Source organism: Ochotona princeps, chromosome 2 (assembly GCF_030435755.1).
Source record: "Ochotona princeps isolate mOchPri1 chromosome 2, mOchPri1.hap1, whole genome shotgun sequence".
Classification (NCBI taxonomy): domain Eukaryota; kingdom Metazoa; phylum Chordata; class Mammalia; order Lagomorpha; family Ochotonidae; genus Ochotona; species Ochotona princeps.
In genome coordinates this window covers 98,174,622-98,318,800 of record NC_080833.1, presented here as the reverse complement: position 1 = coordinate 98,318,800, position 144,179 = coordinate 98,174,622, and the positions used below count along the sequence as shown (strand labels likewise).

General features: G+C 43.9%; 1 protein-coding gene across 3 annotated transcripts; it reads left to right on the top strand.

Moving 5' to 3' along the window:
- Positions 1 to 73,827: 73,827 nt before the first annotated feature.
- On the top strand, positions 73,828 to 125,279 carry NGF (nerve growth factor). Of its 3 annotated transcripts, none has more exons than XM_004581879.2 (3): positions 73,828 to 74,084; positions 119,370 to 119,493; positions 124,387 to 125,279. In XM_004581879.2, the coding sequence occupies exon 3, from the start codon at positions 124,399 to 124,401 to the stop codon at positions 125,122 to 125,124; it is 726 nt and encodes a 241-aa protein (XP_004581936.1). In that variant the 5' UTR covers positions 73,828 to 74,084; positions 119,370 to 119,493; positions 124,387 to 124,398; the 3' UTR covers positions 125,125 to 125,279. The 3 variants fall into 3 exon arrangements, with proteins under 3 accessions (XP_004581936.1, XP_058516082.1, XP_058516081.1); XM_058660099.1 differs by lacking the exon at positions 73,828 to 74,084 and adding an exon at positions 74,165 to 74,247; XM_058660098.1 differs by lacking the exons at positions 73,828 to 74,084; positions 119,370 to 119,493 and adding an exon at positions 74,180 to 74,247.
- The last annotated feature ends 18,900 nt before the right edge of the window (positions 125,280 to 144,179 follow it).

The window sequence follows — 144,179 nt, the reverse complement described above, 5'->3', positions numbered from 1 at the left end:
GCACTGGTTCATGTCCCAATTGCTCCACTTCTGATCAAACTGCCTGTTAATGATGTGGAAAAACAGTAAGAGATGGCCCAAGTAACAGCCCCTGCCAACCATTGTTCCATCTGGGGAGTGAACCAGCAGAAAGACTCCTCTCTTTCGCTTTCTGTCACTCTTCCAAATAAATAATAATAATAAAACTTTTAAAAATAAGTAACATTATTTACAAATATACTATTCTTTATTTTTTCAAAATGTCATTGCTTATTAGTCTTTTAAAGAGTGGTTCTTCTTAGGGCTTGGTGAGGTAGCCTAGTGTCTAAAGTCCTCACTTTGCACCTGGCAGGATCCCATATAGGTGCTGATTCTAATTCCGGCAGCCCTGCTTCCTATCCAGCTCCCTGCTTGTGATCTGGGAAAACAGGAGAAGATGTCCCAAAACCTTGGGATCCTGCATCCTTGTTGGAGATCCGGGAGAAGCTCCTGGCTCCTGACTTTGGATTGGCACAGCTCTGGCCATTGCAGCCGCTTGGGGAGTGAATCAGCAGATGGAAGATCTTTCTCTCTATCTCTCATTCTCTCTGTGTATCTGACTTTGCAATAAAAATAAATAAATCTTTTTTTAAAAGAGTGGTGCTTCTTAAATGTCTAAACTATTTCATACTTAATATGTTATTTGCCTTCCCAATATTTTTTGGAGATATATATAAAGAAGGTAGACAAGAAAATAAACAGGTATATTCTGCCTCATATACAGATGAGGTAATTGAGCCATAGGAAATGTAATGAAGATTCATTCATCAATTTATTCATTCAACAATTATTTCTGGAAATCCATGTGATTTAGGTCCTGTGTCTGGATGCAGAGATTGCAGTAACTGTCTTATTCCTTTTTACGGAGTTTCAAGTCTCATGGGGGAGACAGATTGTTATTTTCAAATTGCAATCCTAATTATATCACATATCTGCCTAAATTATTTCTGGAGTTTTCCACGAATCTCAAGATAAAGACTTAAATTGCTATTAAGGCTTACAAAGTTCACACAGGCTTACCTCTGTTTCTACTTCTGGCCTCACAAAATTTTTGCCTAGTACATACCCTGCCAATGCTGGAAGTTTCTTACCTAATGGTTTTATATTTTTGACTTTCTGACGGGATGTAATAGCTTAATTTTGCTTTGTTTGTTTTTAAATCGGTTGTAAGGGCATCTTGTCTAAAGAGCTGACAATGGTAATGGGCTCTTTCTGAGAAATGGTAGCCCTCTTTCCCCACACTCAATCACTTCTAAATCTTCAAGCCATTCTTCTGAGGTGAACATGCTCTTCGTGTTTTTGCTGCCACTCTTGAGTTTTCAAGTTAAACCATTACCTGTTGACTTCACAATCAAAAGTGTGAGACTTCAACTTTGTTTCCCTTCCCCTCCCCGACTCTGCTTCTGCTGTAGCAGACTGTCAAAACTTGCATTCTAACTCCAGATTGCAGACTAAACTATTATTAAAATCAGACTTTGTGTGCTACAACTAACAGCATGAACTTACACTGGTTGGTTCCTGGTTCAGAAACATCTGAATAGAGTGCCCAGAACTGGGGGAAGAGTAGATAAGAAACAGTCTCTGGATGAATAGAATTTTTTAACTATAAGGGAGCTTGGGAATCATTGCTCCATCTCTCTTGACTTTAGACACCTAGGTTCAAGGTCATGTGGCAAATGAGCAACAGATAGGAGACTAAAAGGAAACTTTCCTCCCTCTTGTTCCAAGGCTCTTTATAATGTAAGCAAATTTTAATTAACCCGAATATAGAACCAAACACTATTATTTCTTGATGATATCAGAAATCCTACCAAAAACCATTGTTATCACTATTATGACATCTGTAATATTAACAACAATAATAGTGACTACTACTTATTTAACACCTCCACACGTGAGTCACCACACCAAGCTTTGTGCATGTTCTGCCTTACTTTGGTTTACACAGAGACCTGTGAAGCAGGCAATCCCATTCTCACAGATGGAAATTGAGTCTCAGGACATGCAAGCTGTTGTCCTAAATGAACTCTGTTGGAAAGATCTAGACAGAGATGAACCAGCTCTGTCTAGAATGAACCCAGTTCTGTTTAGCTCTAACCTTTTAAATTTGATTTTATGTTTAACCTTTGCCATGTCCGTTACCAATTTCTGGATCCTGTGGCTATTTGGTCTTCTGGTAATCTTATTGGTGGACTGAGAATCAAATGAATAAGTTAGAGATGTGAAAACTGGCCTTAGGAAAGTGCCTGACACATGGAAAATGCCTTATAAGTGTTTAGTTGGCATCACAGTCTTCCTCTTCCTCTAATTTCCCTACTTTCTGTGTTGCTGACAAATCTAGTTCTTTTCTTGGTCTTGATGATACTTGTTTTCTTTGATTTCCCACATGAAAGATTTTCTCTAACTCCTTCTTTGTCATTGTCCACTCATGGAATTTAAACCTTATCCTCTCATCTTGTTTTCTTCTTTTTTGTCCCCCCCACCTCTGTCTTAAGGTTTTAATCAGCCACAAATGCTTGTAAAATGGTTGCATTTGAATTCTGCCGTAGGGTGTTCTTTGCTTAGCTCTTGACATTAGTTTTTCAGTACTATTCAGACCAGTGTCTTCCAAGGAGTCCTGAATGAGGTAACCCATTTATACATCCCTAGAAAGAAAAGCATCTGGGTGCCTGTTCCCAGGGGGACATTCCTCCATTTTCCAACTGCCTCTTCAACTGGAAATACCTGACAGGTCCAAATTTCTTATCTGTAAAAGAAGGGTTCCTAATGGCCTAGCCCTGAACTTCTTGGACTTAATAAATGTTTGTGTTTTACTTTAGATGTTACTCCTTACTTTCAGTTGGAAACCTGGGGCTGGTTCGTATCTCACAGGACTTGCCCAGGGCTGCTGAGCCCCCTGGCTGCCCTTTGCTTGGAGTCATTCTTCCTTGAGAAAAGAAGGGAAATCTCTAGCTTCAGAAACTATTGGTAGATAGAAAATGCTGTGTATATTAGACTATAGGAAAATATCTTATAATTCAGACCATCATTTGTTCATCACTTTGGGAGTATCCTTTTTTTCAGGGGGAAAGGTAACTGAATGCATACACATCTTTACATCCACTTCCTGCAATGAAATCAGAAAAATAACAGAATTGGCAAGAAATGGGTCTTCAGGGTTGACTTCTCTTCTTTTGTTTCATGTCTTTGTTCTTGCCTCACCTCTAGACCAAATGAAAACTTCTACTTGAAAATCTTTTACAATTATTTTTGAGTACCATTGGTCCTCAGAATCTTCCATGCTCACTGTTGTATCAAACATTACCCACAAAAGGTACAAGAACAGTAAGAAGTGATTAGCAAGGGCGTTGAAAGAAAAGGACTAGAAATGAATTATTAAATTTGACCCAATGCATCTCACTAGTCATCTTTGACTAGTCACTCAATATACATCATCCAATTTCATAGTGATGAAACTTTTGCAAAGTAATTGCAGTTATTACCATTTTACAGTTGAAGAAATGCAGAATTGAGGTTGAATAACTTGTCCATAGTTGCAGCGTTGCTATCAGTCACATCAGGCTTTAGCCAGGGGCTGTCGGTTGCCAAACCCTGTGCTTTTTGCTGCTTTGCTGTATTAATGATCCATGACTGCTGCACAAATAACCACCAAAGCACAGTTGCTTCAAACATTTTCTATCTCCCAGTTGTCGGGTGAGGGGAGGTCAATCACAAGGATTAAAATGAGATGTTGGCAGAGGTCACTATTATTTTTCTCAAGGCCCAGCTTAGAGAGGACTGGCTTCCAAGCTTGTGCACATGCTGTGAGCAGGCCTCTGGCTCTCATCAGCTATTGGTTGGAGAAAAGGATTTCTTGCCCTGTAGGCTTCTCCAAGGGCGATGGTCAGTGTGGCAGCTAAGTTCTCCAGCACAAACTCCCCCAGCACAAGTTATTAGGAGACTGGGAAAAGATGGTCAAGATGAAACTGCAGTCTTTTTTTTTTTTCAAAGATTTATTTATTTTTATTGGAAAGGCAGATATACAGAGAGGAGGAGAGACCGAGAAGAAGATCTTCTGTCCACTGATTCATTCCCCAAGTGGCCACAACAGCTGGAGCTGAGCCGATCCGAAACCAGGAGGCAGAAGCTTCCTCCAGGTCTCCCACACGGGCACAGGGTCCCAAGGCTTTGGGCCGTCCTCAACTGCTTTCCCAGGCCACAAGCAGGGAGCTAGATGGGAAGTGGGGCTGCTGGCATTAGAACTGGTACCCATATGGGAACCTGGTGGGTGCAAAGTGAGGACTTTAGCCACTAGACTACCGTGCTGGGCCTTAGGGAACTGCATGCAGTCATTTCACAACCTAGCCCATGAGTGCCCATTCACATGATGAACTCTGTTGCTTAAAAATGAGCCAGAAAATCCAATCTGAATTCAAAGGGAGGTGACACACAAGATCAGGGATACCCTGATGAGAGGATCATGGGGGCTTAGTAGAAATCATTTTTCTGAGCTTATTTGTAGACCCTGAAATACCCTTTGTTTTACCACAATATTTGTTCGAACCATCCCTGAGGCAAAACTACACGTTCTGCCTGTGTTCAGTTTGTCTCACAAACATTTCTTCAATGTAAACATTGAGGAAAATATTTCAGAGCTCATTTGCAACTTAGACTTGAAAGATCCGATTTTGCAAATATATGTATGTATACTTTACTATATATAATGTCATATGCTATTATTGCTAGATATATAATATTTAAAATTTATGTAGGCTATATATAAAATAATAAAATGATATAAAGTGGTGTATAAAACATAATAATAAATTGATAGGGATGTGTATATTATACTATTTATAAAATATTAACATTATTTTGCATATTGCATATACAGTATTTTTAGATATTTTATGCAGGCTTTAAAACATAAAGCATAGCAGTGAAATAATAGGAAGAATGATTTATTACATCTGTATGTCTGATTTTCCAAATATCTCTGTAATGCTTCAGTTTTAATAACCAAAAGGGATAATCTTAGTGGCTATATGACCAAAAGTATATGCACATCTCACCTCTTATTAATAACATTGCATTAATGTTCAGAATATTTTCTGTGTACCAAGAACACAGTCCTTTTTGGTGAACACATAGCAACTAAAACTACTGGGGTCTGTTTTGTAGTGCAACAGGTTCAACAACAAGTATGACATGGAGTCCTATGTCAGAGCACTGGTTTGAATCCCAGCTGCCCCACTTCTGATCCAACCCCAGCTAATATGCCTGGCAAAGCAGCAAGAAATGGCCTCTGCTGGTTATTGTAGGTAAGACCTTGATTTTTCTGCTTCAGCTTTTTCATGTGAGAAACGAAAGACAGCGATGACACCTGACTCTCAGGTCTAATGGGAGTAGTCCTTGGACTAATATGTGCAAAGCCCTTGGAAGAGTACTTGGCATTTGGTAAGTGTTGAATCAATAAGGAAAAATAGTCATTTTTTTAGTATAGTGTCTGGCATAAAGTGAGGAAATTAATAAATTGTTCTTAATTTTTTCACTTACAGTTAAGTAAATAAATTGATATATACTGTATATGATATTGTACTGCTCTATAATTATTATTTATTATTCATACACAAAATACACAAATACCCATACAGAGTACCTAATACTTTGGTTTCCAGACAGGACCCAGTAATGGTAGCTATTTTTTTTATTATTACGAATTATATTTCATTTTGTGACACAGTTTCATAGGCTCTGGGATACCCCCAACCCCTCCCCGTACCCACCCCCATGGTGGATTCCTCCACCTTGTTGTAGTATTACAATTCAAATTAAGTCAAGATTCTTTCATTGCAAGCATATACAATGGTAACTATTTTTATTATTAATATTCACGAGTATTTCTAAAGCCAGCAGTAAGTGGGAGTTGAGAATGCAAAACAACCTATTGCAGGAAAGCTTTTCCAAACCAACAGGTAAAAACCTTTTCTCCCCTTAAGTGGCTATCTCAGAAATCATCCCAAGATGCTCCTTCGCTCTCTTACCCCGGAAGTATTTTCCAACGTATCTTTGGGGATGGACATATCCAGGGAATTATGAGTCTGAAAGGGCTTTTTTTCCCCTTGGTTTCTGCCTAGTATTTTAATTGACATATTAAGTTTCTTATCTGCTTTCCTTTTGTGTTTTTAATAATATCTTTTGTGGCAGCAAGCAGCAGAAGCTATGAACCTGCACTGTGTCCCCCAGGGTGATGGGGGCAGAGAGGGGTAGGGGAGTGCTAGGAACACCCAAAGGACATCCCTTGGAACTGCTGGTTTTGTTCTCTCTAGGCCTGCCATGGTACCTTCTCTTCCCTCCTGAGAGCTCCACTTAAGGCCATTAATGTCCTGGACCTCTCCTTCAAGGCCAAGAGTGATATTTCATAGGTGACATCAGCTTGGGCAGAAAAGAATGCATTTCTCAAAACTGTAACCCCGTCTTTGGCCCTGCTAATGATAACCACAAACCAAGGGGGGAGGAAAGCATTTTTAAAGCCAGTTCTGGGAAGGAGATTGACCCCTGACCTTCTCCCCAGGGCCACAGCTCCAGCTCTCAGACTGAAGGCAAACATCCCACAAACCAAGACAGAGGGGGAGACACCACTTCATGACTAATTGCCTTTAGGAACACAGAAGGAAGGAAAAAATAGATAAACAAGCTAGTTGAGCTCTGAAAATAAATACTGCTGAGGACCGTGGATTGCTCATAGAAAGTTGTTTTCATTAGAAATACTGACCCTGGTGACTATCATGGGCCCACCCTTCCATTGTGCTCCTTTGGGATGTGTCATTTGTAATGTTAACCTCCAATTGTACTTGACATTTTACTTGCCTTGGAGCCATCTTTGATTCTTTTTACCTGGTGGCTTTAGAAAAGTCTCTGCAGGGTTCACTTGGCAAAGAGTTTGTATATCTTAAATCAACTTAATTTAATACAAGTTCTAACTTTCATCACCTTTTTAAGCGTGTTAGCTGGCTTTACAGTCCCTAGCTAGAGCATCTCAGTAATGAAGGGTAAGTTCCTGGTATCTGTTATCTGCTCCCTGTTTAGGGATTAGGACTGTGTTTTCATGTGGGATACCAACATATCCGGATAATTCTCCTGAGCTTCACTTGTTGAAATGTGACAGTTGTCCTATCACTTAATTATGGCTGAACTCCCAGAAAGCTTTGCTGGCACCTCTTTGACAGCTGCTTGCTCTCCCCACCCCCTTCACATACAACTCAGTCCCATCCCAAATCCATCCCTTAGCCAAAGAAGCAAAGTTAATAGCAAGTAAAATGCTCTGTCTTAAAAAAGGAAATGGTCTTTGAATGGCCTGGTTAAAATCAGAGACATCAAGAGGTCAGATAGTTAACTTTTCCTGTCTTGGCCATGTGAGGTTGCAACAGCTAACCCCATCCTATCTCCTGGCCACTCTTCCCAACTTGACATTTTAGTTTTCCTCTTGGTTGCTTTGTCCTACTTAGTCTCAAGAACACTTTTTTGAAAGCATTTTCTCTCTCTAATGTTGCTGAAACAAAATCTGCTAAGAGCATACAATAGAGAGCTGGATTGAGAAGGAAAAACAAAAGGCAGAGAGGCTAGGAGGGAGACAATGAGCCTGGGTGAAATATTTACCATTTAAAAAATGAGCATACACTGTTTCTAGCCAGTAGTTTTGTTGCCACAGGGTAATAGCACATAGGATGCTTCTCGTAAAGTAGAAAACTGGACTGTACCTAGTAGAATGCTAATAAATGGGTAGCAGTTTGCACTTCAAGGAAAGAAAAAGTGTTGATTTGTGGCATTTGTGATTTCCCAGGTGTAAGTACTGCCATCACGGTCAATTCCAAGATACGCAGGTGAAATCAGTGCATAGATGCGAGAGATCACATCATATGCTTTCCCAGACTGCTACACGTTGGCTATGGCCTAGTACAGCAAAGGGTTCACAGGAGAGCAAGGATTTCTTGACTTTGAATATAGGAGGAGAATATGTATTTTCTGAGTGGCTAGAGAAACAGGAAAAGAGGACAAGGGTAAGATTTCTGCCGAGGATGAACGATTTGGCAGCATTCTAAGTGTGCATGTATAGAGTATGTATACACATAATTTGGGTATGTGGCAGGTGTAATGGACTGTAGAAAAGATCCCCTCCCATCAGGCTAGCTGTGATTTTAACCATGAGTCTTAATCCAAACCTGTACAATTTGTAGATGTCAATCCAACATCCAGAGGCTTTTTGGAGACTATAGGTTTCAAATCAACTGGATTCCTTTGGAAAAAAGAATTGTTTCAAATGATCCTTTGGTTACAATAGTCAATGTAATGGTCAGTGAAACAGTCATTATTCTAGGAGCCAATATCAATACACTATTATTATGGAGAGTGGCCACACAGCAGAGCATAGCCAGGCCAAGCAAGAGGGAATTCAGACTGAGGCTGTTAAAGGTCATGCTGTGATTTGGCCTGTATAGGAAAGAGTTTAAAGGGTAAGAGTGATGCACTTGATTTGCGTCAAGATAAAAGCTCTGTGTAACAAGGACTGTTTCAGAGCAGTCTAATTACCCACTCTCTCCATTTCCTTTGTTGCATCAAGGGCAATTCAAGAAGTTTATTCTTATGAAGCTCTGGGAGTCCCAGCTCCCTAACAAAATGACAGATATTAACTGATTGTTGTCCTTGTACAGGACATCAGACTGGTCTTGACTCCCAGCACGGCATCTCAAGGCTGTTAGTGTGCACCTGTCTCCTGCTCCGGCTGCCTTGTTGTTTTTGGGGGAAATCACAGGGTTGTCTTTAGAGGATTCTCGTCAGCTCATTCCTCTCCTGCTTCTTGAACTACAGAACAGACTCTGGGGCCTGAGGGTTTTCAGTCTTTGGCTTCTTTCTTTTCCATGAGTATTCTGTATTTTAGTTTCAAAAATCAAATTTTTAAATGCCATTTTACTACATTTGTAAATAAATGGACTATAACTAGTTATAAAATACTATAACATAACTACAGAACTATTTAACATCATGGGCATACACTTAACACCTTTGAGATTGTAAAAATGAGCAGGAAAAAAAAATCAATGATATGTCAGAAGAACAGGTTAAGTATATTCCTTACAGTCTCTATCTCTCTCTTTTAAATAGAGTTTGTCCTTTTTCTTAACTATGGGAAAAATGCCTATTTCTTGCACAGGAAACTTTAACAGTCCTTTTACAGTAAATAGTAAAAATAGTTTCCTAGTGGGAATATGTTAAGGATATTGAAGTAAGAACTCATTGGTAACATTAAATATCCACTAACATTCATGGATAATGAGGACAGAAAAGTTCTAATGAAAGACAGAAATAAGGGTTTGGAAGTAGTCTACTACCTAAATGATCATTTTATTGTCTGGTCCTAGGACCATCACAGTTTTTTCCATGTTGCTTAAATAATGTCATACCAGGATAAACATGAGGTTAAAATCATATCATCCTATTGCTGCTGACAACAGAGTGATTTTTAATGGTGCTTCCATTTCAGTCACTAAACAGTTCCTTAGAAAATACCTGCCAGACAAGGGTGCCACTATGAGACCTCCTCCAACAAAGTGAAGGATCTGCTATTGCAAAGAAGATTATGTAATAATAATAAAAGGTGAATACTTAAATTCCTTAAATTTACAAGAATGGTTCCAAGAAAGTTCCGAGTGAGTAAAGGTGGTCCCCCCAAGATCTCCAGGTTCTGAGGACTGGTCTGTTGTGAGATCAACTTTATCACCTGTTCGTATCACCTTATACCCAGCCTCAGCACACACTCAGAAGAAGGCAATTGGGAAGGTAACCATTCCCTGGGTGAATTGACATTCTTCCAACGCCAGTGGTGACTCAGGACTCATCTCACTCATTCTGAATTTCCCTGGAGGAATGGAAAGGCCAAGTCTAGGGGAATTTTTCTTTGGGACTCATCATTTATTAGTGGAGTTACAGGAGGTTGAATTCCTAACACTGGGTGGGCTGTTGAAGCTCTTGGTACCTGTTTCCTCATCATAAAATGAAACGAGTAATACTTCCTTCCCGAGTTCGTTTCAAGTACCAAGTGGAATAGGGATGTAAAGTGACTGGCTGAGAACTCCATCAATGGTCATTCCCATCAGAGTTTACAGTTGGTGTCAATTTCTCTCTCTCTCCCCTTCAAGTTCTCCTGCTCTATTGCTCAAGGGAAGAAGGCAGTGGCCACTACAGCCTTCCCTCACATGACCACAGGCAGCCCAATTACAAAGATGAATTTGAGGCTGATGAAGAGGAATCTCTCAGGGATGAGGATCAGCCAGAACAACTTTTGCATGACTCTGGAGGAGCCAGATAGTTCAAAGCCAAAGATCACTCAGTGGGCTGGAATTACTTTCCATGAACATGAGCTCAGCTCAGTAAAGAAGGGCCAGGTCCCATGCCCACAGAAGACAGGCAGCTCCACCTCTTCCAATAAGAGGCCAAAGCATCCTGTAACATTCCACCACTTGGCTGAGACACAGGGGACTTGAGTTGTCCAAAACGATCTGCAGTACACACAGCGTCCATTGCTGTCTGTCCATCTGTCTGCCCACAAGTGTTTGTTTTTAGTATCACAGCAGATTGGCTCTGAGTTCAGGCTGAGTGTTGTGTTTGGCTGGAGGAGGTGTTTTAATATCCTTGTTTGATTGGAACTCTCCTAATGCTGGTGAGTTCTTTTATTTTGAATAGGATAAAGTATTGCCCCAGGTTGCTGCATAATCACAGCTGAGAACAGTTCGAGGTTAAACTTGTGTTATCTACCTGAGGAAACACTGACTAAAACAACCACATCTGGTGTGGGGCTCTGACCAATGCTTGGACAAACCAGGCAAGTTAAAACATACTTGATCACTTATCTGATCTACAATCTTGGAAGCTGAAAGTGACAGAGCATCATTGTAGCCTTCACCTTCCTTTCTATGTGCCAGGAATCCAGCATGCCAAATGAGTGAAACTAGTGAAGATATAAAAGTTGTTTTCATGAAAGTTTCTGTGATTTATGATCATCCACAAAAGATATGTTCACCCACCCAAATGAAGTGAGGCTGAGTGCATTCATTCATTCATAGACATTTTATTGTATCTCATTTGTGCCAGATACTTTGTAAGCACTAGGGATAAAAAAATGTGCATGAGCTAATCCCTGCCTGAAGGACTCAGTCTGTTAGAAGACACAATGTATAGGACCCAAATGGGAGGAGTGTTCAACTGGAAATTAGAATGTTTAAGGTCAAGATTTCAAGGTCTTCTCCAAATTCTCACTGATATTGCTTGGAGGTGGTTTGTCCTGCAAGAGTTCATGTGTTAGAAGCTTGTCTCCAGGGTGATGATACTGGAAGATGGTGTGGAGCCTTCACAAACTGGGGACTAGCTGGAGGTCCTTAGGTCATTGAGGGAACTTCCCTTTGGAGGATTGAGACTAGTTCTGCAGGGACTCTGGAGCTTTCTTAAGAGTGAGTTGTTATGAGCAAGCCTGGCCTCTGTATCTCCTTGCCTTCTTGTTCAGCTATGTAATCTCTTCTTGTCTTGTGTACTTGTATCATTCACTACAGGGCCTTCTTCAGAGTGCAGCTGATCCTGGCACTATGGCCTTCGATCTCCAGAACTGTGAGTGGAGTAATATATTTTTTTTCTTTATAAAGTCGCCCTTCTTTAGGTACATTTCACTACACTAATAAAACACAGGCTAATACACCAATCCTCACAGAATCAACTATTCCCTTCATGAACTCAAAATAAGTCTAGTGGCCAATAAGAATAAATCATACTGTGATCACTTTCTGGCTTGAATTATCCGTGTAGACTTCACAAATGACCCCAAATTCATGAGATAATTGGACAGGCACTGCTTTTATGGCATGTCTTCATCTCTTAAGTCAGCAAAAGAAACTCTGCTTTGAAATTTGACAAGCTCAGCAGATCTAGTCAATTCTATTAAAGGCCAATGTTTTCAACTCCATAAACGAGGAAATTTTCTAAAATGTGCCTTTTACATACAACTCATGTCTTTTCAGTAATGAAAGTCAAGAAATTGACTTGTAAAAAGGTTTGATTTTAAAACGAACTATTTGATATCAAGGACAAAGAAGGATGAAGCTAGAGAATGAGTATCAGAGCCATGGACAATTTATGTGGTTTCAGTGATATATTGAATCTTTCCTTGGATATTTTTTCTTGCACATCCGCTTTCAAGTGATAGTGTATGACCTTCCATTGCACATACTCATAAGATTAATTCTAACACATAGCTATCTGCAAAGATATCCTTTATGCCTCACAATGAATGCATCTATTAGATTTATTCTACGGATTGTTGGTACTAGGGATAAAGAAGTGGTGATATGAAATAAAGGCTAGAGGACTCCTGGTTTTGTTACTTTCAAGTGGCTAAAAGGAGCCCTCATTAAAGCTTAGTGAATACAAGACTTCACGTTGAAGAACGATGGCTAAGATCTGGGATTATAAAGTGCCCCAGGTTTGATAGTTTTAACAACCCAGACTAAAACACCATACCCTTATTGCTCCAACTTATCATAATATGGGTTTGTGGTCCAAAATAATACAGAACCAACTATCTTGCAATATGCACCCAACTACATGTCCAGATGTTATCTACCTCTTTGACATTCTGGAAAAACAGCTACAGTCAAAAATCATGAAGAACTTTCGGAGTCCACATTTCTTCCTTTTCTCTCTTTTCTCTCTTTTCTTTCTTTCTTTCTTTCTTTCTTTCTTTCTTTCTTTCTTTCTTTCTTTCTTTCTTTCTTAACAGATTTATTTATTTTTATTGGAAAGGTAGACCTATAGAGGAGTTACAGAGGGAAAGATTTTCTATCTGCTGGTTCACTCCCCAAGTGGCCACAATGGCCAGAGCTGAGCTGATCCAAAGCGAGGAGCCAGGAGCCTCTTCTGGGTCTCCCACATGGGTGCAGAGTCCCAAGTCTTTGGGCCATCCTCTACTACTCTCCCAGGCCACAAGTAAGGAGCTGGGAGGGAAATGGAGCAACTGGGATATGAACCAGTGCCCATATGAAATTCCAGCTTATGTAAGGAAAGGATTTAGTCACTAGGCTATTGTGCCGGACTCTCATCCTTTCCTTTTTTAAGGCTTTTATTGAAACTCTGCATTCCTTGCTCTCAGATCTTATTGTACAAAGCTCTTCACTTGTCCCCACCCACAGACCAGTGCAGACCTGCCGAGAAGAGAGTGAGTCAGTGTCTCAAGGCCCCAGTACAGTCACCAAAGGAACCTACCACTCCCACCTGGGTAAAATACTTATGCCTTCACACATTCATTCACAAGTATGGATTGAACACTCAGTGTAGCATAGTAGACCTACGTATCTATCTCCTGACAAGCAAAGGAAAAGTAGTAAGACACACTTGTAGTATTGTCATGTTTAGTATTGTCCTGGAAAGGCAGGTTATAAATGCAAGACAGATTAGATCACAGTGGGTTGTGGTGAGAGACGAAAAAGAAATATAGCAGATCATGGAAAGAATGGTTATGTGCCATAAGAGCAATGGTCATAACAGATTGGTCATTGTTGCTTCTAAAGCTTGTTAAATGGCAGATACTCAATACATATTTGTAGATAGAATGGATAAATGTATGGAAAAATGAAAGACCAAGGATATTATAAAAGGTGAAAGATTCTTTAAAAAGTTGTCCAGACTAGGGGGCAAAGGATGTCTTAAGTTATACGGGTTTCCATTACAAAATGGCCAGGTCATGTAGCTTATGAACAAAAGAAACATTTTGTTCACATTTTTGAAGGCTGAGAAATCCAAGATCAAGGCTCCTGCATATTGGTGTTTGGTAGGGGAACATTGGGAGCTAGCTAGCTCTCTGGGATGTGTTCATGACCTAGTTATCTCCCAAATGTCCCACTTGCTAATGCTGTCACTTGGCAGCTAATATTTCAAAGCATGGTTTAGGAGGGGAAGTGGACAAAAACATTCAAACCATAGCTTAGGAGAAGAGGAAGGGAAATTTTAAAAATGTTTCTCTCCTCATGGTTCTCTGAATCTACAACACAATTGGGATCTGCCAAGCATTCAAATACCTGTGGCCAATCCTGAGCCAGGAACAATGCAACAACTTCAGCTTTGGTGGTAGAATTTATTACTAATGTGTAATAAAACAGAATGTCAGAATACAGAAAGAAGTGAGAAAACAGTAGAAAAGAAGTTTCTTGTTCTAAATACAACCTCAACACTGTTGGGCCCAGAACTCTTCCATTCTTGAATTATCCAGCTGTGAACATGTTCATAGATGTTCTGGACCACCATGATCACCGGTATCCATGATGACACTAAAGGAACCAAGGCTAACTTTTTTATAAAGATTTATTTTTATTGGAAAGGCAGATATACAGAGAGGAGGAGAGACAGATCTTCTGTCCAATTGTTCACTCTCCAAGTGAGTGCGATGGCTGGTACTGAATTGATCTGAAGCTGGGAGCCAGGAGCTCTTCTGGGTCTCCCACGCGGGTGCAGGGTCCCAAGGCTTTGGGCCATCCTCAACTGCTTTCCCAGGCCACAAGCAGGGAGCTGGTTGGGAAGTGGGGCTACCGGGATTAGAACTGGTGACCATATAGGATCCCAGGCAAGCAAGGTGGGGACTTTAACCACTACATTATCATGCTGGGCCCAGGGATAAATTTTATCAAAGCCAAGTTGGGCACCAAGGGCTATGTGAAGATAGGACTATAACAGATTCTAATTTTTCCCATCCCTTTTGCTGGTTCCTATCATATTGCGGCTTCAGTTTAAATTCTGACTCCTAAGATGATCTGTTTGATCTATATTCACCACCTCTTGATAATAAATATTTTATGCATCTACCAACTGATGACAGAATCATGTCTATAGTAGTATCTTCTAGCTGTTTTTCTGACTTACAGCCAGCGGGAAGATGTATCCAAGCCAAAAGCAGTGGCTGGGTTCTCTGTTGTATTGCCAGTCTCTAGGACAGAAGATGACATAGCAGGTACATGGCACATATTTGTGGAATGGAGGATGAAAGCAGCATTTGTTCTATGGTGCAGGTCAACCTTCTGCCAGTCATTTCTTACCTCACATCCTAGTTTTGATAACTAGATTTCTGCCATTTCTCTGTTCTGAAAACTTACTGTAAGACTAGGGATGCTACTTTTCTCTTGAATGTCCAGGACTGACACATTTTCCCCAGGACACAAGTTTCTGCTTTACTTCCTATTCAGAAAGTTTTTTTGAATTTCTCAAATACTGCTCTCCATGGATTATCTGTAGCCTGTATTGTGCACAGATTTTAAATACTGTTTCATGTCCCAGAACTCTCATACTTGTTATTCCTCTGATTTTCAAGGTCTGATTTCCTTTTTAATTTCTAATACATAGTACATAGTGTTCATTTAACAAAATAAGTGAATAGACAAATGAATGCCTGAGATATGATTTTCCCCGATGCCCTAAATGTTGACTGTTGCCTCTCACAGTGAGCATTTCTTTACCTCTGTCTTTTACATAAACCATTTCCCCTCCCTTCAACATACCACACACCTACCATGAGTGCCTTTCCCTGTTGCCTTGTTACTATGAACTGATGTGGCCCATGGTAGCATGTCTTGCTTGGCATTGACTATCGTGGAATCCCATCTGATAATAATTTCTCAAAACTTTTATTTATATCATTGAAAGGCATAATTTATTTGATAGGGTGTAGAGAAAAATCTGTTATTCACTGATTCACTCCAGAGATGGCTTCTTCAGTTGGAGCTGTCAGGAGCCAAATTCTCCATCTAGGTCTTCCACATGAATAGTAACAAGACAATATTGCAGCCTAGCTGGTGCATTAGCAGCAAACTGGATGGGAAATAGAGCTGGGATTCAATCCCTGGATTCCATTATGTGATGTAGGCATCCCAAGCAATGGCTTAATCTGCTGTCCCATAATGCATATTGTGCCATCCTGTAAAAATTTGACCTTTATAATCCCAACTGTATGTTCTGAATGCTTGAGAATTTAGCATTTAATAACACATTTCATAGCACTTTCATTCTTAAATATCTCCCATATATTTTATTTGGCACAACAAAATTACTCGTTTCTTCTAACAGCAAAGAGAGAACTTTCAGAGTCATTTACAGGTGGTAGATTCTGTTCTGCACAGGTGAACACTTTAATAACTTCTGCAAGGATAAATTTCATGTACAATGGTTTTACCTTCATTCTGGCTTTTTGTACTTCCTAACATTTTCATCAGAAATTTCGGAATGCATGTTTAAAAGACAAGGATTCCTTTTAAACATTGTCAAGATACCATAATTCACAAACCCAGTAATTTGTTAATATTCTCAAATATCTTAAAATGTTTAAAATGTTTCATACATTTTTTTTGCAGTTCCTGCAATCATGATTTATTGAGGAGGATGGTGTGAATAATACAGATGGTGTGAATAATACTGACCTTTAATTCCTCTCATTTAGACAGGCCTCTCTTCATCATAAAATACTCAGTCTGCAAATTAACGTGTTTGCTTCCTGAAGTGACATGTGATACCAGCTGTGCTTAAGGGGACATAACTCTGTCATGATTCTTCGTCAGTTTTCAAGGGCTCCAGCAAACTCTCTACTTCAGTTATCATACATGTTTTAAATGAGTTTGAGGTTTGTATTTGGATCCAAATGAAATCTCTACCTTTTAATTGGTTAATTTATATCTAAAATGATCTTAATCTAAAGCTTATATTTTCATAGCTTGCTAAAAGATTGCATTTTCTTGTCAAAGCCCCAGTATTCAATGTGTAGTTTCATACAGTCTTGATTTTTCTGATGTGTATCTTCATGGCACTCCTGACATATCGTTTTTGTTCCATGTTAAATTAGTATCCTTTAATGTAGCAATTAGATACAGAAGATTAGATAGATTAATTTTTTTCCTCAAAACTACTTTATGAGAGGTATGTATATGTCCATCAGGTGGCACAAAATTTCTGTTTTTTTTCCCTCTGATGATGTCAGGGACCATTGATGATTGCTATCTTGATTCATTATTTCGTTAGGTTTTGCAGGTTGATTAAATGATAACTGCATTATTCCTTCTCATCTTTTAACCTAGATACTTCTAAAAGTGACCTTTCTCTCACTCATTAGTTTTTTTACCGTAAGCAACAGCTTGGTAATAATGGTAGAACAAGTTTTTGATTGCTTCCTTATAAAACTAACAAATTCTTGAGAAGACACCAATGAAAAAAATTCAGAATATCCTTATGCAGTCAAGGATTTAAACATACTTAATGTATTTCATTGCACTGTGGTTGTTATTCTTATAGATGCTCAAATTATTCTGTCTTTACTCAAACACTGAATTATCCTTGGGTTTATTATATGGCAGAACTGCTGACCTCAAGAAACGAAATGAAGATATAGAAAGAAGCACATCTTTTTAGCTATATCAATTTTTGTAAGGTCAAATTCCCATGATAAATCATATATTCTATATCACTCAAATTGTATTACATCTTTGATCTAACAGTAAGTGATAGATGTATACATGTGCTGGAAATAGAAGCTGTTGTAATAAAACCTAATTTGTTAGTCCAGGTTTTCCAGAGCACAGAATTAAAAGGATATACAGGTATCAGTGTAGATGTAAATGGGGGGCATTTATGATGGGAATTGGTTCCCATGATTCTGGAGATCATGGGAGGATTCAGGACATGCCAATCTGCAAGAGGGGATGCCAGGAAAGCTGGTGCAGTCTGAATCTAAAGGCAAGGTGTCATTCTCAGGCTGAGGACATAAGAACATGAAAGAGGTGGAAGGGACAGAATGTGAAGTCCTCTGAAGCTGTAATTTATGTCTAAAGTAATGTACTCCCAAGCTGCAGAAGAGAGAGTAAATTTTCTTTTTTTCTCCTAGCTGTTCTATCCAGAGCCACAACAGATTGTATGATGCCCATTCACATTGGTGAGTTGGAATCTTCTTCATTTAACCCACAGATTTTAATCTCTTTTGAAAATATACTAATACACTCAAGCAAATTCACATGTCTACCTCTTATTAGTTTCATGCCTGTATACATCTTACATCATACTCAATTTCCAGAGAAGACAACAATAAGGCTGTAATTCTACTTGATAGATACAATCGTACTTCATGCAAACCAAAGCACACTAATCATTCTTCCCCAGTAGAGGAAATAAAGTCTTTGAGTGATGTTTAAACTCCTCTTCTGCTATCCCATAACTTATTGCTGTGATATAAAACTAGCAATCCTTAAAAGCTAGTATAAAATCAATAACCTATGTTACATAATCAGGGAAAAAAGGAATTAGAACAAAATAGTTGCTTATATATAAATGTAAGCTAAAAGGAAATATTTTCAAAAATTGTCATTCTCGTTTCTATAACTGATCATGGAGTGTAGCTGATATTTATAGCTTTGTTCTTCTACTGTTTATCCCACATTCCCTTTTTCTTCTGAAGGCCCCTCAAGTGAATGTGCATCTTTATTTAGTGAGGAGAACCAACCTTTCTAAAGGGCTTGGAGAATTCACAGTTGAACCTGGATCAGCTTGTAGTTTTCTATTAGTCTTAATTGAAGGTCATGATAATGCTGACAGTTGACAAACGAGTTTGCTGCACTTCAGGCAGACTGCTGCTTGCCTCCATGGTGAGCACTAGTCCAGTACTTCTCAGTAGTCCAGATCAGTCACTTAGGCTGATCTGCTGACTCAGAGGCACACTAAGTCCAACATGGCCAGGTACCACTTCTCACTTCCAGTTCAATGGAATCATTGTTGTGTTTCCTGGCGGAAGCAATTTTCTGTCTGAAATTAAGTTCTCTAGGCCAAACAAGGACAATGTTACAGGAACAGGAAGCAAAAGTTTTACTAGATGGTCAGTAGGGTAATAGTCAATGATGCTACTGACATTTCTATCCTTTGATTCATGGACCTGTTGATCCTGAATATCAGAAAAACAGTGACATTCACTGAGTGTTGATTCAGAGCATAGATATCCACAGTCATGCAAAGTATGATCACATGATTGGCTTTGTAACTGAGTCTTCAAAAGCCATTCTAGCCCACGTGGGTGTGCATCCCTCTCAGGTATATAACCAATATTAAAAATTAAGACTACTCTATTGCTCTGTTAAGCCAATTGTTTCAGATTGGTGCACCTGGTTAGATCAATGAATTGTATTAGCATGTGGCACTAGAGCACTTATTTCATTGTGGAGTCCTTTGGTCAGAACCAATGATGTATGGAATAGCATCGTAGTGGAAAGGCATTCTGTAAATCCACAGGCAGTCATTTGAGCACAAGCATTGCATGAATGGTAGGCAAGTTCATATCCAGAGTGTGTATTCATGCAGTCAAAACACTGCTCCTAGCCTTTACCTAGTGGGGTATTGACAGGGAGTAGTGCCATACTGGGGCCCCGTGTTGATCTCTACTGCTGTTATAATGGGACTGACCAGTGACTGTAAATAGGCCTTGGTGCATGGAAACCTATATTGTCTTTAAGCCTACTTTGTTCATGAGCCAACTGACAAGGGTAGTTGGGGCAGAATATTGACAGTGTCTACAGAATGAGTCATTGTAGCTATTGATTATTAAAATTTTCTCTGATGTGGTCATCTTTGGTAAAAATCTCCATACGACACAAACAACTTCGATTTTTATGCCCATCTAGAGAAGTTGTCAAATTTCTTTGCTATCAGTTTTCCAATAATACTTTTCCATGTCCCTGAACATCCAGCTAAAACATAGGCTACAGTCCAAAAGCTGGCATATATTTACACCTGGTCATGTACCTTTTTAAGAAAAGTACACAAGCACACGCACTGCCCAAATTCTATTACACATGAGGAGATTTCCTTTCATTGCTGTCTGTTAGAACTGCTCAGAAAGAGGTTCTGGTACTAGAGCTGTCTACTTTCATGCAATGCCTGCATATCATGTAAAATCTTCTATAAACCAGGCTTAAATCTTCTCTTCATCAAATGATATATAGTCCCACGAGGCCAAAGGCATAGTCTGGGAGAAGGAAGGCGGTAGGGAGGAGCAATGGGGGAGCCATGGACATTTAGGTTACTTCTTCATGCAATTTCCTTATCCTTGGGTCTGATATAACATATGCCACTTAAATCTGATGACCAAATGTCATTGTGCATGCCTAATCACTGTGCTATCTGACCCAGTCTATGATGCAGGTCTTAGAGTATCTTGGTGACTCATGACCAAGCATTTTGTTTTCCTAAGGTACAGTAGCAGGACAAGAGTTATCTTAAAAAAAAATTAGCTATCTGCATATTATGGTAGGTCCTCATTCCAAAATGCTGAAGATCTGTACTGTAATTCACCCACAGAATCCTGCCAAAGACTCAAGAGTATCTGCCTGCCACTAACCCCTCAAACACCATTGCTTCACAAATTACGTGACTCAAATGATACAGAAATTTGCACAGCAGTCAGGTCCCTTGACAGTCTTTTCTTGTTCTGGGTATCACTCAAAGTGACCACTTTTTGGTCACTTGATACATGAGTGAGAATAACAGACACATGGGGATATGTCATTTATCAAATTCAAAGTGTCCCTCTAGGTTTCCTATTTCTTATCTTTGAAGGGGTAAACTGTAAAAACTCATCTTTAGAAGCGTTATCTTGGCTGCAGCCAGCACAATCGCATAGTATTCTACACTTCCACCTGTGGCACTGCCAGTTCATGTCCTGCCTGCTTCACTTCCCAACCAGCTCCCTGCTTGTGGTCTGGGAAAGCAGTGGAGGATGACCCAATGCCTTGGGACCCTGCACCCATGTGGGAGACCCGGAGGAAGTTCCTGACCCCTGACTCCTGTTTTTTGATCAGTTCAGCTCCAGCTGTTGCATCCATTTTGGGAGTGAACCAGCACATAGAAGATTGTTCTCTATGTCTCTTTTCTCTGTAAAACCAATCTGCCTTTCCAATAAAAACAATAAATCTTTTTTTTTTTTAAAGAAGGTGTATCTTGGCAAACAATGCACTGTTGGAACTCCCTTAAGCTTCACTCAAGTAAAAAAAATACTCCTAAGTTTCTGTCTTATTTTGTTCAGGCTGCCACAACAGAACACCTTAAAGGGAGTGCCCCATAAAAAACAAAACCTGAATCAATTCACAGTCGTAGGAACAAGAGATTCCAAGATGAGGCAGCAATATGTTTTTCATCTTGTTAGGACTCATTCCTCATGGGCAGTGCCATCTTGCTATGATTACTTTATGCAAGAGGGGAATGAGCCCCTTGGATCTATTTCATGTGGGCACTTAACCCAATCATGAGAACAATTCATGCATGACCTAATCATCTCCCACAAAGACCTCACCTCTTGAAACCATCACCTTGAGGATGATAACTTCAACCCATACATTTTGAGGGTACATAAATTTTCATACCATAGAACTAAACCGTATGACATTAGTTTAAAGACAAGATGGCAGACAGAAGTCCAATAACCCAAAAAGACCGTGGTGACAGCCTAATGAAAAATGACAGAAATGTTGAAATCTGAGCAAAAAGAGGTGTTTGGTAATGGAGGAGATTTTGGTATCATGTTTTCTGATGAAATGTGAGATTGGAAATGGGTATAATCAGTGTGATGATTTAGCTTACCATTATTTGACAGAATAATAACAAATCTACTTAGATTCTGCTAGCTGTGTCACAGGGAAAAGAGAGCAAAAAGTGATCAAAAGAATAAACCATTAAATTTTCAAGTAGAATCTGAATAAACAAAAAAGGTCTCAGTACTTTTTCTCCTAGACAGCAAAATTGTCTTAGAGGAAATACGGCATCAGGACAGAGATCAGACACAAAGATCAAATCTAAATGGATAAAATATTTAAACCTATATCCAAAAACCATCAAAGTTTTGGAAGAAAAAGTTGGAAATATTCTGCAAGATTTTTCCTAGAAAAATCATCAAAAGCGAACGCAATCAAGACCAAAATAAACAAATAGGACTACGTCAAACTAAGAAGCTTCTGCACAGCAAAGGAAACAATCGACAAAGCAAAAAAGCAACCAACAGAATGTGAAAAAATCTTTTCACACTACACAAGAGGCAAGGGGTTAATCTCCAGAATATATAAAGAACTCCAGAACAACCAAAACAACAAAATAAACAAACCAGTCAATAAATGGGCACAGGAAAGGGACAGACACTTTACAAAGAAACAAATCCAAATGACTAGCAGGCGTAAGAAAAAAATGCTGGCTGAAGTTCCCTGGTAATAAGGGAAATTGAAATAAAAACATCACTAGATACCATCTAATGCCAGTAAGAATGACTCACATACAGAAAACCACCAGCAACTCTTGCTGGCAAGGATGTGCGGAAAAGGGGACCCTACTCTACTGCTGGTGGGATTGCAGGCTGGTGCAGCCTCTATGGAAATCAACATGAAGAATACTCAGACAACTGAAAATCTGCATACCATATGACCCAGCAAATCCACTTCTAGGAATATATCCAAAAGACCTGTTACACGAGAAAGTAACATGCACCCTTATGCTCATAGCAGCACAATCAATATTTGCAACCGAAATGCCCATTAAGAGAAGACTGGATAAGGAAACTGTAGTTCATCTACTCTATGGAATACTACTCAGCTATTAAGAAAAAAATGAAATACATTTCTTCATGGCCAAATGAGCCCAACTGGGAACTATTATGCTAAGGGAAATGAGCCAATCCCAAAATGTCAGATATCATATATTTGCTTTAATAAAGGATATACCTGTATTTTTAATACAGGTACTAAAAATAGTACCTGTAAATTGCATATTATCATGCCTCCAAGCTGTCTGTACTACACGCAATAAGTTATTGTCATGTAACCTGTGAATCAATAATTAATGAGAGATGGATTATATATGATCACCTAAGATCGTTAATATCCCTCTTATCACTGTTATTACTACTGCCCTTGAGCAGCAATGATCTAGTCCATACTATAGTATACTCCCATTTGAACTACTCAGGTCATATGCTAGCACTGATTTCTACAGGAAGATACTGGGCACTCTTTGGCATCACCCTTCTGTCACATAGATATCCCTGCTGTAAGTTCAACAACACCATGGATATGGAAGCTCACTGTTTCATTTTACTTAAATTTTTTCCTTCTTTTTTCACCTCTCAACCCAAGGAGGATTATGCCTAAGGGGAGGTATAATGGAAGCAGAAATAAATATGTCCATAGGCAGAAACAGAGAGAAGTATATGCCCATACTTGCAATACAAGGATGGTCTCACGGTGAAATAACAGTTAAGCCCCTACATTGCTGGAAGACACCTCAATGGCAGTATGATGGACTTCTGAGGGTACTTGGAAGGCACCTATTGATAGACTGGAGGGGAGAACAATCGCGGGGGGAGGAGTGGAAGGGAAAACCCCAATACCTATTAAGCTGTGTCATAAAAGAAATAATTTTTAAAAACACAAGAAAACACCAAAAATAAAAGAGGATTCTTATTCAAAAGTTTGATTTCCCTTTGACTTTGACTTACTTGAATCCCCCCTCCCCAGTTTTTTTGGTCTTAATTTACCAGCAGAATTTTAAATGCAAAACAAGAGAGAAAGCAGAATTTATCTTATGGGCACCCCTGCCTTCAGCCAGGAAGAAATAAGATAATCTAGAATTATGCTGCATGGCACAGTTTAAAATTATGACAGTGAATTTTATTCCAGGAATGTAGTTTGATTTGGCTTTCAGAAATCCCCACTTTAACACATCGTATTATTAGCCCAAAATAGAAAAGCCCTATGATCACTTAATTAGGTGTTTGATCAAAGTCCACCTATTCATAATAAAAATTTCTGGTAGGATAGGAATACAGGAGGAATGTCTTTAATGTCATGGAAGACATAGAGGAAAATCCTACAGCCTATAACACATGTACCAGTAAAATGGTAAATTCTGAATGCTTTCCTCCTAATATCACCAAAAGCAAGCAATGTGTTGTCACCACTTCTTTCAGCTGTAGACCTGATCGCTTAGCCACTGAAACAGGGAAGGAAAAAAAAGGCACATAGACTAAAATGCAGTCTAGAAACAATACTATAAATTAGTATAGAAAGTATTCTAGAAGATAGAGGAAAATATGCTTAAATAAAAAGTGAATTTAGCAAAATTGCAGGATACAATGTCACTATAAATCAACTGTGCAAAACAATTAGAAATAGCATAAAAACATTAAATACTCAAGGATCAATTTAACAATATAGATGCCAGACTTGTGCACTAAAATCCATAAAAATAGTTGGGCAAGATTAGGAAACTTGACTAGATGGCATAGGTTATGGCATTTACAGATTAGAAGACTCAATACTGTTAAGAAATCTAATTCTCAGGGTATTACTTTGCCAGAGCTGTTAAATCAAAATACCAAAGATGGGTTGCCTGGCTGAAGCAACAGGTATTTATTTTCTCAATTCAAGACCATGGTTTCGGCAGCTTTGAATTCTCTGCCTTGGACTTGCAGAAAGCTGCCCTCTCTGTGTCCCCACATATTTTTTTCTCTGCATGCATATTCCATTCTCATGTCTTTCCTCCTTATTTCTAGGATACAAGTCATCCTGGATTAAGGTACCATGTTAACTTAATGGCTTCTTTAAAGGGTCTATCTAATTGTATTGCATTCTGAGGAGTTGGGGATTCGGTCCCAGCATCTGAGTTTGGAAAGTATACAATGCCGTGTATAACACTCCTCAAATTGAGCTAGAGCTTCAAGGCAATTTCAGCCAAAGTCCCAGTAGGTTGTATAATTTGCTGTAGTTCTTTTAAACATTCATATGTAAAATAAGGTCCTAGGATAATCAGAACAGTGGTAAACAGAAAAAGACAAATTGGAAGATTTGATTTTACCTTATTCTAGGATAGACTATAAGTAAGTAACCACAAAATATGATATTGGTGTAAGGATAAATGTATTTATTACAGATAAACCATGGTCCACAGAGTAGCTACTTGTTGCAAATACAGCTACTTCCATTTGCTTATGTGCGTGCGGTCATAACAACAGAGCTCAAAGTCCATGTTCAAGACTGTGCAACTCACAGTCCCAAAATGCTCAATCTCTGCTTCATTAAGTAAAAGGTTACTTGGGGTGGGCAGGTAGCCCAGTGGTTGAGATGTTTGCATCCTGTGTCTCATCACTTGGGTCTGGTAAGACTCTAGCTCCTGACTCCAGTGCAGAGAGGTGGTGATGATAACCCATGCCAGTGGGTTTAATGTCACCCATGTAGGTGATCTGGATTGAGTTTCTGCTTACTGCTTTGGTTTTTTCTCAGACCCTGCTGTTGTAGACATTTGGGAAGCAAACCAGCAGAAGGGATCTCTTCTATCTGTTTGTCTCACTTTGCCTGTGTATCTCTCTCTCTAAAATAAATGGATTTTTTAAAAAAATTCTGATTTCTGATTCAGATGAATAAAACAGAACAGAACTCAAAAACAGTTCTCCTGATGGCCGCACTGTTGACATCTTGACCTGTATAATTCTTTGTTGGAGGCAGTATTGTGCAGTGCTAAGTATTGAGCAGCGTCCTTGGTTTCTATTCCCTTGATGACAGAAACACTCCCTAGTTGTGACAAACATTCTCTGCATGTTTCCATATGTTCCCTGGTCAGTAAAATGTCCCAAAAACCACTGACATAGAGCACATGTGATCAACTGATTGGCAATGTCAAGGACCAAGGCAATTCAATGGGAAGAATGTATGGTGCTAGAACTATCAGACCCACTCTATAAAAACAAAATGAACCTCTAGCTACACATAAAAAAGAATTAACTTTAAATGGATTACCTACAAATATAAAAGTTAAAATGTTTTTGAGAGATGAAAATTGTAATGCAACAGATTAATCCACTGCTTGGGACATCCACATCCTGTATTAGAACATTGGCTTAAGACCTGGCTATTGGCTTTCAATCCAGCATCCTGCTAATGTGCCTCGGAAGAAGAGGTTGATGGCTCAAGCATTTGAGTTCCTGTCACCCACATGGGAGGTCCGGATGAAATTCGTGGCTCTTGGTTTTAACTTGACCAAGCCCTGGCAGGTATTGTTACCATATTGGGAATGAGTCAGTGGACAGAGGGAGAGTTCTATTATTCTGTTCTTTCAAAAAATAAATCTTCAAAAACTAAAATTACTTTTTAAATATATAAAACAATCTAGGAAAAAATCCTTGCAGTTGTGTCTTTTAGATAGACATAGGAAGTATAGACCATATCAGAAAAATAACAAATTGAGCGTCATAAAATAAAACCTTTGCTTATTAAAGGTATTGCTAAAGAAATGAAAAACCATGGTCCAAGAAAAATACTTGCAAAAATATGTATCTAATAAATGACCTAAATCTAAAATATTTAAAGAACTCTTAAAACTCAATAAGGGCCAAAGAACCCAATAAAATGTGGGCAAAAGATTTTAGCAGTCACCTCAACAAGGAAATATATACAAATGGTAAAAGAAAGCTCATAAAAAGTCTTCAACATAGTTAGCCATCAAAGAAATTAAAAGCAAAGCCAAAATTAGGTATTGCAATATACCTACTGTGTATTGTGAATGGTTGATTTTTTTTTCAACAAAATATCTGATAGTATCAAGTGTTTACAAGGATGTAGCACAACCCAAACTTGCATAAATTGCTGACTGGCATACAAAATGATGGAACCTCTTTAGAAAGTAACCTAAGACTTCCTATAACATTAAAAATCACTGACCACACAACCCAGCATTTCTGCTATTAGATATTTTAAAGAGAAATGGAAACATTTTCAAAGACTTACAGAAAATATCCATGGAAGCTTGGTTCATAATTGCCAAAAAATTAGGAAACTTTAATGCAGTCCAGGCTAAATTGAGATTGTTTGAATTAACTCACCCAAAGCTAATTTAGAAAATACCTTAGGTGTTACTGTGTGCTAGCTATAGGCTACATTCTCTGGAAGAAGTCCCTGAGATGGAATTGAAATTGCCCCTTCTGTAATATCTGTGAAAAGGAAGGGAGCAAAGCGGGATTGGAATGTGGAAGAAAACAAACCATAGTGTGGATCCAACCGTGTCTTGGGCAAGCTGATGTGGGATTCTGGAGCCAGCATTGCCTGAAACAGCTGCCTATATTGAGCTGAGTTGGTAAAACTTTTATATTCCCACCTCTCTCAGCCACTGGCCAGGTGTCCCTGCAGAAGGCGTCATGATATTGAGAATGGGATTTTCTTCAGCTGAGGCAACTGTGAATTGCTGATAGAAATAGGCAGTTTGTGGCTGGGTAGCAAGTCTTCCCTTAAGGAAGGGCACACCCTTGAGTCCAGAGCATAGATCTACCCTCTTAGAATGTCTCCATGGCACAACAGGGTTTATCAATTCTTTCAGTCACCCCAGAAGCTTCACTTAAAAAAAAATGTATATGGCCCCGGTGCAATAGCCTAGTGGCTAACACCTTGCCTTGCATCCGCTGGGATCCCAAATGGGTGCTGGATCATGTCCCAGCTGCTCCACGTCCCCTCCAGCTCCCTGACTGTGACCTGGGAAAGCAGTGGAGGATGGCCCAAAGGCTTGGGATCCTGTCCCATGTGAGGGACCTGGAAGAGGTTCCTGGCTTCTGGCTTTAACTGTTGTGGCCACTTGGGGAGTGAACCAGCAGATGGAAGACCTTTTTCTCTGTCTTTCCTTATGCTTTGTTCGAGTTATAAGCCAGTTTAGACTATCCTAAAATCTGCCAAGTTCAGCAAAATTATGCTTCAACACTACAAACTGCTAAATACTAAAATGAAAATAGACACAAGACAGCTGAATAGTATCCTTTAGCCATTTTAAGGTGTATAGAAACTGGTTATATATGAACTAAAATTTAAATGTCAATGAAGTAGTCACAGGATGTGATTAAGAACTTGCATTTTTAACATATTGGTTACTCAATACCATGTGAATTAATTCCATAAGGTTGTAAATTGTCGTTGATGTTATGTTGGAGCTTTTAATTGATCGGGATGATATTCTGTCAATTTTACCCTCAGACCAGAGATGGTCTCCCCAAGAAACCGTTGAATTTACCTGGATTATAGGATGTTGGACTCTATGCTTGGTATACGCTTGCAATGAAAGAATCTTGACTGAATTTGAACTGTAATACTGCAACAAGGTGGAGGAATCCACCATGGAGGGAGGGTACGGGGAGGGGTTGGGGGATCCCCAGAGACTATGAAACTGTGTCACGTAATGCAATGTAATTAATAAAAAAAGAGAGAGAGATTACCAGTAAGTGCTGCATAGAGAGCATTTCTCTAAGTTACAGTCTACTGAAAAACAGCAGAAGAATGTGAGTACCATTGTAAGCCAGGCACACACACAGACTCTTGATCTATTAAAATGGGACTGCTTGGCATTTTGTGTTTTGTACTGTTTTTGTTTTTTTTTTTAATCGCAACCAAACCCGGCCAGGCCCCCACACAGTTTCAGCACTTGGGCTTGCCAGTGGATGACGTGAACCGACTCAGCCTGGTCTGCCCCAACCCAAGCCAAGTGTATTCCAGTGGGTCACATTCCAAAGCCTCTTCTGGGTTATTTACCTCCATGTTTCTTGCGTTTATTTGTAGAGTCAGTGTCCTGTCAGAGGAACTGTTCAGGTTCCTCCCTCCGACTCCTTCATGGTGTCGGGCTTCACGCATTCCAGCAGGTCCTTCGGCCAGCTCCGCTCTTCAATCCATTCTGGTTCCTGCTGTTGAGAGTTTCAGCCCAGCCACGGCTCGTCCATACCCACGCGTATCTCATATATGGCTCAGATGGGGTTGAGGCCTAGCCGAGCCCGTCCTCCGGAGCACCAAACTGTGCTGTGGTCTAATCCGGCATGGTGCGTCAAAGCCGAATTGATATTTGTGCCAAGGGATTACAACTGTGACCCGACCAGAACTCAGTGGCCTGTGCTAGTAGGGAATGCAACACCCGACCAGCACTCCTCACACTGGTTTACGTGAGGGACGAGAGTGTGATGGGCAGAGCCGGGGAGAGATGCGATACTCATTGGTTCCAATAGAGGTCGGGGCTCAGAAGAGAACCAATCCAGGGGTTAAAACCAGCAGCTGATCGGAGTGATGGACTGTGGCGGGCACTGTGCTTACTAGTAGTACATGTAGGAGCCTGGACTGGGAATGCCTCAAAGTTTTTTTTAGGGGGATTCCCCTGAACAAAATGGAGGAATCAAAGCATTAATCAAAAAAAGATGGAAAATGGAGTAGATGAATCAACCACCTCAGCTTTATGCTTGCAGCGAAAAACTGGACAAGGGGAAACCCTAAGACGGACTATGTCAATCAGTGGACTCTGCACCAGCCTCATCATACTTGGACTGTTGCTGATGATATGTTGGAGCTTCTAATTGATCGAGGTGACGCTCTGCTGGCTCTGCCTACAAACCTGAAAGGGCCTCCCTAAGAGGCCGTTGAACTTGAACTGGACAAGTGGGATGCTGGACTCTGTATGGTGTAAACTTTTAATTAGGGAAGCTCAACGGAACTTGAGCTGTGGTTATGCATCAAGGTGAAGGAATTCATGATGGGGGAAGGGTTTGGGGTGAAGGGGGGGGGGAATCCCAGTACCTATGAAATTGTGTCATGTAATGCAATGTAATTAATGAATAAATGAATATTAAAGAAAAAAAAATTAAAAAATGGGACTGCTTGGTTGGTTAAAAAAAAAAAAGTATATTATTTCAGTAGACATACTGATATACCAATATGCCTCAAAAGTGTTATCCTAAGGAACTTGGCATTAATGATTCAAAGCAGAACCATTTAACACAATGTAATTATTTTACTTGTGACTCAATAGTAACAAAAGACAATCAACTCTATCCTTTACCATTATTGTTTATTCATCTGAAGTGAATAATGCTTCAAGCCCTCTACTCACCATTGAAGAAAAAGTACAATATGGTAAGAATATTTGAATAACTCTAAAGGCAACTCCGTATCCTCTAGGCACCTGTAATGTACTATGTGAGGATAATATGGAGTCAAGTAACAGGACCACAATACGCTGCCTGGCTGCCATGCAGGCAGAAGGCCATGACATTTGATCGGTGTTATGAGAGTGAATTGCTGGATGGAAAAGTCTAGAGAGACATTCCAGGTAGAATGGACAACACAAGTGACATCAGAGTAGCCCTTGGTGACTACTCTGTAGAATGAGATTGGAAGAATGGAGCAGCATCAAAGGTCAGTTGGGATGGTTTGTGAATGATCTCAGACATCATAGTAAGGAGACCTCAGGGATCAAAGTAAGGGAAGGTAAATCCATTCCCATAGTCGGACTATGGGACTAAGTATGGGAAGGACAACATACTGCATGTGTCCTTATAGGTAATAACATTCTTTCCCTCTAACTTTTAACGATAATTTCAAAACAAACATTTTCTGGTCCTTGTTTCTGACTTAGTGTCCATAGGTGTTGTGTGGCTCTTGATTTGCACTGTCTTCAAATCCATCATATTCTTTTCCTTCCATGTCATCTTTGTCTACAGCTTCTAAAAGAGCTCCTCCTGTCCCTTTGGATAGCAAGAGATTTCAGGCCACAAAGGCAAAGCAGAACCTTTGGCTAAAGTAGCTGCTGCTGACCCTCCAAAGCTCTCACACAGCAGACAAATATGCCCACAGCGTGCTCATGTTCTCTTTGATCAGTGCTGCTTTCCGTGTCTTTGCTGTCACTTGCAGTTTTCTGTTCCATAGATCTGACTACACTCATCAGAACTAGTCACAAATACTTTAACATGGTCCCTTGGAAATGAAAAAGAAATCTAACAGATTCACTTAACTCAATTTCTAGCAAATTTGCTGCTGAATAACACAGCTGATTTACATATGGTAAGTAAAGCAGGAATTAGCAAATATTTTCTGAACTTGTAAAATGTTTTTAAGACACTCCGATGAGTCAGTGTTTAATCCCTTCTCCCATAAATAGGATGAAAGATCTTTGCTATGTTTTTTCTTAAGTAAATATATTTAAAACTGTGCCTACACAGTGCTCCAGTTTTCTTTTCAGCTGTCAGTGTGAATGGACACAGCAGCTGGAATGAAGGATAACATATCACACCTCATCTTTGAATTTCCTGCCTTTTGTTTTCTTGAATCATAGCCTTGATGTTGTTTAAATAGTGCTCTGTATATTTAATTTCCTTCTACTGTTCACGAAGGCCAAACAATTTTTAAAAATCAGCCCATCTTTCACAGTATCCTATAAAAGAGTTTTTGAGCTGAAATTGAACTGGCCTCTTACTTAAACATACAAATATATATTTAGGCATTTTAGTACGCTGTCATTTATTTTATTGATTTGACTACCTGGACAGAAATGTATTTGTTCACATTTTATCCATGTCATGTGGTTTGCATTTTAAGATAACACCACTGATAATGAATGCTAATTGTGTGTGCAGATGGTTGAATAGAAAGCATGAATCTTCCAAGTTCTGTGGCACAAGTCTCTCTTTCACTGTTTGCAGGTCTATTGTCTGTAACTTTCTGTCTTCATCACAGGTCCTCACACAAAAGTCAAAGACCCATGGAGTTAGCAGGACATGGGTACACCATCCTGAACCCAGAACTGAAACAGCTCCCCAACATTTTACAGGCTCTACTGGAAATTTCCATTGATGACATTCAACTCTTTGTTGTCTCTCATTTTTTGTTGTTGGAAAATTCTCCTTTTCATTGTACCAACTATTTCCTTTAATTTTCACTAAGTTCAAGTGTCCTTCAGACTTACACAAGGAATGTTTATGAAGAAAATTCTTGTAGCTTCTCTTTTGGCTTCTCCTAAGAAAATTCTTTATGTGCTCACAGCTCTGACTGCTTCACTGAACCCACTTATGTTGATCAACTTCCTCCTTTTATTTGCTTCTGAGGACTGCTCGGGTGTCCTGATCAGAGCCCTGGTGTCTGCTTTGCTTTCTTCTTCCTCTCTCTAGTATGGTCTCACTTACAACTTGCTAATTTTCACAACCAACTCTCACTCTTGTATAACTAGCTTATACTTCAAAGCCTTACACTTTTTCACAAACAGTGAAGTTATATATATTTATTTTCCTCTATTGTTTATGCATTTGGATTTGGGAGCTAAAATGTAAGGTTTTCATATTTGATTTTGTTGTTTCTTTTCTCCTATTAATCGGCTCAGGATTATTTTCCGTCAACAAATATCTTAGTTCTTTCTTCAAGCTTAGTTTTATCTGAAAAATTGGCAAATATATCTTTTGTGTCTCAATTTAAGCCATGAATGAAAATTATATAGAATGTGGCTCAGCAGGGGACTCTTTGAAACGCCATTGAAGACTTTATTCTCCCTAGGTTCCTATCAACTCTTAATAAGCAACAGTCATTATCGAGGTTTGAATGTGTCTGCCTGAAGTCCATGTGTTAATTTCCAAGTTTGTGTGTTGATGATATTTGGAGAGGGAACTTGGGGGTGGTATTTAGGGGTAGAGGAGATAATGAGGGTAGGGCCCCACGACGGGACTGGCAGGTTACAGAAGAGGAGGAGAAATCTGAGAATGCACAGTCTGCTCTCTCACTGTGTGTTGGTGTTACCATGGTATTTTACAGCAAGAAGACCCTTGCAAGATATCAGTGTACACTCCTCGACTTCCCAAGCTCCACTACCATGAGCCGAAAAAGCTTTCCTTGTTTACATTTTATCCAGTCTCAAGTATTCTTTTATCACAGCAGAAAGCAGACTAAGCCCATAACTATTAGTCCTTTAACCAGTCATCTCTGGCCAAATTTCTCTCATATCCAAAAAGATATACTGAAAAACTTTGTCAAATGTCTATTCAAAGCATGCCAAGTCAAGACAGAACTTTCTTTTACATGTGAGGGAAAACATGTAGTATTTTTCTGCATCTGGCTTCTTTCACTGGATTTAATTATCTTAAGTTGCAAATGTCAGAATGTCATTCTTTTTTTATGGTAGAATAATACTCCTTTGCATATATATGTCACACTTTCTTTACCCATTCATTCATTGGTAGAAACCTAGGTTTGTTCCATTTCTTGGCCACTATGCCTAGTGCTGCATTGAACTTGGAGTCCAGGTATTGTTCTCATGTGCTGATTTTGTTTCCCTAACATATATGCCCAGAAGAGAAATAATTCTACTGTGTGTAGATCTAGTTCTACGTTTCTAAGGAAACTTCATGTTGTTCTAGTGGCCGGTTGCTGCTGTCTGCAGCGTATGTGTTCTCTTTTCTCCACATCCTCTCTTGAATGTGTTACTTTATGATTAGAGTAAGATGATAGCTCATTGTAGTTTTGATTTGCCCTTCCCTGGTGGCTAGTGACTGTAAAATTTTTCATGTCTTTATTGACTATTTGTATATCCTGATAAGTGTCTATTTAAAAATTTTTAAATTGGACTGTCATTTTGTTCTTGAGTATTCTGAGTTCATTATATCCACTGGATCTTAATATTTTGTTTGACAAAAAATTTATGAATATTTTCTTTCATTCTGCTGATTTATTCTTCATTTTGCTAATTTTTTTTCTTTTGATGTGCAGAAGCCTGTTAGTTTCTTGTAATCCCATTTGTCTAGTTTTGATTTTTGGTTATGCTTTTTGTGTTAGTATATGCATGTTTAAATCCAAATAGAAAATTGTAATTATTAAAGGCTGGAAAAGATGGAAAGAGAGTGAGTACTAAAATAAAATAGGGTGAACATAACATGTTCTGGTATTTTGCAATGCAGTGAATTGACTGCAGCTCATGATGTCATACAATATTCTGTAAAATAAGAACTAATAGAGGGAAGTTTCTAGACTCCAAATGCAAGAGAAGATAAGGACATGCAAAGGCTCATTGCCCAGGATAGATGTTTGCAGCTATGTGTATCGCTTAAACAATTACATTCGGTCCCCTAAAAATGTTCAAGTATTACTTATTACTCTAGCAATGCAAATAAATAAGTAAAATGTTTAAAAGTCCTAGAAGATTCATGACCTTCAACTTAGTAAGAACAGCATCTTTTTGTTCAACATCCTGTCTTTATTTATTTTTTTCAGTTGGGACATGGCAATCAATAGGTCTCCATAGATATTGGTGAAGTTAATGAACAAATTAAGAGTGAGATGATGCAATACAACAGAAGTGGCAGACAGGCAGGATATATTGAGCCTGAGGTCTCTGTAGGTGAGGAAAGTAGATTTCTGCATTAACATGTTGTACACACAGGCTGAATATTGAGGGTAATGACTTGGCCTGAAACATAGACTGTAGGCTACTTAGGGTGGTAAGTGAAATCAAACTAAGGCTGTGAACTGCTTAGAACAAAGGGATTGGGTGAAAAGAAGAGGGAAGCAGTAAGACATATGGAATAAAAACATGGAATTCTGGAATAAAAATGCTTGGCTACATGTCCTGCCACTGGCACAGGTTTCATATTTGAAGACATTTCTACCCAGATATAGCTGAAAAAAATCCAGATTTCACTGTCTAACAAGAAAAATCTCAGAGGTGAACTTGTAGCAACATGCTTTGGAGAATGGGCTGTGCATCATACAGTTAAAGATTATGGAGAAAAAAAAGCCATTAGAAAACCAAAGAATCCAGAATTATAGAAAATAAATGAAATAAGAAGGTGAGGACAAGACCCAAGAATAGTCAGGAGTGCAAAAGAGCACCTTTCTCTATGCCAGTTTGTCATATCCTGCATGAGAAGGGAAATATTATACAACTTGTCATTAGTAAATGTTGAGATCAATTTCCAGATTAGAAGGAAGTGTGTTGTGCATAGAAGCTGGTAGATAATGGTTTCAGGTGACAAGTTGAACTCTGTCTTCTGTAGCATAATCAGTGATGCTATCTTGGGAGAAGGAAAACCAGCTTGAGTAGGGAGCTTGTAGTTATGGTTAAGGTTGAATCTAGAGTGTCCACACAGGTAGGAGTATGATGGACTATTGGTGGAAGCAAAATAAGAGCTGATTACTCCAAGTTCAACAGGCACTTATTGAGCATTTACTATGCCAGACACTGTTCTAAGAGCTCAAGATAAGTCAGCAAGCATTCTTTCTGTCTTCAGGAAGCTCACATTTTAGAGGGAGAGATAGTCAATAAACAACTGTGAATGGATTCAATGGTATGTTAGGAAGTTGGCTAAGCCATTATGACACTGACTAGAGTTGGGAGATGTACTAAAAAGAATCATTTGAGCTACATCCTGGTTGTAGGAGCAGGGCAATGATATTCTGATTAATTGAAGAAAAGTGAGAGAAAAAGAGAAAGGGCACACATAATGGGTTTTGCTGATTTTCGTGGTCTCAATGTGAAACAGACCATGTCCACGTAATATCTTGCATCACTAGTTGTAGAGCTCATAAGAAAGGCACACAGTAGGTCTGGGAACCTATAGACACAGTTTCCAGCACTCCTCTGGAAGAGTTGTTCTGATGAACCAAAGCACTGCAATGGGAAGGAGCTCAGGATGGTTGAAGATGGCTGCCAGGGAGGGAGAAACACGCACAGCCAGAGAGTGGCAGATTCCAGATTCTGCAAGGAGTGAGATCTCATTTCACATGAATTGGGACAAGATTTGATTTCTGTCTTGAAGGTGATTCTCATAGAACCAAGTAGGCAGCTAAGTATTGTTGATGTTCTCCAAGCAGTAACTAAGATGAGAGCTGTGGAAAACAGAGGAAATGTATGAATTTGGAACACACTATGGAGACAGAAATAAGAACTCACTGGTGGATTCGCCGAGACTGTTTAGGGAAGAAAGCATTGAACCATCACTCCTAGGTTACGATCCTGACCAACTGAGAGGTTTCCGGTGGCATTTACTGAGATATGGAAGAAATGGAAACATGGATTTGAGCTTTAAAATCTGATTTGAGATGCACATTATTCATTCAAGTGAAACTGTCAAGTAATTGCTTGGATAGATGAGTGTGGAACTGAGCGGAAAAGATATGAATTTGCATATTATTTATGTGAAAGATGACAATTGAATGATGGAACTTGTTGGGATTTCAGAGGTATCAATAGAGAAGAGATCAATCCCTCAAGTACTTTGTGGTCAGCTAGAAATGAAGCCAGCAAAGGAGAGCATACAGAGTGATCCACAAAACTGTAGCAAACCAGACAGAAGGAAGCCAGTCACTGCGGTGTCACAGAAGCCTAGAAAAAGGATGTTGCAAGAAAGAGGAAATAGCTGATCATTTTTGATGAAAAAAAAAATAAAAAAGCAACATGTAGGTCAGGTGTGACCTTGAGAGGAAACACTTATAGGCCCTGGTGATGCAGAATGAATCGGAGTGACATCACCAAGTCTGACAAGATGAAAAAGAGCCAGCCACATTCTGGGCAGACTTGAAGCTCTCCTTTTGAGAAGCTGGTGAAATACACTGGGGAAGAGAGCAGGAAGCTTGTGGGCTGCCTCAGTTCACCCACTGGAGAGCTGTGCAATTGTGCCAAGATGCCTCTGGGCTCTCATGTACTCATCAGAAATACAGTTTTCTCATTCACCAAACACATCCCAAGCGGCTCTTACATGCCGGGTTTTGAGTTCCTCCTCTGGACCATTCTCCAATCTGGAATTGCCTCTTGAACTTGTGTGTGTGTGTGTGTGTGTGTGCGCGTGTGTGTGTGTGACTGCCCTACCAACCAGATGGTTAGGTCCTTGGAGTTTTCTCTTCCCCATCATGTTGCCTTTCACATGGCCTTGAATAATGTCTTGCATATATTACTCACTTTATTGAGGTCATGGATATATGGATACGATGTTGTATCATTGATAATAGTGATTATTTTTTTATTTGTATACAGATCCTCATTCTACTATCCACTTTTTTGGGGTGATTCATTTAACCTTTCTATGTTCCAGTTTCCACAACTATGAAATGAGAATAGTAATCATATCCACATTATAATGTATCATGAGAAGTAAACTTGGTATCTTGGCATGTAATATGTGGTTATTTTTAATAATATGTGCTTATGACAGAAAATTCAGACAAAAGCAAAATTATGAAGTAAAGCAGCTTACTCATGACTTCACAGTGAGAAGTAACTCTTATTATCTGGGTGCAAATTCTTTTCACTTTTCTGTCTGTACCAATGTAAGAATTTTATCTTAGACTCCAATGGCTTAAATGCTAATTGTAGAGGATGATGTTTTTATTAAAAATATTTTGTAGTGCTTTTGATTATTATGCCTTCATGCCAAATAGAAATATATACATGCTTAAATATATGTATGTATAATAAAACTCACTAGTTATTTAAGATTTCTGGTTTTAATTCTAAGAACTTTATTTACACTGTTTTATTGATTCATTAAAACAACTCCTTTGATTAGTATCAGCCCTGCTTTACTGTGTGGAAATGAGCAATGGAGAATGTGTCACTATTGTTGTTTAACAGTAGCTAGATATGCTCCCCTTTTGAACATATGGGAATAGTTGTTTTCTTCCATGTTGTTAGCTGAAGCCATTTAAACTTCAGCAAATAAAATGTGAGCAGAAGTGATGTGAGCAGCTTCTTGCTAAGATTTAGATATGGTTTGTATGTGTTCCCCAAGCATTAATTATCGAGAATTTGGTCTTCACTAGAGTTATGTTCAGAGGTGGTGGAACCTTTAAAAGGCAGGAGCTGCTGGAAGATCAGTACTAACACTTTTCTGGTAGCCCCCTGACATCCTGTTTCACCATGAGACCTTGCCCTCTCCCCTGCACTCTTGTCGTTTTGGTGCCATCCACCATGAGGCCATTCCCAGTGTTGAGCTGACACAAATGCCAGGCACTTGAACAACCAAACCTACGAGCTAAATAAGTGCCATATTTTCTAAGAGTTCTACAACCCCAGCTATTTTTTTTTCTTTTTTTTTTTTTAATTGTTTATTATTTAACTTCAGAAATTACATTGTATTATGTGACACAGTTACATAGATACTTGGGTTCTCCCCACCCCTCCCCAAACCCTCCCACCATGGTGGATTCCTCCACCTTATTGCATAACCACAGCTCAAGTTCAGTTGAGATTTCCCCATTGCAAGCGTATACCAAACATAGAGTCCAGCATCTTATTGTCCCGTCAAGTTCAACGGTTTCTTAGGTATACCCTCTCTGGTCTGATGACAGAGCCAGCAGAGTATCATCCCAGTCAAATGAAAGCTCCAACATACCATCAGCAAAAATTTACATCATTATGGAATTAATTGACATAGTAATGAGTAGCCAATATGTTAAAAGTAAATGCGGGTTCCCAGCCACCTTCTGTGACCACCTCACCTATACTTCAATTTTAGTTTATACACAACATATAACATTCAAAACATAACATGTTATACATAACATCATATCATCTTAAATTAAGGCAAACATGTGGTATTTAACCTTTTGGGATTGGCTCATTTCCCTTAGCATTATGGTTTCCAGTTTGGCCCATTTGGCCACAAAGAACTGCATTTTGTTTTTTTTAATAGCTGAGTAGTATTCCATGGAGTAGATGAACCATAGCTTTCTTATCCAATCCTCTGTTGATGGGCATTTTGGTTGTTTCCATGTTTTTGCAATTACTGATTGTGCTGCTATGAACATAGGAGTACATGTTGGTTTCTCATAGAACAAGTGTTCTGGATATATTCCTAGGAGTGCTATTGCTGGATCATACGGTATGTTGAATTTGAGTTGTTTGAATATTCTCCATACTGATTTCCATAGAGGCTGTACCAGCCTGCAGCCCCACCAGCAGTGGAGTAGGGTTCCCTTTTCCCCGCAACCTCGCCAACAAGTGTCGTTGGTGCTTTTATTCATGTGGGCCAGTCTTACTGGCGTTAGGTGGTACCTCATTGATGTTTTAATTTGGATTTCCCTTATTGCCAGGGAACTTGAGCATTTTTTCATATGTTTACTATTTTGCTATAGTAACAGAAGACAGACTAATACGCTTCTGGATAGGAGCACTAAATTTTTGAAGCTTAACTCTCCACTTAATATTTCTTTTACCATGGTTATCCTAAAGGTTACAGTAAATGTGAAATGTTATTGCCAAACCATCATGAGACCAGCTAAGGCTCTAGAGTTGCTTCAACTTGTTTCAGAGTCAACTCAAACAAGAAATGAACCCTTGCTATTTTAATGCTAATGTAAGTTAAGATCATTGCTACAGCATAACTTGACTTATCTGGACTAACACAAAACATTTAAAGGACTCCACAAGGTCAGAGAGCTGGTAACTAGAGAAGACCAGGATGTGGATGCATACCTCTATAGTCCAAAGCCTTTAACCAATGGCTTTTCCAAGAAGGGTCAGATGAAGATTTTGTGAGAAGTGGAGAGTAGATGGGCTTTAACAGTAACTGTCATCAGCTCTCTTCTTCCACCTTGTCGGTGGTAATAGTAGCAGCATCTTTGAAGGCATATGGCATTTCTCCAGAGCTGCACATGTTGGAGTGAAAACAGGCAACACAGAGTAATCTTACCATTTATGGTGCAATATACGTTTTAGATATTGTCTGAGAATGAGGAAAGAAATTACGATGTGATCTTGGAAGCCAGAAAAGGGTGGGTGGCAAAACTTGCAAAGGGGAAGCAATAAATACTATTAACAACAAAAACTTTGATCCAGAAAGAAGTTTCAATAATTAATCCTCAAAGAGTACTCTCTGGCAAGCAACTCCAAGGGCCAAAGGGAAGTAGGAATGATACAATTGGTAAATCAGGTAACTGGATGAAAGGTTTTAAACATAGCAATTGCTGAATTCAGCCAGGCTGAGTAGCTGAAAGAGGACAGAGCAGACAGAACGAAAAAACAGACATGATTCTAGGGTCACAACTGTTAGGACAGCATAAGACCCTACTTTGTGTTAAGAGCCATGATAGGAACTCTGTAAGTGCTGCACCATCGGCATCTGATAGCAGGCATGTATTTCTAAAATTTGGGTTAGATACCATGTGGTTAGCTTTGTTAATTGCATTCCTCATGGTAGAAGATAATATATTGAATATGGCTCTCCAATTACTCAAAGAAATTTAAGATACAATAGCTTCAGTGTCTCTAATCCATCAACCCAATCTGGTAAATGTAGGCTTTTTTTTTTTTAAGGCTAGAACATTAATAACAGGGAAAAAGGATCCCTTCCTTAGGTCAGTTGATGAAGAAGGAAATGACTCCAAATGTCCATTTCCCTGATCCCAAGGCAGGATATTTTCATAGTCCAGGCACTCTTTCCTTAGGGAAAGATGTGATGGATGATAAATGAGGTGTTAATAGCTCCCCCTAGACCAAAGTTCAAATTCATGTGGGTCTCTGCCAAGGCTCTAGTCCAGAGAGAACTAAAAGAACAAGATTGGGTATTGGTGCATCATCAGAACAGAATGGATGTAACAACTGCTATAACCCAGGAGCCATAACCAGGGCTCCAGACTCCTCTACTGCTCCTAGAAAGCCCCATTCATGAGATTTAGGCCAACTCCTCCCAGAGTCAGGTCCACCGTAGTTTCATCAGCACTAGTTTAGTTGCTTTATCTAACATAAGGCAATTGTAATGAATTTTAGACAGTCCTTTTAAGGTCAAGTTATGCTGAATAATATGGCTACAAGCTAATTTCTTAACATTATTACAAACAAATTCTCAAATGTTAAACCCAAATACACTCAAAATGCTCATTTCACCACATCCTAAACGAGAGAGAATCATTATAAACGGGATCCCTTTACATAAACACATGTTTTTCCCATATTGTGCATTCTCTCTGTCAGTAGAACATGTAAGAATACTTTGCTTTGGGCCCAGTGCGATAGCGTAATGCTAAAGGTCCTTGCCTTGAATGTGCTACATCCCATATGGGTGCCAGTTTGAATCCCGGCAGCTCCACTTCCCATCCAGCTTCCTGCTTGTGGCCTGGGAAAGCAGTCAAGGACAGCCCAAAGCCTTGGGACCCTGCACCCACATGGGAGACCCAGAAAGAAGTTCCTGGCTTCTGGCTTCGGATCGCCGCAGCACCGACCGTTGCGGCCACTTCGGGAGTGAATCATCAGACGGAAGATCTTCCTTTCTCTCTCTCCTCCTCTCTGTACATCTGCCTTTCCAATAAAATAAATAAAGTTTTTTAAAAAGAATACTTGACTCCCTTATCTGCCTTTATATGTGTGTAAAGAGAGCCCTACGCACCTGGAGAGCTAGTTGTCATAGCCTATCTTGATGACCAAAAACACAGCTTTTGTTTCCAGGGACATGGGGCTGACTATTAGCCAGATCTTAGGAACAGCAAGTCTTGCTAAGTAAAAGTCAAAACTTGGGCTTCCCAATCAGCTCTTAATATTCCTCGGATTATCAAAAGAAAAATCTCCCCCCCGTTTTTTTTTTTTTGGTGCTGAAACAAAGTGTATAAAGAACTCACATCTATTTCACAAATATCTATTAGACTACCGTGTGGCTGCCTTGTGCTAAGGCTCCAACTCAAATTCTGTTTTGCTCTAAATAAATAATGTGAACTTGGAATTGGAGAGGATCTGGTTCAAATTTTGGCTCTAGTTTTTACTAGTTTTGTGATTTTGTGCTAAAAATTTAACATCCTTTAGCTTTTTTGTCTTATAAACTGTGGACATTAAGAGTCTCCATCTAATAGGGGTCATGTAACTATTAAATGAGTGGACACAGCTGGTTAGAAAAGTGTCTGACATGATAAAATCCCAGTATATGTTCATTCTTTTTATTTCAAACTTATAGAGAAACCGAGGGCAACAAAAATGAAGCGATTTGCCAGTAAGAACCAAAGTTAGAGTATAAAGCAGGTTTCCTGATTTCCTAAAAGGTACTGACATCTTGGAAGGTTGAAAGGTCGGGATCTTGCCGTTGCGGCACCCATCATGGCTATTGCCTCCTGAACCTGGTTCATGCCATGGTCTTGGGGTGGCTGCTGTACAGGCTGTGTACTGCCTGGTTCTCATCCACTTCCAGTAAACAATTGACTTCCATTCATGTGTCCTTCATTTTACAGCAAAATGACACTTTCCAGTAAGCCTCCCCTGCTGTCATTTTGGTTAAGACTGGACCACAAATCACTGAGCCAGTCACTTGAAATGAGGTGTCCTGAGGGCCTGGAGGCCTTTGGTACTTATAGCAGTTTCTTCCTTCCTCAACTTACCCATTTGATTTACAGTTGCTATATCCTTTATGATTGAAAAGGCTATGCCTGGTGTGACAGCCTGGTGGATAAAATCCTCACCTTGTATGCGGCGGGATCCCATATGGGTGCCAGTTCGTGTACCAGCTGCTCCACTTCCCATCTAGCTCCCTGCTTGTGGCCTGAGAAAGCAGTAGAGGATGGCGTAAAGCATTGGGACCCTATACCCGTGTGTGAGACCCAGAAGAAGTTTCTGGCTTTGGATCAGCTTAGCTCCAGCCATTGTGGCCACTTGGAGAGCGAACAAGCGGAAAGGTCTTTCTCCCTATCTCTCCTTCCTTCTGTAAATCTGACTTTCCAATAAAAATAAATAAAAATCTTAAAAAAAATTAAAAAGGCTTAGGCACTACAAGGTATCTTGAAAAGTTCACATAAAGCAGAAACAAAAGATGTGCTTATTTTAGTGCAGAATATTTTTAAATCTTTGCCTATTAGTATGTTTAAGTATAATTGAAGCTGTGATGGACAACTGACTATAATGAAGAAATGTGGTAAAACTGATAGTGTAAGATTCCATGAATAAAGAAAAGGATGGAGCAAAACACAGGTGGATGAGGGGGTCTGGTTTCTGGAAGGGAGGAACCTCTGCTGCATTCCAAGAGGGAGGCGAGATGGTTCATGTCCAGGCAGGTGACTTTCACCATTGTACCTGTGGGAAGTCTGAGTCAGTGCCGCGGCTCTGTTTACAGACTCTAAGCCACACTGACTTCCAAAGGGACATGTTTACCACCTTCCAGAATGCTGTGCATCCTTGCCAGAAGATACTGTTGAGAAATGAGCCCTCACCCACACTTGGGCTGGTTTTCCTTCTTTTTCTTTCTTTCTTTTTTAATTGAAGTTGACATTGTAGAACACATACTTTGAAGTAACATAGTTTCCTCTGTTTTTTTATCATTATTATTTTAGATGATGTCTACATGGTCAACCAGGATGGGAAAGATCTAGGATTAGGGAAGAGTGGGTGTGATCATTGTTTACAAGCTTTCTATTTCTTATTTCCATTTCTTGGGGGGGGGGGGCGGAGGGAGGGGGAAATAGGAGGATAGGCCATACCTAGCCTCCCAACCATCCCAGAACCAGAGGATGGGGAAAGACCACCTGATATCAACCCAGGATCACAATGGTGCATGTTCTGAGGGTTTGCTCAGGTGGATGTGACAGTTCTGAAATACTATTGATCTTGCTGATCTACAGATGAGGAATCCCTTCCAATCAGTCAACCTTATAGTCTCCATTCACAAAGATATTTGCTGTCATAATTTGGCTTGGGTAGATGTCCATGTGTTCAGTTCTCCATTCTCTGCTATGGTGCCAGATATCCTCTGCAGGCCCCAATGAGCTACCATGTCTTCCATGTGCACCATGGTCTGCTGTCCAGCACTCCATCCTTTACACTGAGGAAGACCAGTTCTCCTAGATGAGCTCATGCACTTGAGCCAGGTGATCTGGGCCAAGCCAGATGCCCCACCAGTGGGGCTCATGAATCCAGCAGACATCGTGCAGGCAGGCCCATGACCCTGGGCTATGCTACCCGGTACCCACCTGACATCCTACATCTGAGGCTCATGGATGTGGCCCCACCACACAGGTGGGCTCAGTGACCTGGGCCAGGAGACGCAGGTCCCTATGTGCCCCTCTTCCCTGGGGCTCACAAACCCAGCACCCACTACACAGGTGGGCCCAAGGACCTGGGCCAGGAGACCCAGGTCCCACTGGAGGCCCTACTGGAGTCCCCACCCCCAAGGCTCAAGGACCCGACACCTACTGCATAGGTGGGCCCTAGGATCTAGGCCTGAAGACTCTGGCCCCACCAGACTCCTCTTCCCTGGGGCCCATGGAACTGACACCCACAATGTATCACGCCCTAAAACCTGGACCAGGAGACCCAGGACCCTCCTCATCCCCCACTCTTGGGGTTCACAGACCCAATACCCACCATCTCCAGACTAACACGGCTCATCTTTCCTCACAATCCACCAATGAGTGCATCAACCTAGTTCTATCCAACCTGCTCCCAGTTCCAACTTGTTCTTATTGATGCTGCAGCCCAACCTTTTCCAATCATTCCCCAGCCCCAGCTCGAGTGTGAACTAGTTGGTAATGCAGCCTAACTCGACCCCTCCTGCACCCCACACTGGTTCTCGGATATGCCAGTGGATGATATGAACTGACTTAGCCTGGCCCACCCTCTGACCTGACCCACATGTATGCCAGCAGGTACTGTAATCTGGTCCAGTTTGGGCTGCTCCTTGCCCTGGTTCTTGTGCTTATATGCAGGAACTGCAAGCTGACAAAAGAGTTCATGAAGTTCCTCTGTCTGGTCTCCTCCCAGTGGCAGATCTTGTGCACATACCAGTGGATCCCTGGCCCAGATTGACTTTGTCCACCTGTTGTCCTGGCAGAAATGGTGTCCTTGCCCAGTCAACCCATACCCTTTCCAGTTCTTACTGTTGGGTGTTGCAGCCCATCAACACCTGGTTCATGCCCAGACACAGCTCTCACATGGTTCAGAGGGAGCCAAGACCTAACCCAGTGCATTCTACATCCACCTTGACTCTCATGAGTACCGTGGGTGCTGGAGTCTAGCCCGCCAAGCCCTGCCCAGACCCAGGCCACACCCATGCCAAGGGAGATTGCAGCCATGTTCAGCCCAGGACAATGCACCGATTGTGGCTCTTGCATTCATTAATAAGAACTCCAGCCCAGCCAGGGTGTCCCCTTAGCTCTCATACCAAGCCTATTCCCTGCCACAGTTCCTGTTCATGCCAATGGAGATTGCTATTCCTCATAGGTAAGCCCACATACCTCCCTGCAGATTCTATCCCCTAGACCTGATTCACTCATGTATTTACCAACTTCTTGGCAGAGCCTCACAGAAACTGTTCCCCTTTCTGACATTCTCTGGTGGGTTCCATGTTGTAGCCCTTAAAGTAGAGTGGCCTTGTCCATGGAAGTTCCAGAGAAGTCATTCCTCCCCTGGGCATGAATTCTAAGGTCCCTGCTAATCCCCACCTGTTCCATCTCCCAGACTCCCTGTAAGCTCACAACCCCCAGTTCCCTAAGCATATTGCTGGACAGTCCCCACCTGTCACCTGGCACAGCTGGTTCCCAGGCCTCCAGGCATGGATTTCCAAGTGGCAGCCACACAGCTGGATGGGTTAAGCACATCCAGCTCAGACTCAAGTGAGCTCCCCCTACCAAGATGGCAATGGTGGGCAGAGCCAGGGTCCTGCACATGCCTAGAGCTGCCCGAAATCCACCCATAGTGTGATTTCTGTGGAAGGAGAAATTTCTCCGTCCTTGGGCCTAGACAAGCTCAGGATTTGCCCACCACCTGGCAGTGGTGGCTGGAGCTAGGATCCCAAACATTGAGCCTGACCTGGCATGAATTCCCCCAGCAGCAGCCATATGGTTAGGAGGGTTGAGCACCTGCACCTCCAGATCAGACTCACCTGAGCTCCCTCTACCAAGATAGTGGTGGTGGGCTTGTTTTCTCTTTGGATAATGCATTTTTCTGTAACCACCAGGACCTCATGGCCAGGTCTGGCTCTGCTTTTCACCAAGTAGACCAGAGACATAGCTACAGTTTTGTGGGACAAGCTAGGATTGTGTCTTTCATATTTATCCAAGTTCTCTTAAGAAAAGAAATGCCCTCCTGGTATTTATTGACCAATTACAATAGTTTTACAGCCAAGGGAAAATCTGATAGACATCAACCAATAAATTGATTAAAGTTAACATCACCAGTGATAAGAAATATGATTTCATGAACTCCCTGATGGAATGAAATCATAGGATACTGTGCCTTTGTATTTGTGCCCGTAATGATCTGACTGCTGCAACCTAATCATGATAAAACATCAGATCAGCTCTAATCAAGAGATACAACAAAACTGATTAGTAGTCTTCAAAAGGTTTGAGATTGTCCAAGAAAGTTCTTCAATGGCTGGATGTGTAAACAAATCAGGGAATACTACTCAGCCAGAAACCGAAGAGAATTATTGATAACCAAAATAATCTAGATCTTTGTAGTAGAAGTTTTCGTTGATTGTAATCACCCAGATCTACAGATGAGATAAAATCATACACAGCTAAACTCACATGTGTATATACACATTTGCAGACAAGTACACACGGTTCCCTGTGAAAATGCTGAAATGTAAGTGAGACTGACTTCCTGCATCAATATCAGTTTCTTAGTTGTGATATTGATTTCCAGTTATGTACATGTTACCACTGGGGGAAACTGGGTAAAGCATCTAGGAATCTCTGTATTGTTTCTCACAGCTGATTGTGAGTATCTGATGCCAAAATAAAAAGTTTTCAAAAATATGCTGAGATTGCAAAAGTCAAGTAAAGATTTAGGAAAAATTCCGTTCTGGAATAGAAAGAGGAGTCATTATATAATTAAATGCAATTTGGAATTCTGGACTGGATCCTAAACCATAAAAAAGAGCATCCATGACTGGCATGGGCATACATACAAGGGTTAAGACACTGCTTGGAATGCCAGGATTTCCTAATGGAGTGCCTGGGTTCCAGTCCTGGCTCCATTCCTAATTCTAGCTCCTTCTTATCACATGTCCCAGGAGCTCAACCTGTTCGTTGATTTGGCCTTGCCTAGTTCTGATAACTGGGCAGTAAACAAGTGCATGGAAAACTTCTTTGTTTCTACACCTTTGAAATTCCTATGTATAACATGCAATATATTATATACATTCATATATGTATATATATAAGTGTGCCAGCTTTCAAAGAACATCTGTGAACTACATTCTATACTGTGGTTCATAGCAATGTTTTGATGTTCACTTCTTAGTTTTGATCCCTGTGTAACAGTTACATATGAGAGCGTTGGAAGAAACAGATGGAGGATATACAGGAGCTCTTCCTACTGTTTTTGTAACTGTTCTCTGTAAGTTTAAATAACTTTAAAACAAAAAGCTAAAACAAATTCTTCAAAGAAAGCATCTTTTAATCTAATCAGAAATCTGCTACCTGCTTTTTAAACAAATTGAAAAGCTAGCCAATCAAAGTAAGAAAAACTTAAAGAGGAGAATAGGTGTGTATAGCTTCTTGATATTCTTACATATAATTTTCTTCAGTTTAGGGCACTTTATAGCAGCTGTAATATAAGACCCTGGATTTTAAATATCACATCAGTACTACTTTTTCTTGGGTTTGGTGTAGTGGTGCAGAGGGTTAAGTCACTATCTATGGTACATCCCATATGGGTACTGTTTCACATCTTGGCTGCTCCACTTCATATCCAGCTCTCTGCTAATGTACCTGAGAAAGCAACTGGAGAACAATCCAAGTGTTTGGGCCCCCCATATCCATGTGGGAGTCCTGGATGAAGCACCTGGATTCAACCTGGCCCAACCCCTCCCATTGCAGCCATTTGAGGAGTAAACTATCTTTTTGAATATTTTCCTTTCCTCCCCTTCTCTCTCTCTCTTTCTTTCTCTCCTTTTCTCTCTCTTTCTCTCTCTCTCTCTTTCTCTCCTTCTTCCGCTCCCTCTTAACTTTGCCTTTCAAAATGAACAACTCTTTAAAAAATACTGCTTTTCTCTTTGGGAGCCTCTGGACTCCAGTTTGTTTAAATGCCCCTGATCTGATGCTTCGTTCTTGAGCAGTTTTCTCTGCTGCCGATTGTCCTGGAATTTGCTACTCCTCACCTCCTGCTCCTCTGAGTGGGCTACCCCTCTGGGTGATGGAGAGATCCAAGCAAGCCTTGTGGCCACTCTGGTCGGTCTCAATGAACCTATCTAGGCTAATCTATACTAATGGCTCAACGTACCTAAATGATCAAACATATTTTCCTTTCTTGTTTAAAAGTTATTTTTGTTTGTTTATTTTTTTAATTGGTTGTGGGGTTGGGGAAAGAGAGAAAATACCTTTCTGTAGGTTCACTCTTTCAATTGCACACAACAGCTGGGGCTGTACCAGAACAAAGCCAGAGGCCAGCAACTCAGTTTGGGTAACTCAGAGGAGTGGCAGGGATCTAACTACTTGTTGCTGGCACCTGTGTCTCATAGATTCTGCATCAATAGGAAGTTTAAGTCAGGAACTAAAGCCAGCAACAGGGACAAAACTTAGGCACTCAGATAGGGGACCCAGGCCACCCCAACTGGCCTCTTAACAGGCAGACCAAATGCTCACTCTGAACACGTTTTTCAACAGTAATGATTAAAATGATGAAGGGCATGATCCCCACACATATCAGAAACATGAGTTATTTCTTCATGATTGTAGTCCCACTGCTGTCATACTTGTGGGTGAAGGGCACTCAGAAGAAACACCTGATTCCCACCTAACAGTGCACTGCCCAGGCATGTTCCCCAGTTCTGCTTCTGCCACATTCCTAGGCAGAGTCATCTAAACAAGCAAGGTTTTGCTGCTGTGTGGACTTTTTTTTTTCATTCCTCTAAATAAGTATTTTTCCAAGCATGGAATTCAGAGGAGAGGTCACTTTGTCTACATGGGAATCTGTCTGTTTTCTTTTTATGGTCATTTCTATATTGAGAAGGTCCCAGGTCTAATGAGCCACGAGGGATGCTGGTGAAGCTTCCTGAGCAAGGATCCATGTGTTCACCTGCTTTGTCCTCACCTTATGTCTCTTATAGAGACCACACCCTTTCAGGTCCCTCTGCCATGGATCTTTATGTTCAAGAGGAAAAACGTCTAATGATGCACAATTTGTTCCTGGTTTGAGTTCTTATCTGTGTAGCTCTGGTCCCAAGCTGGAGTGATCTGGTTTCCATCCATCTGGTTGTGGCGGTTACATCAGGCTGGACAGAAGTTTGGACATAGCAGTCTGGGAAAACGTCATCCATAAACCTGACTTGATACATCTGTCCTGCTGGCAGCCAGAGGTCCCCCAGGCTTCCAGCTGGCTCCTCGCCCCTTCCCCAAGGCTCAGCCAGAGTGGAGCTCCCTCCTGTCCTCCACTTTGCAGAAGCAGACATCCTGCCCAAGGGAACCCAGAGGGCTAAGCAGAGCGTGGGCCTAGGTATGACACAAGCAGTCTTTCACCCTAGCAGACACAGAGGAACACACATAGGAAGATCCAGACACTTCAAATGAGAAGAATAGGGGCTCAGTCTGGCCGAGCCTTTGCTTCTTCAACCTTCTGAAACCCCAATAAACATGACCCTACTTCCATCTTCATGTGGTTTGTTCACATGAACCAATAGACTTTAAGTTCCCAATGTCCACACTACTGACCACATGTTCATTTCTAAAAGATTCAGTCTAGCACTTTGGTTTCCTCATTTTCAGGTCAAAGTTCTCTAGCACCAAAGACATCAAAAAGACTCTCCCATCTATCCAAGTTCCACTGCTTTGAAAACTCCCACCCATCTTTTCCCCATCGGAATGTCAAGGAAATCTATTGCACTTGTGTCTCAGGATGTCTGGTTGACCAGGGCTGTGACCATCAGGGAGATGAAGATATATCCCAGGACAGGAAAGGGAATGGCGATGTTTCAGGAGAGTTCTTCAGTGGCTGAATGTGTAAACAAATCATGAAATACTAAGCCATTACTACACTTGCCACGCCATGAGGGCTCACAACCTGAGCTCATCCCACTAGCAATGGGACTCCACTGAGAATTTACTTAGTGACATGGCTGGAGCTTAGTCTCATGGCTGGACCTTAGATTCCCTGTTTGGAGCTTATACCCACTGCAGCAATGGCTGCAGCCATGTGGTGCAAGGTGATACTGGAGGGGCTGGCCATTGCCATTCCTCCCAGCCTCTCTCAAAACCTTCTGGGACATGTGGAGCTCCTTGAAGGAGGGTCTCCAGGGCTCTGGGTGCCGTTAGCACTGTAAGTGGAGGAAATAATCCTTGGAACTCAGTGACATTTTCTTTCTGTTTATTCTTTATGTTTTAATGGAATTCTGTGGTTCAGACTTGGTTTAAGACTCGCTGCTCCCAGAGTCAGCTAAAGTACAAAGAGGAAAAAAAAGAGAAAGTAGTGGGAAAAATTAGATTCTTGATTTGTGTCCAGATGGTATTGGATAAAAATAGACTCAGAGATTCTCACTGCAAATTTGCCTCTGCTAGGAAGCTCCCCCATCCCCTGCATTTAAGGTTCTCTTGGTAGAACAGAGAATGAGAAAATGGGAATGGGAAAAATACTGGGAACATTCGCTTTGACTTTTCCCAGCCATATATTAAAAGGCTTGCACAGGTTCCAGTTGAGGAGTTCTATGGAACACCAGGAGTCACACCACACACAGGGGACTGGGAGAATGGACTTTTAACTAGCTTGGAAGAGGCCCTTGGTTGGCTGGCCACAGGGCAGGACAGAGCCAGTGTGCTCTGTGGGTGGCAGCAATGTGTTACATGCTGGGGAGGATCACAACCACTAGACCTGCTGTAAAAGGCTCAACCTGAAAAAGTGGCAGCCCACTCTCCCCCTGGGTGCCATGTTCAACGAATTTGATCGAAGGGGATAGGCAGGGTGCAGTTCAGCACCTGAGGCCCCAGGTCTAATGCCTGCAGGGAGCAGCAGCACTGCACACTCGTGCCCTCCCCACCCGGAGTCACTCCAGATTTTCTCAGTTCCTGCTGGGAGGCCAACTGGAAAATGAAGGGCACACTCTTTTTAAAGAATTGTGTATGTATTTGCTCTTTTAAATAACTCGTTTATTTGCTTATTTATTTGAAAGCAGAAAATCAGAGTTTAAGGGACCAAGAGGGAAAAAAAAAGAGATATATTCTATCCACTGGTCCAATTCCTAAACAGCTTCAACTGCTGAATATGGGCCAAGCTGAAGCCAGGAGTTAAGAACTCTATCTGTGTCTCCCACATGCACAGCAAGGAACCAAGTAAATTAGCAGATGGTTAGATTGAAGTAGAGAAGCTGAGACTTGATCTAACATTCTAATAGGAGACCTCAATATTGCAAGTGGCAGGTTAGCTTGCTGTTCCCCAACACCAGCTCCCAGAAGGGCATATGCTTCAAGGCATCTCTGAGGATAGTGTAGGGAGTCTTGAGGACATCCACCTGTCAGAAACAGAAGACCTGACAGACACATTGAACCACCTTAAACTCCACAGGGCCTAGACTTGCTTGATAACAGCAAAGCAGCCCATAGCCTCAAGGGGGCCAGCTAGACTGTGCTCTATAGTTACTGCATCCCAATGTTAGTCCAGAATCCCTGTCATTCCTTTGTCTTCATTCTTTGGAGTCATGGAATCCATTCATTAGACACTATAGAGGAGAGGTGCCCTAAGCTCCACTGTCAGGCATCCCAGTTGAAGTCAGTCAGATGCTGCTGAAATGAATGTTGACTAGACAGAGGGTATTTTTTTTAATGCAACTCCTTACAACTGGTTATTCTCCCTAATGCATAAATAGCCGTGGGTGAGAAGAGCCAGAAATCTGGGAATCAGAGATAAGGTCGCTGTCATAACCAAGAACCGGCAGGTAGGCAAACCAAGGAGAGCATGAGGCACTGAGGGCCAGGCTGACTGATGACAGCCAAGTTCAAGGCTACAGGGGCACCACCTACCCCCAAGACAGATGTGACGGGAGATGCATGGCCTATGTGTCCACTCAGGCCCTAGGATAGAGATGCAAGGCTTCTGTTCAGTTTGCTTGCCATGGGTTGGGCTCTTATGTCGTCTATCTGAACACAAGGGTTTGAATGTTCCCAACCTCATTCAGCCTTGGGATAAGGCAATCTCAGGTCAGGACAAGAAGTCTCATTGTATGTATGAACATAGAATAAGAATAATACTTAATACTTGATATTCCTCTCCCATTTGGCTCTCAGAACTATCTTGTGAGGTAGAAGCAAAATGACAGGGCTCTGTAGGCCATTATGTTTCAAGAGGGTAGGAACCATTGCCATCTAAGTACTGAATGTGCTACCCAGAGCCACACAGGTACTGAAGTAGATATCTGTGGGATACAGAGATAGATAAGTAAGTGAGTTTGTGGATCTGTGGACAGTGGAATATAAGGAAAGAAGGAAGGAAGGAAGGAAGGAAGGAAGGAAGGAAGGAAGGAAGGAAGGAAGGAAGGAAGGAAGGAAGGAAGGAAAGAATTTATCTCGATTTTCAATGGGGTTTGTCCATATCACCCGGATAAATTTCTAAAGTTGACTTTTCTTATTGACAAGCCCGTGATGCTATTGCTCCTGTGATCAGATGGAGAAAAAAACACACTCCTGATTAGTGGCACAGAGATTAATTACTAGAGCCAAAGACTGTGGCAGGATCTCATTCCTAGGCTGTCGCTTGCCCCTTACCTTATTTTGTGGTTAGTTTTGAGTAAGGTAGAGGGAGGAAGAAACTACATAAGGAACGTTCCTCTGACAACCACACTTTTAAAAGCTTCATAATGGCTCTTTAGAGTAAATATTAGTAATACCCCAAGTAAAAATATGAAATAAGTGAATTGACTAGTCTAAGACTCCGTAGCCAAGTTGAAATTGAAACTCAGGTTTCTCTGATCTCAAAACTCTTTTTTTTTTTTTTTTTTACACCATCAACCATACTTTTGTGTTAGTTAGCACCGTGTATGAGCTTGAAAGCCTTCCAGGTTCCTCATTCACATTAGCAAGGTGATTGAAGATACCTGCTGGGGTTAGCAGTGCTGAAGGGAAGCTGCCACCTGAATAACTGCCAGAGTTGCAAGTAATGATCAACACATAGAAAAAATTCCTATAGCTCTTGAAGATTTTGGCCAAAAGTATGACTGCCCTTTGCCACATCTTTGATCATCAAATTGCTCTCTGGTTATCCAGTTTTTTTCCTTCCAGCCTAAAAATGAGCAGGTGTTGGTAATCTTCACAAGACTGATTCTGTGTAACCATTTATGGCCCCAACTAAACACAAAGTATCAGAAGATTTATTGTGGAAGTCACAGAGTAGGAAAACCAGGAGGAAAATAAAAACAAGGCTTAGTCTAAATCTTTTCATTGCCTCACTATTATAGTAATTTGTTGAGTTACCGTCCAGCCAGGAAACAGGTGTACAAAGCAATAGAAGATACAGCACTCTATTTGGAACATTTGCATACAGGCACTCTGTTCATGAGGAAAGGATGAAAAATGGGATAGAGAAGGATGTCATAGTTTGATCCTGAACGAATGGAAACTCTTAATGCATGGATATTAAATGTGCTCATGTCTAAGACAAATTTCTCTATTACTTAAGATTCAACTACAAATGAGAAAGAATTCAGCCTAAATTTGTCTAAAACAAAATGTTAATTTCTTTGTAACTTCTAGGTCTAGAGACAGGCTGCTATGAGCAGAACACACTATGCTCAAATACAAATGTTGAAGTTCTGCACCTCCCAAAGTAAAATACTTAGAGCTGGGACCTTTGAGAAATTATTGAATTTAGAGGAATTTATGAGGGTGGAATACTCTGGGTAGAATTGAAATCTTTCATCCATCCTAATCTCTTTTCTCTCTTCCTACACCAAAACTCAATAATGCTGGCTATCTGAGGTTGGACTCCCCTGTCTTTAGAACCAAAGGAAACAAATGGCTGTGTTTTAATCTGTGGCTTTTTGTTTATTGATCTGTTTTAGTGGTAGATGAGATACCAATGGTAGACCAGGTAAGTGTCTAATGTAAGAACTGAGTGCCAGTCTATAGTGAAACTGGAGTTTTCATGAATTTGGAAATCCATTCCTCTATCCCCACTCCACCTAATTTTTCCTCCGCTTTCCTTCTTGTTGGATTGAGAACTGTCTGGGTGTGGAATTCCCAAAATTCCTCCCAGAACTTGATCAGCATAGTATCGTGACACTTAGTGACCTCTTAAGTGTAAGGTTGGGAAGATTCCCTTAAGCTGCCCCTTTGGAGAGACCTGGGACTCACCTAGCTAGGTCATGGACAAAGACAAGACTTTGGATGTGCAAATGCTGATTTACTTCTAAGGTTTGATTCTATTTTTTTTTCTCATTCAACTTACCAGAAATTCCTATTTTTGTTCTTTGGTTCCTCTCACATGCATAGGCTAATGCTTACCTTTCTGCCTAATATTTCCTCCCACACCCATAATCTTTTGTGGGTAGAATGAGTGACAGTCTATCTTTTGTCTTTTTTTTTCAAGATAGCACATAGAGGTAGAGCTGGTTATTGATATCCTTCTCTTGTTGTCCATCCTATAGTATTCAGAAGGGGCCTGGGAAAAGATTATCCTGTGTGGTAATATCATCCTGGCTGGAAGACCTGTCCCTGACTAGCTGGAGTTGGATGGTATGTAATCTGTTAAACACAAAGCAAAGAAGTGCATTAAAGACATGTGGTCTAAAGAGATGTAGTAAAAATAAGAGAACTATAGAACCAAAGAGATGTAATAACCAAGGCTTCTCTAATCTAATGCTCAGTCAGAAATTCCAACCTATTTAGCCTGATGCTGAAGTTATTGGGCCTCATTCAAGACATGGCAAATATTGTTTTGTACCTGTCTATTGTCTCAAAACAGCATTTCTTGCGGAGCATGGCACAGATACTCCCCACCCCACCCTGGTGGAAGCAGGTAACATGTCTAAGATCCATCTATTTTGAAGGAATTGGTTTAGCAACCCAATCATGAAGGTCCTAGTCACAGCAACCTTTAGCTGAGAGAAGGCGTGATTTTTTCTCTTTCTTGGCTTGCTCTTGAGAATCTGATATAGGAAATATACCACCTGTATTTAAGGATCTAAAACCCATTAATTCAAGAAATACTGTTGCTGTCTTAAGATTACAGTGGTAGGAATTTTCCCTACGACTGTGCCCTCTCTGGGGACAACCTCTGTTGTCCATTGGAGATAAATCCTAAATAGTTAACTTCTTGTTAGACCAGTTATACTTTTTGCTTGAACGCCTGGTGGCCACATTGTATTAGGAAGTTAGGGAGGCTATCAAGTGCCCAAGACCAGAGTATTGAGTGGAACAGCTGAGAAAGTCTTCTACAGATTGGATTTTTCCCACCCCCTTCAGAGATCAGTTCTTTATGTTCACCACAGAGGTATATCCAAATAGGTAGGGGCTACCTAAACTCTTTGTGGCAACACTCTCCTGGGGTAGCTGCCTATTTTACTCTGTATGCTCACTCAGTGAAAGTCAAATACAAATGGATAGGAGAAATTTGTATGTTTTATAATAATCACTCCCAATTTAAGGGCTGGCCAGGCATGTGTGAGTCCCAAACTGTGGTTAACACATAGATCTGTCTCTCCACATGGGTACTAGAAGAAATATTACAAAAGAGGTATGACATGAGTCTCACTTCAGGCATGGCTGAATACAGGTGCTCAGGATTCAATGCTGTCATTATTACCTTGTTTTTCTCTCCCAACATCTCAAGGCTTTATGTTGTTTCTGATTCAGGTTGGAAGGGCAACTTAGATAAAAGTATTTCCTTGGTGTTTCCATCCTGCTGGCTCTGGTAGACTCACATACTGATTCCTAAACAAATGTCCATGGCCGGTAAACAGGATGTGCTGAGTTCTTGAGGCATAGCTCATATACTTTACTCCAGATCCTTCAGATGGAACCCTACTCAAAATATGCAGATTGGGGTTGGGGAATCAAAGGGACCTCAGAGGAGTTGATACTGAAGACACAATGAACACATGCCTGCCAAACAAATAAGCAGAGGTTGGATAGGGATCAGGCTAAATGTCAAAAACTTACCTTAAAGATCAAGAAAAGTGTGATATAGAAAAAACAAAAACAAAAAAACAAGAGAAGTGCCAGCAAATATGCTTTGATATGTTTCCAAATCATATTTTAAAAGGAGGAGCTTGCTAAGATGGTAACTCATTACTTACGTATCCTAAGCTCCCAGACTCAATGCATTGGACTCTATAAAATGATCAGTTTACCCCAATTGTGGGCAATGGCCTAGGCTGCACTTCACCTAGATGTCACACTACTGGGACAAAAGCAGCTAATGGCTGATGGGTATACTGGGCCTTGTTAATGCCAAATTTGTGTTAACAATACCAGTGCACCAGCATAGTTGCATAGCCGATTCTATTTTTTTTCCCTAAAGATACTTGTGTGTGGTGTGCCAATTCTGTGAGCCCCGGGGGTGGAGGTCCAGCAGGGCCTAGGTGACCTGGCCTGAGTCCTCAGGTCTGCCCCTTGGTGGATGCTGGGTCCACGAGTCCCAGAAGTAGGGGTTCAGTGGGGCCCACACTGGGCAGCCCTTAGGAGCCCTCCTCATGGAAAAACAGCAGTGGATGGCAGGCTCAGATACGCATGGTGGATATAGTAGCCCACTGGGGCCAGCAAAGGACACCTGGTATCATAGTAGAGGAAGGAGGTCAGAACAAATCAGACAACTACCCCAACCAAGTGATGACAGCAAGTATCTGGGTGAATGGAGATTCTAAGGTTGACTATGTTGGCTAGTGGACATTTGAAGGATTTTCCCATTCTTGGATTGGCGAGATTGACAGCATGTCAGAACTACTGAAGCCACTTAAGCATAACCTTGAAACATGCTCCACATTGGGTACTCTGGGTTGCTATTGGGTGACTGTTTCCTACCCCTGGGTACTGGGGCGGTTGGGAGGCTGGATGTGACTTCTTCACTTATTTCTTCCCTTCCCCTAGATGCAGGAAAAAGTACAAGAGAATTTGAAAACAAACACTTTCCCAAACACTCAATCCTTCCACCCTGATCAACTATGTAAACATCATCAAAAGTTAAAATATATATATATTTTTTAAATGATCAGTTTTTTTCTGTAAGCTAATTTAAAAACTTGTCAGTGTGCCTCACTTTTCACTGTGTCATTCCTGAAATGTTATGTATAAACCGAATTTGGGATTCTATTTTCAGATTTGAGGCCCTGAAAGGGACATTGAAAAATGTAGCTGATATTTAAAAAGATCTCTTTCTCTGCAGGTTTGAGTTATGGCCTATCAGCCTTTTTTAAGTGGGGCCTAGTGGAATACTTACACACACACACACACACACACACACACACACACACCCTACAAGCTGGGTAGCAGAACCTGCAGAACAAGCTTACATTTTTTCTTCTCAATATTCTTTTGCCATACGAGTCCAGCCTTGTGAAAATTAATCTCTTTAAACTCACTTCCCTAGGCTGTATTTATTCCTAGACAACAAATTTCACAAATGGCCCTTCCGGCAACTTGACAGAAGAAAGAGTCCAGGAGCCAGTGGTCTCCGAGCCAACAAACAACATTCTCTTTCAACAATATCTATTTCCATCAGATCAAAGCTCAACCTCTTGAACATCTTGACAGTACCCACTGGCAGGGCTGCCTGGCTTAGTTAAACAGATTTCACCAGCAGAACTCTGGATGTTCTGGTCATGGCATAACACATCACAGCTGTTCTTGTGTGTTGAGCTGGACATTTTATTTGAACTGTTGACAAAAGCTGATACTCAATTGGTTCTAGAGCTAAAATTGTGCTTATTAGGAATTTTCTTTTGAATATGTTTGGAACTCAGAAGTTTCCTTCATTGGAACACATGGCAATTTTTTCAGAACAGTTTCTCTCAGCTGAAAAATTCTAGGATTTATGAATATGTCAATGACATAAACTTCTGCCAAGTAGGACGGCAAGGGCGAAGAGGACATGTTTTCAGCCTCTGTATAGCAAGTTCCTATTTCAAGCCCCCAAAGAGGGCAAACCGAGAGCAAAGGACTTGCCAAGTACTGGTGAGCCTCAGTTCCTGCCCTCAGCAAGGAAACAGAAAAAGTCTTTCCTGGAAGGAGCATTTTGCTCAACTTAAAGAGGGGTTTAAACCTTGAACCCAAGGCATATCTCCTTGGCCGAGAATGTTCTCCTGATCAACTACTTTCTGCCAGGAGAAAAGCAATTATGCCAAAGAAAGGTTGGTTTCTATTCAGTGATGTTAGAACCTTTGCCCAACAACATCAGAGCCTCCATATAAGGACTGTCTCATTTCATTGTCTAAGTCACTCTGTAGATAGGCAAGCTATCATTAATATTGTAATATGGGGAGACTGGCACTTAAAGAAAGAAGAAACTTTCACATAAGGTTTTCAGAAACAAAAGGATTGGGGAATGGACAGCAAAAGATGAGAACAGATAACCCTTATGTGTTTCAATACTGTCCCTAGGGCTAATCCCAGAATAAGCCATAAGCAGAGCTCTCTCTGTTTTCTCAGTAAGAGAATGGGGGCTGGGATTGGCTCGGGTGGGCTGCGATGTGGGCAGAGGGTTCCCAGCAAGTGATAGACAAGTTGTCCACTGACAGGAGGGGAGGTCAGCCAGCATGCTCCAACCAGGTCCCAGGAGAAGCAGCTATATTAACCCCTTTGTTCCTACGTCTTGTCAGCTGTGGGTATAGTTACGTTCCAGTGACTTTATTCAACTGATGCTTGCAAGCTCAGCATCAGTAAATACAAAAGGAATTCCCTATCGACATAGCACAGAATCAGATATTGGCAAACAGAGTAAGCCAAAAGCTAATACTTATGGTAGACAATCCTCCTCCTAGGCCTCCCCTTCGGCTGCACACTTTACAGATTGCCATACAAGATATGTTTGAGAACATCAAACACCCTCTCAAAGTCTCACAGCCAGGAATTTCATCTCCATTTACACACTTGGCTTTGTAACCCTAAGCTACTTCTACCATAGGAAGCACCCTGGATGGGACAGATCAGGGAATTGCTGATCTTACTCTGGGTTCCTACAGACAACAGACCTACCTGTGGAGGTCTGATGAGCTGAGCCAGGAGGTCTCACAACATCCCAGGAATACAGATACTCTGTATTAATTCATTTCAATTTTGTGCTGTTAATTTGTCCAATTACAAGCAAACAGATTCATTTCTAATAGCGGTCTTAGCAATTTCCCATACTTCAGGGCATCAAGAGTCCCTCCCATATAGTAGACAGGGTCTCACATTTTGGCTCCCACTCTATGGGTGTCAAAATCCATTAATTCATTCATTTAATATACTTCTTTTATAAAAAAGATTTATTTATTTTTATTGAAAGGTGGATATACAGAGAGAAGGAGAGACAGAGAGGAAGATCTTTCGTCCAATGGTTCACTCCCCAAGCAGCCACAACGGCTGGAGCTGAGCCAATCCGAAGCCAGGAGCCAGGAGCTTCCTCCAGGTCTCCCACATGGGTCCCAAGGCTTTGGGCCATCCTCAACTGCTTTACTGGGCCACAAGCAGGGAGCTGGATAGAAATCAGGGCCGCCAGGATTAGAACCAGCGACCAAAAGGGATCCCGGGCATGCAAGGCAAGGATTTTAGCCACTATGCTATTGCACCAGGCCCCATTTAATGTATTTCTATTGAGCACCTATTATGCAACTAAAGACAACTTCTGGGTCCTTATACAGGCCATAGGAGACAGATCCTAGATGGATTGTGACAATGGCCGATGATCGATTTGCTGTAGAAATCCTACAGAGCACAGGGCCCTGTAGCAGCAGAATTCATGGCTCAAGCCTACAACTGGGGTTAACTGGCCAGTGAACTCTCAACCACTGCTGATCAGTCAAGTTTCATATGCACACTGAGATCCATTCTCAATTTAAAGTGCAGTAGGATGCTTTAGGTGAAGTAAGCACACAGTATCTATTACACATCATCACATCCATGGAAGTTCTCAGGTGCTTCAGGTACCCTAAGACTCTGCAGGATGGCCTAAGACTAAGAAAGGGAACACAGAAGAATGAGAACTACTCAGTCATTTGCACAATAAATATTTACACTTTGCCTGTTGTGTGTTGGACACTACTGTGGAATTGGGGCTGAGACAGGACAAAACTACCAACCCGTGGACCTTACCTCATAGTGTGGCAAAGCAGGCCACATATTTGAATAGCAGCTATCTCAATTGTATGCCAGTTCCTGTTGTATATGATTTTTTAAAAGAAGATTCATTTTATTTTTGTTGGAAAGTCAGATATATAGGGAGGAGGAGAGACAGAGAGAAAGATCTTCTGTCATTTGAGTCACACCCCATGTGGCTGCAACTGCCAGAGCTGCGCTGATCCGAAGCTAGTGGTCCAGAGCCTCCTCCAGGTCTCCCATGCAGGTGCAGGGTCCCAAGGCTTTGGGCCGTCCTCGACTGCCTTCCCAGGCCACAAGCAGGGAGCTGCATGGGAAGTGGGGCCGCCATGATTAGAACCGGCGCCCATATGGGATCCTGATGCATGCAAGGCAAGGACTTTGGCTGCTAGGCTACCTAGCCAGGCCCTGTATATGCTTTACTCGTTGCATCTTCAGCACCAGCTTAGGAGGTGGGCATTATTACTAACTCCATTTGATAGAAAAGAAAACTGTGGTACAGAGAAGCTAAGTAACTTCTCCAAGAGTTGTGCATTTGGAGCTAAGGAATACAGACTGCAGGCTTTAAACAATGACTTGATATCACAAAACAAATTGGTTGCATGCTATATTAGAGGATAAGTTCCCTAGAGAAACAAGTAAAGCAGAGAGCCAGAAGAGGGAGGGAGGGCTAGGGCAACACAGGAGAGGAGAGAGTAGTGTTTCTAATTAGAGGGATCAGTCAAACCTTGAATATGCAGAATCAGTTGGTAAGGAAGGGAAGGGAGGAAGGGCATTTAATGGAATGAGTAGCAGGTTCAAAACACTTGCAGGGAGCCTTCCCAGAGGGTTTGAGGAGCTGAAATGGAGGGAGAAAGAAGGCATCACAGGATCAGATCATAGAGGAAACCGTTTGGGGGCCATATCACACAGGAATTTGAGGATCCCATGAAGACATGGAAACTCTTATAAGAGAACTAGAAAGCAGCGGTAGCCCCCCATGTTTTTGCCCCGTATTGCACTTCTTTCCTCTTCTGGTCACAGGATAGGATTGCCTTATCCTTGTCATGTTGTGTGGCTTGCTTCATCAACACAGTAGGAACATAGCCATGTGGCCACTTCCAGATGGTCAAAGCTTGATTTGCACTGTCCTTTCTCCTCTTCCCCATAACTGTGGCATCCCCGCCAGGTTAGCCCCCTGAATACCCAGGATGAACGGAACCTTCTTGCCACCTGTAGCTAGACATGGAGTTTGAATGAAAAGGAAACCTCATTGGTTCCGTGAATAGGATGTCTTTTTTTTCCACCCTGGTCCAGGTGGATCTTTATAACATCATTCACAGGCCATACAAAATAATAAACTTGAAATTGGCCTACCACAGATCATTTGAATTGTTGTCACTGATTTTCCGGGTCGGTGTTGCTTTCCCTTTGTGTGCTGCAGACCCATTGGATTCATCCAAGGTCTGAAGAAGAGTTAAGGGAGAGGAGTTCTGGTGGGGTCCTCTGGCAGGAACAGGAGACAGCAGCTTAGAAGATCACAGTGCTCTAGTGAGGGTAAAGATGGCATTCTGCTAGGATACTGACAATACTGGAGGGGATAAAAAGTGATCCTGTTGGAGATACATTCAGTGAAACTGCTAGGATTTGCTAAGGAATTGTACACTGGGTGAAAAAGAGTCAAAGATGATCCCAAGGGTTTTGGCGTGGGCAATTAGATTGACAAGAACTGCAACACCATTGGTTCCAGTGGAAGTCGGGGCTGAAAACAGAACCAGCCCAGCGATCGCAACCACCAGCTGATCAGGCAATGGACTGTGCTGGGCCCTGTACTTGCTAGTACATGCAAGAATCTGGTCTGAGAACACCTCAGACAAAGTTTCTTGGAGATCACCCCAAACGAAATGCTGGACTCAGAACCCTAACCAAGAAAAGACAGAAGACAGAACAGGTCAATCAACCATCTCAGCTATATGTTGGCAGCGAAATACGGGGCAAACAGAGACTCTATGATGGACTATGTCAATCAGTGGATTCGTCAAAGACCTCATCGTGCTTGGAGTGGCAAGATCGACACTGATTCATAACTGGTAAACTATCAAAACCACTTGAGCAAGAACCTCGGGGCATGCCCTACATCCGGGACCTGGGGAGGGTGGGAAATTGGGTGGGCCTTCTCCCTTAATACCTCCCTTTAAACATGAAGGAAACAATATGGAAATAATAGTCTTACCCACTTCCCTATAGCCCTTGAACATTTTTTACCCCAATTAACTATGTAAAGATTTTCAAAAATACAATAAAAAAAGATTTAAAAAAAAAAAAGAATGACAAGAGCTTCTCAGGACCACCCCTCCCATGCCTCCATACACATTTATTTGGGGGAATAAACAGGAGCTGTTTCTTTTGGCAGGGGGCAGTTCTGATTTGTCACCCTGATAAGTCACTCCTGGAAGAGGAAGCATTGCCCATTTCAAGCAGCCTGTTTTAGAACGAAAAGGCCCATTTGAGAGGTCGTCTTCCTATAATTCTGTTTATCTTAGCAACTTAAGAAATTTAAAGGAATGCTCCAATCAGCCATACCAAGTCTTCTGTTTCATTTGAAGCCCTTGATGACCAGAGAGGGAAACTTGTTGTCCAAGATCATGAAGAACATTAGAGTAGAGCTGAGATCCAAAAAGAATTCCTCACTCCTAGGGAAGCACCTCCCCTCGCGCACAGGGGGCATTCCTGGGTGTGTGTAGACTTCCCAGGTGAGGCAGGAAGGAAGGGAAGAGACCTTGAAGAGGAGCAGTATCTCCTACACCATTTTGTGTACACTGTCCTGAGCAGACATCATACAGCAGCTTCCTTTAAAGTTGCAAATACTCCCATTATGTTAACCTTGACTTCACTGGTCCTGATTCACAGGCCAAACTTGAGCAGCAAAAATTACTAAGAGGAACTGAAAAAAAAAAAGATGCTTCTGCTTTCTGTGTGAGTGTGTTTGTGGGACAACTATCAAATCTAGTGCATATTTGAGAGCCTTCGTCCCTCTGGATGCCATTCTTCCTGCAAAGCTTTCTTTGAGCTGTTCCCCATGGGTTGGGCACAGCTAAAAACAGACAGTGCCAACACGTCTCTTTGTATCCTAGCACACTGTATCCTAGCACATCAACCAGAGTTATTTGTATTATGCATTTCTGTGTCATACTTTACATTTGCAAAGTGCCCGACTATAATTTTTTATTGGATTTTTATTATTAGTTGTACCTTTTAAAAATCCGCTATTTGAAATTGCTAACATTGAAACTCTTGTCTGATGTTTTGCAAACCTTAGACAATGCCCATTTTTAGTGGCTTTGTCACAGACTTGCTCTGGGTCTAACGAAGCCAAACCACCTTTTTAGGTAGTTAAGTGATTAGAGATCTCTCAGGGGTGGATGGAAGAGGGGTGAGAGGCAGCAAGTTGCTTTAGACCAGAACTTATTCTTTTGAAAAGGAGGCAAAGAATAACTTGAAGAGGAAAACACTGTAAAAGAAAACGGACTGGCAGCCATAGAGGCCAAAGGACAATGCCCTAAGCCATGGACAGCCCAGGGAACAGCTTGGAATGGCCATCAGGGTCTCGGTATGTGAGCAATGTGGAAAATCAACCAGAGTGGTGTTAACTTTTCTCTCTGCATATGTGCATTATGTACAAGTGCTGTGGAGTACATTGTAGTCTATGAAAATGTTAACGAAGACAGGGGTTTTCCAATGTATTTGCTTTCATTGGAAAAGAAATGTCCCCATAAAAAGGCATGGTGTGTACCTCATTCCTTTGCTGGGAGATCTACAAATACTGCACTTGCTTGATGTGCTGGATAAACCTCTCTTTCTTCCAAAGCAAACCAATTTTGTCTTTGCCTATACATGTGCAAGGAATACGGAAAGATCACTAAAGCTACACTTGGAACAATGTGACATTGTATGCTGTTTCTGTTTCATATATTAACTGCATTCAGATTCCCATTAATGGCAATGCCATATGTGCTGTCTTCAGATCTTACCCTCAGTTATACCTTTATTCTACCCCAGCAGATCCCAGCTGTTATTAAATACTGTGGCTGAAGTCCCCTTACAGCAAAGATTCCTCTCTAACAAATGTTCCAAACAATAGCCCAGTTTCTTGGCATAATTTTACTCAATTCCATGTAAGGACTATTTTTGAAGACAAAGTCTCTCAACTACTCTAGTCAGTTCTGCTGATGCAGAGATGAAAAAGCTGAATGCCCAATCTGAGAGGGCTCTGTGTTTAAAACGATAGAATTCCAGCACAACAAAAGAAATGCGCTTATCCCTGGAACTTGATTCTCCTGGGGTCCATACTGTAAGATTCCAAGCAGGGAGGGCAATTTCAGCCTATCAGAATTTTAAGCTACTATTTTTTTTCCTTATTCTATTTCTAGAGCATTCTGTCAGTGACTGCATGGCTCCCCAGTCCTGCCAAAAGGGTGAGAGTCCTTCAGGTCCAACGAACAGACTTCTGTAGTCCCACAAACTTCTTGCCAAAGAGGCCTCCCTGTCAGTGGCAGACCTGACAGAGATATCCCACAACAGCAAGCACACCATCAGATGGAGAAACAAAACCAAGCCCTTGCCCCCTCCGGTGGCCTCAGTAGCAAAGTCGCTCTTTCTTTGATCTCTGTCCGTAGGAATAACGTCATACACAGAAGCTTTTCTCCTTGGGCCTCTTGAACAGCATTCTTTCCCTCACCACAAAATGTTTTTCTGCTTTAAAAAATGAACTTGTTGCTCCAACCAGCTTGATATCTGGCGCTGGGTCTAGAACTTGAGCGTCAACAGTGAAGCTGAAATGTGTTTCTGGATTCTGTGGTCTCAGAGCGGTTAGCCTTCTCAGGCCAGATCAACCTTGGCAAATCCTCCATCAGGTTGCCCACATCCACCTCTCCACTTGGGTGCCCATCTCTTATCATCCTGAGCTTGACCTGAACAGAAGGAAATGTATCTGTGAAACAAATAGTGACCCTTGTTAGAGTGCCCATTATGTGCATGCCAAGAAACATGCCATGTTGGGGGTTAGCATTGTAGCATAGCAAGTTAAGTTACCACCTGCAGCACCAGAATCACCTATGGGTGATTCCTGGATGCTCCGGATGCTCCACTTCCCAACCAGTCCTTGCTAATATGCCTGGAAAAACAGCAGAGAATGGCCCAAGTTACTTGAGCCCCTGCCATCTATGTGGGGGACCTGGAAGTAACTCCTGGGTTCTGGCTTTGGCCAGGCCCAGCCACAGGCCATTGTGGTCTTTTGGGAAATGAACAGTCGATGAAAGACCTCTCTCTTTCATTCGGCCTTCTAGCATTCTCATGGGCGCCACAGGGAGAGCTGCCCCCTATGAGAGATTTACTCTTTTCATAAAGGAAGTAAGTGCCCCAAGAAGGCTGGATTCAACCCTGGGGCAAAGGAAGTTTGAAGGCCACTGGGTTAATTTCTACCCCTATACAGCATTCTCTCCCACTCTAGACTTACCCTCTATGCTACCTGCTGCAAGGAATGCTACGGTTTACTATTATTATTTTTAAAGACCAAGAATAAAAATTCTTGGAAAATTATGTAACTCAGCTTCAGCAAAATTATTCAAAACACTGCTATCACACCATCAAACCCCAGGATACACTCCCTTCTGGCTGTTGGGATTCGGGCTCCTAGCTGGAGACACTGTTGTTGAAGGCAGCACGGGCATACACCTGCTCTCTGGTTCCAGAAAAGCCTGTCTGTCAGGAATATGCTTTCCCCTCATGCATTTCCTTCTTAATTAAAATAACATTTTGAAAGTAAAATTATACAGGGTGTAGAATAAATAGTACAACAATAGCTGTGATTAATCTGTCAGAGATTGTATAATGTGATGCTAATAGGAAGGAATAAACTCCTGCTGCAGATCAAAGTCATCTCCCCACATGGAGAACTTTTAAAATTAGAATGATGATAAACAAGTTGCCAATCTGGGGGAAAGAAGCCACGTAGGCCTGCAGAATTAGCGAAAAAACACAGCCTGAGGACACCTCACAGCCCAGAGGGCTGGCAGTGGAGCAACAGGACTGGCTGGCATGCTTGTGGCTGTCTGTTGCGGCCAAGCACCTGGCACTCCTCCGTCCTTAACCTTGCGATGATCACACAAGCTTTCCTCCATCCACCCAGATATTAGTATGAGCCCATCCGGCTTGGCCCAGATCAGACCCAGGGTGTGTGTTAGGAGAGGGGCCGGTGAGGTGATAAGTGGCATAAATTCACTGGCATGTGTGCCAGGAGCGCAGTGCAGTGCAGTGAAAGAAGGTACATGCCATGTCTGCGTTGAGCACTCCAGTAAGCAATCCTCTCAGGCACCTTGCAGGTGGGAAATCATTTTAATTTGTAAGGAATGGGTTTAAGAGCTAAAGAAGCTGGAATTAGGTGACTGATCTTCCTGATTCTGAAATCTGGGCCTACTTCTTGGAACGAGGTGTAAACTAAGAGCAGAGTGTGACCTTGCACGTTCTACTTACATCCACAGAAAGGTAAATGAAGAAATAAAGAGCATGCACACAAGCACATAGCTATGCTGCAACTAAAGATGGAAGACCTACGTGCACAGGCCTGACTATAGGTGCTGGGAGGTCCATGGCCCCTGTCATTTGGAAGGCAGCTTTCAGTATGGGGTAGGGTGAGAGCGAAGGGAGACATCAAGTGAAGAGGCTTTTTCACTGAATGCGGGGAGTTGCAAAGGCCCCGTCTGAAGGGTAATGGTGCTGGAGAGCGGGATACTAGACCCATACTGTCCTTAGCAGTCACATCTGTACTGGGACCTCACAGATGAGCTGAGCCCACTGAGTGTCTTGGGGATAGAAAGGAGCCTGTGCAAAGGCCCACGGATGAGAGAGAGAGCCGAATCCATGGACATAAAAACGGTCTGTTTATGAAAAGCCCTGAAGCCAAGAAAATTATTTCTAGGGCTTGCCACTGACCCATGGTCTCCCAGATGTTGCCTTTGCTAAGCTTATGTGTAAATGCTTCCATGTTAGATGCATCTCTGCCATCTACTGACAGGCAACTATCTAATGAGCCAAGGGATTTCAGTCAGTAGTGTCTCAAACTTGCATGTATCGTCCCAACCTATTTCCTGTGGATGAAAAGCTGAGGGTGACCTGAGGTCCTCTGGAGCAAGGCAGCTTTTGGCCAGAGTCAACATGTGGGAGGAAGAGTGGTGCTGCTTAAAGCAAGCCACTTATCCTATATGCATTACCTGCAAGGAGATGCATGTTTCCCCATCCTAATCAGCAGGTGGCAGCTCAACCTGCACTTCAGCGCACCTCCAGAGACTCAGTGTGGTCCCAGGTATTCCCTGCTGGTCCCAATTGTTACCTATCTAACCTTGGACTAAGTAAGCAGAAACTAAATCAAGGCCATGGAGCAAATTAAATCAGCCTGCACGGCTGAGTAAAAATCATAGAGTGCCCTTAGTCTCCACAAGAGACCATTGCAGAGTCCCAGGACTTGGTTCCTTGGGAAGTTTCACAAATATTCATCAGAAAGCTGTAGTCCTGAGGGCCTGGGCTTTATAAATTAGCATGTCAGACTAGTTGCTTGTAGTTCTTGTTAGTTAGTTGCTCACAACTGTTGTGTTTAATTTATTCATTTATTCAAAAGCACCATGCAATAGTTGAGGGCCTGTTATACTACAATTGTTCTGAGGGTGTCAGGAGTCTAAAATTGAAGGATTTTATGTTTAGCAAAGATAGCAGACCGTAGCCTGCTGTACCAATGCCATAAGGGGATGTGTGCACATATATTCTCTATTGCATTTCCTAGGGCATGTGGTTTTCACAGGGTTCCTTGGGGGCTTTTGTAGCTGGAATGCAGAGTCCATACTCACATTCCCACAGCCAGGATGGGATTTCTGACTCCCTAGCAAGACAGTGGTTTTGATATCCAGGCATCCTCAATTGTGTGTGGGGGGTGTGTGTGGAGGTTTTGTAAATCCCTTAAATTCCTATTGGAGCCTAGAGCCAGTTTTGGAGGACTTGATCACAGTTTCCTTCTAAGTCTAGGGTGTGGGAGGCTCAGAGTGTGACTGAGAATGCGTTTGGGGTGTGAAGAGGAGAACAGCCCTGGGTATGTCCAGGAGAGACTACGACGTAGAAACTTGGGCCAGGTGAGGGGATAGGCCATTGGTCAGGGTCCTTGATCCACTCTTCAGCCTGCACTTCAGGGTGGGCGTGAATACCAATGAGTCAAGAAGTAGCAGGGAGCCAGAGAACACTGCTACATCTTGGTGATTTGGCAGAATGGTGAAGAACGGATTGGATAGATAGGGAAGTGAGCATGCCCACTGTGAAGACTCTGAGTTAATGCCATTCACTTGCTTCAGCCTGTGAGCAGGTGCAAATACCGTAGGCCTTGATATCATTTCTGACCTCATTACACATACCCTGGAATGCCCCAAAAGCCTCATGCCACCCTAAGCTGAAGACATCTGCTCCCCAGCCCACCACACAGGCTCCACCTGTACCAGCCCCACTTATAAAATGAACTGAGAAATATTCATCAAGACCAGTGCTAGAGCTAAGACAATGGTTCAGAGAGACAAGAATGTGTGCAAGACAGGATGGCACAGAGCTTCATTTTCTCCTTTTAAAAATATGAAATTTATACTAAGTGCAATGGGGCACCACAAATTGTCCAAGGAGCTCTCAGGTGATCAAATCCTCTGTCCTCTGAGCTTTCTTACCATCCTCTAAAGGTTGCTACACCAGCTTATGTGTCTGTCTCCCCATGGGATAGTTAGTTCTTCTATTTATGTATTTATTTATTTTACATGATTACACACACACACACACACACACACACACACAGCACTTCCATCTGCTGGTTCAATCCACAAGTGGTCACATTAGCCAAATCTGGACTGTTTCAAAGCCAGGAGCCAGAAGTTTCAATGGGTCTTCCACATGGGTTCAGAGTGCAAGTCTACTTGATTTCTCAAGTACGTTAGCAGGGAGTTGGATGGGAAGTGGAGCAGCTGGGTCTTCAACCAGGATGCTAGTACTTCAGGCAGCAGCTCTACCTGTTATGCCACAGCGCTAGTCCCTGGTAAGTTCCAATATGGCAGGAGACATCTCTTCCTGATCTTGCAGGATCCTAATAAATATGTTGAACTGAACCACTGACAATTATCCAGGGTGCCGCCAAGCCTACCCATCCTAGGACCACAGTGGCAATGTGAGGCTCCTGCTTGCCTCTGCACCACAGACTCACAGCTGTCAATGCAGGACCACGGGACAGGAAAGAGCAGCTGTGAGGCTCTGCAGGAGGAGTTTGGGCATCTAGGGATATTGTCCCAGAGGCATCGTTGGGGTAACTCCAACAGGACTGCCCTAACTCCATGGCTGGCGGGGACTATGCAGAAATGACCTGGTTAAAGATATACTTGCATTGTCTGTGGACTGGCAAGTGTTCCTGAGCACTTGCGCATGCAGAAGCAGAGTGAGAGAATCTCAGAGGCCCCTGAAGACAGCCCTGCAGAGGCCTGATGTTTGCACAGTGGCCCTGAGATCTCAGGGTCCCCTTTGGGGACAGAGCCAGAGCACTATGAGAAGGTAGAGATTCGCAGCATCTGGGATCAGCACAATAATGTCAGGCCTTAGTCCCATGTCTCACTCTCTAGCCACGTCCAGCTCATCACAATCACAATGTTCTTACCATGGGCCTGGCTTAGAATGCACAGTAACTAATACACATTCGTTCAAGAGTTGAGACGAGTTCCTAAGATCTAAGCGCCCTAGGTCTTGCTGATACCCAGCACCTAGAATGTGAGTGGAATATAATAGGTGTTCAGAAATTATTTACTTAATACATTTAATCAACACAATTATAAGAAATCATCATAATCACAGCTTAGAGAAAAAGGAGAAATCCTTCTTCCAAGGTCACACTAGCTTCAACTAACAAGGAAGCTACATGGGCTAAGCCTTGCCAGTTCCCAGTTGTGGTTGGGCTGGGCTGGGCTTGCCTGTGGTGCCCCTGCAGGAGAAGAGCAGAACGATCCTGGGCTTGGTGATAAAACCTGGTGCATTGCTGGGTTAGAGCAAGGACAAGGACTGAGGAGCACATATGAGATAGCACACTGGTACCTGGGCAGGTGGCCAAACCAAGAACTTGCGTAGGATTTTGTGCACAATGGACACTCAAAATCTTGGTTGCAGAGGTCAGAGATGAGGCTGTGTTAGAATCCTAACATTAGGAGATCTTGAAGAAGGAGGTGCTTGCAAAGCCCAGGACTGCCCTCCAGCTCCTCTTTAGAGACGTGCACCTTCATAGGCCAGCCAGGGAAATGAGAATGGGGTAGAAAGAGAGACAAGAGGTTGTCAGGCAAGGAGCTAGGGACAGGTGAAAGGGGAAGGGTAGCGCATTTAACAGCAGGGTTTTCAAGGTTCAGGTTCAAATCTACTCTGCCCTTTGACCATATCCTCATTTCCCCCAGCTGCAAGACCTAAAAAGTGCCTTCCTTCTTTTTTAGACCTTCAATTTCCTTCTCTCCAGTTGGACAGCACCTAATGGCTAGGGCTCATCAAAGAGCCCTGCCCTAGGTCTGCAACTTGCAGGCACTTTAGTGTACTGCTGGTGGTGATGTTATTGCAGCTGGTAACCTTTATGAAGATCCTAGTTCAGAAGGGGGTTGGGGAGGGGAGGGGAGGAAGATAGAAACCAGATTGTTGGAGCTACAAAGAGGCAAGGCGGCAGTGCAGATCACCTTGTTGAGGAATGTAGTAGGAAAGGAAAGGAAATTGAGAAATCCAGGGCTTGGCTCCTGGTGCCTTTAAGAGAAAAATCAATTGAATGTTCACAAGCAAAAGGGAGGGAACTATGGAGATGTGGAAACTGAGGAGACCAGAAACAGAGAGAGAGAGAGGAGAAATTCCAACACAGGCCAGGGGGCTGGCGGGGGGGTGGGGCTAGAGGAGAAGGGGGTCCCCCCCCCAACTCTCTCTGTTCCCTTAATCCGCTTTTGCTAGAGGCCTGGGCTTGGCAGATCTCACTCTCAGCCTCTTCTAGGGAATGTATTATTTGCATAGCAGTCAGGAAATCTGAACTCCAGGCGTCACACCAGTCACTGGTCCCAGCTCTCGCCTTCTTATCCACAGAGAAGCTGACTGGAGCCATCATGATTCGAAACGACTTCATGAACATGATTCTAAACTACTTCATCTTCCTGAAACATTTCCTGCCCTGAAACTTTCCCTTTCATCTGATTAAGCAGTAAGACAGAAAGGAGTGCTGGAGGCAAAGCTGTCACTTTCTCCAGCCACTGGGACCATCTTTGGTATGTCACAAGCAGAGCAAACTGATCCAGACGTTCCGCCCTGGCTGGCCAATTGCTACAGAGCCTGTTGCTGTTTTAAATAGCCATGCACTCTGTCCTGGCCTTCTGGAGTGAAGCAAGGAATGGGCAGGACATTTGTGCTCAACTGAGTGTGGCTGTTGATGAGGCACTCGATGGCTGTTGGCTCTTGAATCCTCAGAAATAACAATGACAGTACACTCCGCAGTCTGTCCTCCAAGTCAGCAAATGCATAGCTGTTGGTTATTTTGATACCCTGGATAAAAGGCTCTTTCGAGAAAATTAGAAAAAATGTTCTTATCCTCAGCTTGTCTTCACCATTCTTTCTGGCCATCATGTGCTCAGCTGTTTCTCATTGCTATAAATGCAGCTGGGCAAGCAGTGAGGTCCTTCTCTCAGTGACCCAAGAGGAAGACACTTCCATTCCAGCCTTTCATGACAGTGAAAGAGGCAAGAGGAAAGCCACCTTTCTCTGGTGCCTGCGCTGAGGTCCACCTGATCTGGGAATCAATCCACTGTGGCTGGGTTGCCTGCCAGCCACAAATGACTCTCTTCATTGCGGGCTTCAGCAAACACCTTCTATGCACAGTGCCCAACAACCAGGACCACACTAGAACACAGGCTGACTGGGTACAGGGCCCATGGCCATCTCATAGAGACTGGCACCAAGTCAGCTCATGCTAAACCTTGGAAGCTCCTACACATTGACTGTTTACAGGTTCTAACTGAGTCAAGATTCTGAAAGTTCAGGCATAGGAGCAGATCTTATGAGGGAGGAGAGAGCTCTGATTAAACCAGTATGTGCCATAAGAATATGATCAGCCATTGGTGGTGGGGGGCAGCGAGGCTAGGATTCTGCTCGCATCAATTTTAAATTTCCCTCTTAACATACCACATGAAAAAGAACCACAAGTGCCCCAAATCCTTTTGTCCTTCTGGATGACGCCACAAGGACACATGTAAAGCTCTGCATTCACCAACCAAACTACCCGTTATTCCAGAATTTCTAATTTCATCCTAAATTCTCAGGCAGCTATAATGGAAAGCTAGGGGCTAGTACTTCCAAAGCAAGTTTATACACGGGTGTGATGGATGGATTAAATGATCCTATTGTTTGGGAATCCCTTTGTTTAATCAATGATGATAAATTGCCTAATGGACCACCCTGGCTGTGAGGTTACTTGGTCAGAAAGGGCTGTTTATGGAGGTCCCTGGCCTCTGACCCTCACCTCTGAACTGTGCTCAGACCCACCCCCCACCCCGCCTGAATCTGAACAGCTCAGCAATAAGGAAGCCTTTAACTCAACCAAAGTCCGTGCCCACTTCCAGTTCTTACACTTTCTTCCTTCCTTCCTCATCATCCTCCCCACAGAAATAAACTGCATAGACTTGGGAAAGGGGTCAATGGTGGACAGAGAAAAGAGTGGAGAACTCTGTCCAAGCTAAGCCAAAGGATGTGGAAATGGCCAGGCAAGGCTGAGCATAATGGGCCACTTTGCACATCTAGCAGGTGTCCTGGGCCTGCCTAAGGTCATCAAGGGCAGTTGTGTTGCCTGATGTGATGTCACCCATGACTCAGGACTCAGGGAGACTCAGTACCTCTCTCTCTCTCTCCATTACGCTATTTCCATTCATTCCTCCCTTGCAGAATGCACATAGTAGGTAGAGACTCAACATGTTTTTGCTGAAGCCAGAAGCAAAGACATCAGCCAAGCCCCTTACAGGAAGCAGAAGGGGTACAGATTTTTAAAGCCCTGTAATTCTCTAGCACATTATCCCAGTTAATGATGCGCACTGTTGAGAACTCTGGCTCAAGTGGTACTTCTCCCTGGGAACGGCCTGAGCTCAAGGGCAAGCCGGCTTGAGCCAGGCAAACTTCCCTGACAGACCGTGGACTCAGGGAACCCAAGAAATCTTGCAAAGGCCACCTCACCACCGGTTTGCATAAAGTGGGATTGGGACAGGACCTGGAAAAGGGAAGAAGGCTCATTGTCTGTCTGAGGTCAAAGACTCCTTGCAACACCAGTGAAAGCTACGGATCCTCGACCCAGTAAGATGCAGGCATCACAGTAAGATGCAGGCATCAGACACACACTATAAGCCCAGCAGTGATTTACAGGAGGGCTGAGGACCCCAGGCTGGCTTCATGTAGGGACTGAGGTCTATCATCTGAAATCTGAAGTCCACTGCCCCTGAACCTTGCTGAAGTCGCTCCTGCCCCACAATCTGGCCCTGGCTGGGCTCTGGCAGCCACTGCCCTTCCTGGTGCCAGAAGGCCAAGGGCACGTGCACCTTGCGCGGCTTCCCTGGGTGCTTAGCCCCTTCCTAGGGTGCTGGAGCAGGTGACACTTGGGGCACCAAAGACACAGCTGGGCAGTCCAGGAAGGCGCTGGAGGGCGGGCAGGCAGGCGATCAGCAGCGTGCGGAGGCAGGGCCCAGCGGCCAGGGCAGCGCCGCGCAACTCCGCCCCGCGCGGGCTCAGGAGCGTCGGGGCCCCGCACCCCTGCCCAGAGCTCCAGAAAAGCCCCAGCCCGGCTTCGGCCACGCATCCCCTCCTACCCCAGTGCGTTTCCCTTGGACTTCTGGAGGTGGGTTGACCTCCGGAGGGTGGAATCCTTCCCTGGCTGGGACCGGCCAGCCCGCCCAGGAAAGAGAGGGTCCCGAAGACCCTCTACAGCCGTGGACCTCGGCACAGCCACGGCAGGTGCGGAGCTGGAGGTGGGGAGGGGTGGGGTGGGGGGCAGGATTTGGAGCGGGTGTGACTCAGGAGTCCGGGAGGAGGGGCTAAGAATTCAAGAAGCCTGTGCTGGAGCAGCTCGGAGCTCCGGCTCAGCAGAGAGCGCTGGCAGCCCGAGGGGAGCGCCGCGGTGAGTCAGGCTGCCCCGAGCCGAGCCCTTGAGGGGCGCAGCGCGGGCGCCGGCGGGTCAGGGCGGCGGGGCTCCGTGGGAGACTGTGCATAGAGCCCGGGCTGGGGAAATCCCCAGACACCCCGAGGCTCCCGCGGACTGAAGGGCAGCCCGGGAGAGCTTTGTCCCGAGTGGGTGTTGGGGCGCGTGAGACCCTCGGCTGGCGAGCGGTTGAGTCTTAGGGAGCGGGGGCTCCATCTGTGGTCCCGGGTCTCGGTCCCGGGATGGCCAGAAGTGCCTGCAGAAAGTCGCATGGCTGTTCTGGGGACCAGCTCGAAGGCTAGAAGAGGACAGCGCACAAGTGCGGGAGAGCGAGTGCGCGTGGCGAGAGGGATGCGCGGGCTGCAGGCACGCTGGGTTGGCGGGTGGTGGCTTGCAAGGCGGAGGGCTCCTGGGTGCCGCAGGGGCGAAAGCGCTCTGTTGCCCTCCAGGTCTCAGGAGGAACCAGCCAGAGGGCGCTGGAACTGGTACAGGGAACTGAGGGAGGGTCTAGGGGGTCCGACGGCGTGTCGCAGGGGATCTTGGGGTCCCGATTGGGGTCGCCTCAGGTTACCCAGGCAGGCCTGTGTAACAAGAATGTTAGGGGTCAGCATGTTAGGATCCTTCATCAATTCGCGCTACACATCCTTAGGGAGACTGTCAAGGCAAAGCCCTGCTACTTTGGGTCACAAGCTACACCTCCAGCTGTCTGTTGCCAGGTGTGGGAGAAGCAGGCAGGGAAGGCTGGGGTGGGCAGCGCCTTGGGTTCCAGCAGTGTGGCTGGAGGGGCAGAAGATCATTCAGGGGTCAGGAAGCTGCGACTTACAGCCAACATAAACAAGCGACTTTGCTCCGCTTGCTTGCCAGGCTCCTACTTCGGAGAAAAGAAAAAAAAATCTCTGTGATTCTCTCGTGGAAGATATTTTCTGCTTGAATTTTCTCTTCTCTTGTGACTTGTGAGGTGAAAAAGAGCCTGCTTGCTAAGCTGGTTCTTCCCAGTTGTTCCAGGTTGGAAGTTGTAACAGTTTGAAGGATAATTTATGGGTGTCTTGTGCATTAAAGTATATTACAGCAAAGCCTTTTGGGTGCTGTGGGTATTAAGGAAAACTTAGTGCACATTCCCAGCTGGGAACCAAAATAGTGCTCTCCTGGGTGTCTCTGTCATCTGAGGCCAGCAGAAAAGGCATTTGATGAATTGTCCTGGCTCTGGTTATCCGCTGGGCACACCCCCTGCCCCGCTGGGCCCTCCCCTCCTCCAGGCCGGCGTGGCCAGCTGCGTTCTGCGAATTCAGAAACAGTGATGGAGGGCCCTCCAGCGATTTGTCCCTATGATCCTCAGACTCCTGAAGCTGTCAGTGAAGTCTGGGGGAACTGTTTGTCCCTGTGCAGCGGTGCTGACAAGGGCTGGCTTCGACCTTTGGGGACTCTCCTGATGAGGAAGTTGTCGCCCCCAGCACCACCTGCAGTGCTAGCTGGGGATGGCAGTACTCCCAGGGGCCCAGGGAACACTAGCAGCCCCCAGGTGAGAGTGGTCTGCAGGTGGAGACCACTACAGCAGATGCCTCTCACTAGGAAGTTGAAGGGGTACGGGTTTGTGTCACGTGCTGTCAACTCCTCCTCTGTTTCCTAACATTTGTAGACGGGTGAGAAAAGGGACACCTTGTCAAGCAAACTGTTAGAAGGCTCTGCAAATAGGACTGTGGGTCTGGAAGAGATGGTTCAACAGAACTGTAAGAGCATCTCAGAAGGCTTCTTACGCAGCTACAGTTACTCCTGCCTTTCCTGGGCAGCCTTCTTACTGCTAAAGCCATCCAGCCTCTCTCTTCTCCCCTTCCCCCACCAGAGAATTGGGCTGTCTGCAGGTGGACACCGTAACGCCAAGGGCTCTTTCCCTGCATTCATTCCTTAGTAAGAAATGTGGTTCTCACTTTCTATTATTCACCTCACTACTCCCCCCTGCCCATGGGACAGTGAGAGCCCAGGATAAGGCCTTTCCCTCCCGTTCCCTTTCAGGCAGAGAGCTATGCCTTGGCCAGGAAGGGGGCCCCAGCTGCCGACATCAGCAGGGAGGGCAGGGCATGGCAGGGCAGGGCTGGAGCCCGAGGGCAGTTTCTCATCCTTGCTGAGATTAAAATGATGAGAAAACCACACAGCTTTACTTTCATGTTAGTGCTGAGAGCCACTGCTGTTCACGGAGGGGTGCCCTGTTGGGGCATACTGGCTGTAGCCCCCAGAGAAACCGTGGATGGACTCGGTCCCTGCTCTTCTATTCTGGGTGCAGAGTGGAGCCAAGGCACAGACCCCCAAGTAGGCACTCATACCAGACAGGAGACCAAAAGTCATGCCTTTTAACTTCTCTCAAGAAGAACTTGGAGGAACTTCAGGGTCTGGGGCTAACCTTGGAAGCCTTTGCTGCCAGCAAATACTCACTCTGCTCCCAAGAGGCTATGGAAGGTTTGTGAAGGTTTTGCATGGCTCTCTGGGTATCTGTGGGCAAACAGCCTATGCTCCCAGAAGGTGTCTCTTTCTTTGCTTAGCATCTCTAAGCTTGTAAACCATCAGTTCTTGGGCTCAGGTGGGCCTGAGAAGCCTACTGCATGGTGGACCAGCTTCACAAAACAGCACATGACGGCATCTGGAAGATAAATGAGGACCAAGGAATTTTGCCCAGCCCATTCCTAGGTATCTTACTTCCTGATGGTGAGAGAAAAGTTAAGACATCAGATCCTAGTAGCAGCAAGACCAGGATGACTTTGAGGCTGATAGGCAGCGGGAGAAACTGAGGCATTGGGGCTAGCCTTTCGGTTGAGTGTGCACAAGTGTGGAAGTGTTGCTATTTGAGCCAAGAATAGAACGTTAGCCGCAAAGTTTAGTCAAGACCAGAAAAATGAAAACATACGATGGCAATGAGTTTCTTGTGGTTTGGGATGTTTGCCTTGCTCTTCTGCGGGCTGCTTTACAGGCTTTGGAGGAGCTGCTGTAGACTGCTGGCCTCTGCCGACCATACAGTCGAGATTGGATGAAAAAATCAGCATGGTCTCTTCTTGCTTTGCTCCTGTATTTTGGGAAAACTCCCTGCAGTGGTTTTCTCAGTTGTGGCAAAGGAGGAAAAGTTGCTTCGTGACATAGAGCAAGTCATTCAGTTGCTGAATCCTCACTTTCTTAAAGTATAAGACAAATGCAAGTCTTGGCTAAGGATGACCAATATGTACAGTGCAGGAAGTAAAGTGTTTTTGCCTCTTCTACTAAAAGTTGGAAGCCATGTGAGTTGTCACCCCAAGAACTTTAGATGGGGCCAAAGGCTTGTCTTGAAGATTAATCCTGCTCCCAACTGAGAGCTCCCTTGAAGGGAGTTCAGAAGCTGCTGTTGGGGCATTTCTTAGTCACTGAATTGGGGTCCAGAAGTGCAGTCCAGGGCTTCATCCTTCAAGAGCCAGCATATCAGGTCTTTGGGAATTATTCTCACCTTGTGTCAACTTTTGCCTTTTGTGAGTAGAGGGGGACTGCAAATGACCCCCAGAAAGAGAGGGAAAAGGGCCAGGTGGTAGCAGAGGCCACCATATGCTTAAAAAAAAACATAAGCAGACTGGCTGCCTGCAGGTACGCAGTGCTGGGAGGAAACCCTCCCTCTCAGACCCCAGGAGTCCCCTTCCCCAAAGCAGAAGCCCCTTCCCACCCTAGCACTGATAGCACTTTACACAACTCGAATCCATGTGGATGATAAATTAATACAACTGTGCCCAAGCTGTGAGGGTAAATGAGAATCAGTAATGTGCTATGTCCTAGAAAAAAATAGACTGGCAGTGCTGCTGGAGGGACAGTGCTTGTGGCACTGGGTTTATTCACAAGTAGAGCAGACTACGTTATCCTCACCTCTGTCCCAAGGTCTCACTCTGGGGCAAAAAATAGAACCAATTGTTTATTTATAGTGCAAAGGGATAAAATGAGTAATATCTTTGGAGCGTATTATAGGAACATGTACTTACTACTCATTCACTCCCAAGTTGTTACAAGTCGAGAAGAAAACTGGTCAGAGGTGGGAGAATTCGGAGCTGATTTCAAATCAGGACCTCCTCTAAAAGCTGGATATAAGAAACTAAAAGAGATTCCTTAACTGGAGCTGGTCTGATGATGACGTTTTGAGGTGGGACTGGCAACAATGCTTTGTGAATTGCTCAAGAGGCTGGCCAACCTCTTTCACGTGCGGGAAGTCATTTGATTAGTAGTAGTATTAGTCAGAGGCAGGCAGTCTGGATTTCCCTGAGAATTTACCACTGTATTGAGCACAGTGCAAGGTTTGGCACTGCCTTGGGTGACTGCTGCAGGTGGGAGCCCTGCCTGGGGAGGAATCTGTCTTTGGTGTCAGTGGGGGCAAAGAGCCTCAGTATGTTGCACAGAAGCCAATTCCACAGCAGGTAGTGACCATCCTGACAGCCACAGACTTTACTGTCTCTACCAGGGGCTGGATTTTCTGTTCTCTTCCACTGTTCCTTCAGTGGCAAGCCTTAGGGGCATATGTCCACTCTGCTCTGCCTGCTACTCCTACGCGAACGCAAGGAGTACTGTTCCAACTAGGGTAAGCCTCGACAGCACAGGTGTTGGCCAGCCTGGGAGGTGAGAGGGAGTACCCCGTCTGTAGTCCTTCACCAGTGTGGATGACAACACACATTACTCATAAGGTGACTTTGCATTTCTCATCAGCTCAGTCTGGTGCAAAGGCAGCCTATTTTTGGATCTGAGTAGACCTGGTTTGGAGGTCAGCAGCCTGAGATTACACTTCATCTCTGTGAATAACCATGAACTGGACCCTCCATGGACTGTGGGAGATGCCAAGAGAGGTGGCTCCCTGTGGATTGTGGCTTGCAGTTTCTGATGCAGAATCCTGTTGGATGCCAACTGCCTGAAAGATGCTAGGCTGGATAGAAAGTTTAAAGTTGACAGAGACACAGGAGGGCTTCTTCCATGTCTGTTTCCTCCTCTATAACTCAGCAGGAGTTCCCACCTGTTGGTGCCTGTTGGGAACTAAGCAGGATGCTGAACACAGTCCAGCGACAAGGACCTGGTGCCACTCAACCAACATGAGCTTCCCTGCCTCATGACCCTCTATGGGAGAGTCTTACACTTCTGCTTTTGCACTTCTGGTTGGACAGGCTCAGCTTTGTCTTCTTTCACGTCTCTGTGCATAAAGCCTTGCTGCATGGCAACAAGAATCTTCTTTGGGGACCTTGAAGTCTTCTCCAGGAATCTCCTCACCTATATTTTGACTTTCTGTAATGAGCATTCTCACTGTGATAGACTTTCAATCGCACGTTGCATTTTAAAATCATCTTTGCCTCATGACCCTCGGATAAAAGAGGACTCATGGGTATTCTGTAATTCTCTTTTGGAGGGAGGCAAACTTCTCTTCAGACTTCATCCCAGGAATATTATGCAATGCTCTTGAACTCGGGGGCTGCTCCAGAATGGCAGTTTTTACTGGCAGCTTTGAGTGTTTTTGGTTCTTTACCCCACATAACAACCCCTCTGCAGCTTCAGGATTGTTAATATCGCACCGTGTTTACAAGGCAAGGGGGAGGAGCCAGGGAGTTTCTGTGGCAGGCAGTGGGGGTTTGCACTCCCCGAGACCAGGACGGGCAGGGAGGGGTTGGGAAGGACCATCCTGGAAATTGCATGTACCTTCGAGTGAAGGGCGACCCAGGGGATGAGGGTCCTCTGTGTGTCAGTGTTGGGATCTCATTTTCCTTTCTTCTTGAGTGTTTGTGTGACTGTGCTATCTGGGGCCCTGGGAGGTAGTCAGACAGTTGAAGGCTGCTGTAAGAGTCAAAACTAAATTTACTCCAGAGGTCCAGGCAAGCCACAGGATGGTGGCATGGGGGAAAATTAGAAATGGTCACCCCTGTGGAAAGGGGGCGGGGTCAGGACGCCTGCCTGATTCTTGGCAAGGATGTACATCCCAGAGAGAGCTCCACTTCTAGATAAGTGCAAGCTTTGCATGCGTAACTTCTTTCCTTCCAGAACATCCCAAACACACCACACAATCCTCTCTCTGAACTTCTTATCTTCTTACCTAAATGAACACACATGGAGCAGTCAGGAGCAGCTTGAGAAGTACTGTGTAGCTCCCAGGGCTCAAAACAAAACAAAACAAAACAAAACAAAAACTCCAGAGATTTGATTGACAAGGAGACCTCCCCAGAGGCGTTCTGAAGGAGGTGTTCTCCAGGCTGGGGAGAGGGGTTGTGGCAACTCAAAAGCTCTGGACGTAAATAAGACAGAGTTTGCTTTGGATCTGGGTGCTGCCTCTGATGACCCCTGTGACTGCCACACTTGAGCCCTGCGAGCCTCAGTTTCTTTGTCTGTGAAAAGGAACCATCAGGATGATGTCAGAGGATACAGTTGGGAGGGGGAGGGGAGAAAACACTGGAAAGCCCTGATTACAGGCAGCAAATGGTCAGAAAGCCTCAACTCCAACCCCGCCGCCTGAGTAGGTGGGTGTTAGCCAGTGCAGAAGGGACTGTGAATGAGTTAGAAGGGGCCCTCCGGGAGCCTGGGGACAGTCACTGTGCAAGGACTGGGCCTGCCTTGGTTTATCTGCCACGGAAAAGCACAGAGGGCACAGGCTCACTTTCTCCTCTCCTGCCTTCTTCCTTCTTTTGCCTGGGGGCTTGTGACTGCTTGCCTAGTTGCCGCATCTGAAACCCACCCTTTAAAAGCTCAGCCCAGGCTGCTACAGAAAGAAAAAAAAAAGAAAAAACAGCCTTGCACAGGAGAAGTGCTCCGGGAGGCTGCACTAGGAGGCTGTAGAGACACGCACAGCAAATATTCCAGGAATTCTGAGGAATCGAAAAAAAATTCGTAAATCTGGATTTCTGCACAAGGCCATCCCAGGAACATGTTTTCTCAATTAGCGCACACATTGCTTCGAGTGAAGTCACTGAGCCCACAGCTCGCCCGGGCTGACTTGCGCTGAGCCACCTGATCTGATGGTGCCAATGCGGCCCTCATGCTTAGCTCTCTGGAATGAGCCCTTGAACCTGTACTGGGCTGCTGTTGCCCATGCTCTGCTGAGAAGCCATCTGACTTGGTTTGCTGGAACCACAGCACTGCCCTGGATGTGGACACCATTGTTCTTTTCCTCCTGCCTTGACTGTAAGGTGACTGCACCCTGCCCGGTGGGGCAGATGAGACGTTCAGGAGGTGAAGGCAGAGAGCAGGTGATTTTGCACAAGAGTGCATCAACCGCTGCCAGTCTTAACTCTCAGAGCCCGAGATGTTTTCTAGATGGCTTTTGGGATGGACTGTTTTCCAAGCAAAAAGCTTCATCAGGTATTTGCCATGTCTACAGGGAGGATGGTCCTGTGTGCATCCAGGACAAGATGCCACCCAGCCTGGCATCCACTAGGACCCACAGCTGGTGGCAGGTGTTGCAAATCAACCTCCCTGGAGTACAGGCAAGACAGTGTTTTCAAAGTACAGTTGGAGAGCCATTTGTGAGTTCTGAGGCAATGCAGCAGTATACTTTTTTTTTAATAGGCTCGAGTAAAACATCATCATGAAGCTTCTGATTGTGTAGATGTGTACATGTGTGCAAGCTGGCTTGTGATGGAAAGTGAATTTTCCCTAACAGAGTCATAGTAAAAAATGGCAAAGAGGTACTAATATGGATGACAGCATGACCTAGAAAAGGGTATGTCTCTGTATCCACACAAACATGAGGTTCACTCCTAGCTCTGTGGTGCATCCTTGTGTGCTTTTGGTCAGTTTAAGTCTTTGTGTACCAATGTCCCCATTTGTAGTGTGGAACTAAAATCTCTCTTGGTGAGCTGCTGTGTAGGTTAAGCCACAATGGTGTGCAAAGTATATGGCACAGGGCTGCCATCAAAGCAGGTCCTGCAAGTGAGAGCCATTGCATGCTTCTCTTCTTTTCCTCCTCTCCCCTGCCAGCTATTCCTCTTTGTCTTTTCTTCCTCATCTCCTTCCTCCTTCTCTCCTCTTCCTTTTCCCCCCCGTGACGTATTTCCTTTCCTGTGACCTCTCAGCCTTATCAGTCATGACTCCCTCACATGTCTGCCCTGAGGTTTGCCTTTTCCGCAGCAAACCTGTCACACAGGCAATGATGTGTTTGGTCTCTGTTTCCACCTTCTCCACCGTCTTTCTCCCCGCCCCTGCCTGCACACTCACAGAGCCATCTTTCTTGGATGACCTAGACATGACCATGACAGTAACAGCCCAAGGGCCACGATCCATACTGCTATATCACTTGGAGCCATTGAGGGGGTATCAGGGGCTTCCTGAGACAAACACTTTGATTCTAGTGGGATGCAATGACTTTGGCAGAGGTTCAGTGCCCACCAAATCACTTAATTCCTCCCTCACTTAGTTTTACGAAGACTATGGAGCCAAGAGACTACTGATATGTTGATCTTGTCAAAATTCTAAGTTCTTTCCTGGAACAGAGAGTTTGGTACTTTTATCATGAGCAAGGCACTTGGCCTCACCAGAGTGGAGACTGAAAATTCTCTCCAGGCAAAAGCAGTTCTAGGGATTTTTATGTGGTCACTGGAGCTCTCCTTCAGGGAAACTCCAACCCTACTGCTACCTCCATCCCTAAACCCAGCCATCCCTTAACACTCCAGTTCCCAGTGGAAGGCACAGGAAAGTGTGACCGCACTCCGGGTTGGCTTTAAGGCCACAAAGGTGAGCTATCCCAATCTTCTTGAGAGCTTGGCTAAAGCAGGCTGTGAGGATGGATCACCGAAGAGAAAGTGGTGGCCTGTTTGTTCTCAGGGAAGCCCTGCCTCCCCCCTGTTCAACTCCCCTGTTCCCTTGGGGCCCATTCTCCTTCCCATTAGATTCCATTTTCCCCACTGAGACTCCAAGAGGATTATTTGTGACATTGTCTTGAAAGCTGAATTCCTGTCCAGACTGAAGGTTGAATGTCCCTTTCCCGACAGCGAAGACATTCCCCGTGGGGGCTGCAGGGTAATGGGATTCTAGGGGAAAGCGGGGGAAAGATGTTCGAGAGCATCCCCATGCTTGTTAGGTGCCCTCCTCTCCTCTCCACCATTCACTTCCGTGTTCCCTGCAAATGTAATTTTCAGGTAAATTGCAGGTTAGCTGAGCATTTACAGCACAAGAGAGACCTTGGTCACATCCTACTGAGCCCCACGTCCCAAGCAGGTGGATGACATTGACCTAAACACCAGGGAGCTGAGCAAACAGCAAGGAAGTCAGCAAAGACACATTTCATTTCATTGCTAGGGCACCTGTGTTTGAAGGAAAAGCACATGCTGACTTACTTTTTCTGTGTTCCAAAGAGGGGAGACTGTGGGTTCCCCCATCCTGTCTGAAACCCATAACCGCAAATGGAATCAATTGTCCTAGAAGTGACACACCACCAGGAATGCTTCTTATGCTAGAGAAGGAGTCCCTTTTGTTTCATCTGGGTCTGAGAGTGATGTGACTGAGCTTTCACAGGAAAATTGTGACTGCTTCAACATGTTTTCATTTTCCTTTTTTTTTTTTTTAAGAGGTCAGACACTGAAGCTTGACTCAAGACTTCTATCCCACTGTCAGCACTTCAGTATCTTGGAAGTGAAAGAAAATATTTTGGGGGTGAATCTGAAGTGCTGTTGTTTTTGAATTTTTTTAAAAAAAGAGCAAGATGCATCAGACATGAGAGAGCTAAATAAAACAGCAAGTATGTTTTAAATGTATGTTTGAAAGTGTCCTTATGATTAAGCAAAGAGAGAGAGTTATATATTAGCACAGTACGCAGAATGCAGCTTCTAGTCATTTCTACATCCTTAGTGAAAGCATACCTCTTACAGAACTTTGAGTGGTATTCCTTGGTTCCAGGGGAAATACCACAAACTCCATAGCTCTCTTTCTCTCTCAATCACTCTTAGATTGTGAAAGTTCTCTCTCTCTCTCTCATTCTCTCTCTCTTTCTCTCGCAGATGAGGAAAAAAAAGTGGCCAATTAGGTATAAATCATTTATTCAGTTCAATACTAGTTAGATTTAGGAGATGGGGAATTTGTTCCTGGGTCAGCTTCTTACCATCCAGGATCTTTCTGAATCTTGTTCTTACTCTGTGAACTGAGAAAAGTTGAATTTTCCCTGCCTACATGACAGGACTCTGCACTGAACACTGTTGATAGATGGGGAATGCCAAAGCTGTCGACAGAATAGGTCAGATGTGAATCTCTGGACAAGAAGTATGGGATTCCAGGGCAAGGCTTAGTTGGGTGAGGGAATGTGACAGTTGCCTGCCTTGAGAAGCAGCACTGTCCAGATGCAGTGGATGTGAAGTACCCACATCCCACCTGGGCAGAAAGGAGGCCTGTGCCAGGCACTGAGTAAGAACAGCAGGGACCAAGGGCACTGTGGGGAAAAGCCTGAGTCCAGAGTACCAGCTTTGGGCATAGGAAGCAAGCTGCTGCAATCCTCTGATTCAGTTTCTGCAACTATTAAGTGGGACTCATGCCACTAGCTTCAAGTGTGGGGGTTAAAGGAGGAGACTGGAGTGAAATCATCCTGTTGTATAGTGCATGACAGCAGCTCAGTGTCATGGTGAATATAGACACCAATGAGTGCCTGGGAAGCCTCCCCTCTCCACCGCATGGCCTGGTTGAGGATGGTCAAGAGCACAGGCACTGACAGTTCTGGGTTCCGTGGGAGACATCCAGGTCTCCTGCTGTCCCTTCCTCAGCGATGGCCCTACTCCTCCTGGCCTCTAAATAGAAAGTGTTCTGGAATCCAGGCCAGGATCCTCTTTCATTTTCTGAATCACTCTCTTCCCTAGCATTAAATGCAATCTAGTCCCAACCTAGAGTGTGCCCTGGGGTTCCAGCCATTGCATTTTTCTGACCTGTCAAGTGGCCTCTCAAAATTTGAAGTTTTGACTTCAAACTACTCTTCTCCTGGATGTTTCTGCCTTCCTCATTTTAGAGATCGGCATAAGGATTCCCACAGAATAACATGAAAATCATCCTTGATTCTACCTTACCTCCTCACCTTTCATATCCAACCACCAGCAAATCTCACTGACTTCACCTTTAAACTACACATTGACTCCACTGCCCTATTAGTCCAAGCCACCACTCTGCTTCACTTTTGTTCGTTTCATCCAACAGCAGCCAGGGCGCCTTTGGAAACCAGAAGCTCCGCCATGTTACTACGCTGTGCTCTAGTCTCTGAGAACTGGCCCCTGGTTGTATGTAGATACAAGTCACACATGGTCTTATTCCTGTGGTTTTTCTGGAAACAGTTTTGGCTTTCACAAGGTGGGGCTTGCTACAGACAGAGGCAATGGGCACTATTAAACACCCAATGGTACACAGGATAGTTCCCCACCATGCAAGGGTCAAATATCCAGAGGCATGGGAAGGTGGAAGACCCTGGCCTTTCCCAGCATCTTGTGTGGTTCCTATCTTTGTGTGTGATGTGGCAGGCATGTGGGCCATCCGCCTACATCTGCAGGTCATCAGTGTTCCTGTCCTAGGGCCTTTGCACCGCCATTATCTGCACTTGCCCACCCTCCTGCCCCTCACATGGTCAGTCTATGTTCATCTCAAGATCCGCTCAGAAACCACTTTGAAAAAACCTCTTCCCCACCACAGGCAGAGAGCCTGCCAAAGCCTGCTTTCATTATTTCATCACACAGTTTTGCCTTTTTTTTTCTTGTTTTATGATTGTCTGCTTCACAGACATGGGAGAATGAGGCCAGGAACTCGGTTTGGTTTATCACAAAGTCTGTCATACAGTAGCAGCCCAATAAGTATATGCTGGTTGCGGGATACAACAACAAGGTGTAAGAATGGCATGACCATGGCTTACTACAGAAGGTAGGAAAGGAAAAGCTCAAGGACCACCAGAATTTAGGGCAAAGGCTTCTGGAGGAGGCGTGAGACACACTGCCAGTTTCTCCAGATGAAACGGCCCCAGAATACAGCAGGTCCCTGAGAATTCACCTCTGAAGCATCCATGGGCCTGGCTGAGCCACCTATAGGTTGGAGATACCTATAGGCTGGATGGAGAAGTGGGCTCAGATGCTCTGGGGGCCAGAGTGCATCTGAAGAGAGGAGTCATGAAAGAGAGCAAATGGAAGAAAAGTAAGACATGACCAGGCACCGGTCTTGGGCTTCCATTTTTTCCAAAGTCATCCCAGCATTGGCCTGGTGACTGTGTTTAGCACATGCCCAGTAACCATGTTCATGCCCAGTTCTTAACGGAGGGTCTGCTCAGGATCACGTTTCCAGGATTCCAGGGGATATAGATTCTGGGGTGCACAGGTCATAGAGTCAGACATGGAGAGGAATGCTTGGTGGCAGGTGCACAGCTCTGGCTGTCCCCATAGTTCTTTATGGTTCTTGGGGCCACCTCAGGTCACCCAGTCATAGACTCATTCTGCTGCCAGGATACTTCCAAGGAGATACCTGGAGGAAATGATCTGACCAACACCTCGTTTTATTAGTCTGTTAATGTGAGTCTAAATAGCACACCTGAGAAGTAGATGACCTACTCCAGCCTTCCAAAAGCTTCATTACGAAAATTTACAAGGCCTAGAGAGTGATACAGTGGTGATGAAATCAGATGTGTCAAATTACCCTCTTGTTTAATTTTGACCTGACTCAGTGTGTAGACACAGGGAATTTTCCCACAGACGCAGTCTCATGACTGCCCATGTGCTGTGTGCCTCATAAAACTAGGGCAAGGAGGTTGTGTGCCTCAAGGACTTGAGGTCACAGATCACCCAGAACTGACCATCCCTTTCCTGCCCCCACAGAGAGCTGCTGGCATGGCCCTCTGGCTGCTCACACACAGCCTCATCTGCCACATTGTCACCGGTCCCACTTTAGCCCTTAGGTTTCCTTCCTGGTGTCTCCAAGTGTGACACTGTCAAATGTCTCCCTGAAGCGTACTCTCAGAACTTTCATTCAAAATGAAAAATGCACAGCCTAGAAGGACTCAGACCTACACTGACAAGAAGGCAGCGCCTTTACCAGGTGCCGGAGGCTCTCTGTTAGGAGGCAATGAAGCACTTGCAGACAATGGAACAAGCAGAAGACTGGCCATAGGCCTCCTGTCTTGCTAACAGTGTGACATTAGGTAAATTGTGTGAGCTCCATCTGATTCTGTTTCCCAAATGTAGAACAGGAGTAATAAGAATATGCTCCCCCAACCCCATAAAGCAGTGATAAAAGGGGAGAAAGGAGATAATTCTCAGCACAGTATGACATATAAAAGCTGTCCAACAAGACAGCTACCTTCATTATTCGATTAAAACCTTGGAAAGTAAAGTTTCAGGTATCAGCCCATGATTCATGGAAGCACTTTGGAGCTTTAGATCTTTGTAACCTGAGAGTGTGAGAAAGTGGCGTTTGAAACAGAGAGGAAATGCCTTCTCAAGAAATGTACAAGATTGACGCCAGGGTCTCCCTGGGTGACTTGCCTCATTTGTAGGGTAAGCCTCAGTTATGCTACCTATAAAATGGGAATGATAACGTTGCTGAGATGACTAAATGGAAAAATGTTTATAAAAGGGGCAATAAGCATCAAAAACTCTGGGCTGTCTTGCTGTTTTTGCTGTTGTTCTCACAGCTGGTCTTCCATCTATGAACATCTCTGTGGTGTCTTCACTCTGGCAAAGCCCAGGCATCATTATAGAACTTGGGCTGGCACAGTGTGGCCCTCAGCCAAGAGTCCCTTCCTTTCTCAGACTTGTGCAGCCACTAGAGTGGGGAACCTTTTACTGTTTCCAGGTGACTTAGTCATGTGTTAAGGCAGTGTTGTGCACACACAAGGAACAGCATCTTCCCTCTCCTTTTCCTCGATCTGGAGTGGGGCTCCCCCTACCCCTACTCTCACCTGTGTTTTCTGGGATGGTAACAATTTATCTCAGGGACCCAGCACTTAGTTCTGGTCACTAGCCCTGCCAAAAAGTGCTGCACCAGGACAGAAATTCCAGACCCAGGGTCCTCTAATTCCCTTGGATTAGGGATAAATCAGTTGCAGGATTGTTTCATGCAAGATCAAAGCTATGAATTGTAGAAAACGTGGCACAGATATCTCTGTTCTTAAGTAAACAGAAGAAACTTCGGTCCACTAAAATTGACAGTTGAAATTAATTCTTACAGCAAGGATCATGTGTCTCCCCAAGCTAATTATTCAGCAGGAATTGCAATGTCCTCCCTGTTGCTCTGGCTTGCAACGCTTACACCTGTCCGTAAGAATCTGAGAGGTCTGCCATCTGATGGATGTTTCTTGTTTGAAGTTTTAGCTTTTCAGGAAAAATATCTGTGACGAATCTGAAACCACCAGGCTGTCTGTGAGACAGATCCTCAATGACCCTCTGGCCTTGGACATGAAAAGGAAGTGAAAACATTTCATGAAAGTCTTCTTGTTCCCTCTCCAGTCCTCCCATCTGCCCCTGCTTGTGGCTCTGCGCACACGCGCACACACGCACACACACACACACACACACATACACACCGTGCAAAGTCGAGACATTGCTGAGACCACTGCAAACAGTAAAGAACCGCCACACCTTTCTGACCTTAGGCTCCAGATTCGTGTTGTTGGGATCTGTGACTATCTTGCAATTCACTGTGTATGTGTGAAAACAACGTATTATCACTTGATTGATGTTTGTGGCCCTTGCCAGTATTCCTGATGAATTCTGGTCTTTTGCTTTTTGTCTCTTGAACTCTTTATTTAAACACTCAGCCTTTGACAATAATGTGTGAATTAAGAATATGTTATTTACACAAAATTTTTAAAACAATTTTAAAGTGCATAGACTTGTCACATTTGAAAGAATCATAAGAAACTACCCAGAAATACATGGAGAAAAAAAGTAAGAAAACCAATATGCCAGTGGATGAAGGGGTTTTGTCTAAAATGATGTTGTGAACATCAGAGCCCACTCTGGTCTCAAATATTTTCTTCCTTTCATTCTTTCATCAGTTATCTCTCAAGCACCAGCTGTGTGCCAAGTACTTGTGATGCAATAGAGGACAGACACTGTACATAGTTCCCTCCCTCCTGATGCTTTCAGCGGATACAGGGAGACAGTGAGTGACCCAAGGATGAGTGTACTGCAGGAAAGGTGTTGGAGGTATGTTCTGGGGACAGAACACTTTCCCAAGGCAGATAGGATTTGCTTGTCAACTGAGGCAGGCAGCAGGAGCAGAGATATGCCAAAGAAAGTGCAGTCCTCCTTGCCCTTCCAGAAAAATGCCATGCTCTTCAGGGCTGCCACCTGCTCCTCCAGGAGCCACTCTGTCATCTCCACACTCAATGAGGGCACACTGGGAATTCGACATCAGCCAATGTGGGAGAATTTGTATCACAGAAGGAAGCAGTTGCAATCCTACCTGTGAGGGCGGCCTCTGCCCCACTGTCTCGATCTCTACTCTGAAGAGTGGTTTTTACCAACACTCCACAGGCCTCCTACAAGGGCGCTTCTAAAATTCTATGGAAAGATGGAATTAAAAGATAAGTTTACTTTGGTGCAAGAAAACTTTTGGTGTTTATACGCAATGTCTCTATAATCTGTGTTTTCCAGGAATCTTTGGAAGATCCCTCAATGTAAGGGTTTTATAACCTTTTTGAACTCAAATAAGAGTATCTTTTAATTTCACTTTCCACAAACTGGAAGAACTCTCATATATGTCACCCACTTCCTAAGTGGGGGCAATGCATGCACTGCTCTTTAAGCCAAATGCCGGGTCTCCTGTCTGCAGAAAGCCTACCAGAAGGCTGTTTCAAGTGAAGCTCCCTCAACAAGTGACTTGGGCCCCTGGGCTGTTTGTTGCAGTCCTGGGGTCATCTGGTTTCTCTTCCTGGGACCCAGGACATCCCAAAAAGTTCAAACCCTTTGGCTAATAGCAAGCCTGTTCTCGTGGTGCCCATAACCCCCTTGCCATGTAGCGATATTTACCAGCCACACACGCCTACCCAGCGCCGTAAGAGCCGTAAGAGCCACCCCAGCCAGGCAAATCTCAAGCCAGGCTTTGACCCCTCAGGAATTCAGGGCCTGGCTGAGGCTCTAGGCTGGCATTGTTCTTCCTTAATATAACTCAAGCTGCTCAGGGCATGAGAACCAGGGCTCAGAGCCCAGTTGAGGGCATGGAGTTAGGAGATGGCACCACCACTGTTTGTCACGGTTTGTTTCTAGGCACGAGAAATACCAGTTGAACAGAGGTTAGAGATCACAGCATGTTTGCTGTTGTCAAGTTTTCAAAACAGCTGATTCTCTCTCTCTTGCATTCCCACTCACCCTCCTCAACCCCATTTATCTGAAGAGATTTGCCAAAAGGAAAAAAAAAGAGTTTTGAGTACTTACCATGGTTGCCAGAAAGCAAGAAGGGGTGACTGTCCCAGAGGTGGAGGTATTGCAGTGTCAACAATTTTGCTTTCAGAATGTGGATGTGAATGTTTGTGTACACGTGGCAACATGTGTATGTGTGTACATGCTTGTAGAACATACATGTATGTGTAGATAGCTATATGTGCTATATATGTGCATGTGTATGTCTTCAGTTGTGTATACACATGCATCTACATGTGAAACAGCTATGCATCTGTGTGTATTAGTGCACATGTTACATTGTATGTGTCTATGCCTAAAGCTTTGTGTAGATATGTGGATCACAGATGCACGTAAGTGTAAGTACATATATTGCGTGTGTGGAATGTGGGTCTAAAATTGTGCATTTGCATGCATATATACATAGAACATGTGTGCCATATGTACATGAGTGCATCTGTTATGTGCGTATATGTGTGTGTGTGCAGGTCATGTAGAATACACAGGTAAACAGTGCATGTGTGGGAGAGCCCATCAGACAGGGCTGTGAGATGGAGCGTCTTGAAGGAAAGGCCAGCGCTGCAGTCTCATTGGGAAAAGCAGATCAGTACTTCAGACAGATGGAACCTCCAGCCCTCCATTGTCTCTGTACTCCTGTAAGGGAGTGAGTGCCTGTCACCTTTGGCACAAGTTGGAAAAGGCACCCTTTGTATTTGCAAGCCTAGCCATGTGGGTCTTGGCCTTAGACACAAAAACTAGAAAAGAGCTAAATGTCTCCAAGCCAGGATTCTCTGGAGAACCTGCCAGGGGTTACTGGGGAAGTCTTGTGAGGCTGTTTTCTGCCCATAGCCCACCATCAGTATGATCATTTGGGTAGGCAGTGAGTCCCCAGGAGGCTTCTACTCAAATTTCCCCAAAATGGAGCCATGTGACCATCTCCTGTCATCTGGTGATGAATTCATTCATCTGGTGATGAGTTGCAAGCTGCTCGCTTGTGGTGGGGAGAGAGCTGAGGGATGACAGACTCTCAGAAGGATGTGTTGTTGGGAAAGTGAGAAACAGCAGAAAGGCTGCCAAGAAGATGGGGCAGTGGTGATGTTATGAAGGTTTCTGTTGGAAGGTCCCACGTATGTGGAGTGCAAATCCACCAAGGAGACGGGGCAGCTAGACATTACAGAACCATAAGGGAGGAAATTGGCACAGTGTGAGCAGACAGAGAAGCGTGGATAGACATGACCGTGACCTTCGGCTATCCTCATGTGGAACCTGGTCCTTTCCATCCTTTGTGCCATAGAGGTGATCTATTGGCATAGCCCACTTATTTTGCCAACACCACCTCAGGCATGAGGGTGTCAATAGCAAAAGGCAGTAGCTTGAAGATTCTGGCCAGGACACTGGGAGTGAATGAGAAAGAGCAGCGCACTGTGGGCAGAGGTGCCATTGCCATTCACGCAGGCCACAGCCTATGTAGGGCACCCAGGCCCGGGGAGCTGTGCTCACCAAACCATATCTCTGGGATGGAGCTGCTTCTGCCCGAGGATGGGACACCTTCTAATGCCCGTGAGACCTTTGCACAGCTATGCTGAAGTCCGATGCTGAAAGTCCCCACAGGCTGTGCAAGGGAGGCCCTGAGAGAAATGGAAAGCTCAAGGAAGAGGAGATGAGACGATGGCAGGAGGGAGGGGGCTCCTAAAGGAAGGAGGCCTTTAGGCCAGGGAAAGTTGCAGGTCAAGGTTACTCACTCACATCACCTGGAGCCAGCACAGAAGGCTGGGTTTGTTCCACTGAAAGACTGTGCAGATGCAAAGCTGCTTTCCTTCTTAACCGGAAGTGATTAACTTGTTTATGTCATTAGCCTCGTTGTCTAAATATTGTTCAATAAAATGCCTCCTAGCTGGTAATTGTTCATTCTAATGTTACGGAGGATGTGGGCCTCCTACCAGATGTGTTTCTGACCTCACAGTGAGCCTTGAGTGTTTGTCGTGCCAGGTTCAGTCACCTACCTTGGATCTCCTTATCAGAGACAGGTGGAGAGCCCTTGATAAAGCAGATTATTCTCTATGGTCAGATCCCAACCTGTGTGGGTGACAAACACAGTGGCATTGTCTCCCCTGCAGAGTCACATTTTCCATGTGTAGGAGGCATTCCAGGCTTAGAATTCTTCATATTCAGACTTCAGAGTTTTGTTTTGTTTTGCTTTTTTTTTTCCCTAATTGAGACAACAACACAACTAATGATAAAGAACAATAGGCACCCTGACCTCTGAGCCCTCTGGGTCAAAACCTGATCTCTGCAGGAATTGAAGCAAATCCAACATCAGTGACCTCTCTGCTTGGCAAGCTGCACTGTGGGTTCCACCCGACCGAATTTCTGTCGGCTTTGGCACGGGCACGTTAATACTGACTAGATCTGTTTTCCTGTTAATGCACTATCATGTTCAACTGCTGTCCCATCTTGTTGGAATCAGATGCACAGAGCCCAGAGCTGCCTTGTAGACAGATGGTGGCTGCATGAAAGCGCCATCATATGGGAAAATCCTAAGAATCATGCCCCATCTCCTCACCCTGGCCAGCATTATTAGTGAAAGGGGTTGGGTAAAGTACTTCTGCATTCACACACTCTGAGGGCCAGGCCCAAGTCAAAGTATCACTATCCTTTAACTACAATAAAATGTCTGAAAATATTAAATGAAAAGTTCCAGAAATAACCAAAAAAATCACTTTGTTTAAATGGGACACCATTCTGCCTAGCCTAACATCTCATGCAATCCCACTCTGTGATGCCCAAGATGTGAATCATTCCTTCAGTGGTATATCCATGATGTGTGTGTTATCTGCTCCTTAGTCACTTCACAGCCATCTGCATTTCCCATCAACTGTCAAGGTATCAGGTGGTAGCCTAGTGCTCCGTTACAAAGCCCCTCACCATATCCAGTCATGTAAGTGCTGCGTTTGGTCAATAAGGTGATAGATGGCACTTATGAGAGGCCAAATTCATACATCTTTCTGAAAAAAAAAAGACTTATTTTTATTTGAAAGGCAGAGTTATAGAAAGAGGATCTTTCATCTGCTGGCTCACTCCCCAAATAGCCACAAAGGCCAGAGCTGAGCACATCTGAAACAAGGAGCCAAAAACCTTCTCAGATCTCCCACCTGGGTGCAGGAGCCCAAGGACTTGAGACACCCTCTGCTGCTTTCCCAGGCCACAGGAAGTGTGTTGGATAGGATGTGGAGCAGTCAGGACTTGAACTTGTGCCCATTTGGGGTGTGGTAATGCAGGCAGAGGCTTAGCCTACTACTATGTCATGGCACTGACCCAAGACATACATACAACTTTTTTAAAAGATTTATTTTATTATTTTCTTGGAAAGTCAGATATATAGAGAGGAGGAAAAACAGAGAAAAAGATCTTCCATCTGCTGATTCACTCCCCAAGCAGCCGCAACAGCCAGAGCTGTGCTGATCCGAAGCCAGGAGCCAGGAGTCTCTTCCAGGTCTCCCACACAAGTGCAGGGTCCCAAGGCTTTGGGCCATCCTTGACTGCTTTCCCAGGCCACAGCAAACAGGGAGCTGGATGGGAAGCATGGCCGCTGGGATTAGAACCAGCACCCATATGGGATCCTGGTACATGCTAGGTGAGGACTTTAGCTGCTAGGCTATCACACCAGGCCCCTATAATTTTTTTAATTCTTTATTTAATTCATTTTATTTGAAAGTCAAAGAGACAGAGAAAGACCTTGCACCTGCTGTTTCACTCTTCCAAATGGCCATGACAGCTATGGCTGGGTCAAACCAAAGCTAGCGGATGGAAACTCCATCCAGATTTCTCAAGTGTATGGCAGGGACCCACGGATCTGAACCATCACTTGCTGCTTCCCAAGATGCATTCACAGGAAGCTGAGTCAGAAGCAGAGCAATTGGGACGAAAATCAGACACTCCAATTTGGGCTGTGGGCATACTAGGTAGTGACTTAATGTTTTATCAACTAGCATATGTTCTCTATGAACTTGTTGAAGACCCTTTGTGTATCTGTGCGCGTGTTTCATTTTCAGTTCTTTTAACAGTGACACTGATACCTGTGAGCAAACAATTGGGCCAATGAGCAGACATCTGTGCTCTGTTTTCTGAGTTTACCCAAGACAGATGAAGGAAGTGTCCGAGGCCCAACTCAAGTGTGCCAGTTTCTCCCAGTCCTTAGCTTTCCGTCCTGCTGTTTCTGCAAGTAATACTTAATTAGATGTGGCAGAAACCTTTGACTGGAAGCACCTCATGTGTAAGATATAGGCCATGTTTCCGGTGATGAGACTGAGCCGGAATGGATGTGCTATAATGTCACACAGCAGCAAAGACAATACTAGATCTTTGAGCCCTGGCCGCTCATCTCCTTTCCCTGTTAACAGATGGGTCTCTCAGTTTCTCTACTGGGTTGACAGGTTGACATGTAATGATATTGACCACCCCCAGTGCCTTTGGCTGAGTTGCAATGTAACATAGCTCTGGGTGTATGGCAGGCTGGTGATAAATGGTTTCCTCATTTCTCTAATGTGCCAGGTGCCTGCTTAGCAGTGTGCTAGAGAGGAAGCTAAATGACAGAGTCACTGCATCCAGAAAGCTTCCAGAGACTTCCAGGGAAGACTGGGTGGGTGGTGAGGTAGTCTCAGAAAGGGAAGATTTGCTTAATTTCATCCACAGAAGACTGAGAAAAATAAACGTCAATTTACTCAGCTCCTTACCCCAGACAAGTCCCAAAGCTGAATGCTTATCTCCAAAATTTATGTTTCCTGGCTGTGACTTCTTTAATGCTAGGTTTCAATATCAGCTACTGTTTATTCAGACTTTCCACTTATATGTCCTCTGTAAGGCATCTCAAGTACAGGTAATTTAATATATGGGTATCAAAACACTAACATGTTCAAACCCAAACTCTTGACTCTTTCAAACCTGCTCCTTCCCAATGTTCTCAGTAAATATTCCCTCCCCTTGGTTATTAGGTGACAGAAACCTTGGAGTTATCCTTGATTCCGGTATTCCCTCACTTCTCCACATCAGAGTGATCCTACATGGAAATATGATTGTCCTTATTCTTTCAACAGACCCTCTCTCCCAGTGTTCTTCCATGTCCCCCATGCTGCCAATCCAGGCCAATCCAGGCCACCATCACCCTACACCTGGAGCATTGCAGAAGCAGCTGAGACTTCAGCATTTTGCTGTTGGCCCCCACTGTGCTTGCTCAACCAGAGTACCCCTTTTTAAATGTATCACATCCTACCACTTGCATGCTCAGAACCATCAATGGCTTTCTGTCTCCTTCAAAATGAAATCCAGACTCACCATATTCCATACAGCTCTGCAAACACTGGCCCTAGTTTCCTCTTCAATCTCACCTCTTACCACTCTGTGCTAGTTTTCAAACAAGCAGGTTCCTGCCCCAGGACCTGTGCACAAGCCATCTTCTCTGCTTGGAATTCTCTTCTATATTTCATCATAGCTTTTTCTTATACTTCATTCAGGTCTCTTTGATAACATCACCTCATCAGAAAGACCCTTCCTGACCGAATCAGCATTCCCTCAACTGAAAATTTCAAAGCACATGCTGTATTTTATTTCTCTCCAATACTTTCATCATCAGTCACATCCTCAGCATTTCTAACAGTGCTTTGGCACATGGCAGATGCTGAATATGAAGTTGCTAAATGAGTCAGCAACGTACTTGCATTCCTATTTCAGCTCAGGCTGTTTGTGTGCTTATCTATCACCCCTACTAACCCAGTCTCATTCACCTCTGCAATTCCTACAGTTCCAGGCATGGTACACCTGCATGGAACAGGTGCTCATTTTGTGTTTGCTGAATCAAGTTGAACAATTGCCAAGCCCTAGCCACAAACTTAGTGACTTCAATCCAGCTCAGATCGTTTGGAAGAAGCCTTGTGCTCCCAGGGTTTGTTCAACTTTTCTGACAGGCCCAGCTGCATTAGAACTTAGACAGTGACCCTAGGGAAGAGGAGCAGCCCAAATGGAGTTCTGTAGGTTGGAGAGAACACGGGGGTGAGGCCACAGGCAAGGGCAACTGAAACAACCTTTCGCCAGGTTTAGAAGATGCTGGCAAGCACCCAGGGAAAGCATCACAAGCAAATGTGTGACCACATGGTTGACCGGATCTGAGCTGCTAAGGTCACAAAGTCTGCTTTGGAGGGGAAGTATGTCCATACACCTGCCACACACTCATGTAGGTAAACTGTGTTGAGTCAGATATACAGCAAGATGTTTGCTTCTGTCTGATTCTGACACACTAATACAGAGCTGATCAACTTTGTTCTTTGACTGTGGAATCTCATCCATTTGTTTGAGTACTGAACTAAGTTCTTCCCACAATGCCAACTTCAGGGTTCAGGACTGGTTGAGGAGAAGCTGTGCTATCTGAGATGTTTCCAGTAAAGGCTCCTTTGGAAGGAGTCCAAATATAGCCTGAGTTGTGCAGAATTAAAGGTTATAGGTGGGACCATGACACAGTACACTAGGAATCATTTTACAAACTTATCTTAAAATCAAAGCTACTTGCATAAAAATGGATTTAGTTGCATTTCCAACTGTTTTCTGAGTTTCTGAGGCTCAAATGTTTAAATAGAAATGATTTGCAAAATGTGTCATTGCTTATTTTTTTTTCTGATGTTAAAAGTACGTTGTGCAATTCCTCAGGTCACAATCAGCTTGTTTGAAACTGTTTTGTCTTTTAATGAAAACCCATTGGCATTTGGAAGATTTGTTACAAAAGTTTTTTTTAGAAAAAAGCAAAACAGCTATACAGTTGAAAGATTTATTTTTAGTAGACAGATTTTGTTTGTATCTTTTTTATGGATTTTCTTAGTTGTTACCTTGGCTAATATGTCTTTACATACCTAAACTAATTGTTTTCTTCCTGTCCATTTTTAATTAATTAGCTAATTTTAAGATTTTTGTCTTTAAATCACTTTTAGCAGAGTAAATATACTTCATAGTTATAATCTCAAGAATATAATGGTATTCCCTAAAGTAAAGAAACCCAATATGGCAGGTACTTTTGCTTGTACCTTTCTCAGTGGATTCGTGCCCCTAAGTGATGTTTCTCATTAGAAACTATGCCAGGGAACCCACCAAAAACCAAAGCAGATGCAGATTTACAGAAAAGCCAACAGCAGCTGTCCTGGATCATCCAGGCCTTTGGGACCAGCAGTCTGCTGATAATTCATCAAGCCCAGTTGAGCTGTTCAGGGCAGAAAACCTTGAAAAAGTCCTTGTAAAAGTACAACCCCATTGGGAATATTAGGAAAAGACTCCTCCACATTTTTTTTTTTAATGCGCATCTAAAGCTAAAACCATTCCAAGAGGCCCAAGCAGTACTCGCTGAGCCAGAGCTGCAGAATCCCTGGAGTCTCCAAAAGCTGCCGTAGTCCGACATTCAAAGGATTTGGATCTTCACACATGGGTTTAGAGAGACAGAACTTTTTTCTCTCCCTAGAAACACTTCTAAGTCCATAATTCTATGGGCTTCTTTATGCTGGTTTTCTTTGTTAAAAATTTTTTTTAAATTATTTATTATTTAACTTCATTAATTACATTGTATTATGTGACACAGTTACATAGATACTTGGGTTCTCCCCACCCCTCCCCAAACCCTCCCACCATGGTGGATTCCTCCACCTTGTTGCATAACCACAGCTCAAGTTCAGTTGAGATTCCCCCATTGCAAGCGTATACCAAACATAGAGTCCAGCATCTTATTGTCCAGTCAAGTTCAACGGCTTCTTAGGTATACCCTCTCTGGTCTGAAGACAGAGCCAGCAGAGTATCATCCCAGTCAATTGAAAGCTCCAACATACCATCAGCAAAAATTTACATCATTATGGAATTAATTGACATGGTAATGAGTAACCAATATGTTAAAAGTAAGTGCGAGTTCCCAGCCACCTTCTGTGACCACCTCACCTATACTTCAATTTAGTTTATACACAACATATAACATTCAAAACATAACATGTTATACATAACATCATATCATCTTAAATTAAGGCAAACATGTGGTATTTAACCTTTTGGGATTGGCTCATTTCCCTTAGCATTATGGTTTCCAGTTTGGCCCATTTGGCCACAAAGAACTGCATTTTCTTTGTTAAAATTTTAAAAAGAGATTTATCATTCAGTTGAAAGGAAAACTTATGGAGAAAGTGGGAAAGAAAGATCCTCTATTACCTGATTCACCCCAAATAGCTGCAATAGACAAGCTCAAACCAGGAACCTGGGACTCGATCCACATGGGTGGCAGGGGCCTGAGTACTTGGGCCCTACTCAGATGTTTCTCTGGAAGCCTTAACAGGGAGCTGGACTAGAAGTAAAGCAGCCAGGACTTGAGCCAGCATTTGTAAGGGATGCTATGGATTGTGGGCAGTGGCTTAATTCAATGCACCACAACACCTTCAGGCTACTACACCGATTTTTAAGGCATTGATTAATTCAAGAAACCGTTTTCCTTGAATGCTTTGGACTATTGTCAAAGTAGGGCTTTTGGTATTTTATTCAAATATATGTTAGCAAGTCTTCAGCAAAAACTTTTCCATTGTGAAACTAGCTTGACTTCCAATAATTGAAATTTTCCTAGAGATTCCAACTGCATCTTGGCATGTGCAAAGTTCTAAGTTGTTTCTAACCTAACAGCTCCCAAATGCAATTGACTACAGAAGCTTTGGTTTATCAATTTTTTTTGATAACCCAAGGGAAGGAAGCACTGTAACTTCAAGGTTAATATCAAAGTTAACTTCCAATTGAAACCATCATTTCGCTTGTTGAGTAGACATTTAATTTTTAAGGGCCAGACTCTACCTAGACACCCAGGCAAAGATAAAGAAATGTCTGGATTCTGTACTTGGGTAGCTGCTAATGCAACAGGAGAGATAAACATGTGCATAGGTAATCAGCATTTTCACATGATATATACTTTTCCTAACTCCATCATCACTAACCATTTGTGCAACACAACTTAGAACTCATGCTGCTTACTAAATATTTTCCCTATTTTTTTTGTCTCCTTTCCTATGTTGTTTGTTACTTCAAGGCAATTTCATGCTGTAGCTTGTCAAGTATTCCCCTTGGCATCCAGCATGTGATTGAACAGTGTTAGCCAGTGAAAATTAGTCGACTGACTAAAATACATGATTGTTTGAGTCCCTATTAGCTTGCAGTCCTGAACCTTTTTCAAGTATTAGTGAATTCTGTACCTAAAACATTAAAGTGAACCACAAAAGCATTGAACAATTCATTAGCTCTAATCCTCCAGCAATTGTCTTAGTGCCACAGAAACAACAAAACGAATGCAAGCTTTCCATCCAAACAGACAGGCCACAGCTAACTGAAGCAATTCACTATTTGCCTATGGACACAGCTCAAGTGTCAGAACTTATAACTTAATGATTTGACCTTGTAAATGGAGAACAGCCGAGTTTCTAATTTTGCATATGGGCATCCTGGAAATGTTTAGCTGTTCATTGTTGAATTTAATACAGATTAGGGTTAGCCACAATTGGTAACACTTGGGGAGTTGTTAATTTCTTCCTGGCAATTGCACTATAAACTCGCTTTATAAATTTCAGATTTAAACTTGGCATTGTCATACAGATGTTATGCACGTTTGTTTCATTTATATATGCTGAGTGGTTTCTAATTGTGTGATCAGTCAACAAATAGCACCTCTGTTGCTTTATATATTGAAATCAGAGTCATAGAAATTTAATTTCATAATGGAAAGAGGAAGTTAATTTAGTGAGAGGATTAACTATCCACTGGGTTCCATTAAAATATGGCAGGGATTTTCCTTCTGTGTACTGTTGACATGTTCAGCCAAATGACCCTTTGCTATAGGAGGTGGTTGTCAGCCCCTGGATGTCAGTCGTACCTGTCCAGGCCCTCATGGCACCAGCATTGCCTTCAGACATAACTAACTGTCCCCTGAGTAGGGATGAGGTGGGGCAAATCTCCAATCATAAAAGAAACCCTGGTGACTAAGGTGTATTCTAGACAAATGGCAGGTGAATTTTGTTTGTTTGTTTGTTTTCAGGATAATCATTTATTTGGTTTCCAGAGGCTGAAAATCAATATTCACTGTGCTTTGAAACAGGACAAATCTGTCCTCTATCTAGCCTCTGAGGGTGTCAATTTCCTGAACTGCACAAAAAGAGAAATACGTACCCCACTTGTGGTCAAAAGAATATATTAGTCATGCATTAAAAAGCTCCTAGTGTAACCTGCAAGCAGTAGATATATATTAAATGTTCATGGTTCCCTTGTTACTCTTCCTCCCACTCCTCTCATTTTTCTCCATCCCTTACCTCTTTCCCCAATGTCTGCGCTGAATACATCTGAAGTATATGTACTACAAACAACTTGCTGATTTCTTCACTAGCATGGATCATCAGGAGTTTACAGTGTATCCAAATCTCATTGTGAGTTTTGGAGAGCAGAACAGCAGAAATCAACAGTAGATAACATTGGCAGCTCTTTGCATTTATGCTGCACAAGTTCCAGCTGCAGGGAATACGTTCACACACATCAGAACCATTCATCCATGTCTAGCTCTGTGTTCAGTGTGATGAGATTAACGACTAAATGAAGGGACTCTCTCAGGGTGACCAGATCCTCCACCTGCACCCCCCCCAAACAAACTCATCAAACAGACCTGGTCACTTCCCAGGAATGAGCAAGGAACACTAACCTCAACATATATTTAGTACAATCCCAACCCTAAAGGATTTACAGAGAGGACAGACGGAAAGGTTTATGGATCCTGTTTTCATTAAAAAGGCATTATAATAACATTATGAGCCATTTGGAGAATGGTAGAAGATGGGGAGGGAAGAGAAAGAGATCACCCACTGTTCCAACATGCAGTACAACTGTTTTCATTTTGTACATTTACTTCTAGGGCTGGTTCGTACACACATGTGATTTCCCTTGGTTGCAGGGATTTTACATGTATTTTTCCCTAACGTGTTTTCCCTCCATTTTTCACAAATCATAATCATGTTCTCTTATCCTTGCTGTCTTCACAGTTCTCGTATTTAATGACTGCATAGAAGTTCTTAAAAAAAAAATTCTGCCAAGTAACTCTCTTGATTGAAGAAAAATTGGCTTCTGATTTTACAATTACAAATCACTTAGTAGGAGAAAAAGTCATGAGTATAACTTTCGCCCTCTTTCAGAATAATTTTCTTAGGATAAAGTTTCTTTTTTTAAGATTTACTTATTTTTATTGCAAAGTCAGATATATACAGAGAGGAGGAGAGACAGAGAAATATCTTTTGTCGATGATTCACTCCCCAAGTGAATGCAATGGCCAGTGCTACGCCAGTCCTAAGCCAGGAGCCCAGATCCTCTTCTGGGTTTCCCATGAGGGTGCAGGGTCCCAAAGCCTTGGGCCATCCTCAACTGCTTTGCCAGACCACAAGCAGGGAGCTGGATGGGAAGCAGGGCTTCCGGGATTAGAACCAGTGCCCATATGGGATCCTGGGCATGTTCAAGGCAAGGACTTCAGCCACTAGGCCATAGTGCTGGGCCCAGAATAAAGTTTTATAAGTGGAGTTAATATATATATATATTAATATTAATATATATGATATATACATATATATGTATGTATATATAGTGAAATTACTTTAAAATACACTATTCCAATTTTTAAAACTAGTCACGGCTCATTATCAGTGCTTTGAAAATATGGACAAACATAAAGAATAAAATAGCTCCCCCATAATCTCATTCAACTACTGATAAAACTTACTGTATTTTCTCTCAGTATTTCTCCCTGCCCATCTTTATTTATTTTATTGGAAATATATACAGAGAGGATATATAGATATATATACACAGAGAGGAGATACACAGAGAGGAGGAGAGAGAGAGAAAGATCTTTCATCCATTGATTCACTGCCTAAGCAGCCACAACAACTGGAACTGAGTCGATCTGAAGCCAGGAGATTCTTCCGGGTCTCCCATGCGGGTGCAGTGTTCCAAGGCCTTGGGCCATCCTCACCTGCGTTCCCAGGGCTTAAATAGGGAGCTGGATGGGAAGTGGGGCTGCTGAGATTAGAACCAGCACCCACATGGGATTCTGGCATGTGCAAGTCGAGGACTTTAGCACCTAGGCTACGGCACTGCGTCCTCCCTGTCCATCTTAAATACATCTCTCTTACATGCATCTCTTTAAGGTTAGGTGTTTTTTGTTGTTGTTTTTAATAAGAGGATCTTTGAAAACTTCACAGAATAAACATCTCATGAAAAAAAAAACTATGAATTTCAATTGCTTGGTACCCAAATGCACTTATCTTCTAAATTTTTTTTTTCCACAAAGTTTTTGAAGTTCCCTAGTAGAATCCAAATTTACCTTCCTAAATGAACAGTTCCATAGGGCTCTCTGACTATGGCAGCTAGAGGATTTTCAGAGTGGCAAGGATGGATGGTTTCAGGACTCCCAGGGGTCCTTCCCCTCCTCACTGACAGGATTAACTTTTTTGGCACTATTGTCAGGTGGAGGCTGGCCCAGACGCGAATCAATGCATGTCAAGTCTGAGAAGTGCAGTCAGACTGACCCCTTCAGAGCCCATGTTGAGGCCCAATGTCGTGCTTCTCGTAAGTCCAGCCAGATCCTTTCTCCTCCACAGTGGGAACAGGAGTTGCCCTCTCTGGTTCAGCACTCAATGAAGTAGCTGGCTTTCTATGGGGCTGACTGGTTTAAAAATTATATTTACCACCAGTGTCACCCAGAATGAGCATTGAGTGGGGACCAACTGTACCAGAAGAACTGACCTCATTATCTCATATAGTATTCATTCTCTTTCTCCCTCTCCCTTCATTCCTGTCTCCTTCCCTTCTATTATTCGTTCCCTCTTGCCTTTCTACCTTTCTGCCTTTCTGCTTTCTTACCCACCTTCCTTGTTCCCTCCCCCAACCTTTGCTACCTTACTCCTTTCTTTTTTAAAATTAGTTTATTTTAGGATACAGTTGCATAGGTTCTGAGATTTCCCCCTCCGCATTCCTCATTCCCCCTCTCCCCACTGATTTCTCCTATATTATTACAATAGTATAGTTCTTCCAAAAACAGTTGTTAAGTCCATCATTCTGCTATTTAAGTGTGTCCTGATATTGTAGGTATAGTCAATGGCAAAAGTCCAACATCCTGTTGTCAAGATATGTTTAATAGTTCCATTGGGAGTCCATCTTTGATTTCCATTGGGAAATAGAGGTGCATACTGCATTGTTTCTTCACATCTTGATATAATAGTGTCTATTATACAGTTCCTCTAGGTGGCTATATGCACATGCTTGTTTACCTATATACCTATTGATCTTGTATTTTGCATGAAGATTGCCTTATATCAGAGAGAACATGATATTTGTCCTTTGGGGACTGGCTTATCACTGAACGTAACAGTGTCTAATTGAGTACTACTTCTTTTCTTCTTTCCTTCATCCAACATTTTTTAAACAATTGCATATAACTGAATCTCCACAAGCTTGATGATCTTACAACAAATGGCCATTGCAGTTGTTCACCTTGATGGGCAAATCAAGAGCACAACTGGCAGCCTATCCTTTTTGCTGAATACCTTCATTCAGTTGAGTAGCACCTGCCTCTCGTCTAGTTCTGTCACTCATTCCAGTTTGTCTCCTGGCAGGATAGAGAGCAGCTTTTCTCCCTCTCACTGTGAGAGCATTCCTGAATAGGAACATCCCTACTTCATCCAACCACTTTGTTATTGTGTGGTGTCCAGATGCCCCACCTTCCTGGTTTGCCTTTAATATTCCGCTGTGGGAAGAGGGCCTGAGCCCATTCACTGTCCAACTCAGCTGCAGTGACAAGAAAAGGGCAGCAGCATGGGGAAATGGTGGAAATATATCCCCGAGACAGGCTCACTGCAGCAGAGGCTCCAGAAGCTTGTAGTCCGGATTTACAAAGGCACCTGGTGAAGAATGATGCAAGCCCAGTGTGGAATCCAAGAACATCATCATCTGTCTCTGTTTAGATTTTGTTTGGTGTTTTATTAATGATAGTGGATTTGATTAAACAAAGTTTACACCAAAACTGAATCCAGCTGGATCTGAGCATCAATGGGAAACCCCAATTCCTCTGCAGTTGTCCTTTTACTTTTCCACTCCAGGTTTCTTTTCAAGGTATTTTTCTGAACCCAAGAATGGTAATATTGTATCACCTCATTTTCAGAGCCAGGTTGGCATGTTCAGTGATGTAGGACTTTTGTGTTAGAGAAGCTAAGTTCTTGCTCTAACCTATGGAATGAAAGCACTACCAGGGTGCTTTACTACTGTGTTTGGGTCCAGCTTTGGAAATTTTTCAACAGAAACCATATTCTAATAGACTGTTCACTGGAAAAATCACTGGGATTATTTTGCAGGTTACCTACCAGAAGCTGGTTCAATGGAGTCTGGGTCCTATTAGTGGAGTTGTTTACTATGGTGATTATCCACTCCTTGGATTTTTTTTCTCAAGGGAAGTTCAGGAGTTGTACTTCACCAGCAAGGGCTGGGAACTGGGTCTGCTTATGATTTGTGCAGTGGTTTTTTTCCTCCTCATCAGAGTTGAGGTTGAAGTCATGTTCAAAGTCTTCTCCCAATCTGTTTCTTTCTTGCACTCTGTCCTTTCTCTGCTGCTATCCCACATGACTCTTCCTCTTGCTGTTCTTGCTCCCTGTCCTTTGGGTTCCCTCTTTATTGGCTTTGTCCATTTGGTTCTGTTGTTTTCTCTTTCCCATTCTTCATATCATTTGCTATCTTGGTTCACTCCTGTCTCCTCTCAGTTGCTTCTTGCTTTAGCTTCATCTTACCCTTTCTAGTTAGTTTCCCTGTATGATGACATCAACTTTTGAAAGGGCAGGGCACATCCCAAGCTCACCTAGCTACTCCCAGTGCCTCCAGCTGTTGGCTTGATCTACTCTACCATTAGGACTCACCAATTCATGCTGTAATACTCACCAAACTCCAAGCTGATGGGAAATGAGATAGACATTCTCCCTCTGGCCCTGTCGTGGACTCAGCCCCAGGTAGGCCCCTGATTAGAATCAGCAGATCTTCCAGGGCCCAGGCCATTAACACATTCAACATTAGTCAGATATCCTATGGCGCTTGGAGGGGATGGGGCCAAGCCACATACTTAATGCCCAAACTGAGTCTTTCTGATGGGTCACCCTGCAGATGATAGCCCACTGCTCATGAGTGAAACCTTCCTGTGGCTTCATCTTCATACTCACTGTTCTTCAGATGCAAAGACAGTGGTTGCCTTTCACAGAGGATATCATAATTGGGTTAACTAGATGAACTTTCAGACTTTCACCTGAGTACTTGAAAGGAACACCATCTACCTGTTTTGTACATAGCAAAGTGATTCCTAACAGCAAGCTAACCAATCAGTCCAATATGGCCAGTTAGAATAACTTCTAGCTGAGTGACCTGTATTTTTCCATAGTGTGAAATTCTCATACTACTATGAAAAGGCCATTTCACCTGCTGGCAATGAAAGCAACTGTGTCCATTTCTCTCTCTCTCTCTCTCCACAGACACAAACACACATTGGTATAAGTAAATCAACTGCCTTCTATTCGCCCTGTGATTTACTTCTGTTATACCAAGTACTAATTGCAGAGAGCAGGAAGCCTGGGCAATTGAATCCTGATTGAGTAATTCACATGAATTCTGGGAAGTAAAATCAACAGTCCACAAATTGAATCCACTTCTGACTGTTCATCCACTGAGGGCCTTTGACATTCAATCTCTTTGCATTTCTGTTCAATGTTTATTGCTTTCCACTTGTCCCTCAAACCAAAGTCATTGCTTGATAATTTCTTGTTTTAGAAAGTGACAAACAAAGCAAGCAAAGAAAACAGTGTATGTTTTGGACTAAAAATGAAATCATTAGGGTAAGTTTCTATTCTTGTCCCTGGAATTTTACTCTGGTTCTGATTAAGCTCAACAAAGATATTATATTTGATGTTTTCCTGTAAATGTATGAGATGGTTTGCTGTTGCATGTCCATGAATGGAAATAGTAACAGACTCCACTTGGCTTCTTCAGCCTCTGGCTTGGTCTTCACACCCAAAAAGTCAACCAACAAAGAATCACATCTTTAGCCCAAAGTGTATAGTTCCTGTCTTGTCTGTTCTTTATAGCCTCAGAAATAAGAGTAAATATTATGCAGAAAATATATTAGAGCAAATGGAACGGCCACATGCTAAGTTCTATACATTGTGCAGTAAGAGCAGCTGAACCCTTTTCCACACCTATCTTGTATGACTATGCTTCCATTAGAATAGTGGGTCCTTCCAAAATCTGAGCTTGATGGCTGGACTATTCAGTGAGAGGGAGCTGTGGGCTATAGGCTCCTTTGAAGTTGTAAACAGGGAGAATCTTATGGAGAAGTCAAGAATTCTAGAAACCAGACAACCAGCACTGGTGTTTTATAAGCTGTTAGGTACAGAGTATATGCAGAATCTACCTACATGTTATCCATATCACGCATTCAGAAATTAATCTGAATTTTAAACCAATGGACAAAAGCATTGCTTCTCTGAATGCTCAGATCTATCAGCAGTATAGAATAGGGTAAAGTGAATAGGACCACAGAGCAAGAAACCTGGGCTCTTGTCCATCATGCCATTCATTAACAATATAACCTTGTTCTTGCTGCTTCAGTACTGAGGTGCAGTATCAATAGCTGTAAAATGGAGATAACATTGCCCTCAGAAGGTGATGGTTGGGTATTTAAAAAGGCAGTATATAGAAAGTCTCCTTTTGTAGTGCCTGTTATAAAACACAATAAATGTACTTATCAGCAGAACCAGTGTACTCACTTCTCATCCACAGTTTCTGCTATTGAAGTGCTTAACATCTTTTGCACATCACATTACACATTAATTCTATACCTGAAGCAAGATAGCTTTGTCCTGATTGATGATTCTGATGCAGCCTAGGCTACAGGCTACAGGGGGGCATCTTGAGCAGATTCTATCCCATTCTTTCCCTTTGTCCCCAAAACTAGGACCTAGTGATCCAAAGGAAAAAGCTCTCCAAGCAATCCAGACAGCAAACAGAAGAGGCAAGTTAACCCAGTCTCCTCCTGGGACTGGCAACGGCCACTTCTTCCACCTGGGTGAAGTTCCAAGGCAGAGCTGCACTGAGGGTCTCTACTGTAACTCTCAAAGAATTCCCCTTTTGCAAGTGAAATAAATCACTTCCATGGAAGTAGCCAAATCAGAGAAACACCTGCTTCTGGAGGCCCAGGGGACCGATCGGGGAAAGCATGCCCGCTCCACAAAACCTAAGCACAAAATCCACTTATCTTTAGATGTGAAAAAATGGAAGCACTCAAGATGGGCTGCAGAAACAGTGCATGGATCTTTAATAGAGCACATCAAGCCAATGGGAAAACCTACCTGATTTTGGAGGATGCAGGAACAGAATTCCTTCTCTGCATTTAGAATGTGTGTGTGTGTGTGTGTGTGTGTGTGTGTATCTATATGTCCTTGTAACATTGCTGTGTTCAGATAGTACTAAGATTTATCAAGGTCTAAGCTAAAAAAGTGCTGTCAACATTACTGGAAATACAAAAACAGAAGAAAAAAGAAAACAACTTCCAGAATGAGTACTGGAAAATAGTACAATTGAATATATGGGAAATCAGGAATACTTATTTCTAGTCCCAACTCTCATTAACATTCAGAAGTTGTGTGGGCCTAATCCAGTCATTTAACTACTTTGGAAGAGCTTAAAGCACCTCCAGGCTTGGCTCTTGCTTGCCTCTCTGCTGATAGTCTACCAGGGATGGAGAACTTTTTATCTGCCAAAGTCCATTTGAATGTTTATAACATAAACTATGAACCACACAAAATTATCGTCTTAAAAAGTAGTCTGAAGTAAATTTATTAAATTCGAATTCTACTTGCAGTTGCCTTGGCAAGGACAGACAAAATGATTCCACAGGCCTCATAGAGCTCTAGGCTGGACACTCCCCAACCCTGGGCCTAAGAGAAACCCTGGAGTAACATTGGCCAGATTCCCACGGTGATGGTTATAATGGTGGTGGTAATGATGGTGGACATGGCAACTGTGATGACAAAATGGTGGTAGTAGTAATACTAATGGTAATAATGGGATGGATAAGGGTGATGGTAGGATGGCAGTTGTCACTGATGGTGATGGAGGTGGAAGGGTTTGGAAGAGGTGATAGCAACAGTGGTGATCCATTGGGGAGATAATGGTGCAATGCTACACTGATCTGAATAAGCAACTGGACCTGTAAAACTGCTGTGATAGACTGGAGAAGTGGAAAGAAAAATCATTTAAATCCCAAGTCTTTTTTTAAAAAAGATTTATTTATTTTATTACAAAGTCAGATATACAGAGAGGAAGAGAGACAGAGAGGAAGATCTTCCGTCCGGTGATTCACTCCCCAAGTGAGCCGCAACAGCCGGTGTTGCACCAATCCAAAGGCGGGAACCAGGAACCTCTTCCAGGTCTCCCACGCGGGTGCAGACTCCCAAAGCCTTGGGCCATTTTTGCCTGCTTTCCCAGGCCATAAGCAGGGAGCTGGATGGGAAGTGGAACTGCCAGGATGAGAACCAGCGCCCATATGGAATCCTGGCGTGTTCAAGGCGAGGACTTTAGCTGCTAGGCCATGCCGCCAGGCACTAAATCTCAAGTCTTAATGAACACAAGAGTGCAGAGAGTACTTGATACCGGCTCTGCTCATGAATCTATCTTTTGAGATGTTTCCCCTTTTGGAAACAATGCAGGACAAAATAAATATATTTAAACAGATATACATTGTCTACTGGTCATAAAATGTGGAGTTTTGTTTGTTGAGATTTTTGCTGTATTTCTATATCAGTATTTGTTTTTAATTCTTTTAATTCTCACAAAGATTAAGTCTATATAAAGGCACATCCATAGTTCGTGGAAAATGGAATTAGAAGGTAACTTATTCTGGAGCAAAACATTTTTTGAAATACATGCACAAAAGGAATCGTCACAAAGTTAATACAGATCAACAACAACAACAAAAAACTATGCATAGATTTCAAAAACATTTTCCACCAAAATAAAATTGGTTTTTAGTTCTAATTTTGAAGGACTTTAAACAAAAAAACTATTTGTTAGTTTGAAAGACAGAATAACAGAAAAGGAAAGACAGGGGTGGGGTAAGTGAGACAGAGATCTTTCATGCACTGATTCACTTTCCAAATGACCACCATGGCTGGGGCAGGGCCAGGTTGAAGCCAGAAACGTCATCCTGATTTCTCACGTGGGTGGCAGCGTCCCAAGTGCTTGGAGGATCTTCTGCTGCCTTCTCAGGTGCATCAGCAGGAAGCTGGATCAGCAGCAAAGTATTGGGAACTCAAACCAACACTGATACGAGATGCTAGCTTTGCAAGCAACAGCCTAACCCCTTACCAGATTCAGGCCTTCAGTGAGTTTTTGAAGTGACTCATGATGGGAATATGGAAATCTGGCCTATAGGAAGAAGGGAAAGTAGAAACAGCTAAAAAGAAAGTAGAGGCTGGAGTCCTGGATATAGATGAGTGAAAATATCATGCAAGGAGCCCTTCTTCTACAAACTGCCAAACCCTTGTTTAGATAGAGCTTCAAAGCAGGTGAATCCCACAGCATGTGAAGTGGCCCCGGGACAAGAAGTGAGAGCTGGAGCCAGGCCTAGTGACTTAGGTCTAGAAGGAACAGGAAGAGTTAGTCAGGTACCCACCTTCCTGGGGACAAAGGGTGACACTCTTCAGACCAGACCTGGCAGAATGAGTCCTTGGAAGGCCTTTGAGGTGCAGCTTCCCTTCACGGACAGAGTCCTGGTGCCAGCAATTCGACTGATTCACAAAGAAAGGAGTCCAATGCTCACAAATGGTTTTCATTATCTTCATGCAGTCTCCACCCTCATTGTGCATGTGTGTGCTGTGCTTTCTTCTTTCTTTTTTCATCTTCTTGGGATTGTAACTAAACAATGAGGTGATTGCCATTCCAGTGGATTACACATCATCAGTGGCTAGGTCAGAGTAGAGCCTTCTCCAAGAAAATTCTGGACAAAAATAAGCAGGCTGGACATAAGCAGGAATTTGTTTTGTGTAGTACCTGTGTATACTCTAAGTATTGGTAACAAAGGCAGAATCAGGGGTTCTGCATTACAGTTCCTTTCAGTGCACCTGTCAGCCCACCAATAAGGCACTCTCCTTGAGTAAAACCTCTCAGCACCAAAGTGAAAAGGAGACTTACCCAGAGAGTCAAGAACACACACTGGGACCACTTGCTAACTCCCAAGATAATAGGTTGAACAAACTGGTACAGCTGTTGGAACAGTTTTCAGTTCTGCTCAAGAGATATTAAGTGCCTCTTCCATGACAGCTCCATGAATTAAAAATATACCTAGAATCTTAGGAAGCCAGTCATCCAGGGGCCAGCACTGTGGTGTAGTTAAACCACCACCTGTAGCACCAGCATCCCATAGAGCTCCAGTTCATCTCCCGGTTGCTCCACTTCCCGTCCAGCTCCTTGCTTGTGGCCTGGGAAAGCAGTACAGAATGGCCCAAATCCTCTGGACCCTGAACCCACGAGGGATACCCAGAAGAAGCCACCAGTTTCTGGCTTTGGATCAGCTCAGAAATGCCTATTGTGGCCATTTGTGGAGTGAACCAGCAGATGGATGTTCTTCCTTTCTGTAAATTCACCTTTCAAATAAAAGTAAATATTTTTTAAAAAAAGAAATCAATATTCCTGCAGTCGCCTAAATTTGTCCCACCTCCCTAGATAAGTGAGCATTCATGTGACATGTGTCCCTCCACATTGTGTTCTCCTTGTGATGCACTTTCACCACAGTGCTATTACCCTAAGCAAAGATGCTCTTCCCTTTACAGTGCCCGCTGAGTTCCAGTGACCACTGAAATCGCTGCATCACTCTGGCTGCAGCTATAGCTAGCTCAGCTTCCTGCTCTGGCTGCAGCAGAACTGAAGAAAATGGGCCATTTCAGAAAAGAGCATTTCCGTTGGTTACTCAGCATCTTTGCTGGCAAATGATTATAGATAATCTGCCCGCAGCTGCAGACTGAGTGTAATACAGTTGTTCAGTTCCGCTGAGCATGTGCATGGCCAGCCTTGCCAGTTCCTAATGGGACTCAAGGCCATATTTTTTCCTGCCCAGGGTGGGCAGGTAGGAGCAGAACATGGACCTCTGTACCCAAATTTGCCAGTAACCAACTGCCTGATTTTGACTGTCTTGAATGATATTGATAAGAATAGATGTTGTTTATTTAGCAACAGCCAGGTGCTGGTCAGTAGGTTCTATGCATGTTCTACTTCCTTCTCTCAGTATCATTGTGTGGCAGGTGCAATTACTGCAACTTTCGAGAGGTGACACTGAGGTACAGAGAGATTACATCATGTGCTTAGGTCACGTAGTCCAGCAGTGGAGGGACCAAGACTCTTCCAGCTCCAGGCTTCAGGGCCTCAGTTGGCCCATCTGTCAAGAAAAGCAGCTGGGCTACACAGACACAAGTGCTCCTCTGCAGCTCTAATAGTGTGTAATTATGTGAACTAGTTTCATGACACAGACTCCAAAATAGTGTCTATTATGCTCAATCTTTATCATGCAAACTGCACTTCTCTATCTTATCCTCTCTCTGCCTCCCCTTTCCTTTCTCCTTCCCTGTCTCTCCTTCTCTCTCTCCTTCTCTCTCTCTCTCTCTCTCCACACACATGTGCTGTTTGAGTGGGGGAAAAAATGTTCTTGTCTCTGGAATTTCTAATTACCCCACAACATGCTGTGGGTCTCTGAAGCCAGGCATACTCTGTGGGTCTCCTGTTACCTCTACAGTAAATTCTCCCAGAACAGATCTTTTCTTCTGTTGACATGGCCCTGTCAAAAGAAACCCTGAAAGGTGAAACACTAGCAGGTTGGGGCTCTTGTGAAATACAACTGCTTGTGACTCCAGAAACCTTAGAAGAGACCACACTTTTCTCCTCCTGAGCTAATGAAACACGAGACAAAACTCCTAACCTAAGCTCAGAAGTGTCTTCATTGGCTCCCTTATTAGCCTTAACTGCCTGCTGGCATTCCCAACGCTTGTTTTGGGTTTAAATGCTACAGCAGGGTGGAGCCGAGTGGATCTGGATCCATCAAGGCCAAGGAGAGGAAGTAGATAAAGCAACACAGAGCCCCACAACACACACACACACACACACACACACACACACACTACAATAAATCCACACTTCCAGCTCTTATCTTAGCCTCAGGTTACCCAGGATTTGCATGTGCAGGCAGAGCCGGCTGAGTTATCTCTTTCATGCCTTGAGTCAGATTTTCTGGGTGTGAAGTCTGCAGAAAAGCCAGGGACTGTCAGCCCAGATGAGTGAGGGAGTCCCAGATGTGGTGGCAGCTGTCAGTCTGGGGTGGCATGCAGAGGCAAGGCATCTGGTGGGTCTCTAGGACTCTGTTCCCCCTCCCCCATGCAGAATTCCATGCTGGCTGGCTACTTGGGATCCATGTTTTCTTGGATGTATGGTGGTTGAGGTGCAGTGATTTTTTTTTTTTTATGGTGAACTGAAGTCCAGCTGCTCACATCGAAATAGCCTCATCTCATGAACGTGAACGAGTTAAGGTGGCATATTACTAGAATCTTAAAATTCAAGTTCTGTGACTCAGCCTTCAGTCCTCCATAACTGAAAGAAGGCTGCTGCTCTTTAAAAAGCCCTAGAACCTTGTGTTGTCTGAGAAGCTCAGATTTTTCTGGTTCTTTCAGAGGTTTTGGATCTGAAGCTCCATCTGACTTGCATTAGAGACTTCTGCATTATAATGTTTCTTGACCTATGGCTTTGGAAAACATACCACACACTGAGGGGGAAAAGGCTATAGCTCCAGAAGAGTAGAGGATATTTAATCCTGTGAAGCACATGGAATTGAGCACTGGGAACCAAGTTAACATCCCCTGGCACTGTCTCGTTTTCATTCATGTGTTCTAATCCAGGTATCCATCCAAAATCTGCCGAGTTACAGGCCTCGGTGGGCACCATGATTACTGAATATAAACTGTGTCTCCGACAGCTTAAGAGTCCTTTTTCCTCAATAGTGCTCCATGTTCTTAGTCCCAAGTATGGGAACAGCAGAACAGGGAAAGACTGAAAGCATAGCTGAAATACATTTTTTTGTGTGTGAATGTGGTTTCAAGATCAGCCAGTTGGAACCAAGGAGATGTTTTCTTAGGGTCAAAGAAAAAGTTTGAAACGATGTTGGATTGTTTTTGGCACTCAGCTGCAGATGGTAGATAGAGCACTAGTATTACTAAGCTGATGGGCTCTACTCCTGGGACTGTTACTAGCACACTTTTGCAAAAGCATTCTTTCTGCCTTCCACTCTGTAACGGAATGCTGCTGTGTCTTCTGCTACTTTGTCCTTGCCGTTCCCCAACTTCTGTTGGCCATTACACAGCTTTTGAATTGCTCCTATTAGGAGCGTCATGCAGCCACCTACTGTGGAAGGCCACTCATCTTTGGTTCTGAAGCTCAAGGGCAGCCAACAACAATGCCCACTTCCTGGAGCTGCCTCACTCTGCTGCAGGCAATGCTCTGAAGAGTTTTCTGATTCTCCCCCATATCTCTCCCTGACACAGACATGGGACCATTTCTCTTGCTCAGGGAAATGTGATGAGGCACTTTAGAATGATCAGTGCTGAAATGCTCAGTCACAAAGAACAGCAGTTCCGCTGAACCTCGTTGTCTTCCTCAGCTCTTGGTGCCAGATGCACTATTTTCCTATTGGATGTGCCAAAACCACTAAATAGTTAAAGCACATCAAATCATCTCAAAATGGCCAAAATTGAAATTGTTTTCCAAAAAAAGAGCTCTTAGTCAGCTATCCTTGCGGTCATATTCCATACTAGAAAACTTCTGATTGGGCTAAAAATTAGGAAAACAGACTTGAACGTGAAAGACTTCAAAGTCCTTTTCCCTTTGTGTGCAGGCCCAGAGTAAGAAAGCATAGAGGGAGGAGAGAATGAAGGGGAACTGTTGCAGCCATGAAAATCACAGCAGGCTACCGCAATTTGTATTATCCCCTCAGCTACATGGTCTCTTAACCCTGACATTCCCAGTGACTTCTCAGTGCACAGAATCCTATCAGGTGGAAACTGTGAGGAAGGAGGCTACAGCTACCCTGGCATCTTTGATACCATGTGAGCTGCTCCAGGGGCTAGCCATTTCTCCGGAGTAGATGTTGAGTGGTGCATGGATTTGGGTCAAGCATCCCCAAGTCGTTGGTATTCAAAATGTCAACATAGTCCTTGGGCTTATTTGTAATAAGCCAATTATAGCTCCAACACCAAGGAACGCTTTAAGTGGCATGCAAAGAGTAAAAAGAAAACAAGGTACAAATGTCAATTACATGGTGATATTAGGGACAGTGTTTCTGGGAGTCTGCAAGCTGGCTCTTCAGAGCTTCTTATCATTTGTCATGTGACCACACTTGTGCTTTCTATGGGCTGAGATATTAATTTCCTGATTGTTGTTCTCAACCACCAGCTCACTGCAGCCAATCCTAAGTCTGTTCTTTCTGCACCCCAGTGGCTCTTCACCCTTTCCTTATATTGGAATCACCTTGGGAGAATTACAAGTTCTGCTGTCCAAGCACATTCTAGATCACTTAAGTCTATACCACTAAGCGGAGAGACATAAGTAGTGGAGAATGTGGAACCCCTAGGAAACTACAGTGTGTGACTCAGGTTGAGAATCACTAATGGAGTGACTGGGACAGGGGTGTGGGAGAAAGCAGAAAGCAGGATCCAGAGAGATGGACAAAAATTTTTCTCCAAACTCCAGCTTGGAGACCAGGGCAGGGTGAAGGTGACGGTGGAGGGAGAGGGTGCTGCTCAGTGGCATTAGTAGATTTAAATAGTTCCAGCTAATGCCTTTCACTCTCCCAACAAACTGCTAGCAGAGGCACAAAAAGCTCCAGGAATTACACAATGCTAGGGTTTTTGGACAGTTTGCCAGTAACATAGGTTTCTTTGCTGGAACAGCAATGAGAACGTAAGTGATGGGAAGGTTGAGGCAATCATCAAGAGGGAGCTATGCAGACAGTCTTAACCTCAAGTTGCTCCAAAGATGTCTCTGTCTCCCTCCAGCTCTACCAGGCTTAGAGCTGCTTGGGCCAGGATTCTGGAATGCTGGGTCCTGGGAACATGGTCCAGAAAGGAAAAGAGCCTTAGCATACCAGAGGCTGTCCTGTGGAAAGGTACAGTAAAGTTAGCAGTCCACAGGTCAGGTCTTTCTGCGCCTTGGAACCCTCACCTTGTATTCTGAAGATCAGAATAGAACCTCCTTCTAAAGCCATGGTTCTTAAACTTCAGCATACATCAGAATCACCTGCTGGACTTGTTAAGCCAGAATGTCTCACTCTGATGCAGTAGTTCTGTGGAGGAGAATTTGCTCTTCTAGCAAGTTCCACAATACTCAGTACCTCTATGGACGATGCTTTGAGAAACACCATATTAAGCATGAAACATAGGCCAGGCCAAGATCAAAAAAGGTGCACCAGATGATATTAGTATCCTCTTGGGACCTGTAAGAAGGAACAGAGGTTGCACTTCAGATAAGCTGGGATCTTCTTTTATCCAAAGTGTGGGAGTCATCTGACTTCTGCTTAAGGGAGTACCCACAGGAGAACACATGCGGTTTCCATACAGACATTTGCATTTGAGTTATTTGATTCTGCATTCACATTAGAAATTGGCAACATTTAAATTGGATTTGCTATTAGAGCCCCAACTTTCACTAACATGAGATTGAACATGATGACAATATCAATGAAAACTATTTAGTGTTTCAATACTCTGTAAATGCATTTTCTAGCCCAGTAGCAAACTGCCCATAACAAAACAAGAGAAGGTCAACGGCATAGGGAGTGCTGGACAACATCTCATGCTAGTGAAAGTTGGGACTCTGAAATCAAATTCAATTTAAATGCTACTGGTTTCTAATGTAGATATATCAGGGACAAAAATGTGTAGGTGCCTAGATAAGATTGCCAAGGGGCCCTGACATGCACCTAGATGGTGCTGAACACAGCCAAAGAACTGACTGAGGTTTATTTACAGTCAATCCTCCAAGAAGGAAGGTATGCCTAGAAGCTGTGGAATTTATCATTTAGACTGACCTTCTCATTCAAGATATTTAGCTGAGGACATCTTTGTTTATGGTAGAATAATCAAAATATTCCCATAGGGAGTTACTCTCACTTCCATGGTTTTGCAAAGATTAAAGGAAGGAGTTTTATGTGTCCTGAAGGAGGCAGTAAAGCAGGCTGGCCACAGTAGTGAAATCTGCAAATTCACTGGCACCTGCTGATGCCAGCGTATAAGGCCAATAAGGTGCTCCTTCCATCCTTCTCATAGCCACTGCTAAGCCCTGAATTCTGGAACTGAGTGATAGCTTTCCTTCCTTCCCACCCTAATGAACTCCTACCAATTCTTAAAATTCTGCTCAGATATTACCTCCTCTATGGACATATGTCTCTAAGTAGTCTGGGCAGATAAAACTAATTTAATTTCTTCCTCTACTACATTACCCTATCATATCAGGTCTATATAACATGGTTCAGTTTAAATGCTTCTTCTTATTCACTGCCTTCTGTGTCTCAATATTAAATATGTGCCTGGCACCTGGCAAAGTGAATGGCATAGGACCTGCCAAATGTCTAATTAGTGAAATAAATAAATTCCAATGCTTGGATGAGGAAAGCACTACGTGAGCCTCCAGTAATGTGCAGAGTGGACATAACTCTCATGGGATCACGGACACTCAGAGCCAGAGGAGACCTTCACTATCTTCTGTGACAGCTCCCTGCCCTGTGAATGGGCCAGATCACAGGCACTTAAACAATGCTGAGTGTCCTAGGAAATCAGAGTGAACAAGGTCAGTAGTCAGATCTATGGGCCCCAGCCTCATGACCTGACAGCTTTAGTCAAACACCCTTGGAAAAGTATGTGAAAGTAGATGAGCTCCTCTCCTTGACGGTGGGTCAGATGATACCCACCTCCTGCCTGAGACATGCTGTGCTTTCAGTTGTGTTATATCTAATATAGGAGAGCAAAACAAAGTTCTTTAGTCTTGCTTAAGAGTGTCTGAGTAAGTTTTCCTTGGAGACCTTAACTCTAGTAGAGTATTGGAAGGTTTTTCTGGTGAATTACCAGAAAAAGAGGCAAAGAGGAATTTTTCCAGAGGGTGGGAAGAAAAATGGACACACCCAGGAGTTCGTTTTCATGACCTTTGGTGGAGGAGAGCAACTCCAGGCTATATTCCTGGCTTGCAGCTGCTCTGAATGAACAGACTTGGGGATCCCTGGGGCCTGTGCTGACGTGTGCTTCCATAGCACAAGACGAGAGGAGGCTGAAGGAAGACACATGGTGGCGATCCACACTGGAAACAAATCTGAGCTGGAGATTCAGGGAATTGGAAAGAATAGACAGGAAAGACAATTATGTCATTCTAGAACTTTTGTGGGTGATGGACTACCCCATTCTACAACAAATTCCATGATGGCCATAGTTCATTCATTCGTAAAATATGCCAAACTGCTGTCCTGCTCACAGCCTTCACTTCCTGCTGCCCTGAGGATAACACCATAGCTCCCTGCTGTGTCCCTGTTAGTCTGGGTCTTTCTATTCCTCCAGTGCATCCCAAGGTCCCTTCCACTCACGTTCAGTTACATTGGCCTGTTTCTATTTCAGCATCTTTGCACTGGCTTTTCCTTCTTCCCAAAATGCTGTCTGCCCTAGTCCTTCTCATCCTTCAGATCTCAGCTTGCAGGATTTGTGCTCAGGGAACTTACATTGAGCATCATACCTGCAGTGCACCTGTCAGCTCTGTCAGTGTACCTGCTTCCCGCCTGGGGGGCACATGGAGAATATGAAAATATCATGTTCATTTCTACAAGTCAGTAAACTCCACGAGAATAGAGACTTGTCTGTCCCATTCACTGTGTTCCTAGCACCAAGGACAGGGCTTGGCACATAGTAGGTGCTCAGGAAACATTGTTGAATGAATGAACTGATAAGCAGCTGTGAATATTAAGTGTGTCGACGTGAGAGACTAGAAGCCTTCCATTGTTTCCAGAAACTATAACTTATAATTGAATAGGATATTTTTTCGCATTTCATCATCTCCAAGGCTTTGAATTCCTTCTATTTGGTTCCTATGATGTAGGTCCTAGATTTGTGCAGTTTCTTGTTGTCTGCCAAGTGCTCAGGTGTCTTGTTTGCCTCTGTAATTCATCTACATTTTCATCAAAGCATCAAGTTCTGAATTGCCAGTTATCGGTTATAACTAGGCTTTTTCCAGAGTTGGGTCTGCTATATCTATGAATGTATAATGCGTACAATGAATTCCTCCATGGTGATAGATTTGGGTCTGCTGAAACAGGACTTTGGTGCAGGTCTGGAGGCACCTGTACCAGGTATGAAATCAGCCTTGGGCTATGTCCAGGCCAAAAAAGTGCATCAGCACAGGAAAGAGTGAGAGCCAGGTGCCACTGCAAGTTCCTGCAAGGTCAGACCCTTCACAATATCAGTAACTTGGTCTTTGCTCCTTCCTGGACCCTAAGTCTAGCAAAATCCCAGAATTCAGAGGAAAAGGACTTGTCCTGTTGGCATATCTCTCCCAGTTGTTAAGAATGTGGTAGAAGAACCCATCTAATGCCACCTCTCCCCTCCACAGAGTTCTGGCCTGTGGTCGTGCAGTCCAGGGGGCTGGATGGCATGCTGGACCCAAGCTCAGTACAGTGTCTGGGCCCAATAACGGCTTTTCCAAGGGAGCAGCTTTCTGTCCTGGCCACATTGAGGTAAGCACCTATGGGGCACCTGCTGACCAGTGGGGCTCTGCCATGGCTCTGAGTGACCAGCCGACATGGGCCTCCTGGAAGGATGTCCCTGCACAGTTTCCAAAATCTTATCAAGAGTGTGAGCTGCCCCACCTTTAATGTAACAGAATCTAGGGACTCCAAATGATAGACAGTAACAGTCAGGCGATCCACATGACTCACCTGACTGAACAGTCAGCCTTGTTAGATGGAGGGTCCACGGTTGCTCTTCAAGCCTCTGACCAATGCATGGGGGAAGAGTTGTAGATCAGATACGGACAGTCCAGGCTCAGAGTTCCACTTTGTCCAGGTATGCACCTATGTCCCACTTACTTTATTTCACTACCTGTCAGTTTCCTCATGTGTGAAATAGGAATAACGTGGCCCAGTTCTCAGGTTTGTTGTGATGAGTAATTAAATATGTCCAATAAATGATGATGGTTTTAGTCTGTCTATCACCACTAAAACTAAGTCCTTCACGCAATGTACTTATGAAGGAAGAAGGTGTCCTTTGGTTCACAGCTGTGGAGATTCACAGTTCAAGACCCACTGGGCTCTGTTGATTCAACTAACGGGTGAGTCTGGAGGGGGACAGTGGAAGTGGTAGAGGAATGGTTGCACCACCAGCCCGGAAGCAGAGAGTGAGTGCAAAAGCCAGAAAGAGGAACTCCAACTTAGTTTTATAACCAACTCTCCTATGAGAACTGCCCTCCAAGGACACGCCTCCAACACACCCAAATCTTTAGGCTCACCTCCTAGCTTTTGCAGTTGGATCAATTTCCTAACCTTTCAGTATCTTTAACCTTTGAATTTGGGGATTAGCTATCTACTTGAGTTTGGGAACCAAACCCTGTTGAAACCATCACAGTGATAATCACTTTTATTTCACCTCATTCTTTTTAAGATACCAGAACCAAGAACCATAGATTCTGTGCAGCCATGCAAACCTGTTCTGAAGGAGGCCAGTAAGCCCAGATTCCTTCATCTGCTGCTGGTGCTGTCCGGCCAAATATTTCTATCATGGACATTTTCACTGCTTTTGGATTAAATCTATGTGATGCCTTGCAACCTTATAAACCAGTAAAAAACCAGCAATGAACAATAAAATGTTCCTTAGGATCTGGATTTGTGGCCTCAGGAAGGTAAAACTCACACTGTGTTAAAGAGAAATTTCATTTTGGCATTGGGAGTGGAATCAACATATATCATATCCTGTCAGCTATGAAACGTGGCCTCTGGCTTAAGTGGCAATGCCAGCCAGGCCTGGCATACTCTAGCGGCATGACCCCTAGTCACTTAGCATCTCAAATGCTCATCTCTCTCCTTTGTCAAATTATAGAATTGGCTCAATTGGCAGTTCTAAAAATGAGACCACAGAGTGGCAGCAGCACTTGAAAACTCACTAGAAATGTGGATGCGCATTCCCCTCACCCAAGACCTATGGAATCACAGGTTCTGGGGTATAATCCAACAGTCTTGGCCGGGCAGACTCTTCAGGCAATTCTGATGCACCAATGATGGGAATCTCTGAACTTCAATCTCTGGTGTCCCTTCCAAGCATCACATCCTCCAAGGAATCCTGACTGGGAAATGCTGGCAGAAGCACTGGTTTTAGCTCTTTTGTTTGTTTGTTTCTCTATTCAACCCAGGACATCTCAGGGGTATGGGACACCTCCCAAGGAAATTAGAAAGCCCCTATCACATGCAGTGCAGCCTCCAACAGTCAATGGTGTCTGATTCTTTACAACTGAAGACATCAGCCACTTTGTACTGAGAGCAGAAGTCAAGTGTAATGCAAGGAAGACCCTTGACCTTCTCTCAGAAGATGGCAAGGACCGCGAGAGTTTCTTCCATCAGCAATTAATGACCTCGAGTCATGGATCCCATCTTTGGTTTCAGAATCAATAACAGCTCTTGACTTGTCCCTCTCTAAGGCAGAAATTACTTTACACTCTTGTACAAGTACCTCCACAGACACGGTCATTAAATCTTTCAGTAACATCTGCCATCCTAGGCACAAGGATTCCATCCAGTGGCTGAGCTCTGTCTGATAGTTCCATCACCTATTCACACAAGGCCAACATTGCAGGAAGCTCATTCCCCCAATGCAGGAATGGTCCCATGCTTTCCAAGTGTGTGCACTGTGGGAAATCCACACAGAGTGCACCACCATATCTGAGAGAGGGCACTAGTGCTAGGCAGGCTGCCACCATGGCTGGATTGAAGTCATCTTGCTGGTCTTCTGTTTCTCACCTTTTCAGTCATTTTTCTTCCCTTCCATGGAGGAGCAGGATTTTTAAAAAAGGGCATTTGCACTTTAGGTAGAATGTGTTCCTTCACGTGAGCCCCCATCACCCCTTCCTTGGCTAAGGAAATCCCTGGGCTGCAGAGCTCTGCTCAGTGAAGCCACATAGAGCTCTATCACCACTTCAGGAGGAGGCGTCAAAGGTTGTTTTGTGAAAATAAATAAATAACCCCGGCCCCTGTCCCATCCCCAGCTCATTTCCAGCAAGGAGGGGTTGTTCCTTTCCAAACTGGGGTTGTATCACTAAGATAGAAAACATACTTGCCCTGTTCTTTCCTAAACATACTTGCTTATTCTTTGCTTTGCAATCACCTGATGACTTTTAAAATGAGACTCTTTAAATTTTGAAGGAATCCAGGAGTACACAATTAAGAACAAATCAAATATTTGTTTAAATTTTCCTTTCATATAAAATCCAAATGAGAGATACATATCTGAGACATTTTCAGATATCCATGAAGGATTCTGCCCCAGAATGCTAACCTCAATTGTGACTGAATGCCTTCCAGAGCCCTTTGGTAGCTTGATAGTGAATTTAGAAGCTGTGCTACCCATGAGGAACCTTGTAAACTCAGGGAAGTAAAACAATCAAAAGCTAGGTAGCATAGCAAATCTTTTAACTGCTTGAAATTTAAAAAAAAAAAACCCGTGTTGGAAAACACTTCAACCTCACAGCTTAGATGGATAAACTCAGGAATGTGGCAGGAAGGGAAGTTGTCTTTCATGCTTACTGGTTCTTGGAACTGGTTCTGCTTGACATTGCTAGCCATGGAGGCAACACAGATGAGTAGGATGTTTGCCTGTCTGCAGTCTGAAATCTGCCCTTTAGCAGTGAGGATAAGAAGAGGGTGCTACCACCACAGGAAATGTAAAGCAAGCGCTTGAAGAGACTGAGAAGGGAGAGTTAGGTCCTTGAAATGAGAGAAAAGTCTGCAGCGGAGGTGATGTTGAAGACAGCAGGAGGGATTCCAACCTGCAGAGACAAAGAACAGAAAAAGTCCCTGGCAGGCAGGGCAGAGGGAAAGTCTGGTGACAAGTGTCTGAAGCAAGGAAAACCATGGGGAGGCACAGAACAGGCACTACCCTGGAGGAATTCCCTATGCCTGCAATAAAAACTCTGTTGAGGTGGGTCCAACTGCCAGACTGAACAGCCCCTGCTGGCTTCCTAGGCACAGAGCAGGCCTTTGAGAAGCCATGTAGTGGGGCAGTCAGGGCAGGAAGCGGTGGAAGGCACCAGAGTCCAAGATATCAGGTGTGAGACTGTTCCCATGGCTCCAGGTAGAGGCACAGGGGCTGAGGAGAGGAGTGAATGCACAACATCAAGAGCTGCTACTGCAGCTCAACCAAAGGCAGAGAAGAGGCTGGTTCTGGGAGGAGCTGAGGCTCAGAACTGGCAGACGAGGGTTAATGATTCTAGTCATGGGAAAAGGAAGATGCAGAAAAACACATGGCTCCTTACTGCAACAGAGTACAACTCATCAAGTGGTCGCAAATGGGGCCACTGCTGCTTAACATGTATTAAAGGGGGGGGGCAGGAAGAGAGCCAGCAAGGATGCTGAGCATGTAGATACTGGTTTGGGATGCCTTGGAGAGCTGTCCCCCAGGACACAGGAAGCTTAGAACTGGCTTTAAGAGAGCAGACCATAAAGAGTTCCAGGTGTGGGCATCACGGTGCAGGGATTTCAATGGACTCCTTAGAAGAGGATGAACTCACCCAAGGAGAGTCTGAAGAGGGAGGTCACAGAGAACAGAAAGCAATATGTCCCCTATTTCCATTGAAATCCTAAACTTTAGTCAGTGTTGATCATTTTGCTATTTAAATTCTAATGATTGTTAATATAAAGGATTAATTTCAGGTCCCTGATCCCCATTCGCCTGGTGAGACACATAGAAGAAATAAATGAAATTAGCACAAGGAAGACCGATTATCAGTTGTATGTCTGTGTGTGGGATGCTGGCTGAATAGACACATGGGTTGAATGAGCCTAGGGCCACATGGCTTTGCAACAAGGGTGCTGAGCCATCAGATCTTCAGTCTTGAAGGGGAGTATTCAGTGGCAAGGATTCCACACATGCCCAGCAGCTCCTCCCCACAACATCCACCACCCCTGTTACACCCCTCCTTCCCACCAGGCCTTACCAGAGGGGAGGCAATGCTGTTGTGCAACCCAGCACTGTCATGTCCAAGACGCAAGTGCTGGGAGAAGTGCCATCCTCATTCCCCTGCCTTCCCTGCATGCATACCTCACACTGGCAGCCAGAGAGCTCACAGGATTCTATGTGATGCTACATGCACAGCTACTGGGGAGAATTCCAGGACATCTGTCCCAAGCCCTGGTCGTTCATCAGAGGCCATCAGAGGTGGCTCTAGTCTGTGCTTGGGCTCCCAGTGTAGCTGCATGCGCTTGTACTACCAGATGTCTCTGTTTGCATGACACAAATCAGGGCTTCTTCACCCAGAGTCCCATCAAGTGGAGCCACCCAGGATCTTCTTGGGAAGTCAGGATGCCTTCTGGCAACCTTCACTCATGAGCCAGGGAATAATCCCTCTGGTTTCTTTTTCCCTCCAGGTGCATAGCGTAATGTCCATGTTGTTCTACACTCTGATCACAGCTTTACTGATCGGCATCCAGGCAGAACCCCATACAGACAGCAATGTCCCAGCAGCACACGGCACGCCCCAGGCCCACTGGACTAAACTGCAGCATTCCCTGGACACAGCCCTCCGCAGAGCCCGCGCAGCCCCTGCCGTGGCAATAGCTGCCCGCGTGGCAGGGCAGACCCGCAACATCACTGTGGATCCCAGACTCTTTAAGAAACGGCGCCTACGTTCCCCTCGCGTGCTGTTCAGCACCCAGCCCCCACTGGTGGCCGTGGACATTGAGGAGGTGGACCTGGAGGCTGACACGGACTCCCTCTCCAACAGGACTCAAAGGAGGAAGCGCTCGCCCAGCCACCCGGTCTTCCACATGGGCGAGTTCTCGGTGTGTGACAGTGTCAGCGTGTGGGTGGGAGATAAGACCACGGCCACGGACATCAAGGGCAAGGAGGTGAAGGTGCTAGGTGAGGTGAACATCAACAACAGTGTGTTCAAACAGTACTTTTTTGAGACCAAGTGCCGAGACCCCAACCCCGTGGATAGCGGTTGCCGCGGCATCGACTCGAAGCACTGGAACTCATACTGCACCACAACTCACACGTTCGTCAAAGCGCTGACCACGGACGATAAGCAGGCGGCCTGGCGTTTCATCCGCATAGACACGGCTTGCGTGTGCGTGCTCAGCAGGAAAGCTTCGCGAAGGGGCTGAGCCGCCCGTGGCCCCTCCCACCCACCTCCCACACTCTCCTGGGCTCCCCTCCCTACCTCAACCTGTAAATTATTTTAAATTATAAGGACTGCATGGTAATTTATAGTTTATACAGTTTTAAAGAAAATCATTATTTATTAAATTTTGGAAGCATCCGTGGTGCCTACCCCTCGGGTCGTTTTTCTCCTTAGTGGGAGTGATAGGAAAGCTTCAAAAGGAGGACATCCTGCGGTACATCCGTGGGCTCCCTGGGCGGCCCCACCTGCAGCCAGAGCCCGCTGTCCGTGGGGCACGGTGATTTGGGGGAATGGGAAGTGGTCTCACCAATTAGCTTAAACCAGGCCTGATTACCTAGGGAAGTCTGTAGGTCCAAACTTTGCTCTGCATTCCAGAGCCAAAGCTGCCTAATCCTTGCATTACCTGCCCTGCAGCCCAGGACCCTGTGCGTCTTGATTGCGGTGCTTAAGGGAAGTTAGCGGAACCTCATCAGAAGGCAAATCACTGCTGGCGCTGGCTCTGGATGGGCTGCCCCCAACTTGGAGGAAGGCCTGGGCTCGGGCCCCAATGGAGACTCAAAAAAGGAGACAGGAAGAGGCTTGCAACAAAGGTCAGTGAGGCTGCTAGTTTTGGAGGAGAGGTATTTGGTGTCTGCACGAGTTGTAACAAAATAGTCCCTCGAGGCCTGTCATGGTGCATCTGGTTTCATGTTAGGATTGCCGGAGCTTTTATGGCTGTTCCTCCACTTATCCCCCAGTGGCTTCCTGCAGAAAGACTCACTTACCCAGTAAGCTCCAACCCTCTTGCCACCCACGAGCAGCCCCAGCAGTCGCTTTTAGTGGTTCCCAAGCCCAGCCGACAAGCTTGGAAGCATTTCTGGTTATATCTCTAGAAGACAGGTTTTTTTTTTTTTTAATTAAATTGCTTGCTTTGATTTTTACATTTATTTTTATTTATTTAAAAGGCATGGAGACAGAGATCTTTCATCATGACGTATTGCTAAGTGCTGGGCCAGGCCAAAGCCAAGGGCTTTGTTGTGGTCTCCCACGTTGGCCTCAGAGACGAAAGTGCTTGAGCCATCACGGCTGCCTCCCAGAGTGTGTGTTAGCAGGAAGCTAGAATCTGGAGTGGAGCTAGGGCTTGAGCCAGGCATCCTAAGCCATGTCTTAACTGCTGAGCCAAACACCTGCCTTTTTTTTTTAATTGAAGTGACCCAGGGTGGTAGGGGTCATGGGACCTGCAGAGAAAGAGTAGGGAGAGACACACGTCAATGGAGCCAGAACCACCACGGATAAAGCAGAGCAGAAGCTGCAGGGAGGGGGCGCTGCCAAGGGGGAAACGAGAGGGGAGGGGTAAAGAAGAACACCAACTGGAAGTGGGGAAAGGGAAGGAGAGGACAGAGCAGCAGGAGGAAAGCATCACAAAGAGATCCCAGGATCCCACTCAGCCACATGCTGATGCCTTCCCCTGCATTTTATATCGCCCACCCACACCTCAGCCTCATCCCTGGCCAAGCCACCATGTTCCCTGCAGACTAAGAGCTTCCCCTTAACAGAATGACTTTTCTCTCATTGGAACTGCTTCTCTTACCCTGCAACCCCCAGGCTGAAGTGAGTCTACAGGGAATGAGTCCAAATTGTCCATCTAGTAAAAAAAAACCAAGGGTCATATTGACTCCTCCTCTAGCTCTTACGTTCCTGGCCCACCCCTATTTCATTCCAAGTAGGGTCAGTTGGGCAGGCAGGGAACTCAGCAGAACAGTTTCACAGCATAAAGCATGTTAGAATGGACCCTGTGTTTTTCTACCAGAGCTACTGCAGTTGGAATGAAGATTTACGCTCTCGAAGCTCCAACCAGAACATTCTGTGCTGAGATCCTTGGTCTGATAAAAAGGCCTTGGGCAGCCAGCCCTGCCATCCCACTGACCTGTGCCTGTAGTTGTTCACTGAGCTCCAGTTCCTGGTACCCTTCCATTTATATAGGGCATGGCAGGCTGACTGGATCCTGGATGTCAGGAGAGAGGGATAGGTTTGGTATATTTGCAGCTGGAAAGGTCTGCTTGTGGGCAGCTTCACCAGTGACGAGAGCCACGGAGAGTGCCCCTGGCAAGACACTGGGGATATCTACCAGCTTCTCTGGGCCCCTAGCCTGCCTTGGGGGAAGGCTGAGCCTGCATAGCTCTGAGGGAGGACAGAAGTAGCAGAGGCTCTTAATATCTAGGTGGGTTACTCTCTTGTTCCTGCTGGTAAGAGCAGGTCCTCATACTGTGGAGAACACCACTGACTTTCCCCAAAGGAAAAGTCTACAGTCACAGAGTAAGAGCCCATGTTTTTATGCAAGACGAGAGCTTGTTGTTTTGGCCGAACAGAGCTAGTGTGCTCCAAAACCAGCCCTGTGCCTGGTGATTCCTGCAGTGTGGTAGCCTCTGCTCCCACACATGCCATGGGAGACAGTTGGGAGGATGCTGGGTTTTGAACCTCTCCAGGATGCCTTCAGAGGCCACCAGAGGCTGCTAGGGCTCCAGCCACCTAAATGAATTGAATAATAGCTCCAAATGGGCCCTGTACCCTATTGAGACATGGCAGCTGCACATCCTGCCAACTTGTCCTTCTTGGGGCTCCACCCAAGGGGTAAGTGCAGGTCCCTCCTCTCCTGAGCAATCCCTCACTGGCTCAGCCTCAGCTCCCCACGACCCATCCCTCCAAGCAGGGTTCCTGCTGGCCTCAGTTGGATGCAAAGCTCAGATCCTGGGAGATGACAGGCTCACACCTAACTCAGTTTATGTCCTCAGTCTTTCCCTGGGACCTGTGCAGCTGCAGCTGGAGCGCCCATCTCCCCTAAAGCCACTATCAGGAAACCTATCCTGGGAATAGAGTTTTGACAATAAGCAAACTGCCATTTTCATTCTAGGAGTGTTCTAGATGTCTCCCCTACTTTCTCCTCAGCATAGCCTGCATTGTAGGAGGAGGACAGAAGGGCAAAAGTCTGTCCAGTCTGGGCTGTATTTCTTTGCACCTTAGACAAAGTGACAGGCTGGGGAAACAGAACCAAGCAGATATGTGGGCTTGCAAGAACCCCTGGGCCTAGATTCAGCATCAACCTCAGAGTCTTAGTCCAGATGGACCAATGAAGGTTCATGGCCCCCTTAGGGTCATTGGTTAAGGCAGATCCTAAGGAAGCAGTCTGTGTGATGATGCCAATTCTTTGGACCCTGTTAGAGAAATTTGGGCAGATCATAGTTCTGTAGCTATGGGATGAAAATGATCATTCCACTATCATAGAGCTGTGAGCATACAGTAAAGCCATGTCTTTGAAAGTAGTTAAGTCTTCTGTAAGAGTAAGGCAAAATGAGCTATTCCCCTTGTGACAATGTCCCTGTTGACTGCAGGAGACAAACAACCATGGTGGTACTCATATCTGTTGCAGATGTGTAGATTGGGTGGAGGAAACCCTGTGAATGGCAGACAGCATGGAATATGAATGTGGCTCAAGAGAATAAGAGAATGAAGAACAGTTCTGCAGCTTCAGATTCTGCCAGAATCCGGGTCCAGAGAAGCTGTGTAGATTCTGGAAGTTCCAGCATGGTGGTGAAGAGCATCGGTTCTGGAGTCAGAAGGGCAAGATACTTGTACTTGGGCTGTGTGGCTTTAAGCATGTTTCCTAACTTCCCTGATTTTCAACAGCTTAATCTATGAAATAGAGATAGTTATGGTGCCTTCCTCAAAGATCCAAGGGAGAATTCAGTGAGAAAATATATAAATATATACATAAGTGTCTGACACTTAGGAAGTGTGTGATGAACTTTCGTTTTGGTGGGAGAACTCTAAAAGGCTGCTGAAGCATGGGACAGCTTTGTCCAGGACAAACAGCTTCCTGAACAGTTTCACTGATGGGTCATGCATGGGTCGTTCTGTGGGGAGCAACAGGACCATCATTCAGACCATTAGCATTTTCTAATAGTTTGCCGTGAGTCTGGCGGAGCACCAAGCATGTCATGTGCGTTAGCCCCGAGTCTCTGGGCCCTCAAATTCAACACTAGCTAAAGTGGGCAGAAAGACCACTTGCCAAGAGCTGCTACACAGTTCTCCACCACACGTTTTGTTCCCCACACCATGGCAAGTTGGTAAACAGTCGATGCTAAAAGTTTCCACGTGTTGAGCATGCAGGATCTGTTTTGCTATAATTCACTTGGATATACAACTCAGAAGCTCTGACCTTCCCAAAGTTCACTTGAATTTGTGGAGGGGACTCAGGGGCCCAGAGCTGGGGCAGGATGGGAAGACTGTCTCACAACAGCCTGAGGAATATCCCTCAAACCCACGCTGCTCATCAAGATCGAGGATCCATTAACATCCATATTCTTTCAGGTACTGTATTCAGTCTTGCATGCAGCAGGCACTCAGCGTTGTAGGGCAGATAAGGTAAAAAGTAACCCCCGCTGCTTTGTCCACCACTGTCATTTCCACCTTGAACCCTGTCTGCCTGCACCTGTAATCGGCAATAAGTGGATTCATGTTCTGAGTTATTGACAAGGGGCACCTCAGGACATGGAATGGGGATCCACTGAGTAGCTTTCAGAGTTACTGTGGTGGTGAGGAGTGTGATCACACCACAAGGGTCAAAGCCTAGCCACACCACCAATGTGAATGACAGTAGACAAGTCACATATCCCCTTGCACTTCAATTACATGGAAATGTGGGCAATAAGACTATACTTTGCTATTAAAAGATGTTCAGTCCAGTGCACTAAACCATTGCATTTAAGACAGGTAAATAGACGCACAGCTACATACACACATACATGCGCAGAAATAGACACAAATACACACACATGAAAATACAAAGGATGTGTATATGAGAGTGTATGTGCATGTGTATGTGGGTATACGGGTGTGTGTGCATGTGCACACATGTGTGCATGAAAAACCTGTGAGAGCTGAGAAGCACCCAGGAAACTTGCACTCCACCCTCACAGGAATCCACACATTGACTTAACACAGTGAAGCACACCCAACAGTCAAACAAGCATTCAAAAGACAACTCTGTAATAAGAAATAATCAGATGGGAAGAACAAACCGGGGAAGACTTCCGGAAGGAAATAACTTTTGATTTGTGCTTGTTTGCAAAAATAAAGTGGAGTGCAATTATTGTCTTGTGCTGGATATTTTTCTGGAGTTAGAGACAAGGGGAAATCGCACCAAGAGGCTGCACAGGCATGGACGGAAAAGAGAAAAGAGCTACTTTTCTCTCACCTCATTTGGAGTTACAACTAGCAGAGAAGGTAGCCTCTCTTGCATGTACTACCTTTGGGAAAATTCAAAGAACAGACCACATGAAATCCTATAGATGGACACAGAGTTCTCATTTGGTTTCCACAAAACCTTGTCTCTGTCTGACAAAAAAATCCCAAACCTGAACAAATATCTTCCTGAAGATGAGCCCTCCTCCATGCATATCAACTGGTTTCCTGGATTCCCAAAATATAAACCAAAAACTAAACTAAGCAGGTGCCATGCACCCCTAGCTCCGGGAGTGCACTTGGATCAGAGGCCAGCTAATATTTGGTGCCACAGCAAAGTGTGGTCTCCAGCTTGGCGGCCTCTCTGCCTTTATCTCACCCTGATCATTCCTTTCACTTTGACATAATGAAAGTGCAACTTGCACACTGTCTCGAGATTGCATATGATAATTAGAAACATGTGTCTCAGCTGGCATCCCTTCAAAGGGCTCTGGAGCTCTGACTTAGGCAGTCTTCTGATTGCAAGCGCCATTCCCCGAACTGGCTTCCCAGCCTTTGCATTCCTTCAGCTGCACCTTAGCATTCACTCCCATTGGGAGAAAAACTCTGCAGGCAGAGCTCATGGCTGGCCTTCGCAGGGGCTGGCAACATAGTGGCCCGCAGCAAGGCTCTGGCCTTGGCATCAGATTTTCAGGCAATCCCAGAGAGAACCACGAGATCCATTCCCAGAAACAGCACTCCAATAGGTCAGCACAAAGGCAGGACCCTCTATTTTTTTTTTTTTTTTTTTTTTGACCACTGCCTGGAATCTCAAGGGATGTGATGCTGATTCCTAGCTAATCCAGCAGGGTGGTTTTCTTTCTTGTTATTGTACAAAATAATAAAATGTCATTACTTCCCCAGGAGACTCCTGAGGAACACTCAGAATTGATGGCCATGCTTCTCTCCAATCCCCCAAGCTGTAGGAGTATCAGAGAGAGTGAGGGAGCCCTATTCAGTTCTGCAGAGGTCACCTGCACATCTGTGATGGGTGAGGTGTCATGATCAACCTAACGCACATAAGGAGTGAGATGCATCCCCGCTCTCCAGGTTTTCCCATCTTGATGGAGGGCTGAGTAGAGCATTTTTGAGCTATTATTCAGCTATACCTACCACACAATCACAGAATGAGAGGTGGCCTCTAATATGCCCAGGCATGATAGTAACCATATGTCCACCGTGTGTGTGTGTGTGTGTGTGTGTGTGTGTACACACAGGCACACTCATCAAGGTCTCTGTCTGCTTGCTCCTGGGGTCATGACTCTGTCCATGACCTTGCCCTGGGTTCTCTGATTCTGTAGTTGAGGGTTGGGGCCTGATACCCTGCATGTCTGGGCACTACACTTTCAGCAGCCAGATTACAGACACCACATGTCCTCCCCATGATCTAATCCTCAGTTCTCACTTAGGAACTTAGGTGAGGCTCATCTCTGAGCCTTGCAATGCAAATTGACCTGGAGAGAGCAGCCCTAGCTGAAGCTCCAGCCAGTGGGAATCCAGCCTTCACCTGCAACTCCTGGGCCTGTGTCCCACAAGGTTGACCTTGTCCTCTCTTGATGGAGAGAAGCCCAAAAAAAGGCTCTGACTGAGAATGCAATGGGAGTTATAACCAAGTCACAAAGAGAGCCAGAGGCAGCAGTGGATGGGGAGATGTGACTGAGGCCTCAAAGGAGTACCAGGCGGCAAAGCAGAAGTCAAGCAGGGTGCTTTTCACCTAGCACTAGGCTTTATCCTACTGCCAGGAAGAAAAGACACGATAACAAGCATAGCACCACGTGGAGGCCTGCCATGCAGCCTTTCCCTCTGGAGTTAAATCAGGGCAAGCCCCAGGCTTTCTTTGGCCCTCAGTTTCTCCTTCTTGATGACAAGGACATCACACAATCACACAGCTTGGAATGTCCTAAAACTCCCTAGAGGGTCTGCTTTAACGGCACCCAGGATGGTTTACATAACACTCAACACAAGCATCAGCAACGGTTGTAAAAATGAAAAAGTCACAGAACAATGTGTAAAACAAGTAGTTCCCATCAGTCTCAAAGAGTTTGTCTTCCTTCAGCTTTAAGGAGATGAATTCCACAGCCAGACCATGTCAGGAGTCACTCGGAGCATTTGAAAACCCTGTACCAGACTTCTTGGTGGCCATATGTGGAATTTCCACTGCAGACTCTTACCCTCAAAGGGCAATATACAGTTTATTTACAATTTGTCATATTTGAAGAATGCCATTTAAAAATAACCAGCTCTATTCCTCTCTTGCGCGCGTTGGCTCCTTTCTCACTCCATAACAGTTGCTATAATCAAAATCTCTCCTATCCATTACTTAAAAATATCACTATTTTGGGTAAAAGATCATAAACATAGTAAAAATGAGGCTTAGGATTTTCCTAAGAGGAGCTTTGTTACAGAAGTACACTGCAAAGAATTCAAACCACTGAAAGTTCATCAGGGGCCCAGCAGCATGGCCTAACAGCTAAAAGTCCTCACCTAGCACGTACCAGGATCCCATATGGGCGCTGGTTCTAATCCCGGCAGCCCCACTTCCCATCCAGCTCCCTGCTTGTGGCCTGGGAAAGCAGTTGAGGATGGCCCAAAGCTTTGGGACCCTGCACCTGCATGGGAGACCTGGAAGAGGTTCCTGGTTCCCGCCTTTGGATCGGCGCAGCACCGGCCGTTGTGGCTCACTTGGGGAGTGAATCATCGAACAGAAGATCTTCCTCTCTGTCTCTCCTCTCTGTATATCTGACTTTGTAATAAAAACAAATAAATCTTTAAAAAAAAAAAAGGAAGTTCATCAGAACAGATGGCCAGTAAATTCTCTGAATTAACAGTTGCCTGATGCAATAAAAAATCACAGTAAATGTTGTTGCTCTCTAGCAGAAATCATGCGTTAGATGGTTCAGTGACACTTGGCTTCACATGTAGGTATCTGGTACCACAGATATGCAGCCTTGGGTGATACATATATATTTATATTTATATATTTATCTAGTTGGAAAAGCTATCAATTGTTTTGCTGATTTTCTTCTTCTGGGCTTATCTCTCACTAAGTCATTTTACTAATTTTTCTTTACATGCTCCAGAAAGCCTTCCCTCTGCTATCTCTCAGACAAGATTTCTCTATTGAGCAATCACGTGGGTCTAAGATTCATGACTAGGGAAAGTGATGATAAAACAGAGGTCTATGAGCAAGAGGGCCCAACATACATCAAAGGCCTTGCATGACTTGTGGCAACAGAAAACAAAACTAGACTCATTGAGAGATTTATTCTGCGTAGACTTTAATCATAGTTTTATTGGGTTGTGGTTTGTATTTGGTGAGTCACAGACATTTTTAAGAGGAAAAGCTCTTCAGTTGGTTTAAGTATTATAAAAAGCTCTCCCCTACGTAAAGTAATAAAGCCACAATTAAAATGGAATATCCAGAACCCACTGGAATGAGGGGAGAGTGTCAGAAAACAAAGGTGATGTTTAAATCAGAATCCTGGTCGTGTCACTGGATGAAAGCAGCCTGGCAACATATGTAGACCATCTGGGCCAGAGGGCTGCTCTAAGCACTGTTTCCTTTTAACCGAGACATTGTACACATTCAGATGGCAGGTAGTGGCAAGTTCAGGAAAGCCATAGATTACCCACCCTGTCCCCAGCACACCCACCAATTTCTTTTTGGCTTTGCTCCTGCCTATTATTCCCAGAAGGTGGGGGACCTTATTTCACTGACTTTTATTGATCCCAAGAACTGATACATGTGGCTCTTATTTTTCTACTTCTGTAATACGTTTTGTTTCTTCCTCTGTAACATGGGGAGGACTCTTGGCAGAAAGATTCAATATCTCCTCAGGAAAGTTCTCTACATAGTGTTGGTTGTCACCAGTCCTGTTCATTCTCCTAGAAGGGAACTCAATGACTTTTCTCTATTATGATGATAAAGACGGATTAGTGAGTAGAGATTGTTATGAAACTGCAAATCAGTTCTTACCCTGCGAAGGAGGAAGAAAAGGAGACAAGAAGTGAAGTGCTAAGAAAAAGTGATGACTTATCCCGCTGCTGGACCAACTGACGCTAGAACCTTGTATTGGTCCTCAACATTTCCACACATCTACTCAAGCACTGCCCCTAGTGCTCTTTTGGAGCAACACATGAAGCTGACCCATGTTCTTTTCTATATGACAACATGTTGAAAATAGCTATTATCTTTCCCCAAACCCAAGACTGTTATTTCCCACGCTAAACATTTTGCAGCCCTTCAATCATCCCATATAGGGGGATTTCCAGATCTGTTACTATCCTGGTCAGAGTTCTTAGGGCACACTCTAATTTGCTCATGTTCCTCTTATAATGTGGTATTGGGAAGGAAACACAATATTCTAGATGTGTGATAACCAGTCCTAATTATAGCTATTAGCTCCTTTGATCCACAAAGTATATTTCTATTAATGGAGCCTAACATTATACACAAATTTGTCAGTTTCCACGTCACACTATTGTATCACTTTGAGTGTCTCATAAATCATAACCCTTTGGTTTCTTTGTTTTGTTTTCATGACTCCTCTGTCTCCCATTTTGCCACTGATCATTTCCCTTAAGCACAGAAGATTGGATGGATAAACAGTGAGCCTAGACATCTTTATGGGCAGGAATTGTATTTAACTCACCAACTTATTCCAGAGTCTAGTACTGTGCCTCTTTATTGATTTTGTTAGCTTTACCTTTTACCAGATGCCCCTAGCTATATGAAAGATCAAGAAATTAATTTACCAAGATTTTCCATGTAAAAGCTAAATTTATAGTATTTATATATTAACTATGGCTTCTAGCTATAGGATTAACTCCCATACCCCTATCTCTCCCGTCTTTGCAAAACAAAACAAAATTTGTAGAACTTTCATCAAACGAACCATAGACGCCCGCTTGATAGCAAATTTACCAGGGAGGAAAAGGAAAGAAAAAAATCCAAAACTTTGAAACAGGAAGTGAATAAGAGTGATTGCTTAATCCAGTTCCATTTTTAATTAGGTAATTCTTCCCAGTAAGAGTTTATCATTCTATTTTGGTCATTTTAGGAGGGGGAATCCTTGGGCTCCCCCTAGAGGTTAGAATATGGATTGAGACAAGATGGTCAATAACTGGAATGATCACAGAACTTGTGCTCTTTCTGAATCTTGCCTGTACAGCCCAACAGATTGACTGATTCTCTTGGCTTCCAAAGAACTATGATTTGAGAAAAGATCAAGCCTACCTGAAACTTTTAGAAGAAACACTGTTGTATGTGATTTTGTCTCAAACAGTGTGTGAGGCAAGAGATGTGTGTGACCAACTATCAGGTATGGATGGAAATGAAGGAGTATCCCAGCAGAAGCAATGGCCTTCTGCAAAAGGCCTGGTGGAAAAGGGAGCCCAGCAATATTGGAACTTAAAAATAGATCAGCATGGCCAGAAAAGATTACAGAGAGGAAGCTTGGAAAAAAATGAAGCAATGGAAGAGAGCTGCTTGGCCTGCTTCCAAAGGCCTGCCTCCAGATTAATTATGATCCACAACAAATGCTCTTTGAGCCTGACTATCAAATAACTCTTAATCCACCTTTTCCACCCTGTCTTCAAGGATTTCATGAACCTCGTTTTCAAATGCTTTGAGGAAACTAAAATGCATTAAGCGTATGCATGTTATGACACCAAGAGGGCCATAAGTCCATCACAGACTGGAAGCAAAGCCCTTGAAGGTGAGGGAAGGGCATTTTGTTTGCCTTTCCTTGTTTAAGAGGGAATGTTTGTATGCACTTAAAAGCATAGAATAGCAGTCAAAGTGGAGAAGCTGTGGATGCTAGAGAAAAAGAGAAGAGAGGTGAAAAAGTAAATCTCCTACAAGCAGACCCTAGGTATTCTGCTGTTGACCTTGTGACTCAAAGCTTATTTTTCTTCCACTCCAGGCTTATTGAATATCAGCCACAAACCTGTAGACAAGCAGTAGCACCCTCTATTTTTATTATCCATTCATTTATTACACATACACATTAACTCTCTGATATGTACTGGATACTGAGAATAAGATATTAATAAAGCAGAGTATTTGCCCTCCAAGCGGGAGGACCACACTTGACATGATTAATAAGTGATGAATAGATATAAATCTGATAAATGGTAACATGAGGTGCACAAAAGCTCTTAGCTTTTATGTGGAGGCAAGAAAATCCTTTTACCAAAGGGAGTGTTGGTGCTGAGGTTCAGAGCACAAGTAGGACACAACAAGCAAGACAAAGCTCCATGAAAGGTTCTAAAGGTGTGGGATTGAAGGAAGGCACAGGGAAGTGGACTATTTAGGCCAGGTCTAAAGTAGCCTTTGGAGTTAGCAAAGAGAAGGTGTTATAAGAACAGATAGAAATCACCCATGAAAGCTTTGGCCACAGTCCTGTAAAATTTAAACTTTTGTACTCTCAACAATGAGGCTGTAAAGCTCCAACCTGCATTTTAGAAAGATCACTCAAGCAGCCATGTGGAAGGATAATTTATAATTACAAAGAGCCAAAGAGATCTTAACTCGTCTTGACATCAATAACTGGTTATTCTATATGTATTTGGCACTATATACCTGGTGTTACCTTGATTTGTTTGACAGAAAATCCAAACCTAATGACAATCACAGAATCCTTGGAAAGATGGCTTGAGTTGGCTCAGTTTTTTGATACATATATTCCACCAAATTCTAGTTCTATGGAGTGTTAACAGGTGCTAACTGACAGAAGATATGTCTGCCAAACATATTCTAGGAAATCATACTTTAACTTACTACCTTTGGGAAGTGGAGTAGCCTTGCACATAGCCCAAAGGAGATAAAACAATGCAAGTGCTTCTATGTTTGTTCAAAAAGAATCAAATTCACAGATAGAAGGTAGCTAAGGCTCTGACATAACCACTTGCTTCTCTCTCTATGATTGCTTTTCCTGGACTAATGCTAACATGGTCTGGTATTGGTACTCTCTTAGCATACATTACTCATAACAGCTTTAACTTCAACTAGATAGCAGGCTGCAGATGATTTATAATTGGACAAAAGGCTGTGCTACCTAGGTTTCTTTAAAAAAGAAGCAATGCAGGGTAGCTAGTACCAGTCAGACTGATCAAGTTAAGAAGGAAAACTCCAGGGCCTAAGATAAGTCAAAAAGAGAAGGATCCATGGGCAAAGAAGGGTGAAAAAAATCATAACTGGGGAATAAATGATTGTGGGAGCATGCTTGAACATCAAAAGAAGGATGCTGAATATGATAACAGGCCTGGACCACCTGACCATTAAATTTGGAGAAGAGGCCCCAGTTAATGCAGAGACAGAGTGGAAAGTTGGGAGCAAAATGGCAAGATGTGTATGAAACAGGAAGGTCTAGCCTTTCTTCCTTGAGAAGGAAGGATGGCTCAAAGGGTCTTAGGCAACAATGGCCATGTGGTATCAGGTGCATTAAAGCGGAGCCTCCGTGTAGGCAAAGTCATTCCCTTGGACTATGAGTTACTTGGCTGGAATCCATTGATTCCTCAAAGTAATTGGAGCATATAACAGCACTTGGTATAATATTGGGTAATCAGTTAAGATTTGCTGAACAAAAGGCTGAATAAATACTCTAAATGCAGCTCCCCTCCATGTCAGCAATTAATTCTCATCCTTCTATTTTAAAAAATTAATTTTATTTTTGATAATGTTTACCTAATTGATTAGGATGGAATGGGTCAAGGACTAGGGGGAAGGTCGGTGAGACCACTATTTCCATACCTTCCTTATCTTTTTGCTATATCTAGGGGAGCGGGGGAAAGCCATACACAGCCTCCCCACTACCTCAGTACCCGGGGATGGAGAACGGCCACCCAGTGTCATCCCAGGTTACCTGAAGTGAAGCATGTTCGGAGGATTCTGTTTACTTGGTTTCGATAGTTCTGACATGCTGTCAATCTCGACTATCCAAGGATGAGGAAATCCTTCCAAGGTCTGTTGCCTGTCGTACTCTACCCCAGAGTCTCTATTCTCCCAGAACTTTGCTGTCAAGCTTCCCTGGGGTAATTGATCAATTTGCTCTGCCGTCCTTCATCTGCTTTGGTACCAGATGTCCTCCACAGGTTCCAACGGACTGCATAATCCTCCAGGTGCATCTGAGCATGCTCTCCACTGAACCATCTTCAGTAACTAAGGAGGCCCAATTCGGACACATGCACTCCATAGGTCCTGTCACTCTCCCAATGGTTGGAGTTCTGAAGCCAGCAGTTCAGCTGGGGGACCCTCAAAGAAATCTCATCTGAGATGATCCCAGATCTGACTCTTATGTGCATCAGCCAGTACAGAGTCTTGCTCATTCTGTCACTCATCTCAACCTACACACATGTTGATAGTTGCAATTGCTAGGTCACATCTATCTCCAGCCCCATCCTTTATGCAAACCAATGGGTGCTACAGCCCAGCCCAACCCTGTCCACCACACACTTGGCTCTCCCATACACCAGTAGGAGCTGCAGCCAAGTAGAAATGACTCCCAATAAGCAACCCCCCCGGACAGCCCACAGCCCTAGTTCCTGTACCTAGCAACATGTGCAGTGGACTGGTCTGTCCCACATCCCATTCAGTTCTCGCACACATCATTGGGCATTGACGCCTCACTCAACCTAACCAACTCCACCCTCCAGCCCTCTTTCATGCCAGTAGGTGCCACTGCCTGTCAAGCCAGGCCTGCCCCCTCCCCAGTCCTGGTTCTTGTGCTCACCTGGTTCTCATGCTGCAGCTCATCAGAGAAGTACCCACAGTCCCCTATTGGACGCACTCTCTACCTTGGATCTTGCACTCTCCAGGTGGTTCTGCAGTCCAGCTGGACAGGACTTGTCCCCAGTTCTAGCATTTGCCAGCTGATGCTGCAGTAAAGCCCAACCAGCCTGTTGTTACTCTGGCTATACCTGCACCAGTGGATACGGTCAGTTAGCCCGTCCTGGCTAACCCCTTAACCCAGATTACATGCAGGCCAACAAGCGTTGCAGTCCTGCCTGGCCTGGACTGCCCCGAGTCCCAGCTGTCACATTCACCAGCAGGAGCAGTAGCCCAGCAGAGGAGTCCCACATCCCCCCTACTGGACTTGCCACCTCACCCCCCGCCCCCAGAGTCTCATGTGTGCTGATGGGTGCTGCAGCCCAGTCTGGCATGGTCCATCTCACCTTAACATTTGCTAGCAGGTGCTATAGCTTGGCCCAGCTTGGTCTGCCCCCAGTTCCAGCTCATGCTGGCAGGTGCTACCACCCAATCCAGCCCTTCTAGCCAGCAGGTACTGTAACTTGGCCTGGTCTGGGTTGCTCCTTGGCTTGGTTCTTGCACTCACCTGCATGGATTGCATCCTGACAGAGGATTTTCCTAAATGCCTCTATCAGGCTTCCTCCCAGTGGTAGATCTCATGCACGCTGGAAAGTTTTTGGCCCAGGCTGACTTAGTCCACCTCCTATCCTGGCAGGAACAGTAGCCTTGTCCAACCAACCCATACCCATTCCAGTTCCTACTGTTGGGTGTTATAGCCCAGCCACATCTGGTCCATGCCCTGACATACCTTTTGCATGGTTCAGTGGGAGCTGAGACCTAGCCTAGCCCATTATACTCCCGCCTTAGCTCTCATGAGCACCAGTGGGTGCCAGAATCAAGCCCAGTCTGGCACATCCCAGATCCAGTCTACACCCTTGCTGAGGGAAACTGCAACCATGTCGAGCCCAGATCGTTACATCTATTCCAGCCTTTGCACTTACCAGTGGGAGCCACAACCCAGCCCGGGCATCCCCTTAGGTCCCCAAGTATGCCTGTTCCCAGCCCCAGCCCCAGATCTTATGCATGCCAGTGGTTGCTCTGACCCAGTTCAACATAGGCCTTCCCCTGTCTTAGCCTTTGCCATTGGTCTGTCCCAACCTGCCTCCAGTCTGAACTTTTCACTGGTAGGTGCTGCAGCCTAGCCTTGTGCAGTCTGCTCCCAGCCCTGACTCTCGCAAACCAGTTGGTGTGATAGCCTACTCTGGCATGACCTGCATGCCAGCCTGGTTCCTGCACTTACCAGTGAGCTAAGGTTGGCATGGCCCTGCCCAGTAAGCCCCCTCCAGAACCAACCCAAATGCTTGCCAATAGATGAAGATACCATGCCAAGCCTGACCAACACCCAGGCCTGAATCACATGCACACCAACAGTTTTCCAAGTTCCCCAATTAGGTCCTCTCCTAGACCCAGACCTCAAACAGCCTGGTTTGTGCCAGTACATGTTAGGCCCTTGCCTGGCACGGTCTAACCCTTCTGTCCTGGTGTATGAACTGGTGGGTATTGAGGCCTGGCCCATCCCACACCCTATTCTTGGGTGCAGCCGTGGATTCCATGGTCATGCTTAGCTCAGCCCATCATCACCCCCTGCTATTAAGTAAACCAGTGGAATTTGCAGTTTCACCAGGGTGGGCCCACATACCCCTGCATAGAATCTGCATCCAGACATGATTCTGTCACGTGCTGGTTATTGTCATGGCCCAGCCTAACATTACCCATCCCCTATTTCGACTCTCACTGGCAGATACTGTGATCTAGCTATACCAGGTAGGTCCCCAGCCTTAACTTGATGTGTGCTAGTAAGTGGTATTCAGCAGTGGCTGATGTTAAGTAGCCCAACTCAGGTCTCCCACATGTTCTAGTGCTTCAGTCTGACTCTTAAAGGTTCTCCCGTTCCCCCCTCCAAACTGCTCAGCCTCAGCCCACTCACTTACCTGAAAGTATAGTGGTCTTGTTGATGTGAGTCCCTAAGAAGTCATTCCTCACCTGGACATGAGCCCCTCAGGTTCCTTCATGCCCCCTACTGTGCCATCCCCCATTCCCACAGCAAACCCATACCCCCAATCCCCCAGAGCACAATGCCAGGCAGCTCAAGAGTTTCACCCAATGTCATTGACACTTGGGCCACCCTGCCCAGTGGCCCAAATACATACCGATCCAAAAAGGCCCAAATTGGGGTGGCCCGGGGCTTTGAAAGGCTCCCCCACCTCCCAGGATTAAGCCACCTGGCTACCTGCTTGCATGCTTATCCAAAAAGGCCCAGGCTGGGTGGCTCAGGGCCTCAAAAGATGTTTGACTTGGGCACAGAATGTCTTCATAGAGCAACTCTCTGAGGTTTTTGTACACCAACATAAAAATGTAAATAACCTTATGCTCCTGAGACAACATTCAAGCTTAATAGAGAAATGGCCATGGTTGACAAAGCCAGTTCCCAGTGGAACAGCAAAAGTGATCTGTATTGATGTGGCCTGAATATCTTTGTCCTCCCACAATTCATATATTAAAATCGTAACCCAAAAATGATTGATGGCATTAAGATCAGGAGCCTCTAGGAACTGCTTAGGTTACAAGGATAAGTTTCCCCATGAATGTGGGCAACTCAACCAGGATACCATCGAAGAATACATCATTTATACTCACCAGTATCATTGGGTCCTGTGCTCCCTTTCTGTGTTATGGAGATTTGCACACCTTGCTTCTTGAAGTCAATTGAAATTCAGTGGAAGCTTGAGAGTCATGCTGTGATGTGAGCACCTTTTGCAGTTCACCACACTCTCCTCTCCTGCTGCAGTAAGCCCTAACATTTTTTTTATCAAGATGCTGAAATCACAATGGTGGTGTCTTTGCCATCCTGGGGCATCAGGACCAGACTCAACTGAATCCTTCACCCAGAGTTAAAACATGGGCAAGAACTAAGCCTTTGTTTTTAGGACATTTCAGCCACTTCAGATTTTTTTAGAGAGAGAGAGAGAGAGAGAAAATACATTTGGCATTTTTGAATGACTGCAGATATACTGTCTCACCTGGTTACAGCACCAGGCCCTTGTACTTGTGCAAATGGCAAATGTACTCCAGTTTTCTGTTAGTTGCCTTTACTAGCAACGCACATGTAAGAAAGACACTGACTTCTCTAGGTCTTAGCTTCTACAGTTATGAAGAAGTAAAAGCTTACATTTTAGGCAACACCAACCAGAGTGCATGATAGGTGCTAGGCATCACACTGGCTGGCAGCTTATCTCAAGTTCTTTCTCTGCCTGATAGCATGGGTTTGCCCCAACCAAGCTTCCTGGCATTGTTGTGTCTGGCCCTGCTGCTAAGTGGATAGGAGATCTTGAGCCAGTTATTTCTCCATCTGTAGTTTCTTCTTTAGTGAAACAGCTACATTTATTTTTACCGCCCAGGTAATTGATTAAGTCTATTGGTGACAGAAACAGACAGATTTGGTTAGAGTCACGGTCATCACCTCTTACAAACCGTGTGACTTTACACCTCAGTTTCTCTCCATATAATGAGTAATAATGGGAGAAGGTGCCATGTTCAAACTGGCCAATCCTCTGCCTGCAAGCAGCCACATCCCAAATGGACTTTGATTTGTGTTCAGGGTGCTCCATTTCCCATCCAGCTATGACCTGGGAAAGCAGTGGAGGATGGCTCATAAGCTTTGGGACCTTGCACCCACATGGGAGATCTAGAAGAAGTTCCTGGTTCCCAGTTTTGAATTGGCTTAGCTCTGGCCATTGTGGTCATTTTGAGGGTGAACCAACCAAGAGCTTTCTCTGCCTCTCCAACTCTGTAAATCTGCCTTTCCAATAAAAATATCTAAAGCTTTTTTTAATCAGTAATAATGGGAATCTCCATCTCAAATGGGTTTTAGTGGGAAACAACTTAGTTCTAGACAAATTTGATTCCACAAATGTTAATCACTCCCAAGAAGGTTGTCTTATACATATACACACATATCAGGAGCTGTGAAGCCAATGGCTAACTCTCTGGGAAATCAGCCCAACCTGTCCATCAAAATTTCCAGTCTCTGCTCTCTGTTATCCACAAAGGAAAGGAAATCAGTCTCTCAGCCTTAGAAAGTCACAAGCTATTTTTTGGGCTTAAGTCTCAGTTGTCCAAGAAATCATTCCTCACAGATTTTAACCCCCTTATTGCTTCCCAACAACTGTCCAAAAGAAGAACAGGGTGCGAGCAGGCTCCCCAAACTACGTCAGTCTCTGGATCACATTTTTCCCCCTATACTTGGAGAGGTTTTCTTCTTGGTTTAAAGAAACAAAACAGATTCCAAAGAAAACTCATTTAGTTACGGTTCAAAGCATTTAATTTGAGATAGTATTTCCTCTGAGGAGTGTTCACTCTCTGGGACTCCTCTGAGACTGGCATGGCTCTGAGCTGCGCATGCTCCTAAGGGATCTTCAATGTTCCTCTGCAGAACTGCAGCCAGCAAACCCCATTCACAGAAACAAACCACCGGCCCCAGGGGCCCGATCCAGATTGACGTCAGAAAGTGGGCCCTCCTGATTTTTAATCCTGGGTCTTTCCCTGGGAACATGTGGAGTCTGGCTGGTTACACCAGAGCCAGGCTCCAGGCTAGGGAGCTAAGTGTGCGCATGGCTTTATGTCTAAGGTTGGGAGCTACTTTACCACATTGTGGGATCCAATGCAGTAGCTGTTTGTCTTCACATTCAGTCCCAGAGTCCCTGCCTTTCTTCAACCCCCTCCCAAACTTGGGGCGGCCAAAGAAAAGGTCCGAATTTAACCCCTGGCTATGCCCATATTTTTTTTTTTTTTTTTTTTATGATTTGACCAGCTTTTACTTTCAATCAGTGCTAACACAGAGCCTCAGTGTTCTGCAGCTGTCACTCAGGTCACAAAAATCTAACATTCTTGCATAATTTAATCATGTATATGAGCACCTGCATACATTTGCATAAAAAAGCCAAATATTTTACACTCATACAGTATTGGTA

Coding starts and splice junctions, on each gene's coding strand:
- NGF (XM_004581879.2), top strand. CDS start 124,399: ATGTCCATGTTGTTCTACACTCTGATCACAGCTTTACTGATCGGCATC.